Source organism: Salvia splendens, chromosome 17 (genome assembly GCF_004379255.2).
Source record: "Salvia splendens isolate huo1 chromosome 17, SspV2, whole genome shotgun sequence".
In the NCBI taxonomy this organism is placed as follows: Eukaryota; Viridiplantae; Streptophyta; class Magnoliopsida; order Lamiales; family Lamiaceae; genus Salvia; species Salvia splendens.
This window is the reverse complement of record NC_056048.1, coordinates 23,935,018-24,056,681: the sequence shown is the minus strand read 5'-3', so window position 1 is coordinate 24,056,681 and position 121,664 is coordinate 23,935,018. Positions and strand designations below refer to the sequence as shown.

The 121,664-nt window shown below is 38.3% G+C and overlaps 9 protein-coding genes and 2 pseudogenes across 12 annotated transcripts; 4 read left to right on the top strand and 7 right to left on the bottom strand.

Moving 5' to 3' along the window:
- Nucleotides 1-6,724: 6,724 nt before the first annotated feature.
- On the bottom strand, nt 6,725-9,661 carry LOC121773259 (very-long-chain aldehyde decarbonylase CER1-like). 3 transcript variants are annotated; one of them, XM_042170070.1, is made up of 10 exons: nt 9,583-9,661; nt 9,252-9,478; nt 8,947-9,179; nt 8,645-8,864; nt 8,103-8,478; nt 7,901-8,008; nt 7,617-7,817; nt 7,471-7,557; nt 7,227-7,400; nt 6,725-7,050 (listed from the first exon to the last, which is right to left on the bottom strand). In XM_042170070.1, the coding sequence occupies exons 1-10, from the start codon at nt 9,640-9,642 to the stop codon at nt 6,886-6,888; spliced, it is 1,851 nt and encodes a 616-aa protein (XP_042026004.1). In that variant the 5' UTR covers nt 9,643-9,661; the 3' UTR covers nt 6,725-6,885. The 3 variants fall into 3 exon arrangements, with proteins under 3 accessions (XP_042026004.1, XP_042026005.1, XP_042026006.1); XM_042170071.1 differs by having other exon boundaries at nt 7,471-7,530; XM_042170072.1 differs by lacking the exon at nt 9,583-9,661 and having other exon boundaries at nt 8,947-9,169; nt 9,252-9,391.
- A 6,302-nt stretch (nt 9,662-15,963) lies between these two features.
- On the bottom strand, nt 15,964-19,131 carry LOC121775596 (very-long-chain aldehyde decarbonylase CER1-like). Its single transcript, XM_042172699.1, has 9 exons — nt 18,975-19,131; nt 18,677-18,900; nt 18,383-18,615; nt 17,977-18,196; nt 17,220-17,595; nt 16,817-17,125; nt 16,635-16,733; nt 16,377-16,550; nt 15,964-16,280 (listed from the first exon to the last, which is right to left on the bottom strand). Exons 1-9 carry the CDS (start codon nt 19,032-19,034, stop codon nt 16,098-16,100), a joined length of 1,878 nt encoding a protein of 625 aa, XP_042028633.1. The 5' UTR covers nt 19,035-19,131; the 3' UTR covers nt 15,964-16,097.
- Nucleotides 19,132-42,485: 23,354 nt separating this feature from the next.
- On the top strand, nt 42,486-54,344 carry LOC121774938 (DNA replication ATP-dependent helicase/nuclease JHS1). The gene is made up of 34 exons (XM_042171853.1): nt 42,486-43,171; nt 44,109-44,276; nt 44,359-44,598; nt 44,691-44,753; nt 44,861-45,049; nt 45,137-45,193; nt 45,273-45,334; nt 45,831-45,963; nt 46,119-46,229; nt 46,319-46,415; nt 46,587-46,669; nt 46,925-46,990; nt 47,553-47,708; nt 47,834-47,889; nt 48,001-48,058; nt 48,139-48,249; nt 48,343-48,399; nt 48,505-48,639; nt 48,713-48,934; nt 49,409-49,483; nt 49,680-49,801; nt 49,890-49,962; nt 50,055-50,159; nt 50,295-50,462; nt 51,297-51,366; nt 51,452-51,603; nt 52,187-52,264; nt 52,346-52,438; nt 52,514-52,651; nt 52,991-53,030; nt 53,136-53,209; nt 53,342-53,476; nt 53,844-53,963; nt 54,054-54,344. Exons 1-34 carry the CDS (start codon nt 42,602-42,604, stop codon nt 54,210-54,212), a joined length of 4,236 nt encoding a protein of 1,411 aa, XP_042027787.1. The 5' UTR covers nt 42,486-42,601; the 3' UTR covers nt 54,213-54,344.
- Nucleotides 54,345-62,003: 7,659 nt separating this feature from the next.
- On the top strand, nt 62,004-64,354 carry LOC121774939 (OVARIAN TUMOR DOMAIN-containing deubiquitinating enzyme 3). 2 transcript variants are annotated; one of them, XM_042171855.1, is made up of 8 exons: nt 62,004-62,153; nt 62,225-62,381; nt 62,489-62,573; nt 63,001-63,064; nt 63,267-63,372; nt 63,456-63,510; nt 63,607-63,660; nt 64,047-64,354. In XM_042171855.1, the coding sequence occupies exons 1-8, from the start codon at nt 62,009-62,011 to the stop codon at nt 64,179-64,181; spliced, it is 801 nt and encodes a 266-aa protein (XP_042027789.1). In that variant the 5' UTR covers nt 62,004-62,008; the 3' UTR covers nt 64,182-64,354. The 2 variants fall into 2 exon arrangements, with proteins under 2 accessions (XP_042027789.1, XP_042027788.1); XM_042171854.1 differs by having other exon boundaries at nt 62,486-62,573.
- A 317-nt stretch (nt 64,355-64,671) lies between these two features.
- On the bottom strand, nt 64,672-68,688 carry LOC121774511 (annotated as a pseudogene).
- A 7,102-nt stretch (nt 68,689-75,790) lies between these two features.
- LOC121773436 (ADP-glucose phosphorylase-like) lies at nt 75,791-77,472 on the bottom strand. Its single transcript, XM_042170294.1, has 3 exons — nt 76,939-77,472; nt 76,311-76,601; nt 75,791-76,209 (listed from the first exon to the last, which is right to left on the bottom strand). Exons 1-3 carry the CDS (start codon nt 77,401-77,403, stop codon nt 75,949-75,951), a joined length of 1,017 nt encoding a protein of 338 aa, XP_042026228.1. The 5' UTR covers nt 77,404-77,472; the 3' UTR covers nt 75,791-75,948.
- A 3,719-nt stretch (nt 77,473-81,191) lies between these two features.
- LOC121773914 (ribose-phosphate pyrophosphokinase 1-like) lies at nt 81,192-85,404 on the bottom strand. Its single transcript, XM_042170834.1, has 9 exons — nt 85,246-85,404; nt 84,965-85,168; nt 84,056-84,304; nt 83,327-83,470; nt 82,888-83,055; nt 82,627-82,696; nt 82,094-82,175; nt 81,543-81,702; nt 81,192-81,448 (listed from the first exon to the last, which is right to left on the bottom strand). The coding sequence occupies exons 1-9, from the start codon at nt 85,312-85,314 to the stop codon at nt 81,410-81,412; spliced, it is 1,185 nt and encodes a 394-aa protein (XP_042026768.1). The 5' UTR covers nt 85,315-85,404; the 3' UTR covers nt 81,192-81,409.
- Nucleotides 85,405-88,333: 2,929 nt separating this feature from the next.
- On the bottom strand, nt 88,334-93,882 carry LOC121773302 (protoheme IX farnesyltransferase, mitochondrial-like). The gene is made up of 7 exons (XM_042170131.1): nt 93,449-93,882; nt 93,045-93,174; nt 90,935-91,072; nt 90,709-90,842; nt 90,089-90,214; nt 89,619-89,722; nt 88,334-88,993 (listed from the first exon to the last, which is right to left on the bottom strand). Exons 1-7 carry the CDS (start codon nt 93,874-93,876, stop codon nt 88,623-88,625), a joined length of 1,431 nt encoding a protein of 476 aa, XP_042026065.1. The 5' UTR covers nt 93,877-93,882; the 3' UTR covers nt 88,334-88,622.
- A 735-nt stretch (nt 93,883-94,617) lies between these two features.
- On the bottom strand, nt 94,618-97,837 carry LOC121773300 (annotated as a pseudogene).
- Nucleotides 97,838-113,621: 15,784 nt separating this feature from the next.
- LOC121774510 (F-box protein SKP2A-like) lies at nt 113,622-115,259 on the top strand. The gene is made up of 4 exons (XM_042171374.1): nt 113,622-113,660; nt 113,821-113,886; nt 113,973-114,114; nt 114,461-115,259. Exons 1-4 carry the CDS (start codon nt 113,622-113,624, stop codon nt 114,796-114,798), a joined length of 585 nt encoding a protein of 194 aa, XP_042027308.1. The 3' UTR covers nt 114,799-115,259.
- Nucleotides 115,260-118,829: 3,570 nt separating this feature from the next.
- LOC121774509 (ent-kaurenoic acid oxidase 1-like) lies at nt 118,830-120,925 on the top strand. The gene is made up of 8 exons (XM_042171373.1): nt 118,830-119,050; nt 119,188-119,665; nt 119,730-119,993; nt 120,073-120,162; nt 120,241-120,319; nt 120,419-120,525; nt 120,611-120,732; nt 120,820-120,925. The coding sequence occupies exons 1-8, from the start codon at nt 118,830-118,832 to the stop codon at nt 120,923-120,925; spliced, it is 1,467 nt and encodes a 488-aa protein (XP_042027307.1).
- Nucleotides 120,926-121,664: the final 739 nt, after the last annotated feature.

The following is a 121,664-nucleotide window of genomic DNA, read 5'->3' as shown; positions in this document are numbered from 1 at the left end:
CGAGCGACGGTAATCGAGGATTCATGCTTGTAACATTAGTAACATTCAAATCCACATAGACACAAGCAATTATGGGCAAACCAATGTACGAACCATCACCTTTCTTACCCAATTCTTTAGACTTTAATCTCAGCTCATCTTCAAACAAGCTTCTCCTCACATCCATTTCTACTTTAAGGTTCGGTTTTGTTGTCACAATTGCAGCCTTGTACTCAACTATAATATTCACAATCTCCATTTGCTCTTCTCCTTCTTGTATATTCGTTTCCCACTCTTTCTTCATGGAGCTCGGGATAGCAGCTTGTGCACGCAGATTAGAGGCCGCAAATGGTGCCGTCACGAGCAGTGGGTGCAAGGGCTGGAAAGGTCCCGGAGCGGCGTAGGGTAGCAGCTCCAAAGGAGGTGGAGGACTCGGCTGCTGTGGCTGGCGATCTGATCGGGGCAGCGTTGGCGGCGTTTGGTAGTTTTGGTGGGGCTGCTTTGCGACAATGGTTGTTGTTTGGGGCATATTCGAAGATAGGACAACAGCTGCAGCGGGCGGTGGCGATACTGAATGGCAGTGGCTCGTCATGCTCGAGCATTGTGGTGATTGGAAATCCGACCTACGAGTGGTATACTCGATGGTGCGGTGTCACAGTGGAGTCGATGAGACGTTGGGGGGGTAAACCCGACAGCACAAAAGAAACCATGGTATTTCTCGATTGAGGATATTCTATCTTCCGGTGCGAGGGAGAAATATGGCCGATCAAGATGAGGCTGCGGCGACGATCGAAATTTGCTCACCCGACAATCTGCGGCATCAACACGAGCGTCCATCCTGTCAAACGCCTCCAGTAAACGATCTAACTTTGCGTGAATTGGGTCGTTCGCTGTGGTGGCTGGACCAGACTAAAATTGATGTTGCCACGAACGATATCGGACATAGGATATTCACGGCTGCTGGTCTGAATTCGAGCCCATATTTGGGCCAATATACGGTGGTGGACGGCAGCGATCAAGTCGATATCCGGATGGATCCCAACGACTAGGCGGACACAGTGGTGGCTGATCATAATCCGAATATCCTCGCGATGCACAGCGAGGCGGTGGTTCCCAACAAGAGGGCTGCCGTGGCTGTGGTGGGTCGTAGGGCTGGAAACTATGCAGTGGTTGGTTACCGGGAGGATCCCAACAGGTGGGGCGGCGGGTTTGGACCGATCCCATTTGGTGAGGCGGCGTTGGCTGGTGTCTCGTCGGCGTGCGCTGGTTATGCTTTGCACGGTAATTGTGTGGTGGTTGATCATAGGGTGGAAAACCCTGTGGATCGCGGCTGTCCGGAAGGTCCCAGCTGGTTGTACGCAGTGGTTGGACTGGCTGGTAGTGACGGAACGGTTGTGCAGGCTGAGGGAGGTCGTATTGACGACGCCGATAGTTGACGTAGTCGTATGACATGATGGTGGTCTGACTTCGACGCGACGCGCATGAATCCTTTCCGTCGGGCGTTGCAGACGTAGAGTTGTCATTGGTTGATCATAAGCCGAGTATCTTCGGGCTGCACAGTGCACCGAGGAATCCCAACCAGAGGGTTGGCGCGCAGGTGGCCGAAGCGTCTCAAGTCTCTCAAATCTCCGGCCGTTCGCTTCCATACGCGACTCAAATTGTCCAAGGCAGTCCATAGATACTCCAACTTCGCCAGATTGGGGTCTCGTGGCGTTGAGCCCCTTAGCGGAGGCATCACTACACTGTTGCTATGGTGACTGGGGCGGCTCTCCTTTGATGAAGGCAACTCGGGGTCACGCATACCATAGGGCAGTCCCGGATCGAGTGGGCGCAACTCCCTGAATCGTTGTCGTCGCACCTGCTCCGATGGAGTCTCATCCCATCTCTTCTCCAACATAGTTGTGGCGGCTAAAATTCGATTACTTTGCACCAGCGGGGTTCCGCGCCCACGAGGCCAGATTTCCTTCAATCTTGGCATTGTATCAATGGAGGGAGAGACTTTTGATGAATGGTAAAATCCCTATAGAGTGAATGGTAAATTATGTTGGTGGTGAATATGTGTAGTTAATAATGGAGAGAATGAAGATAGGATGTTTGCGACGAATGAGGGGGAGCTTCTGTTCGGTGGTTTTTTTTAAATGAAGAGGCACTCTTTTTTTGATTGGTGAGACTTCAACGCGGCACGCAGGAATCCTTCCCGTCGGGCGTTGCATGACGGTGCTGGTGGAGTTAAATTCAAAGGCGGGACAACTGCTACAGCGAGCAGCGGTGCCGCTGAACGGCGGAGGCTCGTCGGGCTCCAATAAGAGGACGAGCGTTGTGGTGGTGGTGGCAGGATTACAGCGACAGTAGGTAGCGAGGGGCTAGATGGATCGTGACAGAGAGAAGGACGCGAGAGGCGCCTGGATTCTGCATCGTGAGGCGGCGGGTAGCCGAGAGGGATTGGTGGAACATATGCCGACGACTCCCAACATGTAGATGAACGCGGTGGCCGGTATGGGGGCGGTGTGGGCTGATATTCTTGTTGCCCCGGGTGATATCCAGCGTAAGGCTTTTGTGGGGACTCGTCCGACGAATAGGGCGGTTGCCCAAAATTCAAGGTCGTGTACTACCTCGGCGGCGCGTAGGAGGGATCCATGTCGGTGTAGGGCGGTTGTCCATATAGTCATCGATCCCAGCAGGTAGAGCGTCTTGGGGCTGATAGCACCAATTTGATAGGATAAACCTCCTATGGGGCTGATCGGCGATCAATAAATATCTGTCGCGGGCGAGTGCCCGACTCGCCCGTCGAGCAAGACGGTTGTCTCACTTTGGAGAAGAGAATGAACAATAATATTGATATTCTTGATTGATTTTTCAAATAATTACAATAACTCCTATTTATAATGCTAATAACTAACTTAATGAACAAGAAAATAAAGATATGGAAAAGATACGCAAATCCCTAATTTAACTAATTAAATAATGCTCGTATCAGACTCTTAGTAATATTTTATCAGACCCTTAAAAATATGAACCTTTGATGTAAAGTAAAAGAGATAGTAGAAAAAATAATTGAAATATTGTTAGTGAATAATGAGTCTCACCTTATTAGAGTGAAAAACATTTTCTAAATAGAACGTGAATAATTTTAAGGGACGGACTAAAATGAAAATAGTTTATATCGTTGATTTTAAGAGATTGGGAGCATTAGTTTATATTTATAGTATTAAAATATTTTAATTCAAGGTATTATTTGTTATGAGTAGTTGTTAAGAGACTCAAATTTTAAAGCGCTTTAAAATGGAATCATCCATCAAACCTCACAAATTCAGAATATTATTTTATTTTGTGTTGAGAAAATGTTTAGGCGATCATCAAACATAGGCCGACAATATACACAAAAAAGACAATATACACAGAAAAACGATGCATAACCTATTAACTTTGAAGTTAAAAACAGAGACTTACTAAAATTTGAGTATGCGAGCTTTTAATATTTGAAAAGCTGATAATATATCTTTCTTTTTAGAGTAAAGGCCAAAATTGATCATGAACGTATGCTCATTTTATCATTCTGGTCATAAACTTTATCTTTTGAATTTTTTAGTCATGTACATTTCAAATCGGATCACAATTGGTCATCCGTTAACAATTCCGTTAATATTTAACGGTCAGCGATTTAAATCACAATTTTGACCAACTTAAACAATTTTTAATTATTTAATCTTCAAAATTATTTTTTAAATAAAATCATAAAATATTTATTTCAATTGCCACTTTCATCTTCTTCTTCCTCCACTTTCATCAATGGCGTACGTGGAATCGATCTTGCAGAAATGCATCTTCTTCCTTCAAATCCGCAAAGGTGAGGAGTTGAATGGGGAGATGGTGTGTTTTGGCGTAAAGCGGGGCAATAAGTGTCCTGACAGAGTTCTCAACGACGCAAATAGTGGGCTTGAGGCGGCCGGATCTCTACTTGGCGAAACCGTAGATGGTGGCGATGAGCATCATCAAATGAATGGTGGCGACAACCACGAAATCCAAGTACTTGAGCCTCGACCTGTTCTGATCGCTCCTCGCCTTTAATTCACACAAACCAATTTGCCATTCATTAATTAATACATGAAATGAAATGAAATCGATGATTGATGGCGGGCAGGCTTACGGATTTAGGTTGTTGGAGACTGCAATCTGTGTTTGCCATGACGAATTACAGCAGCGCTAATCTCCTCTCCTCTGTCTGCTTCTTCTTCGTCTTCCGATCTAGAGGGATTTTTTGTTAATGAGAGAGGAGAGAGGATTTGAGGGAAGAAGATGCATTTCTGCAAGATCGATTCCACGTACGCCATTGATGAAAGTGGAGGAAGAAGATGAAAGTGGCAATTGGAATAAATAATTTATGATTTTATTTAAAAAAATAATTTTGATGATTAAATAATTAAAAATTGTTTAAGTTGGTCAAAATTGTGATTAAAATCGTTGACCGTTAAATATTAACGGAATTGTTAACGGGGGACCAATTGTGATCTGATTTTAAATGTACAAGACCAAAAAATTCAAAAAATAAAGTTTACGACCAAATTGATAAAATGAGCATATGTTCAGGACCAATTTCAATTTTTGACATTTACTCTTCTTTTTATACACGAAATCACTATTGAAGTTTACAAAAAAATAGTGTTGTTTTTCTGACCCTACAAGTATTAAAAGAGAGTAGATGTTGTGCATATTTTTGGTTGTGCAAAAATTGTAGGAGTAACTTTTTTGAATTTGAGGTGCATATATATGTAATGGTTTCGTTATTAATTATAAGAGGGCAGTGATCAATAAATAACTAAATTTTACTTATACTTATTTAAAAATAGAAGCATGATATTAAAATACAGAGGTCGTTTTAATTATACCCTCCGTGGTATGAACTAAATCAATTTAATTGTTATCTACAAATCACTTACGTATTTAGTTATTTGGTTATACATTGAAATTTAGTTATTTTTATCAGCATCCTATTGTAAAATCATGCATTACTCAATAAGTCAATGATAGTTTCATCATAATTAATTATGATGAAAATACAGAGGTCGTTTTAATTATACCCTCCGTGGTATGAACTAAATCAATTTAATTGTTATCTACAAATCACTTACGTATTTAGTTATTTGGTTATACATTGAAATTTAGTTATTTTTATCAGCATCCTATTGTAAAATCATGCATTACTCAATAAGTCAATGATAGTTTCATCATAATTAATTATGATGAAAATACAGAGGTCGTTTTAATTATACCCTCCGTGGTATGAACTAAATCAATTTAATTGTTATCTACAAATCACTTACGTATTTAGTTATTTGGTTATACATTGAAATTTAGTTATTTTTATCAGCATCCTATTGTAAAATCATGCATTACTCAATAAGTCAATGATAGTTTCATCATAATTAATTATGATGAAAATACAGAGGTCGTTTTAATTATACCCTCCGTGGTATGAACTAAATCAATTTAATTGTTATCTACAAATCACTTACGTATTTAGTTATTTGGTTATACATTGAAATTTAGTTATTTTTATCAGCATCCTATTGTAAAATCATGCATTACTCAATAAGTCAATGATAGTTTCATCATAATTAATTATGATGAAAATACAGAGGTCGTTTTAATTATACCCTCCGTGGTATGAACTAAATCAATTTAATTGTTATCTACAAATCACTTACGTATTTAGTTATTTGGTTATACATTGAAATTTAGTTATTTTTATCAGCATCCTATTGTAAAATCATGCATTACTCAATAAGTCAATGATAGTTTCATCATAATTAATTATGATGAAAATACAGAGGTCGTTTTAATTATACCCTCCGTGGTATGAACTAAATCAATTTAATTGTTATCTACAAATCACTTACGTATTTAGTTATTTGGTTATACATTGAAATTTAGTTATTTTTATCAGCATCCTATTGTAAAATCATGCATTACTCAATAAGTCAATGATAGTTTCATCATAATTAATTATGATGAAAATACAGAGGTCGTTTTAATTATACCCTCCGTGGTATGAACTAAATCAATTTAATTGTTATCTACAAATCACTTATGTATTTAGTTATTTGGTTATACATTGAAATTTAGTTATTTTTATCAGCATCCTATTGTAAAATCATGCATTACTCAATAAGTCAATGATATTTTCATCATAATTAATTATTAGTTACAGAGCCTATAACCCACATTTAACAAGTAGTCAGTGACAGTCCACTTAATTAAGCCATATGAACAGCTGCTGATATTAATTCGTTTCCATTTCCAATTACAATAGTGATCAGTTAATAAACAATTATTCATTCTTTGTGATTTGGATATAAATCTCCCTTATTTTAGGCTCTCCTACTATTTGTAAATATACGACAAATCCAAATTTGTTCAAGGACAAGTTAGCAAGTTGCCGATGTTTAATTAGTGATTTATAAAGGAAACAAACAAACCCCACTTTACTTAATTAATTTGCAACCCATAATTGATCTTTATATGACAGAAAAAGCCAATCGACATTTCTATTTAAATAACTAGGCCTCGATTCTTTGAACCCTCTTTCTGCCTTTCTTGGTTCATTACAGTTGACTACAAGTAATTTAAAATTTAATTTCGTAGTATAGTTTATAACATTGATAAGTCAATAATTTTTTTAAATACCAGAAACAAGATAAATGTATTACTACTAAAAGGTACTACTACTACTCGTCTCCACACACAGTTCTCAACATAGATTAGCCACACATAAAATGGGTGTTTGGGTACATATAATATTTATTATTTCTCACAGTGTCCCAACCCTATATATCGATATATATATATATATGGTCTACCAACCTCTTATATATAGAGACTATAGTCATAGATATGTGGTGGAATTAATTAGATGGAAATAGTTGTGGGGCGAAAGCCATGTTTGATAGCAGCCTCCCATATTTTGTCGACGTCGAAAATGGATTCACCGCACTCGTGCACATCCCACCCTTCGACTGCGTGTAGTATTCCGGCGACACGCGCAGCACTCATGACCCTTCTCGGTAGCCAATTCTACCAGGATTTCAAAAACAATACTTACAAAATGTGGAAAACAGAGTAGCTGAAAGCTTATAGAAACTTATACATGCATCGTGGTTTCTGTTCTCTCTTTATACCAACCTGAGATATTTGTTATACTCCTATTTATTTATTTATTTCATTCGCCAACATTTTTCAACAGTACTAACCTCACAGGAATGCAGGTTTTGGAGGGAAGGAGGGGCGATCATGGAAGGCGTGTGGCAGTAGAAGGCATCGTCGCGCGCCTTTTGTGGAGGGAAATGGGAGAAAGGAATGAAGAGAGTGCCCTTTGATGCCTTGAGCTGTTCATGTTTAGACAATCCATCTCCAACTATCCATACCTACAACCATTGTATACTACTCTCACTTTCTCTTCTTTCTACACAAAAAACATTATGAAATACTACTCACCTTCTGAGTGTAACTTTTGGAGATTTCAACTTCAGCCTCAGTTGTTGAAGATAGCTTAAGCTTCTCAGCTTCATACAATGTTGAAACCTGAAACAAATTCAAATTCAATTTCTTGAATTGGTTGATTTGAAGAGAGGGAGAGAGACCTGAATGGCGCGGTGGGACAAAGCGGATACAATAGCAAAAGCAAGCTTGGAGAGAGCTCCTCTGAATAGGACTTGAGTTGTTCCTTTGGGAATGTTGTTTAGGACAATGGCTACTGCTAGACTGCTTCCATCAACAATTTTAGTTTTCAGTTTAGGGTGTCTTTCTATAAATAGCTGTCCACTTCTGTTCAGTTCCTCACTCTGATAATTCATCAACTCAATTAATATAACAGAATGATTAATGACAAATTAATTAGTGAAGATTGGTTGGTAAGAGGACTTGCCTGATTGAGCAATCCTAAGGTTACAACTTTGCAACCTCGTACATCAGCTTCGAGTATGGCTTCTTCGATTAAGGTATTGATAGCTTGTGTTCGCCATTTTAGGCCATACTACATGTAAAGATTAAGCAAGTTGTGATGCTAATCTTTTTTATGAAAATAATAGATACGTGTGTATATTATATATGTACGAGATGATGTTTACCTGCATAGTGTAACGTGGGATTGTCCATGTTTGCATCTTCAGTTTCCCAAACCGATTCGTCTCAACAAGAAAGGTTCGGCCGTAGATGAAGTTGAGAATAGCAGAGAGCCAGGATAGAGGCCACATGAGGGCAGTGCTCTGTTTCGACTCCTGAGGCCTCGAAGCCAAGGAGGCGAACGCCACCCGGAGATGGAAGATGGATTCGGGCGTGGTGAGGTGAGTCAGATGCACCACATCAGGAGACTCCTGCCGCCTCTCGAGGGAGCTCTCGTGCAAGGCGTCCGTAGACTCGTCCATGGTGCCGTGGATGTAATCATAAAACGGCATGAACAGCGAGTAGTTTGTCCGAAACTGTGTGTGATGCAGTGAATGAAACCTGCAGTTTTAACTAACTAGTTAGTCTCAAACGGCATGAACTAGTTACTAGTCAAACATTTGATTTCTGAAATTGGAAGCAATATATAAGTGCTGTCCAACTCTAATTAATTTGAGGTTGGTAGTAATCCAAAGCGGACAGTATTAAACTAATGTGTAGTACTTACGAGGGTGTATAGATCAAGTATTTGAGAGGAGGGAAGGTGGAAAACAGCCATGTAGGCATGAACTCGAAGTTGCAGTGCCCCATATTGTTCATCACATCAAGGAACGTTACGTATCCGAACATGGACGTCAACGACGCCGTGCCACTAAAGAGCGTGACCATGATCGTAAGCCCAAACAGTACATGATACGCTATGTGCTCTGCAAATGGATGTATCACAGCTGCCATTTGCAATCACAATTCACAAACGCCTTAGTTTAATTATTTCCTTAGACAACACACACAAACACACCCTATGCTTACATGTAATTGGCTCAGTGACAATGGAGGAATGGTGGTGAGAATGATATCTCGAGTAGAGGTAATGGTTGTGCAGAGCTCTATGCAGCCAGTAGTAGAGGTATTCGACCGGGCCAGCGTGGAGCAACGCCATTATAATGACGCCGTCAATCCTCCAAGCCGGCAAGGAAGAGGCCATAGACACTGTGTGGTTGATAATGTACGAGGTAAGTCCACTTAGAAGAATCTGATCATCCCTGTAAGAAACACATCGATCATTACAATTTAAATAGGCTAATCAAGAATTAAAAAAAGGGTAGATATTAAACCAGTTGCTTTCTCTGTCAACTTGTTCGAATTCGATGGCTCTATCGACAATCTTGTTGTTGCCTTTAGCAGTTCTGTGACGAGAGAAGGAAATCCATATCTGGTTGTGGAGAGCTCTTGATAGTAGAAATGGAAGAATGAGGAGATTAAGGTAGTCCAGCTCATTTTTGCCTCTTGTAATTGCAAGAGAGTAGAGGCTATGCATTGCCCATGGAGCCAATATGATGTACTACAAATTAAAAGTGATGGTTTGTGAGTTTACTTCTTTCAAATCTAAAACTTATAAATACACCACACACACAAAAAAGTGTAGTAAGAAGGAAACTAGAATACCTTAAAACATCCAAGAGGCTGCCATGGCCAATTAGTAAGCAACCCTGGTTTTGTAGCCATTATATGTCTGAGTATGTGATGTTATGTTAGACACCTGTTAATATTTTCTGTCCAAGACCATATATAGGGAAAGGAAAAAGCAGTTCTTAAGAAAATCCATATGCATATATAGAGTAGGTTATGCTATAAACTGATTTCAAAATATCTATTTGTGATAAGTTATTGTTACCATGCACGAATGCTTGGCGAAATAATTAATACTACATCACTCCATAAAAAATAGACAAAAGTTGTAAATGACATGAACTTTAATGCATAATTAATATAATTGATAAAGTAAGAGAGATGGAGGGAAAATGTGGTGGGAGTAGTGTATTCAGGGGCGTATCTACATACAAGAAGAGAGGGGCAATTGCCCCCACCTCACATTTTCATATTCACGTATATATTGTGTATTTTACAATTTAATTTTTTCAATTTCTTCTTAAATGCCCCTCCTCAAATTCTTAAAATTCTCTCATATGTAAACTTGCCCCTCTCCCTACAAATTCCTAGCTCCGCCCCTGAGTGTATTGGATTATAGAGTTCATATTTATAATGATGTGTATGGTTAGTATTGGATTAAAACTTCCTATTTTTAGAATTAGTCTAATTTTGGTGGACGACCCAAAATGGTGAATCTTGTCTATTTTTTGTGGACGGAGGTAGTAGTATACTATATCAGTCCAAAAAAATAGACTAGTTTTACCATTTGGGGTCGTCCATCAAAATTAGATAAATTTTTAAATATGCAAAGTTTTAAACATTAAAATAATACTAATAATGTGGACTCTACAATCCACTAACACTACTTTTATCTTACTTTTTTTTTCTCATTTTCTTACTTTATCAATTGCATATCAAAACCTCTGTCATACACAAGGTCTTATACCACTAATTTATCACTCCATCCGCCCACCATTAAATGTCTCATATTTGTCTGGCACGGGTTTTAAGAAATTGTTTGACTTTATGAAGTAAAGTGGATAGAAAAGTTGGTGGAATGTGAGCCCTACTTTTATATTGGTTTTATAATAAAATGTGAATGGAATGAGTTAGTTGAATGTAGGGTCTACTTACTAAATGTGATAAAAGTGAAATGAGACATTTATTGGCAGATGGACGAAAAAGAAAAAATGAGACATAGCAGACGGATGGAGTATTCTTTAACATTCATTAAATTAAACCCAAGCAAAAACTTAGATAAATATATGTCGCCTAGAAATATTAGTTGGGACTTGGGACCCTAGCTAGAGTAGCAGGGGGCTTAGAGGGTGTTTGACTAAATTAATTTAGATGGTTTAGAGTGTCCATAATGGTGGCCCTTGAAGGCCACCAAAGTTGGCCCGGCCACGAAATGTGGCTCTCCATGGCCCTCCGCAATGGTAAATAAACAAAAACAACAAGGGCCACGAAATGTGGCCCTCTCCAATAATTTTTTTTTAATTTGTTTACTTTTTTAATTATATTTTTTAATTTAACTACAACAAATTTAATTAGCCTAATAATTTAGAAAATAAACATAATTAGCTGGTAGTCACCGAACCCCGATTGTTGGCGAACCACGTTCCTCTGCTGATGGGAGGATGACTGAACCCGGTATTGAGGCGATTGTGGACTCCACATCTGATTTGGGAAGTTGTCGTATCCCGAGTCTCCATACCCCGGGGAATCACCATCTCCACCTTGGATCTTTGGTAGGATTTTAATTAGGGTTTTGAAGTGTTCAAGTGTAAAATGGAGTGGAAAAAATGGAAATGGTAGGATTTATAAAAGAATTTTCGAAAAGTAAAAAAAAAATTTAAAATTTCGCGGCCCAGCCGCCGTTTCGTGGCTCCCTGCAGTGGTGGGCCGCGGCTCACACAGCTCAGCCGCGTGAAGGCCGCGGCCACGGCTCTCTCGTGGCTCTCGGCCCTCAGCCGCGATTCGTGGCTTTCTGCAGTGGGGCCGCGCACCCGAGCCCCGGGCCGCAGCTCCCCCACTATGGACACTCTAATATTTAAAAAGTTCATACTCCATAACACACTCCCTCCACTTCAGTCCATAATAGTAGTAGATATCTTTTTTCTTAATAATAGTCTTTTTTTTATTTTTACAGACAATAATAGTAAATATCTTTTTTTGCTAGTTTAGTCTGTGTAATACTAATAACAGTCTTTTTTTAATTTTTACTATTAATGAAAATAGATCTCATATTATATATTTCATGTTACACATACATTATAAATCCATATATATATATATATATATATATATATATATATATAAAAGTGAGATTTATATTCCAATCACTTTTTTCACCATTTCTCTTCAAATTATTTTAAAATTCATACTAAGTCAACTAGGAACTCCTATTCTGAGAGAGAGAGTGACATCTTAATTAAAATTTCATTCATTGTGAAATGTTAGGATAATTAAGCTTATAGCTAAAGTGAGGTAATTGTGAGTATATTAGAGAGGAAAATGAAAAATATATGAAATTAATACATATTCAACATAATTAAATTATACTCCATCCATCCCACTTTAAGAGTCTCCCTCGTTCCATGTTAATAGAGTCATTTTTTTTATTTTGGGAAGTTCCAAGTTAATTGAGTCATTTCTATTTTTGACAAAAAGTTATCTATCCTCTTACTTTGTTCTCTCTCCATCTCTCTTACTTTATTCTCTCTTACTTTATTCACCACTCACTTAACACACTATTTTTAAATTCCGTGCCGAAGAGAAATGCCACTATTAACATGGAACGGAGGGAGTAATAAATAGTTAAAGTATGTGAGAGAATATTGTTGAGAAGACTATAAAACGAGTTCAGAAAATTGACTGAGACTCCTAAAGTGAGACGGAGAGTATATATATACTACTCCATGATATATTGAAAAAATTACAAATATATGAGTTGTATCTATTAAAAAGACTTACTGTGAAATAAGTAAGTTGGATTGAGAAAGTTTTTTTTTAGATAAGTTATTAGATCTTATTTTCACAATTTAAATGCTCAAAAAAATCTCATTCAAAGTTCAAACACCCTCTCGTTGCACTCGTATGTACGAAAGTGGTGGGCAAAGATGGAAACAATGTTTTGCAAATTTTGATCGATGGATTCAACCCCTTTGAAATATGGTAAAAATAACATGATCTTTGCCAAAGGTCGAATAATATAAAATAAATATTCAAATTTATTTTGTAAATTATATAGAAATTAATATATTTTGCACTTGAGCATTAAAATAAAAAAGAATACAGCATTATTTTTCAAAAATAAATACTAGTGCTCAAACGAAACATATATTTCTATGTAGTAATTACGAAATAAATAAGAATATAATATTCACATCATATGCAGATTTTCAACATGGGATTTCCAGCCAGAAAATATAAGCCGGGTTGTATTTAAAAATTTATTCTCCTCCATCTCATAAATATATGCAAAAATCTTTGGTACGAGCTTTAAGAATTAGAGTGTTGTTTGTATTGTGATCAGCGAATAAAAACTTATCTTGATATGGAGTATTAATAAGCTATGACAGTAAGGATATTATTTTGACAATTTGTGATATAATAGTAATATACTTAGAAAAAAAAAGAAATTAGTATATTTATATTTATGGAACAAATAAAGATTTAAATTGTTTAGGCTTTAATGCGGTAGACGGAGGAAGGCTATTGCAACGTAAATGCAGTCACTGTATAGCACTGTTTGTGGATTTTATGGAAGCACGTTAGCGAATGGTTAATCACAGTCACAGCCATACATAATACTATTGATTTCCATATTCACAATCATAATTAAGAAACAATAAATTATGAAGATATTTCCTGAAATTTTGGAGATTTTATCGGCATCTCCTACCTATTTCCATAAGACCATCCACAATAGGCGCCCAGCGACCGCCCAGCCGAGCGCCGCCCGGCGCTGGGCGGTTCGCTGGGCGATCTATTGCAGCCGCCCAGCGGGCGATTGGAGAGAGAAACCGCGCAGCGCTGGGCGGTCGCGTGGCACTGGGCGGTGCGCTGGGCGGTCCGTTCGGCGCTATTGCAGCGCCCGGATCGCCCAGCGCGATTTTTTTTTTTTTAAATTCGAATTTTTGAAATTCGAATTTTAAAAAAAAAAATCAAATATAAAAAAATATTATTTATTTATAAAAATTGTTTTCTATATATAAAAATTAATTTTTATAAATAAATTTATACTAGAAATTCGTAATAGCCCATATATATTTAATGGGCTTGCGAATTTATGAAACTCATTCTTGGTTGTCTCTCTTTTATAGAGACATCCTTGAATGTTTTATGTTCCACTTTCGATGTGGGACAAACTCATTCAAGGATGTTTCTCTTTTATAGAGACATCCTTGAATGTTTTATGTTCCACTTTCGATATGGGACAAACTCATTCAAGGATGTTTCTCTTTTATAGAGAGATATCCTTGAATGTTTTATGTTCCACTTTCGATGTGGGACAATCTCGTTCAAGGATGTTTCTCTTTTATAGAGAGATATCCTTGAATGTTTTATGTTCCACTTTCGATGTGGGACAATCTCATTCAAGGATGTTTCTCTTTTATAGAGAGATATCCTTGAATGTTTTATGTTCCACTTTCGATGTGGGACAAACTCATTCAAGGATGTTTCTCTTTTATAGAGAGATATCCTTGAATGTTTTATGTTCCACTTTCGATGTGGGACAAACTCATTCAAGGATGTTTCTCTTTTATAGAGAGATATCCTTGAATGTTTTATGCTCCACTTTCGATGTGGGACAATCTCATTCAAGGATGTTTCTCTTTTATAGAGAGATATCCTTGAATGTTTTATGTTCCACTTTCGATGTGGGACAATCTCATTCAAGGATGTTTCTCTTTTATAGAGAGATATCCTTGAATGTTTTATGTTCCACTTTCGATGTGAGACAATCTCATTCAAGGATTTTCTATAAAATTTTATTTTAAATTATGTCATTTTTATTTTTTTAAGATTTTAATTATGTCTTTTTTTTATTTTTTAACTTTAAGTTGTAATGTTATTTTAAATTTTCATTTGTAAATTTAATTAATGTAATTTTTTTTAATTATGTAATTTTTTTTAATTATGTACTTTTTAAATTTTATTAATATTAGTGAATTTTCCCGTATATGTCTCGTAAATTAAATTTCGTATATTGCGTTATTGTTAATTATTGCATTTTGTATATATTTGTTAATAGTGATGTGGATAGTATGTGGCTAGGCTATGGCTGGGCTATTGCTGGGCTATTTGCTTGTTTTGATGATGTGGCAGAAGGATTTTTAGTGCTGATGATGTGGCAGTGGTTAGGCTATGGCTGGGCTATTGCTGGGCTATTTCTATTGTGAATGGCCTAAATACGATAAATGATGACTTGTTGGCAATTGAAACTCATAAATATAATACTATAAACATTGTATAAAAGAACTAAGATCATTGTATTATGGGCCTCTTCTCTTATCACCATTTGATTTTAAAGCAATCAAACTCGAGACACATGCGCCTCCATGAATCGATGATTAAATATGTCGTGCACAAACAAATACTTCGATTTTATTTAATGTACTCCTGTTCTTCATAAGCAATGATAGTAAGATTATTGTTATAACAATTGTGATAGAACATTATGTAAACTATTACATCCATCATCGACTTGGACCCGCTCTGATACCATATTAGAAATGAGCGACTCACCCCTTAAAAGGCCTCATAGGGGGAGGATTATCCACACTTATATAGAAGAGATACGATCATCACCAAGCCGATGTGGGACAAGATATTAGAATTTAACATAAACAAAGAACATAAATGTATAGTAAGGTGTTTAAGTGTAATTCCACAGTGTTGTTATTGGATTTTGTGAAAAGCACGACGAATTCTAGTTGTTGAAGATCAACGTGTCGATACTGCATTGCTGCTTATTAATGATATACAGTAGCAAACCCTTCTTTACCCAAAATTTCATTTTCTGAACATCGAATTGATATTTTAAAACTTCATAGTTTCATATCGACTCGAATTATTCTGTTTTATAAAATTTTTAGAAATCCAAAATTCAAATTATATTTTTACGTTTCTGATCTTTTCTATATCTCTAATTCTTTGTATTCCCTGACACTAATAGTAGTATTTACTTCATTAATTCATATACATTGAATATTTACTTTTTTCTGAAGAGGCGGTAACCTTTTTTTGGTTTAAGCATTTTGATAGGTTTAAGTGAAGTGTTGTGGTTATTACTATAAATTTTGCAAGCATAAAGTTTGAATAATAATGCCAATAGTTGAAGTGCATTAGTTATATCATTCTCAACAGTATATTACTGAAGCAGAGGCAAACACTCCAAAGTTTTCTTTGATATAAAATGGATAAATGTTCAAGATTAGACATTTGAGCATTTTTGTAACTGTAAAATTTAGGCTGCAGCATATATACCACATTTTACTTTTTTCGAAATCGAAGAACGCAGCCTAGTTGTTGAGGTTTGATTCAGCAGACGCGGTGAGGGGACGGAACCCATGTTCAAGACTGGCCTTCCAAATCTTCTCAATATTGAACATCACATTGCCACACTCATGCACATTCCATTCCTCTGCAGCATGCACGATTCCTGCCACGCGCCACGCGCTCATCACTCTTCTCGGCAGCCAGTTCTGTCATTGATCAATGATTAAAAAAACTCTATGTTAATTTATAGTGCATTTCAAAAAGTATTGGGATTGAGGTTAGATGAGATGATGTGTAGTTACTTCACAAGAGTCAAGATTCTCAATATGCTTTGGAGCCAACATTGCTGGTGTGGTGTTATACAAGCAATCTTTGCACGTTTTCTTTGGGGGGAACTGAGAGAAGGGAATGAACATGGTTCCTTTCGACGCCTTTTGTTGATCTGTTTCAGTTAGCCCGTCTCCGACCAACCATATCTGCAGACATAATTGTGGAAACAATTAGTCAATAAAATGTGGAGTAGTTTTGATGCAATGGTCATTTGTGTTTGAGATGCCAACCTTAGAAGGGCTGTTTTTGGAGAGAATCAGATTACTCGCGGCCTCAGTGTTGAGCTTAGCTTTGATCTTCTTGTAGTCGTCCTCGTTCAATGTGAAGACCTATTCACAAGGGAGATTAAATCATCCATCTGTATTTAACTATACATGGTAAATGGATTCAGTTTGTTGTTATGATCATTAACCTGCATCCCCCCTTGGCATAAGGCTAGCGCGATTGAATATGCAACCTTGTTTGGATTTCCTCGGAACACCACCTGAGTCGTTCCTTTCGGAATGCTGTTCAGAACTATGGCAACTGCTAAGCTACTCCCATCCACCAGTTTCACTTTCAGCTGAGGGTGTTTTCTCAAGAAAACATCACCATTTCTATTAAGCAACTCTTCCTGATTCAATAGCCCGAGGCTAAGCACCTTTACGCCCTTCTCATCAGCTTCGAGGATTGCATCCTCAATCAGGTTGTTTATCCACTCTTTCTGCCAATGCATGTAATACTGAAAAATATGTAAAACCAAAGTAATTAGAACTAGCTAGTTTGTGTAATTTACTATTATTATGTGACTGATCTTTGTAGTTTTATATATTTACTTGGATGCTATACTTAGGCACAGCCCATGTTTGCAGTTTGAGGCTCTTGAAGACATTCCTCTCGACAACAAATGTGCGGCCGTATATCCAAGTGAGCATCATGGACCATACAGTCACTGGCCACATTAGCCACAGATACCACCTAGATTTGTGAGGCTCGGAGGCCAGGCTTGCAAATCCAACGCGCAGATGATATATGGATTCTGGCGTCGTTAGATGAGTGAGATGCACCAGATCAGGAACCTCCTCCTTTCTAACTAGTGAGCTTTCGTACAACGTATCAGAGGACTTGTCCATGGTGCCATAGACGTAGTCGTAGAATGGCATGAAGAGCGAATAATTGGTCCGGAATTGAGTGTGATGCAAGGAGTGGTACCTGTATACATCAATGCCATCCTCAATTAGATAATTAATTGAAAATTAGAGAACCAACATTTCTTTTTACTATATAGTAGATCGTATTAATTTCCATATACAAAAAGTAAAATTAGTTGGTTGTTAATTATCTGCAATGCAACACATTAATCATGAATTTATTAGTCTAATTAACTGCATGAATTTCTAGGTCATGTAGGTAGGGATTGTGGAATGCAACAGATCAATCTTAATTAGGTGAGAACCAAAATTGTATGAATCATTATCTAGGAATAGTAGGTTTGGAACACATCACATTTTTCCAACAAGTTATTAAAATCTGAAGGGGCCTATACATGTATTTTTGGCAACATGTATTAATCACATGAAAAGCAATACTCACGAAGGCGTGTAGACGAGGTATTTGAGGGGAGGGAAGACGGAGAAGAGGCGTTTGGGTATGTGCTCGAAGTTGCAGTGTCCCATGTTGTTCATGAAGTCAATGTAGGTTATGTAACCGGCAAACGACAGCAAGGAAGCCGTCTTTGTTAACAAGGTCGTCAGCAGTGGTATCGCGAAGAGGGCGAAGTAGGCTATATGCTCCCCAAATGGATGTATCACAGCTGACACATATATAGAATTAGCAAGTGGTAAATTTCAAGATTCATTAATAGGAATTCATAATATCCATAAAAAAACATCACCTAATTAATCTTGTAACAACAAGTAGAGTCAGCTAGCAAACCTAGAATAAATTTAAATCATGGTTCTTGAATGTTCTATAAGTAAGGTATTGAAAAATATGTTACATGTGATGGGCTCGGTGGCGATGGACGAGTGGTGGTGCGAATGATATCTCGAGTACAAGAAGTGGTGGTGCAGCGCCCGGTGCAGCCAGTAGTATAGAAACTCCACAGGACCCGCATGTAAAAGGATAGTCCAAATCACACCGTCCGTTCGCCACCATGGAAGATTATGAGCCTCCTTGATGTATGTATATCCAATGTAGAACAATATCCCATTGAATATTATCTGATCATCCCTGCAAACACACCATCATCATCATTCTACAGTTCGGGTCCCTCAAAGCTATATTTTCGTACCAGTTTCTCTCGCGGTCGACCTGCTCAAACTCGATGTTCTTGTCAACTATCCGGTTAGTCCCCTTGGCCGTGCGATAGCGAGAGTAGGAAATCCACAATTGGTTGTGGAGAATTCTTGATAGCAAGAAAGGGAATATGATAAATTGCCCTATATCCCTCTCGCTTCGATCCTTCGTCACGTATGTGTATGTTGAGTGTATTACCCATGGCGCTATCACCACATACTACAACAACACAGCAAAACCACAAAAAGTTACACATATATTCATCTATTTTTATGAAATAGTTATAAACATACCTTAAAGTCTCCGAGCCAAGTCCATGGCCACTCGGTGAGAAATCCCGGTTTCGACGCCATAATTCTTCTTCTTTCCTTCCCTTGGTTTCTAATGCTTCAACATCTTCACGTCCATTGCCTTTATAACTAAAAAGACAATGTGTACACTCACCACTTTTCCATAAGAGTGAACTACGCAAATGGTCCTTGAACTATGCCTTTTGCACGCCAATAGTCCCAGAACTTTAAAAATATCGTAGATAGTCCCTGAACTAAGGGATAATCACATTTTTTATATTTTTTCACTTTTCTTCTAATTTTATACCAAAAATACCCCCAAAAGCTTGGAGGGTATTTTTATCCATAAATCATGAATATCTAATTTTTGAATGATTTTCTTGTGGAATAAAAACTAAATATTAATAAAATTTTAAATTTAAATTTATTTAAATATTAATAAAAATTTAAATTTTTAATGTGGAAGAATTCCTTGCTTGGATTGAGAATAACAATAATGAATTAATACCTCCGTCTAGAATTCCTTGCTTGCTTAAAAAATTCTAGAAGGCATATACAACGCTTTAAATTAGATGACTGCTTAAGAATTTGTTTATGGCTGGTAATTATCGAGCATTCAGCTCGGAGTTATCTAAAACCATTATTAGTACGTAACTTAATTCGCTAACTATTAGTATAACTTTTTCATAATAATTCAATAATTATAAGAAACACGATATAATATTTCTAAAACGACGGAAATTTCATGCATATTTTTGGTGTAAAAAAAATCTGAATAGCTATACATTGACATATAAATATATTTAATATTTGTTGAATATATAAAAGTATTTGTGATACCTATAGAATTCATTATTTTGCATCAAATACATACATATAGAGAGAGAAAGAGTTTTATTTCATGCAAAATTAAATCAAATTATAAAAACGTAGAATAAAATCATATGGTTATCATGGGAGGTGGTAAGTCCGTAGAATATATTTCATAAAGGCGGTGTATTTTATACTAGTACCAAATAAAGTAGTATTGAATAAGTAAATTACACAATATAATTAATTACTTAACAAACCTAAAGCATTCTTGGCTTGAACAGATAAAATTAGCCTAAGCAAAAAAAGCATTCCTGGCATTCAAATCGAGAATTTGAGTCATTAGAGGATAAACGAAAATTTTTATGATTATCTTACTTTTAAAACAAAAATACCTTCCAAGCTTTGATATTCATGATTTATGGATAAAAATACCCTCCAAGCTTTTGGGGTATTTTTGGTATAAAATTAGAAGAAAAGTGAAAAAATATAAAAAAAAGTGATTATCCCTTAGTTCAGGGACTATCTACGATATTTTTGAAGTTCAGGGACCATTGGCGTGCAAAAGGCATAATTCAGGAACCATTTGCGTAGTTCACTCTTTCCATAATAGCATTTCAATGATTCTACCTAATAACAACTCTCCACGTCTTTCTCTCTTGTTTTTTTCCCCTTTTCTTAATTTATTTAGTTTTAGGGTTTGCATTTATGGAAGATGTACCATTCTACACTGACATGTACCATATGAGTGTATCTAATTCGACCCACACATGTACTTTGTAAAATTCAATTTCATAGTTTTCACTTAGGAATCTCATCTAATGTAGAATCGACGAACATCATCAATATGCACGTAACAACGCGTGAGGAGGGTCGGAGTTACTGTGCGGTCAAATCGAGCCACTAAAATCCCAATCAAGGCAGATGCAGCCACCCTTAGCTCTCCTTTAAATCAACAAGGCTTATAAATGGGGCATTTATTAGTCCCAACTGCCCAATGAATAGGGAGATTGAGTAATTGAGACTAACTACTCAATATATCTAATTTAGTGAAACGGCAGAATAGCAATGCCAAAGCATTTGTTTCATGCTCCTTCATTTTTGGTATGGTTTGGCCAATAGCAATACCAAACCATGCCTTAGCCAATCCGAAACATCTTGCTCTTTGTTGATGGTTTAATAACTCATATTGACAATATCTTGCAACCAATTCGAAATTATTTGCTGGATTTGATTGTTTAGTACTCCTCCGTCCCATGCTACTTGCACATTTCATTTTCGGATTGTCCCAAATTATTTGCACTATTTATATTTTAGATAAAAATTATGGTATTTAATTAAGATATTAGAGTAAGCTCGTGTTTCCTTTATCAAGTGTTGCCTTATTGCATTTAAAATTTTAATTTAATTACACTAACTACTCATGTTCAAATTTACGATGTAAAAGTGAAAAGTGCGAGTAGCATGGGACGGAAGGAGACTACCAAATTTTGAATTTTTCATTAATTTGAAAATTACTCTTTTTTAGTTGACAACTTGTTTATTGAGATGACAGACATTGGGAGGGCATTAATTAAAATCGTGGATGTAGACGAACAGCTTTGCATATTTGTATTGTTTTATATTATCATGCAATTTAAAACTATCTTGTTTGTCACTTGACAATCTAGATTTATGCTGTCTGATTTTAGACAACGAGTTCATTACTGGAAGAGTTGATGAAGCCAGAAATTTTTTGTTGGGGTCCAAAGCTTAGATATTTTTTAGTGTCGGCATCGCCGAAATTTTTTGTAGCATAGGCAATGGGGAATTGCAAAAGATATAGATGAATAATGAGAGGGAAAAAAATAGAGAATGAATAATAGAAATTAGAAATATAATATCTAGAATAGTTAGAATGTAAGGTACAAGTAAATTACTTCATAATATAAGACTAAAGGTTAGATATATGCAAATAAAATAGCAATGGGAGTAAACTATTGGACATAAAAGTGTAAGAAAATAATATAAGAATTTTTTTTTTGGATTTATAGGCCGAAAGATTTGAACTTGGAAACATAGAAATATAAGAAATTAAAACAATTCTTGAAAGTAAAAGTGTTTGAAAAAAAGAATTGATTTGTAGGCTGAATGGATTGAACTTTAGGAACTTAAAACAAACTCCTATAAGTGTAAGAAAATAAAGCAAAGGAAAAAAAAGTTGGATTTTTAGGCTCAAGGGGAGTCGAACTTGATATAAGGGAGCAAAAAAATGTAAGAAAATTAAACAAAGGACAAAAATGATGGATTTAGAGACTGTAGGATTCAAACTCAGGTGAATAACCACAGTGACTTGAGCTGATACCAACTGCACTATTCACAAACTATGTATTTGTAATAGCATATATATATATACTAATAATTTCTTTAGCTGGGGGCCAGTGGCCCCCATGCCCCATAGTGGCTTCGTCCCTGGGTCCAATCGTTTCACATGGAATGGCAGCAATAATATCTGTATGGGGCAATATTTATCTATGTTGCTACTGTTATGTGTCAATTCCCGGTCAATTTTTGGTCTGCTGTTTTGTCTTTCTAACAAGGAAAAAAGCTTTGGTGCTACCTTCTGCAACCCCTTACCTTACTTAGGGGTGATTAACAACTAATTAGGATTTATAATTATAGTTTAGGAACCCATGATTATAGTCTAATACTATTAATTTATTAATCTTAGTATATTGTACATAAATAAAAGTTACTACTTAATTCAAGTGGAGTATAATTAATTAATTGGGCATTGATTATAAAGTGTATGATGCAAGCGTTAGCACGTGAGCGGGGGCTCCTTGTTAATAAGCTTGATTAATTTGATTTGAGTACGAACCAATGCATTAATTAAACTAAGCACGTAATCTTATTTACACAAACCTTATAACACCTACATAATTATAAATATAGAGTAAATATATACACTATTTCACAACATATAATTAAAGTTTTTCCACGATTAAAAATTGACTACAAATTAAACTGCATATGCTTTGGCTTTCAATTCATAAATTAAAATCTTCATGACCCGTCAAAATCAGTAGATGTCTATGTTTCGTATTCATCCTGTAGTGCGTACTCATAAATTAATTAGCAATATAAATGGTGCTTACCAAGTTTTGTGGCTGTTTGATGTCGCAATTAAATGAATGTAAATTACTACGTAGGTATTAGAGGTATTGGTCGACTTTCTCAATTTCTTCTTTTAATAAATCACTACCCTTTACTCACTCCATCCCAAAACGATAAAAGCCTAAATGGGATGCAGGTTTTGTGAGTATAAAAAAAATTCAAATAAGTTTGATATATTGAGGATTATATATTGCAGGGATATGTTTATAAATTCAAAGAAATTAATTTTTATGAATGTAGTAAAATGGTATAATGAAATTATTATTAAAAGATTAACGGAAATACTAGATTTTAGGCTTAACTCATCTACCACGCCGTAAACCACGAAACGGACGGTTGATGAAAAACACCACGGTGCTTAACCGCAATTTTGGTACTAGTTTCTCGCGACCCTTAACTCGATCAGTGTAACTATAACATGGTTCCGGTTGACCAAACCATAATCCGGTTAAAATCGTGGACGTCTAACTCTATCCCCAAGCAATAAGTTTAATGGGATGTGAGTTTAATCAAAATGATAGTGTGTTGTGATGAGTGAAGACTATGTTAATAATTCTAATGAATACATATATTAGGAGTAAAAGAAATTGTGATCATGTAATTGAAAGTGTGAATAAGTTGAAATATTGAGAATTATGTATATTATGGAAGCTATATTTATGAATTGAAAGAAATAAGTTATATGAATGCACTAATGGCAAATGGAACTATGTTAAGAGATAGAAGGAACTTTGTTAAGTATATTGTATATTTAATCATACGCGTTACTGTACATGAAAATGAGGGTTTTAGTCAATATTATGAAGTACTATATTTTTTACTGAGGTACTGTTGAAAGTTTTAACATTAATTAAATTTATCTATACATGGAAAGCTCATTTAAAGCTTGCGATTCACAACTACTCCTACTATACAATTAAATATACAACGTTAATTTAATTCCAAGGTCGTTAGGTACAAGTACAACTGATCCATTACGAAAAGTGTTACAATTCTTTTAGACCATTAGTTTGTCAGTGTGTTTATAATTAGCGATTAATACGCGAACATCAACTTCAACGTTAAAGTCGAGTTGGCAGATAGTGATGTGAACTTGTGAATAAATAAATAAAAACAAAATTTTACTGGTCAACTGTAATAAAATAGGAAAGATAAAGATTTAACCTGAATTTCCAAAACTTTACATATATTAGTATTTGGGAAGATGAATATAATTGGAAATGAATATGACTATACTCCAAACAACATTGGGACGTGGAAGATGAGTCATTTTCCGGCAAGTCCATTCACATTCTAGTCACCGGAATATTGGTCGGATGACAAAATTGATAAAAATAGGTTATGATTGTTTATTCAATACGAATATAGTTATGTCGGATTATTTTTAAAAAAATGTGTGAACAATGCGTAATATGAATCACAATAAATCTACTTTTACTAACAATGTATCTACTAATAGAGGTATTGATCCCTTATTAGTATTTTTCATGAATTTCAAATTTAGTCGTTGTAAAAATTATGAACTTAGGTTTATAGTGTATTTCTCATGAAATCAATTTTTTCTCAACTCATGGGAAATTCATTACAAGGCAGTGACAAATTTTAAAGTTAATGAGAAATATCAATTAACTTTACTGATTCTCCCATTTAAAATATTTGCTATACACAAAATATTACCAGTACTGTTAATTAAATGAATGAATATAATCAGTTAGGATTTGACATCTTATGATAAAACACATATAATATTTTATTACAAATTTATCATAATAAAAACAATTAAATATCAAATTTATCACAAACATTGGTCTAATTTGGTATTTTCCCTTAACTTAAAATTTGGTCGCAAAAACTATGACCTTATTTTTTGTAGTGAATTTCACAAGTTAGGGGGGGGGGGGGGAAAGCTAAGTTCACTACAAAATACTACCTCCGTCCCCCAAAATTCGTCTCAGTTTGACCGGACACGGGTTTTAAAAAATATAATGGAAAGTGAGTTGAAAAAGTTAGTGGATTATAAGACTACTTTTATATATTAGTTTTATAATAAAATGTGGATAGGAATGAGTTGGTGGAATATGAGACCCACTACCAAAAATGGTAAAAGTGAAATGGGACAAATTTTGGAGGACAGACGAAAATGGAAAACTGAGACGAATTTTCAGGGACGGAGGTAGTATAAAATTCGTGATATTTGCGATCAAATTTAAAATTTATGTGAAATAACAAATTTCGGCTATAATTAATACGTACTAATTTTTATCGATAAAAAATACTCTGTATTAATATCATCACCTATAGCCGCCCGTGATTTGCAAACGGTGAAGTGTTTATTACGCAACAAATTAAAAGGTGGTGTCATATCATCTTTGCAAACCGCCATATTTTTTGCCTAGTTATGAACAACACAAGCAAATAAAATTAAAATATGCTAACTCTCTCGCTCAAAGTTTGTTCCATTTTTCTATTTTCGTTCGTCCCCCAAAGTTTGTCCTATTTTATTTTTTACTATTTTTTATAGTAGACCTCATATTTCAATAACTCATTCTTACTCACATTTTATTATAAAATTAATATATAAAGTAGGATCCACAATCCACTAACTTTTTCAATTCACTTTCCATTACATTTCTTAAAACCCGTGCCGAGCTAAAATGGGACGATATTTGGGAACGGGGTAGTAAAGGAATTGGGAAAAAGGATGGTGAGACAGTTGAGGCTACTTAATTAAATTGAGATGTGGCTTCTGTATTTGTACTCATTTTATGCAGTTATGGCCATAACTTATTGATTACTCCCCCTGCAAATATTGAATAGTGCTATTCATACTTAGTCAATTATTGATAGTGGGGATGGAAAGAAACACATGATGCCAATACAAACAAAATTAAAATTTTAGATTGAGACAATGATACCACCTTTCGTTATTGCTACAGTTGAATAGTATTAATTCTCGTGTTGTCGTTTTGGGTTTCGCTAGTTGTTTGCGCCTTAGTCCCTACCTCATTATAGTTGTTCATTTCTCTACTCACCCTAAAATTTGGGGATACTTTTAATTCAATCATATTTTCTCAATTTCTCGGACCATCCACAACGCTGTTGCTATGTCATTCCTTAAACTACTATTTACGGACCCCACTGTCCTTTTTTACTTCATTCCTTAACTAAGGAACGGAACCTGCAACCCTCCGTTCCTTAAATTACTATTCATTCAATTTCATTTTTATTTTTATTTCCAACCCAATTCAATTAAAACAAACACACTTCATTAAAAAACACACAACATAAAAAAATTACAACTTAAAATTTAAAAAAATAAAAAACACACAACTAAAATCCTAAAAAAAATTAAACGTTGCATAATTTAAAATACAAATTTAAAGAAAATAAAAAAACTACTCCGTCGGCGAATCATCCCCCGAAGGCGGTGGAGGTGCAATAGGAGGCGGATGGCCAAGTTGTGCTGCCATATGCACAATTCCGTTCCACCAGGCTTGGTATTGGGAGGGCGAGAAGCGGGACTGTCCGCCATTGTGGCGGTCATGTACACCGCCATAAGGGTGTTCGAGCCTCCCCCCGAGCCCGATCCCGAGGCCGCCTGGCTTGATTCGCTTTGGCCCTTCCTCGCTCTAGCCGCCTTCGCCGCCTTGGTCCCTTGCGGCCGACGGCGCCCATGGCTGGATACCGCGGCATCGCTGGCCGTGCCCACAAACTCTTGCGGTGCACCCTCTTGTGCGCTGCTGCCCTCACCCCCGTCACCAGACGAGTATTGGTCACTCACCGTGTGCTTCGTGCGCTTTGAGGTTGAGCCCGAGCTGGAGCGGACACCGCCTGCCCACCTTTCCTCGTCCTTGACGACCTGCCAAATATCTCCTGGTTGTAGACGCGCAAAGCCGCCCTCAGAATGTCGGCTCCCGAAGCTCCGCTTTGGTAGTGCGCCTCTTCGGTCGAGTAGATGCCACAGAATTTTTTGACCTGTTTGTCGACTCGGCCAAAGTGATAGCGGAGCATCTTATATGTGCGCTTCCGGGACCCTTTCGGCTTAATCTAGTGGTAGATCTCGGTGACCTTTTCCCAGAAGCACTTGTTGGGTTGTTGATTCCCGACGATGGGATCGTACGAGACGGTGACCAGTCGTTGTACACCACCATGTTTCATTGTTGTTGTATGGATGTCGGCCTAGATCCTCCTCCTCCTCGCCCGCCTCCGACTCCGCCCTGGAGCTTCGCCCGCCTCGGCCTCCTCCCAGAGTGGGTTCAACGGGGAAATCCTCCCGAATCTGGGATAATCCTTGCGAATACCGCGGGGAGGAGGGACGTGCGTATGCATCCACCTCAAAAGTGGGTGGTTGGTACCCACCCGGCGTCGCCGAACCCTGGGTGCCCGGCGTCGACGAACCGGAACCACCCAGTGTGTTGTACATGGTCTCCCAATCGTTAAACGTGTTGAGATCCCACCCGCCGGAGCCGCCATCGCCGGAGTTGCCGTCGCCGGACATTTTGTGATGAAATGTTAGATGAAAGTTGGAGAGGAAATGAAGTTGATTTAGGAAGAATAGATGTGTAGTTGTGTGTGAAATGAGGATGAATTAGGAGTATTTATAGAGTAAAAAATCAAAAAAATTTAAAAAGAAAAAGAAAAAATGGATATAAACGGTAATATTACCGTTTAATAATAAAAAAAATTATTTTTTTAATTCGAATTTTAAAAAAAGATTTATTGCGTCATCGTGACGACGCCCACTCGCGGGCCGGCGAGTGGGCGTCACGCATAGCGCAGGGGCGCGCCACGTCGCCATGGCGCGGGCGTGACAGCCCATCCCGCGTCTCGCAGGGACAAGTTACGGGACGAGATAGGAACGGTTCCGGGGTGGGACGGTGTGCCACAACGCGTCTCGCGGGCGTTCCGTCCCTCCGGCACGGAACGTGGGACGGTTCCACGCCGCGTTGCGGATGCTCTCATAATAAGCTCATTCACTGTTACCATCACTCTATCATGATATCATCCTCTCTTCATATCCATCAATTAGCATTCTCATAGGTGACAGGGGACGATATCATGAGAATGAATAAGATTGGTCCCCTCAGGATGGGATCCTCTGCTGTGCTGAAATGCACAACCGCCCCTGCTGCCTCTCACAATCATTAAAATAATATATATTTATTTAATTGAATTTATTTTAATTTATTTAATTATTTTATTTTTTTTGTGAGAGACGGCATAGGTTGCTGTGCATTAGGATCTCCACCCTGGTCCCCTCCTCATGAAATTTTGTTTGAAAGTATTTTTGAGTGATTTCAATTATTAATAGAGTTTCGCTTACATAAAATTTGAATAAGCTTTAAAAAATATTTAAAAGAAAATTTTAAAATAAAAGAGTTTATTAGGGGCTTAAGAGCATCTGCAACGGTGGACGGACGACGTCCGTCCGTGCCGCTGGCAAGGACGAGCTCCACCGCCGCTGCGCTCGCGCCGCTGGCACGGCGTTGCTCAATGCATCGAGCACGTTCGTGCCAGCGAGCAGCTGACGTGGCGGCACGCGATTGGGCAACGGCATAGCCGTTGCCTTTGAATTATTATTTTTTAATTAAAAATCGGTATTTAATTTAAAAAACCGATTAAAAATAAAAAAAATTTCCACTTCCCAAAAAAATATATCCGTTTTTTACCGATTTCCATCATTTAAAAAAAAAAAGTTATTCCCCCCCCCCCCAAAAAAATACACATTTTTATCTATAAATGCCCCACTTTCACACCCAAAAAATTCACCCCACACTACACAATTCTCATCTACACTCTCTAATTTCCATTCTCATCTTCATTCTCTCATATCCATTCTCAATCTTTCTTCCACTCCTACAACATAACAATGTCCGGCCAAGGCGATGACCCCCCGCCCTCCCACGGTTGGAACCCCGAATGGTTCGGTTCAAAACCGTTTCCTAGTCCGGAAACATAATATTCAGCCCCTCCTCAAACCCAAAGTTCGGGCGTTCCGGGTGGCTATCGGCCATACCCAATCGACGACCAAAGTGCCCCCGAAAGGCGATACAGGTGGACACCGGAGCCTAGGCCGACCGCCCCCTCCCAAACTCCGACTCCTCCTACTCGCGGTGTCCGCACACCGTACACTCCGACAGAGATGGATAAATTGTTCACGGCGTACTTGGAAATCTCTGAAGATCCGGTGGTTGGCACGAACCAATCCGACGATCACTTTTGGTGGCGCATCGCTCGCTGGTACAATGAAAATCGGCCGCCGGGAACAATCGAGCGCAATGAGAGTATGGTACGCAACGCCATCTACCGAGCCAATGATGAAATTGGCAAGTTCAATGGTTATTTCCTCCAGGAAGAGCGGAATGCGGGGAGCGGCCGGAGCGAGGTCGACATCAGCACTGCCGCGTTGAGCACCTACCAATCCATGAACTATAAGTCGTTCAAGTACCTCAACGTTTGGTAGGAGTAACATCCTCCTCTAGCGGCTCCTCCAAACGGTCAAGGTCGGTATCCCTATCCGACGCCAGCTCCGAAGAAGTGGCTAGCCAACTCGCCGGAGCTAACTTGGGTAGCCCGACGCCGGCCCGAGCGGTTCCCAATGTCGACCGCAAGGAAGGAAGAAGGCGGCGGCCAACCGCCGTCGAGCCGCGGCTGCAACCGCCGATGCTCCAATTCTCGCTCCCGTTTCCGTTCCATATGCGCCACCTCCACCCCCCACCAACTCGTTGTGGCAGCTTTTGGCCCAACTCAATATGACCGATAGGTCCACTATGACCACCTCGCAACTTCGATCGCACGAGACCATGATATTGGGCCTCCAAAGACAATTGGGGGTAGTGTCGCCGGATGAGTAGTCGTCCATGGGGTATTTTTAGCTTTTAATTATGTAATTTTTAATTTTTAGGAGTTTAATTATGTAATTTTTTATTTTTAGGTATTTTTAGTATTTTAATTATGTAATTTTTAATTTTTAGGATTTTAATTATGTCTTTTTTATTTTATTTGTAATTTGTAATATTTATTGTGGTTTTTTAGTGAATTTTAATTTTATGGAAATGTTTTTGTTTAATTGAATTTTAAATTGAATTGTGCTCGTCCTTGCTGAAGAGCACAGCTGTGGGTGTTGTGCTCTTGCCAGAGAGCAGGCAGAAAAAGTGAAGTCGGGCCCACCACCGCGCTCGCTGGCAAGAGCACGATTGTGGGTGCTCTAAGACCCTTGTATCCTCCACTTGGGTCCACCCATTGTTGGGCGCCATGGCTGTCAGTTTTTGTCCTACTTTCGACCAAAAGCTTGCTGACTTTTTTTTCCATTTTCTCTTATTTGAAATGGTATATTTTAATTTTAATTTAATTATAGTTTTTCCTATGTTTAACTATAATTTGTATTGGCGAATGAGCAATAATTTTTAAAAATATTAATAAATATTTTGACTGCATGCTAACAACGATTTTCTTTATGTTCGGCAGAAATCACATGTTCTACTATATTTTCTTTGCAGAAATAAATATCTATATTATGCTACTAAGTTTTTAAAAAAATGAATAAGATTGGTCCCCTGTATCCAAACAATCTTGTTTTTATGAACATGAAGAAATAAAGAAGTCATTGCAATTGCCTAAAATACTTTACCTACTAAAGGCACAAAAATAGAGGGAAAGTGGAAAGTTGTCATAAAATGGGGTACCTCGGTTTATTATTTGTAACTGTTCTTATTTTTTTAATACCATATTCTGTATTCATACCAATTACAATTAATCGTATATGAATTTAAATATGTGAATTTAGAATATGTTGATGCTACCCTTCAATGTGATTCCCTCGTGCATGCTTCTATCATGGTCAGACTCTTCTATTTTGATTTGTGCGTGCTCTTAATTTATGGTAAAATAATTTTTATTTTATTTATTGTCGGGAATTATATAAATATATCATATTAAAATGAAATAATGGAATTACTTATTAAACTATGGTTACATATGATACTCATCCACCACTTTAGAATAATAAGAACTCATTTACTCATTCAATATTGTAGAAGTACCTCTAAACATTAAATTACACATGCATTGTAATTATGTGGGCAGAAGCATCTTGTGGTCATACGAGTCAAAAAAGATGTAACGATGGCCGATGGTCCAATACTCTTCTTGTGGTACTACAATCAGTTAATTTACCAGTTGAAAAGATGATATAGATTCCTCACATTAAGTTAATATAGATACTATATGCAGATCTAGTTACCGTCAGAGAATTTAGTTGCAATTCCATAAAAATTTAACACGGCTTTAAATTTGTACAGAAGTTTACAGACAATTTGGTAGAAAAGATAAATAAATAAAACAAGATTTAAATTTGTACAAAAGTTTACAGACAATTTGGTAGAAAAGATAAATAAATAAAACAAGATAAGAACATACAGTTTAGATTATATAATTTTAAGATAGATGAGTTATCTATTTTATTAAACTGTCTAATGAATATATTCATCTGAAGTGCGCAGTTTTCTCATTTTAAGATAGTCACACAAAATAATGCACACTACTTAGCATTTTTGTACATATTTTATAATCTACTCTATTTTTTCACATTAATTTTGTAGTATAAAACAAATATGATCCATCACTATTTATAAGCTAACATCAAAAAATACAATATAATGGGACATTTTCTCCATTAAAAATTATATTACTAATACTTTAACTTTTACTAAAGTTAGCGTCACACAAAAAATAATGCACAATTTTCTTGGAGGGGGAGGGGTCTGGGCCGAAGAGAGAAGGATATTAGTACTATATGCTACTAATACTTCACTTTAAATTAAATCGGATTTAATTTTAAAAATCCGAATTAAATAAAAAAAATATTTTCCCACTTCCCAATAAATTATATCCGTTTTCTCCCCACTTTTAATTTATTTTTCAATTTCCCCCCCCCCCAAAATTCACATTTTCATCTATAAATACCTCCACTTCCACACCAAAAATTTCACACCACACTATACAATTCTCATCTAAATTCTCTCATCTTCTCTTATCAATTCTCAATCTTTCGCTCTTACTTACAAAAAAACTGTCCGGCTCCGGCGATCACCCCTCCGACTCCCGCGGTTGGAACCACGAATGGTTCGGCTCACAACCATTTCCCAATCCGGAAACGCAATTTTCGGCCCCTCCTCAATCCCAAGGTTCTCAAGTTCCAGGTGGCTACCGGCCTTACCCGGTGGACGACCAAGATGCCCCCAATGGGTGATACGGGTGGGCACCCGAACCCAGATCGGGAGGGAGCGGCGGCTCTCAAACTCCTCCTCTTCCTACTCCTACTCCTACTCCTCGTGGTGTCCGCACCCCTACACTCCGGCGGAAATGGATCAATTATTCAAAGCCTATTTGATTATCTTCGAAGATCCGGAGATAGGCACGAACCAAAGCGGGGATAGGTTTTGGTGGCGCGTCTCTCGCTGGTATAATGAAAACCGCTCGGCTGGAACCATCGAGCGCAATGAGAGTATGATGCGCAATGCCTTATTCAGAGCCAACGAAGAAATCCAAAAGTTCCAGGGGTATTACCTCCTGGAAGAGCGGCGGAAAGCAGTAGGAGCGAGCTCGACATCATCAGTGCCGCCTTGGCGACCTACCAATCCATAAATTACAAACCGTTCAAGTACCTCAGCGCTTGGTAGGAGGTGCGTGTGCATCCGAAGTATAGGGGAGGCGTATCATCCTCCTCCAGCTCATCCAGCAAACGGTCGAGGTCGGTATCCCTATCCGACGCCGGCGAGGATGAGGTGGCTAGCCAGCTCGCCGGAGCTAATTTGGGTAGCCCCGACGCCGGACCGAGCAGTTCCCAACGCCGGCCGCAAGGAAGGAAGAAGGTGACGACCAACCGCCATCGCGCCGCGACTCCTTCCGTCCCCGCTCCCACTCACTTTGTGCCACCTCAACCCCCACCAACTCGTTTTGGACCCTTTTGGCCCAACTCAATTTGGCCGATAGGTCAAATATGACCCCCAAGCAACTTGATTCACATTTGGCAATGATACGGGATCTCCGAAGAACATTGGGGATAGGGCCAGAGGAATAGTCTTCCACGGGGGTATTATTTAGCCTTTAATTCTGTATTTTTTATTTTTTAGGATTTTAATTATGTAATTTTAAATTTTTAGTATTTTAATTATGTAATTTTTAATTTTAGTATTTTAATTATGTAATTTTTATTTTTTTTGTAATTTGTAATAGTATTCCAGATATTTTTAATGCATTTTAATATTGTGGAAATATTTTTATTAAAATTGAATAATAGAATGGTGGGACCCTTGAGCATGTCCTTGCGGAAGAGTATGGATGTGAGTGTTGTGCTCTTGCCTAAGAGCAGGGAGAAAAAAGTAATAAAAGTGGATCCGGGCCCACATCCGTACTCTTTGGCAAGAGCACGGATGGGGATGGTCTAATGAATAAAGTATTTTGCTAAAACAAAAGGCATTGCATGCATGCATCCAACCAATTGATCAGACATGTGGTCCAAGACTGAACAAAGTATATATTGGTGAACTTAGAAGCCTTGTTATTGTACTACTGCTAATGAATAAGTATCTCACTGTAATTAAAATCAATTAATGATATAAAGAGTAATTCACTAAGTTTTTAAGTGTGATATTTTTTATTTCACATTTTCTAATTTGCAATTCACATGTGGATTCTCAACGCACCCCACTTATATGAAAGTCCTTCGTATTTGTTTATTTTTAAATATTATCACCCATGTCATGTCACCTTTGATGACACATTCTATTCGTGCCTGGAACCTATTTCAATACCGTTTTAGATTTTACGGGGCAAAGCACACACTTTACATGTGAGTCATTTGTATTTGTAATATCTGAATAGGTATACTCATGCCTCATCACTTGCGAAGGATGGAACATTCGGCTCTGATGGCACATTTGAATGACACGCTTCTCACATGTGAGTCCTTCAAATTTGCTTATATCTGAACGTGATTCCATGCTAGATTTTATAGGAGTTAGATAAGTTTTATTTATTGAAACGTTCATGCTAGATTTTATAGGAGTTAGATAAGTTTTATTTATTTATAGGAGTTAGATAAGTTTTATTTATTGAAACGTTCATGGTACATCAAAAAGGGACCAATCAAATTGATATGGACCTCATGCCTTGTCCAACAAAATCGCAAGACTACGTATTCTCCAACGTATCTTTTAATATTATTTGATTTTACATATATTTATTTTAGTTAGCTATCTTTATCTTTATTGAGTCTAGTTAGTATTCTATAAATTGAAAGTCTATGTAATCTTTAATTCATCGAGAAATAATTTACATATTATTCGCATCACAATTCTGGTAGAAATCGGCCTCCAGACCTCCAACTAAGGTTATTCCCGATAATTCGCCGCAAGTGTTCGTCTCACCAGGTCAACACATGGAGTCAAGTCCACTGACCGAGGATCAACCTAATTCCTCACCCGAGTTTAGTGATGTTGTTGAAGCTAAAATGGGAGGTATTGTTGTCCCTACTTTAATTGAATATATATATATACTCCCTTCATCCGCGAAAAGTAGTCTCATTTCTTTTCGGCACGGGTTTTAAGAAATGTTAAAAAAAATAGATGGAAGAAAGTTAGTGGAATATGAGTTTCTATTGTGGAGTATTTATTAGTTTTAAATAATATGCGATTGAAAATGAGTTAGTGGAATGTGAAACCTCTTTACCATTTATAGTACTAATGAACCGGGACTCTTATTTATGGACAAACTAAAATAGAAAAACGAGACTCATACTTGCAAACGGATATGGAGTACTTATTAAACTATAATTACATACTATAATTTAAATTTATGAATAATTGGTAGATCCGCCACTTTAGACTAATAAAATCTTATTTACTCATTTAATACTGTAGAGGCCCCTCTAATTATTAATTTACACATGCATTGTAATAATGTGTCACGATATTTATGTGAACCATAAGAGCATCCACAGCGGCGAGCACGCGCTCGTCCGTCCGTCCGTGCCGGCGGCGCGACACTGCTTTCCACCGCTGTGCTCTTGCCGCTGGCACGACGCTGCTCGATGCATCGAGCACGTCCGTGCCAGGGAGCAGCTGACGTGGCGCGTTCTGATTGGCCAACGGTATTTCCGTTGGAAATTCAATTTTTTTTAAAAAAATCGAAAATAATACCAAAAAATAAAAAAATATATTTTCACAATCCCAAAAAAATGACCGTTTTTTTACCGTTTTTCTGTATTTTTTTATCCCTAAAATCATCTACAAATACACACATTCATCATCCATTTTTCACATCAAATCATCTCTCATTCATCTCTCATTCATATTTTTTCATACAACTTATCTACAACTTTATCTCTCACTCAAAACCTCAAATGGATTTCACCCATCTCATTGCGGCAGCGGAGCGCGAAGAACAAGAATACTATGAACAATATTGTGCCGCTTATGAAGCCTATGTCGCAGCGAATACCCCGGCCCCACCTCCTCAACCTACTAGATCAACTTGACGACTATTTTTTCGACCAGCCGCGGTTCCCGGAAGATTACTTTCGCCGCCATTTTCGCATGTCAAAGCGCTTGTTTATGCGTATTGTCAATACATTGGCCGCCCGTGTTGAATACTTTCAAACAAGTACAGACGCAGCCGGTCGGCAAAGTCTCTCGCTGTTGCAGAAGTGTACGTGTGCCATCCGACAACTTGCTACTGGGCAAACGGCTGACCTCTTCGACGAGTATTTGCATGTCGGTGAGTCCACTGGAATCATTTGCCTTCAAAATTTTTGTGAGGGCGTTCGTTCAGCTTTCAGTGATGAATTCCTTCGGGCACCCACCACCGATGATTGCCAACGGTTGCTTCGTCTTCACGAAACAGTCCATGTTTTTCCCGGTATGCTTGGCAGCATTGACTGCATGCATTAGAGGTGGAAGAATTGCCCGACTGCTTTGAGGGGGCAACACTTAAGCGGCCACAAAGGCAGCGACCCAACACTTATCCTTGAAGCGGTCGCCGACTACCGCCTATGGATTTGACATGCATATTTCGGTGTTGCCGGATCCAACAACGACTTGAACTTGCTCTATTCTTCACCACTCTGCAATAATGTGTTGAATGGTGTAGCACCGGCGGTCGACTTCACCGTCAACGGAAATGTATACCACATGGGTTACTATCTCGCCGATGGTATCTACCCAAGGTGGTCGACTTTCGTGAAGACGCTCAGCAACCTGCAAGACCCGAGACGGGTTCTTTTTGCGCAGCGTCAAGAGTCCGCTCGGAAAGACGTCGAAAGAGCTTTTGGGGTCCTTCAAGCCCGATTCAACATTGTGAAGGCCCCATCTCGGTTGTGGTACGTGAAAAATATCGCCGACATCATGTACACGTGTATTATCTTACACAACATGATTACAGCCGACGAAGGACCGAGGGCGGCTAGCTTTTACGACGAGGATGAAGCTGGAAGCTTAACCGCGAGGTCTCCCCCACGCCGAGGTGTGCATACGACGGTGGGTGAGAGGATCGAAACAAGACACACAATGCGCGATACCCGAATCCATGTTGCGCTACAAGAAGACCTAATCAAACACATGTGGGCGAAATTCGGCCACGAGTAGTGGGTTTTTAATTTTATGAATTTAATTATATAATTTTTAATTTTTAGGATTTTAATTATGTAATTTTTAATTTTTAGGATTTTAATTATGTAAATTTTAGTTTTTTTTTGTAATTTGTAATATTATTTCGGTTATTTTTAATGAATTTTAATTTTGTTGAAATGTTTTTATTTAAATTGAATAATGGAATGGTGGGACCTTTGTGCTCGTCGTTGCGGAAGAGCATGGATGTGAGTGTTGTACTCTTGCCTAAGAGCAGGGAGTAAAAGTGGGGCCGTGCCCATATCCATGCTCGTTGGTAAGAGCACGGATATGGATGCTCCAAGCATCTTGCGGTCATACGAGTCAAAAAAGATGTTACGATGGTCGATGGCCCATTACTCTTCTCGTGGTACTAGCAATTAATTAATTTACCAGTTGAAAAGATGATATAGATTCCTCTCATAAGGTTAATAATATATAGATACTATATGCATTTTACAGGTCTAGTTAACGTCCGAGCATCTAGTCACGATTCCTTAAAAAGTTAATACGGCTTCAAATTTGCATAAAAAGTTTTAATGAATATATTCATCAGTGTATATTTTTATTAGATGTCGCACAAAATATTACACACTACTTAGCATTTTTTTGACATATTTTGTTTATACTTTACCCTATTTAATTTTCACATCTATTTGTATCAAACAAATGGTCCATCACTATTTATAAACTAACAGCATAAAATACAATATAGTGGGACATTTTCTCCATTAAAAATTATTTTAATACTTAACTTTTATTAAAGTCTACTTCACACAAAAAATAATGCACAATTTTCTTTGAGGGGGAGGGGTCCAGGAAGAGAGCGAGCAGTTAGATACGGTAATGAATCAAGTATTTTGAAAAAAAGAAGAAGCATTGCAATTTGCATGCTTCCAACCAATTGAGACATGTGGTCCAAGACTGTAAAACAGTATAGATTGGTGGACTTAGAAGCCTTGTTATTGTATATGCTAATGAATCAATTAATTTATTGTAAAATCAATTAATGAAGAAAGTATAAATTGGTGGACTTAGAAGCCTTGTTATTGTACTACTCCATATGCTAATGAGTCAGGTACTTCACTGTAAAATCAATCAATGATATAAAGAGCAATTCACTAAGTATTTAAGTTTAATTTCTTTTTATTTCACATTTTTAAAATGGGACAATACATACGTGGATTCTCAACATATCAGAGTCCTTCGTATTTATTTATTTTTAAATATTATCACCCATGTCATGTCATGTCATGTCACCTTTGATGACACATTCAACTCGTGCATGGAACCTGTTTCAATAAGTTAAATTTTATGGGGCAAAACACACTCCTTACATACGAGTCCTTTTTTTCCGTTGCTGAGAACTCCTTACATGTGAGTCATTTGTATTTATAATATCTGAGTAGGATCACCCATGTCTCAACACCTCCGATGGATAGAACATCCGACTCTGATCACACATGCGAATGACACGCTCCTCACATAGTCCTTTCATATTTGCTAATAACTGAACATGATCACTCATAGCACGTCACATTCAACGAAGCATTCGGCATATGACATGCTCTGGTACCATGCTCGATTCTATAGGGGTTAGATACGTTACTGTATTATTTATGGAAGGGATGTTGGTATCTAAAACCATGAACTTTGCCCAAAATTTGATATTTCCCACGAACTTTAAAATTGGTATAAAATATCACAAACTTTGAACTTTGTTTGGTATTTCCCACTGACCCAAATAAGATATTTTCATCAAAATCTTATTTTACGCGAGCAATCATGATACGTTTTATGGTATTTTAAACCACTTTTTCTGGTTCAACATCGTTAGCATGCATCTATGTTGATTGAATCTACTGGTCCAACATTAGTTAGCTACTCAATTATATGATTTGGCAATTAGTCGCTGACATATTCTTTTCACCAACAGCGGTGCAAGAATATTTTAGGGCCACCTCATGCATACAATAACTTCTATTAAGACTAATTTACCAATTACGATGATGTTCATACTCAGATTCATACCTATATTTGAATGTGCTTTTTTCTTTTTTTTTTTCATGAAAAGAAAAATGTTTAAATCAAATCATTGGCGAACCATAAGTCTGTCATAACACGCAAGCAATGCACAAAAAGACAAAAGAAAAGTTACAACCAAATCTAATCTAAGCAAACCCTAATAACAAAAAATGAATCTAATCCATGATATGTCATGATGTAAATGTAGTGGAGTGTGTATAGAATTAATTAGTAGAGAGTGAAAGATGAGCAATTTTCAATTATGTTCGATTTGATCTATCGAAAGTGTGTGACCCAATTTTGAATTGGTACATATCCGTTGTGTTCTTCTAACTTCCTTAATATTCGATCTTGCCGTAACATTTTTGTCAGGTTAGGTTGATGTCTAACTCAACATTCACATCTATCTTCTTTTTGTGACATTTTAGCTGCTTTTGCTACTCTCTTTGTGACACATTGTACAGATGAAATGGATAAACCGATTCTAACGTCCTTTACTATCTTTTCTGTGATTGTGTGCTAGATTTCTCAGCAATAATAATAGCGGTAGAAATCACTATTTTATTCCCTTCATTTTAACATATGGTTAGCAAGCAAAGGAAGATTTGTCAATGAATATTTGTGTTGGAATAAGGAAATCAATTAATTGGAGAACAAGAAGGCAATAGATGAAGTTATGGCAAGAATAAAGAAAGAAATCAATTAAATATTATGAAAAATCAAATACAAAAGATATTAGTAAAATTAGAACATATTTTCCATGTATAGCTAGAATTAGAGCCTATAAAAGGTTGTGTAACCATTGAGATAATCAATTCAAGTCATTCACAATGTAGTCTTTGAAGTTCTCCCCGTCTTTTACTTTCTGCAATAATATTTTATTTTCCGCATTATATTTTCTAACGTGGTATCAGAGCAGATTCGATCACATGGATCGATTTGTCTCTACAAAAAAAAACGTCTTGAACCTTCTTCCCGGAGAGGAGAAAAGGGCGTTCGAGGCTGATCACGACCGGCTCGCTCTCTCCTGTTAGACTCGACTCGTCTATCAAGAGGGAGAATCCCGAGAGAAAGAGGCCATCGGCAGGGACTTGATCACCAATGGAGAGATGCACGATATCTCAAGCAAGGATGTTGTAAATTGACATCTTCTCCGTGTAGCCATTTCTGGTGACTTGAACAGAGACCTTCTTCTTTTCTTTATCCAAATCTTTAAACTACATGGACTGCTGGTAGTCATTGGTGGCAGTGACGAACACAATGAGTAATATGCTGGCGGCGATGCCGACGCAGTCGTGGGCGCCTTTAGGCCATCCTTCGGTTGGTATGCCGACGAAGTTGAAAAGTAAAATGCGGAAAATAAAATAGATCGGAGCAGCGATGGAATAGATCGAGTCTCCGAGGCGGAGATGCCAAAAGGGAAAGAGTTACCGGTGGTATTCAACGGAAAGAAGAAAACATAAAAGGAGTCAATCTAGAGAGGTTGCATGCCATCTACTGAGAATGGCCGAGGAATTCCACCACCAAGCAACCAACGTCTGTGAGGTGAGGGAGAGAGTGAAAGTGACGCCGCACAGACGTTGAGGCGAGGGAGAGAGAATGCTGATGAAGAGGCAGGTAATCGGAGTTGGAAAGAATGTGAAACCAAAGAGGCCAGATCGGCCCTGTTGGAGTCTTGGAGAAGGCCAAGGAGAAAGGTGGCTACATGCCCGAAACCTCTCCTCGATCAAATATAAGAAAATAGAGAAGGAGTTCACGTTTTGTCCAACCGAGGGGTAGAGGAAGTATGCGACCGAACAACTATCCAAATCTATAATGGTCGAGAAGGCCAAAGATGACGAAAGGGCGAGAAAGCTACAAAGGCGCAACCCACACACCGATGGAACGTCAATAGTATGACGCAAGAAGACCGCTGATGGAGGCCAAAAATGGGTGCCTTGAAGGATGCCGAGAAGATAGCCACATAGAATGAAGGGGAGAGACTGCCACCGGAAAGTTGAGGAACAATGATGGTGGATAATCAGTTAGCTGGAGAAGAGAACAGCCAGGAAAGGAGTCGAAACAGTCGAAGAATTATCCGGTAGAGGGGGAGAGGAAGTACACTACCGGAAGATTCATCTTCAATTCTACAAGCCATAGTGGTGCGTGCAGCCAGTTAACCGGAGAAGAAAGCAGCTGCGAAGGAGGCGCGGTGACCGGAGCACAATGCTAAAGGAGACTGATGGTTTCACGTCTTCATTTTTAGAGAAATAAATTTTGGCCCAATGGTTATCAGGCTCAAGAAGAAGAAAAAAATGAAATGAAAAGAATGAGCTCCTCTACAAGAGTCAAAACTGTCTGAATTAGCTCATCGACAAGAGTCAAAACTGTCAGAATGAGCTCCTCGACAAGAGTCAAAACTATCTGAATAAGCTCCTCGACAAGAGTCAAAACTGTCTGAATGAGCTCCTCGACAAGAGTTAAAACCGTCTGAATGAGCTCCTCGACACGAGTAAAAACTGTCAGTCAGAAAAAAATGAAGTGGCTCCTAGATACGAGCAAAAACTGTCTAGATTAGTTACTTGGCAAGAGTCAAAACTGTCTGAATTAGCTCATCGACAAGAGTCAAAATTGTCTGAATTAGCTCACCGACAAGAGTCAAAACTGTCTAAGATGGCTCCTTGATATGAGTTAAAACTGTCTAAGATGGCTCTTGGATACGAGCTAAAACTATCTAGGATGACTCCTTGACACGAGTTAAAACTGTCAACCAAAAATTGAAGCTCCTTGACACGAGTTAAAACCGTCAACAAAAATTGAACAGCTCCTTGATAAGAGCCTAAACTTTCAATGAAGAAAATTGAAGAACTCCTTGAAACGAGTCTAAACTTTCAATAACTCTTTGATACGAGTATAAATTATCAATGATGAATTGAAGAAGCTCTATGATACGAGCATAAACTGTCAATGGAAATTGAAGAACTCTTAAATACGAGTATAAACTATTTATCAAACTAAAGATCGTGCAAGTTAAGTGTCGAAAAACTCGATACTTAACTTGAGGGGGAGTGTTGGAATAAGAAAATCAATTAATTGGAGAACAAGAAGACAATGGATGAAGTTATGACAATAATAAAGAAGGAAAGCAATTAAAGATTATGGAAAATCAAATACAAAGGATATTAGTATAATTAGAATATATTTTCCAAGTATAGCTAGAATTAGAGCCTATAAAAGGTTATGTAACCATTGAGATAATCAATTCAAGTCATTCACAATGTAGTCTTTGAAGTTCTCCCCGTCTTTTACTTTCTGCAATAATATTTTATTTTCCCCATTATATTTTCTAACAACTTGGAGCCATGAGAGACATAAATTTGTTGTAATTTCTTTTGATAAAAATAACATAATAAAAAAGAAAGACTGGTAGTTAAATTTATTAGATGTATAATTTAGGGGTTATAAATAATTTTTATTTTAAAATTATAATTTTAATTAGTAAAATTCTAAATATAAAATGGAAAATACGATAATAAGCAAGAGAGATGGGCTATACAGTTAAATTTATTAGTTGTAAAATTTAGGAGTTATAGGGTCAAATATTATAATTTTTATTTTTATTAATAAAATTGTAAAAATAAAATGGAATTTACCCACCTTCCCATATAAAAACACAAACAACTGTTGGGCTGGGGATTGATCTATTGGACTAATTCAAGAGGCCCATATAAGGATGTTGCTAAAAAAATCCCAGGCCCAACAACAGCCACTGACAACGAATCCATGCCGTCCATTCTCATCCAATGGCCCGACATCGCTCCCTCCATAAACCAAAACCTTTTGGCGCGAAAATTGAATCCCCAATTCTCACTCTCTCTGTCACCACTCCCCATTTTCTGTATCTCCGTCTTTAATCTTCATTCTTTCCTCTAATCATATCACGCCAAATCGAGCTCCAAGTTAATCGTAAATCGGGCTGGCTGGAACCTCCGATTAATGGCTCCGCGGAAGAGGGCGAGCTCAGGAGGCAAGAAGTCGAACAATCCAAATCGCGAGCCGCAGCAATCTGAACCGTCTAAATTTGGTATACAGCACTTCTTTGAGCGCCACTCCCAGGCCCAGAGCCAGAAAATCATCTCCCAGAATAGATGTGGCCACCCCGCAGCTGATTCTGCCGCAAACAAAAACTCCCGGATCGTAGGTAAGCCGATTGCGGGTCGTTCTAAAGTGGGACCGGAGAATCCTCGTGATGCAGTTGAGTCGCGGACTGAATGTATAAGGGGTGTAAACACTAGTAGTAATTCGGGAGATGCAAATGACTGTGTTTCTCGAAATGATTCAAGCGGAGGCAATGTGCCTGTGGAGAATCATATTGGAGCTGTAGATGTAAATAATGTGGAAAAGGCGGAAAATTTGTTGAAGGCTGAGATATCTACTCGATCTCCGGATCCACGGCCGGATAATTTATCGCCGGTGGTGATTGATGTTGAGGATAATCAACTTGATGTGACACCAGAGACGTCCAAGTCTGTCTCAGTTAAGCGTTTCAAGTTTTCTCCTGGAATGGTAATAATTCTTACACTTCGAATAGTTGGTTTGAGCTTCTGTGGCCTATGGTTATCTGGGCGTGCATATTTACTTTATATACAGATGGAAGGAAGGATAGATCGTTCTGCGTAATATAGATAAAGAATTGAGTTAACTTAGTGAAGAAATTTTGCCATGTAACATTATTCACTGGAAAAAATTGAGAATTTGTTCAGTTTAGATGATTCACGGTTGAGAAATAGAGAAAAGATATTCATGTTTCCAGTTTGCAAGCTGCATACATTCAGTGCCTACTGGAGCCATATTGTAGAACATATCCAATGTGGGTTCTTTATTCTTTTTGCATAAATGGCAGAAACTGCCTATTCATTTTCTCCTGGAATGGTAATAATTCTTACCCATCGTATAGTTGGTTTGAGCTTCTGTGGCCTATGGTAATCTGGGCTTGTGGATTTACTTTATATACAGATGGAAGGATAGGTCGTTTTACATAATATAGATAAAGAATTTAGCGTAACAGTGAAGAATTTTGCCGTGTAACATTATTCACTGGAAAAACTAGAGAATTTATACTGTTTAGATGATTTAACGGTTGAGGAATAGAGGAAAGATCTGTGTTTCCGTTTTGCAAGCTGCATATGAGGATTGTGGATACATTCAGTGCCTACTGGAGCCATATTGTAGAGACTTGCATCAAATGTGGATTCTTTATTCTTTATCCAGAAATGGCAGAAACTGTCCATTCATTTTCTCTTTCAACTCTTCCGTAAATGTAGACTAGTAGCAAGTAGTGTTCATGACTTCATGTTATACTAAACTTTGTTAAAGTGAAACAATTAAATATAATGCTCAAGATCAGTTATGCAGCTTATGTAAGAGTGTGAAGTAGGTAGAATGTTTGTTGCTGTCACTTTTGTTTTGAACTTCTGTCTTGACCCTTTGCATCTCTTGATAGCTAATCAAGCAGACCCAGGATGATATGGTTGATGAAGTGACATGGAAAATTTCTCCAGTAAATGAGAGGCTGCATGCTATGTCTAAGCATTTACATGGGAGGATAAGTGTGTTGGCAGATTCTACAAGGTTTAACTCAATGAATTTTCAAGAATGCTCACAGGAAAAGGTCCTCTACTTTTTCTTTAAGGGTATTGCCGCATTTCGGTTTTTTATTATTTTTAGAGTAACAAACTAGTTCCTGTTTGTAGGTAAAAATTTCTCCTAACATGTCGGGGAAGCTTGAGAAGTGGCTTTCTTCACCTCCACTAAAGCCGCATAGGAAATCCATAACATGCTCTGACGGGCTTGCGTCAAGAAAGGTCAACCATGGTCTTAATTTAAGCTGCCCTGGAAATCATAGAAATTCGAATAACACGGATAAATCTGGGTTACGTGATTCTCAGAGCCCATTTACTACCCCACCCTCACTGTCTTGTTGCACCGACAAGGTGGCCCAACTAATATTTTCACATTAAAAATTTCATTTTCTTAAAGACAATAAATATTTTTCTTATTAAATTTGATGACACATGAGGTGCAGGCTGTTGAAGAAGTGGGTGACAAAGGGGTGCCCAACCAGTTGGGTTCAAGACAGCACAAAAAGGTTATAATTATTCTCTCTCCAATATTCGTTTATTATTGTTCCTTTGTCAATATTAAACACCAGAAGTATATTCTGAATCACAATCATTATATCTTGTCTCATGACAGGCTTTGATTGAACTCTTAGATCAAGTAGAGGATGTAATATCTGTTGAAAGTTCATCATCTAAAGATGCTCAATCACACTTAGATGTTGAGAGATACAGCAAAGCTGATGTTGTTGTACACCGCCCAACAACACATTCAGAAGAAAATAGATCCACTACATACTCAAATTTCAGTTTTCTTGTATTGGAGGTAGGCACCAATACATTTTTCCTTATCCATTCCCCTTCATGAAATACAAAATTGTCCTGACAAGTTCTATTTTTACATCTGCAATAGGTTTCAGAAAAGCACGGACTTTCTGGATCATCTGGTGGTCCTCCATCTGCTTTCAAGGTATGCATGCTCTTTTGTTAACTTGGGCATTCTTATGCTACTAGTAAGGGCCTTCTGGGTAATACTAATATCATTACAGATACTACGCTTATTGAATGAGCAAAATGGAGCTGAACGGTCCTTGCAATTGTGGGATGAATGGTGAGTAGATTGAGACATTCCTTAAAAAGCAACTGATTGTTAGATGTTTGAATTTGAGCTTGCACAGGTTTAGGTGGAAGTACTATTTTATTACAGTTACTGTTAATCTGTTTTGTTGTCTGTGGTCTTACTCTGTCTGGATTTCATTAACATACTAAATACTGAAAACAGGTACATACATTTTCTTCAGTCTTGCAGTGTAACTTAAATTCACAACCCAGTGAAGGCTAACTGCCGAGATTGGTCTTTTATATGATTTCCAAATTCCAATACCAAGCAGTCTACTAATATATTCTTCCTTTAGATCTGCCATTTTGGATCAGTCATATTCATCTTCTCTTCTTTTCGTGTTGCACCTCTTGTTTCTACACAGTCATATCTCTTAGTTGCAAGCCACTCTAACTGTCCCAGTGTTATTGGTTGGGCTGTATAATGCTCAAATTTTTCAGAAGTAGTGATTGCTATAAATTTTCTCATTTTCTTATTATCATACTAGGTATTCCAGTGTCGTGGCACCTGGAGACACTGTTCATGTCGTTGGTGAATTCGATTCCGAAGGGAAGTGTGATGTCAATCATGAGAAGAACTTTTTCATTGTCCACCCTGATATCTTGGTATCTGGCACTCGGGTATAACCAATTATTCATTTTTTTCTTCTTTGAGTTTTGAGCTTCAGCTTATGTGCACTCATACAATGTGTAATATAACAGAACCATATTGTGTTGAGTTCAAGATGCCTGCTTTCACCTCTTTCCTAATTGTTTTCTAAATTGCCTTACTATAGGTTTCTGCTAGTTTCATCTGCCCAAGGCGCACCGTCCTGGATGAGAGGATAAAAAGCACGGAGAGTTCAACAGCAGCATTGATTGGTACCTTATTGCATCAGATCTATCAGGTTCTAAAAACAGCCATTCTAAAACATATATTCAGATTAGCTACACTATGTCATATGTGATTTTCTTAGCTAACGTTGAATATATTTAGGCTGGCCTCATCAGTGAATCCCCCACGAAAGAATCCTTAGAAGAATATGCCAGAACAGTGCTTCACAAAAGTCTTGAGAATCTCTATGCATGTGGAGGTGGAGACCTCAAGGATTCCTTATTCTAACTGTCTCATTTTCTGCTTTGTACTAGACTTGAAATTCTTCCTTTGCTTGTATACTCTAGCAGCTTAGACTTTGACACCATAATAGAACACAGGTTATCAATTTTTTTCAAATACTAACTCCATGGTTGTTGGTTTATTGCAGAAAATGAAAATGATATCTTCAAAACTATGATTGCAGCAATCCCAAAAATATTGAATTGGATATCCTCCTTTCGAGATTCACAGGTACTGTGGTAAAGTTATGATGCATCAATTTCAGGTGCTACATTTGAATTGCTAGTACTAAAATTCCGAGAGTATGCCTTATACAAGATAAACTTAGGGAATCGTAGTCTTTTTTCCCCCTCCAAGCTATGCCTATCTATTCTTTTTAAACATGTTAAGGCTAATCCTAAGGTGCCTTGACTTTTTAACTAGACAACTATTTCCCACTCTGTGGGATCACAACCTCTGACTTGGGTTTTATTATTCCCTTTTTAGGGTTCGAAAAGCCCAACTGTGGACTTCAAATGTGATGAAGGACTAAAGAAGGTCAAAATTTGTGAGGTATGGACTTTTAAATTTATAGGTACATAACAAAGTCAGCTGGTTGAATCTTTTATCGCATGATATTATTTATTCTTTTCCTGAAATCAGCTTATGCCTTCATCAAAAACTGCCATGAGTTCAATTTTGTAAAATATAATTATGTGAGTTATCCTTTGGGTTAAACTTGTAATCTTTATACCACCCGCAGTATCGGTGTCCAAGCTAATGTGAAACCAGTGTATCATGTAATTTACCCAACAGAAAGAAGTGTTTCCTCTCAAGTCAAAGAAAGAGTGTGTGTGGGTATCACTCTATGTCTTGTTGACTGTTTGTTGTGAGTATGAGTATCTCCCTCAATTTCAACCCTGTTTGCAAAAATTGTCAGCAAAGAGAAACAAGATCTACTAAACAAAAACATTGACAATATATGTATTTTTTTTACACATTGCTTATGCTTCATATACCTACTTAACTTTCTGTGTATCCAGTCTGCTCTATAATTTTTCAACGTTTGGTAAGAAAAATGACAAGTCTGCTTTATGATATCGTGTTTGATTAAATTTAGACTTTTAATACACAGGTAATCGACATCGAAGAAATGGTCTGGGGCCAAAGGTATGGATTGAAAGGAATGATTGATGCTTCTCTCCGAGTTAGAACCAACACAAATTCTGCAGAAGCTAATGAAGTAATTATGCCTCTGGAGTTCAAAACTGGAAAGGGAACAACTGGACAGGTGTGTTAATTGTCAACCGTTATGGAAAGGAGCAGTATGCTTTTTTTGTGTGACCTCATTTCCCTTGATGTTCTTTGACAGGCACTCTACTGTAATACTTTTTTCACATTTTTTCATGGGTGCAGGCAGCTATGGAGCATACTGCACAAGTGATCCTATATACTCTCCTGATGTCAGAGCGGTGTGTTATCAACAAGATTTTCTTGCATGCTTATATTTTTTCTGCTAACGGTTTAACGAAAAATCTTCTATAGTTACATGCATATGTTTTCTGGTTTTTGCCCTCTTTCAGGTACATGATGAACATTGAATGTGGTCTTCTTTATTATCTTCATACAGATGAAACACGGGTTGGCTACCATATTTGGTCTTCTTCCTACCCTATTTGACTACTCAATATTGAACACTCTAACATACATATTTTGTGAAGGGAATCTCTGTTAAAAGGTCTGACTTAATAGGGCTCATTATGCGGCGCAATGGACTTGCAAATGATCTGCTTAAGGCATCAACAACTCAGCAATTTCCACCTATGCTAGAAGTATCTTCACATCTGATTATTTATTTTCTCCTTTTAAATCTTTTGATATGCTTCTCACGTGTGTACACAATTTTTTGTCATTATTTCATCCAGAGTCCAAATATTTGTAGAAGTTGCAGGCACCTGAATGCCTGCAGTGTTTATCACAAGGTCTGTCATTTGAATCCTACGATTTAACAGTTAGCTCATTTTGCTGATATAGTAGTCAATTTATTCCTGCAAAATTTATTTTCTTAAGTTTGTTTCTGTGTGAAGGCATATGGAGGTACTGTCGAAGGAAGTGGACTAGGTGCCATGTATGATTCACTTGTGTCCCATTTAACCTCAACACATGCCATTTTTCTCCAGAAATGGGAGAGACTAATTGATCTGGAGGCTAAACATGTGGAGGTGTTGTGACTGACTTGCTACATTTTGTTTGAGTCTTTGATGCCCATTCATAATTTATAACTTATCCATGTAGATTGCAAAGAAGGAGAGCTGGCTCTCTAGTAGTTCTAGGAATGACCACCACCCCATTTCTCTATCATCCTTGGTTCTTGATAATTCAGATACGTCATCAGAGAGAAAACTGTCCAGGAGAAACCGATTTGTTTACCGCTTTGTGTCTCCTGAACAACCAAATCGTGATGCATTACGTGCCTCTTCTCCCCTAGAGCATATGTTTCGAAATGGAGATTATGTGGTATGTTGTTTTCATCTTCTTGTTATCTTCTAGGAATTTGAATACTCCTAAATCGTTACATTAACAAGTGGACACTTACTAGCTTGTAATGGGATATAATTATGTTTCGACATGGAGATTATGTGGTATGTTGTTTTCATTTTCTTGTTATCTTCAAGGATTTTGACTACTCCTATATAGTTATATTAACAAGTGGACATTTACTAGCTTGTAATGGGATATAATTTATTGCTTTTCCACGCTTTCCTTGATAAATTTTCCCCCCCTGCAATCCTTAGGATGTATCTTGGTTGGTTTTCTTAGGAAGAATACAAATTATCTTCTTGCAGTTGCTGTACACTTTTACCCTGATAAAATGGAATGTGATTGATTGCATTTCTTAGTTCTTCAATGGTTGAGATAGTATATCTTTGCCTACCATCACATGCAAATGTATAGTACCTCAAACTCAAACTTGTCCATTTATGGTCACAGGTATTAAGCACTGAACCAGATCATCTACGAGTTTCTAATGGGATTATTGAGGACATTGGTAACTTCCATGTCTCTGTAAGTACAAGATTTGGGTAGTCGATATGTCAGTTGCATCATAGATACTTATTACTGCATTTCCTCTTTCCTAAAGGAAAAATTAAGATGCTGCCAAAAACTTGCAGCTGCATCATTCATATCACTTATAGTACCTTTATCATTTAAAATATCGGTTATCATCAATAATTATATATCTGGCTCTTGTATCTTTTAGGTATCTTTGGCAAAGCGATTAAGGCTTCCAGGGCATAGTCCTAAGTCTATGACAGAGGAACTCTGTAAGCAATCCTGGAGAATTGACAAAGATGAAATTATGACATCATATGCAATCATGAGGTTAGCAAAATATTCTTACTGTTAAATACTTTTTCCTAGTTCTTTAACAGAGCATACGATAATGTGATGGTACCGATACCCTTACCAGGTTCAATCTTATCCAACTCTTTTTGCAAAATGAAAGTAGTACTTGTCTGAGGAAGAAGGTTGTGGATCTTGAGGTGAATATTCTGAATCATAGGTTCCTCCTTTATATTAGTTCTTTTTAATCACATAACAAATTTCAAATGCTTATCCCTTCAAACGATTGCAGATGCCTAGGTTTGACAGTGGCTGCATAATTAGTCAAGATCCCGCCATTTCATATGTCCAGTCAGAGAAAAGTTTAAATGATGATCAAAGAAGAGCTATACTCAAGGTCAGAATCTAAACTCTGTTTGTTACTAAGGCCAAAAATATTCTCTCTAGTTTCCATTCTGTGTACAAGAAAAAGTTGGCATTCCTTTATATGATGCTCTAGCTGTTGATAACATTTGTACACGACTAACCGCAGATACTCACAGCTAAGGATTATGCCCTTATTCTTGGAATGCCTGGGACAGGCAAAACTTCCACCATGGTACATGCTGTGAAGGCTTTGCTGCTAAGAGGTGCATCCATTTTGCTCACATCCTACACAAACTCGGCCGTTGACAATTTATTAATCAAATTGAAAGCTCAGGTCATAATTCATCCTTGCTGCATCATTTCCTGATAGTTAACTGTCCAAGAACTCAAAAGCTTGGAGATTGGGTTTTTGCTGTAATGATAATTTTTTCTACCTTATATATCTATGCAAGATTCCATGTAATTGCTAATACTTTCAAGTGATTCTTGTGCTGATAATCAAGAAGAAGATATGCTGTGCCTCCTCAACATGTGCAGGACATGTTTCCTTTTTTTGTTTCTTTGATTAGTTGATAAAGGTCACACTTCTTTACATTTAATCATTTTGAATTTTGGGTCAACCAAAGGGGTCCCCCATTTGCTTTAGGAAAAAAACTAGACCCCAGAAATATAATTTCAAAATAAATAGAACAATAATTTTATTACTTCCATACAACGAAATGAAGGTTTGCAATGTTTAAATTTTATGACTTTTTGCAGCAACAAGATGTGTGCATACTTCAGCAGCCTTTATTATTTTCCAGTTTTTTATTTGACACAATGTAAAAATGTGAGATTCCCAATATAGTAAAATTTTAGAAGTGTTGTGTTTGTTTGTCTTATTTACCCACTTCAATTATGTATAAATAGCAAAAACTATAATCTCTACTTTCTAGGAGTTGTTTAACTTGAAAAATAATGAGGAAACTTGATTACCTCTATAGGTGAGTATGAAGACACCCATAGCAGAGTTATTGTCATCATATCATTTGGGATTAAAAGATAGATGTGCTACAAAGAATTATTACAGACATTGCTATTTACTTATTAGTTCTCTGCTAGTTGCCTTGTTTCTTGTTGCACCCTTTTGAGGGTTCTGTTGCATCACACTGTTTGAGTACTTCTACAGGGCGTAGATTTCATAAGAATCGGAAGGAACGAGGCGGTGCATGAGGAAGTTCGAGAGAATTGCTTATCAGGTTGGCCTGTTGTCTGTGATAAGTATAGCCTCATTTACAACTTTGATTTTTTTTTTAACTTTTCATACAATCATTGTGATGGCAGTAATGAATATGAATAGCACCCAGGATATTAAGCAAAGGCTGGAAAAGGTTAATGTTGTTGCTGTTACTTGCTTGGGAATAACGAGCCCTTTGCTAACTAACAAGAGGTTTGACATATGCATCATGGATGAAGCAGGACAGATAACACTTCCGGTATTTTTCTTTTAATTCACTAATAATTTTGGTACAAGTGATAAAAAAAGTTTTCAAGTTTCATCAATTTCAGTTTCTTGAAAAAATTAGGTTGTGTGACAATACACCAACGGTAGAGCATAGACATTATAGGTTGTAGCCCTTCATTTTGATGCTCAGAAGACCTACACATAATTTTGTAAATGACTATTCTGTAAGCGCTTAATTTGACCAAACTGTGGTAAATTTATATGGAAGTTGTCTTGCTGACAATTCACTTGAAAGGAACATTAGGTGCAGGTTCTCTCTGTCCATATGATTCTGTTTCTGTCTCCAAGTCCCACGATAATCAATTTGCCAATCTGTGTTCATGAGTTTCCATCTAGTTGCATGGCTTGTTACAATAAAGGCCTAGTAGATGCGCCAAAATAATTTTATTTTGTATCAAGATGCAAGTGTAATTTTTCTTAACATGATTGACACATTACCAAGCAATAGTTAGCTTTTATTACTCATCTTTTTCTGAACATGTCTGCACCAATGTATCAGACGCATTGATTATCTGATGGATGTTTTAGATAAGTTCTTCCTGTTTCTTAATCAGGTATCCTTGGGTCCACTCGCATTTGCTTCAAGATTTGTTCTTGTTGGGGATCATTATCAACTACCCCCACTCGTCCAGGTTCATTTCTTTCTTCGTAATGCTACCAGGCCTCATAAAGTATTGGCGACTAATATATATGAAATGCATTCCTGATATTAGAGTCCAGAGGCTAAGGAGAATGGAATGAGTGTGAGCCTCTTCTGCAGGCTCTCAGAAGCACATCCACATGCAATTGCAGCTTTGCATTTCCAGGTACTCCATTTTCATATTATGGCTTGTTCTGTATGTTTGGTGAAAATCTAAATGCAGTATTTGTGCAATATGCAGTACCGGATGTGCGCAGACATAATGGAACTCTCAAATGCCTTGATATATGGAAATAGATTGCGTTGTGGTTCTACAGAAATAGAGAATGCAAAGCTCAAGTACAGGTCTTCAGCTTCTTCACCTGCGTGGCTGACTAAGGTCTTGATAGAATATTTACACTCTCTCTTTCTATGTAGTTTTCTTTTCCCAGGTTAGGGAAAATGCCAGTTTGATTAACCAGTTCCTAAAGCTATGTCAGGACATAAAAATTATCATAGTTTTCTCTTTCTAAGTCGAGAAAACCATCGACACTGAACAATGCATCTCAAGTACTGCTGTACTTTTTTCTTGGCATTGAACACCTAGATTATAACGCCCACATTGTCATTCATGAGATGTTGGGTGTGAAACCCATTCGTTGTTATTTCTGACATTAAAATATGGGAGTGTTCTCTAAAATTTGCATAACTGATAAACTAACTTGGTTATGTTCTGCAGGTTCTGGATCCAAACCAACCTGTTATATTTATCAACACAGGTTTCTCCCCCACAAAACCAATCTCTTCATATTTAAAATGTAGTAATTACTAATGATTATTGATTATGTATTTGATTGAACAATCTACTTCTCTTCCTAATGTAGATTTGTTGCCTGCACATGAGAGTAATGACCGCAAAGCTCTAAACAACCCAATTGAGGCACATATTATTGCAGAAGTAAATATAACCTCTCAATTGTCCTTAATCTCCAGAAATTTTACAGTTTTATTCAGAAATGCATGTTAGCGCAATTCCTTGTTACTATACGTTTTAAATATGTTCCTTATATAGTGTTTATTTTTTAAATAGGCCGTTAAACTCCTGGTACTTAGAGGCATTGAAGGGAAAGCTATTGGCATCATTACCCCTTACAACGCTCAGGCTAATCTCATTCGAGAAGCTGTTCCCGAAGGTGTGGAAATACATACCATAGACAAATATCAGGTAATGCTTGATGAGACAGTTTGCCTATTAGTGTAATGAGACCTGTTCTAAGTTTTGCAAATCTGGTTGCTTGCTCAAGGATATCTCAGGAATCAGGATACATTATTTTTTGTGTTTTCTGCACAACCTAACAAATTTGTTCATGCTCTATTGTCCTAAAGTAGACAGTGACATTGACTCTGTACTGGTTCTACAGAACAGTTTACTTGAGCAACACAGGATCAAACAATTTGGATTTTCCTCTTTGATTTTATATTACTGATGTCCATTTTGTAGCTGCATCACAACAACATTAGAAAGAACATAACGAATCAATGCCAACATTGGTGATCGCTAAACCAGTGTTGATTTTATTTTGTTGTTACAGGGAAGAGATAAGGACTGCATATTGGTGTCCTTCGTGAAGTCCTCTGAAACCCCTAGGAACAGCACATCTTCGCTTCTTGGAGACTGGCACAGAATAAACGTAGCTCTTACGCGTGCCAAGGTTCGGATTCTTCATGTCCGTTATCAATAACTCTTATCCATTTCATATCCAATCTAGAAAACTGATGAATGCACATTGATGTTTGAGCAGAAGAAGTTGATCATGGTGGGATCATGCCGAACTCTGTCGAAAGTGCCATTGCTGAAACTCATGATTGAGAAGGTGGAAGAGCTTTGTGGTATGGTGGTGGTTTCAAACAAGGAAATCAAATACCAGCCTGAGCTAAGGAGATGCTCTCACCTCATCTGACTTCTTTTCTCCTTCATGTAATTTGCTTGTTTTGGCAATTTTGTAGAATATTTTTTATGCCAATAAATCCCCCTTTCTTTGCCATTGAGCAATCAAAGAGCCATGAACCCTAAAATGCAGTTGAAGACATAAGTGACTCAAATTAAATTACAAAAATCAAAACCCTTGAAAATAAATTACAAAATCAGATAAGCTGCGTCTAAAAAAGATAGGGAAGCTCTGCTACTAGCAGATTTCAAGAGAAAATCGGGTTTATAGGGTACTTTACGTTTAAAATAATGTAAATGTACTCATTTTGTTATCTCTTCCATATATAGGAAACACGCCACCCACATTGGCTTGTTTATAAGTGAAGACGCCACCCGCATTGGCGTTTTACAATGTAGAACCCTATGTCGTCGTATTTTATTGAAATACAGTATTTGTTAAAAAAATGCCAAGCTGATAGGCTTGTTTGGGATAAAAACGCCTTATCCACTGGCGTGTTTCAATATAGAGAGCACCGACGTGGTTCAAGTTGAACACGCCTTCCGTACTGGCGTTTTTCATTAGACACGCCAATGGAACTGGCGTGTTTTATTAGACACGCCAACGGTGTTGGCGTGTTTAGTCAGAAACCGTATATCAGTATTCCTCCCCCAAACGCGAAACACACATCACACACATCAAATTGTCGTCGCCCTTTGCATCTTCTCCTCCCCAAATCGCGATTCTCTCAACCTCTCCTCTCCGAAATCGGTGATTTGGCCCTCCCTCCATCAATCGGTGCTATTCTTCCCCGTATTTGATAAATTTTACGGTTAGTATGCTTATTTTTTACAATATTAGAGTAATTGAATACCGCTGTTATTTAGGTTTATTTGGGTTGTAAATTGATGTTGCATTGTTTGGGTTTAAGTGAATTTGTGTATTGTTGAGATAGTTGAGATATTGATGTTTAGTTAGAGTATAAATTTGATTATAATCCTAAACCCTAGTGTTGTTATAGCTTAAAAATTGGGCAAATTGATTTGGTTTATGTGGGTTTTGGTTTATTTGGGTTTTATTTGGCTTATAAACCTAAACCCTAGTGACAAATTATTGAAATTGTGTTAGGTTGATGTATATTGGTTAGTTTGAATTGTTAATGTTGTGTAGGGGAATTGTGTTATGATTTTGTGCAATGTTGTGTAGGTGAATTTGTGTATTGTGCATTATTTGGTATTGGTGTTCCATTTTGTGATATTGGATTAAATTGTATCTAATTATTGAAATTGTTTAGGTTTGTTTATTGTTTAATTTGAATTGTGAATGATGTGTAGGTAAATTATGGCATCATCTTCAACTTCTCGTCATCGGCTCTTATGTGGTCCTGCGGATCCTTCTGTATTGTATCTTCAGAGACAACACATGTCTAATAATATATGGGCAGGAGTTCCATCAGAAGACGTCCGATGCCGAAGATATGAAGGAATCATTTGGGATGTTCCCATACATCCCCATGTTTTGGCAGTAGTGGACCAGATGGGGCTCGACGGTATATTGAGGTGTGGTCAACCAAAGGACATTGACCACCATCTTATCACCGCATTGATTGAATGTTGGAGGCCAGAGACTCACACATTTCACTTTCCAGTCGGTGAAGCGACTGTGACATTGGAAGACGTGGAGGTCTTATGGGGCCTCAAAGTTGACGGAGAAGCTGTGACGGGTTACATCCCCACGAAGGATGTGGGATATTGGAAGCAACTGTGTCCGGATTATCTAGGATTTGTACCAGACACATCTGAGTTGAAAGAACTGGTTTGGAAGCAGACAAGCTTATCAAATCAATTGAGGATTGAGCTAAGTGATGATCACGACCAGTACATATATGTTCAGCGTGCTCGTATTTATTGTCTGCTATTACTTGGTGGTCTGATGATCCCGAACGCCTCCGGAAATAAAATTCCGTTCTTCTACGTGCAATTTTTCATGGATGTAGAACAGTGTTCTACCTATAGATGGGGTGGTGCGACGCTTGCTTGCTTGTACCACAATTTATGTGAAGCTGCCGTTGCTAGGAGGACCGATGTCGGGGAAGCTTTAACTTTGTTACAGTTGTGGGCTTGGGAGAGAATCCCAAATATTAGACCGAGGATGCTAAATCCCGAGCATATGGACTACGCACCATGTACATTTGCGTAAGTTGTTCACTAATTCATTTTTTAAGCATAATTTTCATCAATTTCTGTGTTATTCGCTCATAATTTAAATTTTTTAGATGGAATGGGCCGGCGTCATATGTAAAAGCACCCGGGCATTGCATTGAGAACTTCCGAGATCAGTTCTCCAGAATGCACGGCAACCAAGTAATTTATATAACTTAAATTGTTTTTTTGTTTTTTGTTTTTGATTGAATTTATTTTGAATAAATTTGTTTCACATGTAGTTTATTTGGAAGCCTTATGTCCAGCGGACCTTGCTGGAATGTTGTGTTAACGGTCGTCCTATATGGACGTTGATAACAACTCTTATTTGCTGGAATACGGTTGAGCCACACTTGCCACAACGAGTGTTGCGACAATTTAGAATTGTCCAACCGTATATCCCGCTCGTCAACCGGTTCCACGGTAGTGATTTTATGAAACAAGATCGCCGTGGAAAAGCTGGCCGGAATTGGGTTGATTACCACGCCCATCATATACAGGAGCGAGACAATAGGCACAACTTGGCGTGGACTGATCTGGAGTACTTTACTGAGCCTGTTGCAACCGATGAATATATGAATTGGTTTCGCCAAATAACTATGGTGTATTTAACCAAACCTTGCGTGCATGCAGAAGAGGGCTTCCATGAAACGACATCTTCTCATAACTTCGTGGTAAATTGAAAAAACTAATTATTTAAATTCATATGATGATATGTAATTAACTTTTAAAATTGTAGGTGGAGACGCTTCACAACATACGTCACTTTCTAAGTGACCAAGATATGACAGAACATCCGGCTTTGGTAACCATTTCGAGGATGGTTGAAGAAGGTCTGCAGATATCCAGGTAGGCTGAGCTGATGGACTACCTTCCTTCCCAGCGCTCTGAGCTGGACATGGACATGCCCGTGAGACAAAAGGGAAAACGACGAACCAAGAAGAAAACTGCCTGCGGAGAGTCCTCATCTTCAAGGATGGATGCTCAGTTGGTAGATGACTCCGATGAGGATTTTGTGCATCCACCTCCACCTAGATCTGCAGTTCGAGGTCGTCATTCTGTCAGCCACACCGGTGATACAAGAGAAGATATTGGCCTCAGTGATGTCCACGCTTCTCCACCGCGGTCGTCTGTGCGAGATGAGTTTTTTGGGGTGGATCTAGAGAACGTTGTTGTTCAAGATACTCCTCCCTCTAGACTCCCTACTTCCAGAATCGGGAAGGGGATACGGGGCCTGTTTATGCGGAAACGGCGAGACGATTAAACTAAAACCCAACTATTTGTATTTGTTGATGCAATTGAAATTCGTGTTTGTTCATTGAGTTGCACTCTTTATATTGATAATTTTATAACTCCTCTTTTTGTACTTTTGTATATTTTTGATGTGGGAATGATTGCAACAGTTTGAATAAGCGGGGTAATTAGTAAGATAATTGGCTGGAAAAACGAAAGCCTGCAATTTCATACAAACATTTTTTATGAAACACGCCAGTCACGTCGGCGTGTTAAAGTTTGCATGATACGACCATTTTTTTCCACGACGGATGCACCTTCTGTATTGACTCGCCGATTCGGTTGGCGTTTCTATTAAAAACACCAACCAAATTGGCGTTTTTAAGAAACACGCCAGTCACGTCGACGTGTTACAGTTTGCATGATTCGACCATTTTTTTCCACGACGGATGCACCTTCTGTATTGACTCGCCGATTCGGTTGGCGTTTCTATTAAAAACGACAACCAAATTGGCGTTTTTAAGAAACACGGCAGTCACGTCGGCGTGTTACAGTTTGCATGATTCGGCCATTTTTTTCCACGACGGATGCACCGTCTGTATTGACTCGCCGACCCGGTTGGCGTTTCTACTAAAAACGCCAACCAAATTGGCGTTTTATATTGTTTCTATTAAAATCGCCAACTAGGTTGGAGTTTTATACTTTAGGTGGGTGAAAAAGCATAATGAACAAGTTGGAGTCCAGTGAGTTCACACGACCGGGTGTTTGATAAGCTAAAAACACCCGGTCGGGTGCACTCACTTTTTATAATATTACTCCACCATCACAATAAAATACATGCAAATAGTACTCAATACATAAGTCTAAATATTACTCAATACATAAGTCCAAATATTACTCAATATATAAGTCCAAATATTACACAATGCATAAGTCCAAACAATCAAGAAGTCGGGCAGTTGCGTCTGTCATGACCTGGTTGACGGCAATGTTTACAACGGCGTCGGGCTCGTGGCTGGTCAGCTTCACGGACATCCATCTGATTAGGAATCCTAGTTGTACGATATCGACCACGACTTCGAGGCATTAACTGAGTTCGTGAACACTGCAAAGTCCATTCAGGCACGTCCCAATAATCTTGGTGTCTGAGTGGATTGAACACCATAGAATATTGGTGTACCCAAACACTTGTGTGGTATACGGGGTTAACAAGCGACAACATGTTGTCGTTTCTAAACCGCGCAACTGCCGCTGCATGTGAACATGGAAGTCTCCACATCTGCCACTTTTGACATTTGCAGTTCGACTCCAAGTACTTTACCTTCCACTTATTACTACCCTTTCCACCAATTCGACGTTTAGTTCGAACCACATAAAGCCCTGCAATTGTGTTTGGTGCTCTCACATTATGTAATTGACCTTTTACATCATTTTTGCACACCTTTTCATGCGCCCACGGGGTAAGTGGTGTGGCACACTGTGTTGATGCAATTGACCGCTCATTGAACCATTCTATTGTCCTCCAAAATATCATATCAATACAAGCTTTAATTGGGAGTTGTCTTGCGCCTCTCAACACATTGTTGTAAGATTCCACCATATTAGTGGTAACCTCTCCCCATCTTTTGTGTTTGTCATACGCCAAATTCTATTTTTCTAACTCAACGGCATCAAGGTACTGCAAAGTCTTGTTGTTGACGTCTCGAAGTAAACCACGTCTGTTCTTAAACTTATGTTTTTTGGTATTAATACCCATTTTCCAAACAAGTCTTTTGACCATGATACCTTTGTGATTCTGCAGCACATTCTTTCTAACATGTACCAAGCAAAATCTGTGATGACCTATGGGTTCTTCTTTCAATATGGGAGAATTCATTGCATCTATGATTCCCACATGCCTATCAGATATTACACATATTTCATGCTTGACTACATGAAGTCTAATACGTTCCATAAACCAATTCCAACTTTCTTTGGTTTCCTCATCAACAATGACATATGCAATAGGCAAACATTTCTTATTAGCATCAAATCCAACGGCAATAAGAATTTTACCTCGACATCGTCCACGTAGATGAGTTCCATCAACCGTTAAAACTGGTTTGCATAGTTGAAAAGCCTCCAAAGCTGGACCAAAAGCCCAAAATACGTACTTGAAAACCTTGTTCATACCGTTGCTTAATCTGTCATCATGCAACCATTCGACAATTGTGCTAGGATTTTGTCTTTGCAATTCATAAGCTGGTAAAACTTTGAATGACCACTCTCATCCACCATTTACAAGCTCAATAGCTGCCCTCCGAGCATACCATGCATTGTAACTAACTTTCACGTGAAATCTATTTTCAATATCCACCACAATTGCTTTTACCTTGTAGCAAGGATCGTTTTCTATCTGATGTCGAACACTCAGCGCTATCATACCCGATGAAAGATTAGCGTGCTCATTATAATTACGATCCCCCATGCAAGTATGAGCAGTGCTAAACACTCTAATTTTCCAGTGTTCATCATGCTTTCTCAATGTTGCTCGGCACTCCCACAAACATTTCGGTAATGAGGTATCCTTCGGATTTCCTTGTGACCACTTACAAACTACATGTCATCTCTTTCCTTTACTTTTAGCAACTGTATATTGTCGGATTTTTTCCAAATGCCAAAAAGTTACAGCTGACTTCAATTCCAACTCGTTTTAAATTTAGTATGCAAACCAACATTGCTAGGATCTTTATCACTCCAATAATGCACATTGGGATCAGCAGGCTCAAAATTCTTTGGATCAAAACTATCATATGGACCTGGTAAGGTGCGAAAATAGTTCATTCCACGTTGTGGGAACTGTGGAACTACTCTTCCTCGTACTGCTCTTCCTCCAACTGTTTCTCCAACCACTATTTCTTCAACTGTTGTTTCTCCAACTGGAATGGATGGATGGTCTTGAAGCAACAAATTGTTCATCATCCGACGGATCACCATCTGAGTCTGTACTATCCGGGTCGACATCTTCAGAATCATAAGGTGATTGTGGATCAAGAAAGTCGGCTTTATCAGGACCTATTATGTCCTCAACCACATCACAATTGTCATTGTCCCCTAAATGCACGCCTCCAAAATCAAAATCTTATGTTGCAGCGAAACATGGTTCTTGGCCTCTCGTAGACGTACCAACATCAAAATCTTGTGTTGCAGCGAAACATGGTTCTTGGCTTTCGTAGACGTACCAACATCATAACTTATGAGATGATGACTATTTTGTTGAGTAATTGCCGAATACTCAACATATAATTCAATTTGACCTCCTGTAGCCATACTCTCACTAAACATTAGTGTCATGCATACTTCTTCTAGTAGAATACCTATAAACGTGACTGAAGATCCATAGAATATATTACGTTTTCATACTATTTGAACTTTGTTTTCAAATATGCTTATCTCCATCCTTTCACAAATTGTTTCCACAAGCTTATCGTAGGAAATACTTTAGTCCAACATAATAAATCCTTTTGCAAAAGGAGGATCATATGAAATAACTGGTCCGAGAATTATCTTTCCACCCCAATATAAATTGACACACCACGTCATACTATCTGCAATAATGTAAAACACAAATAAATATGTTTTATTTTCACATTCATCATTATGTAGAGTGAGCCAAAAATTGGTCAAATTATTTCTATTAAGTACATTACAATATATACTATCATAACAATCTATCAAATATTGGTAAAAAATTAGATATACTACAACATATAATACCATAACAATTGGTCAAAATATTTCTATTAATTACACTACAACATATAATATCATAATAATCCATCAAATAATTATATAAATTACACTACAATATATACTATCATAACAATCCATCAAATATTGATAGACTAATATTTGTAAGAATGAGTCAAAAATTAGACATACTAACCGAATAGGAAGACTATTGTTTTGAAGAATGAGCCAAAATCGAAATCTCCACTCTCAAATCCACCACCGGGTCGACCCGAGCAAAGGTTTCCTTAAGGAGTTTTCGCCTTGGGGAGGGTTTTTCGCATTTGGGGGAGGGAAAGTGACTAGGGTTCGCGCTTATGGGAGAGTTCCCATTGATATCTGGTTTAAGCCAAACACGCTGACGGAGTAGGCGTGTTTGTGGTGGAGACGCCAACTCCATAAGCGTCTTTAGGCATAAAACACGCCTACGTCTGTGGCGTTTTTAGGCATATAACACGCAGACGGGGTTGGCGTGTTTTAGGTAACACGCCAACCCCGTCGGCGTTTTTTAACTTACCTATACTTACATAAAATACGACGACATACGGTTTTAAATTGTAAAACACGCCAATGCGGGTGACGTCTTCACTTATAAACACGCCAATGTGGGTGGCGTTTTTCTCATATATGGAAGAGATAACAAAATGTGTACATTTACGTTATTTTAAACGTAAAGTACCATATAAACCCGATTTTCTCCATATTTCAATGGCGGCAAAGTATAATCTGGATAGTACGGAGCGACAGATGAAGCTCGGCAGTCCCTCCAACGGTAAACCTGCAGCTTATCACTGCTCAATTGACCGATTCCACCTGTAATTGTTTTTGCTGTTGATTGAACAGAAACTATTCTCCAGCAACTCAGGAGCGGCATTGCGTGTTTCGAAATCGCCGCTTCCCCGGTCGCTTCACTTTCCGGTCAATGCGGTGGAAGCACGCGTTTTCTCACCTCATCCGCCGCTGCCTCTCCGGGATTCTTCGCCAGGATTGGCAACCCAGTGTAAGGGGACTTTTATCAAACACGTGGTGATCGTGCCGGTTTTGCTATTAAAAGGAATTAATTAAAGTAGGTAATTAGAATCTTATCGTTGTTTTGTGTTTCAGAAGTGTGGGTTCGCCGGCAATGAAGAAAGTTGAGCGGTATTCTGTTCGGAAAGTTACCGGTGATGGCCGCTGTCTATTCCGTGCACTGGTATGACTATGTAAAGTGAATTATCTGTGGTTTAGGTTTAGGAGTAGGATTTGTTTAATTGCTTAAAATTTCAAATTCAATTGCATCTAGGAGTGATGAGAACTTGCAAAGAACAATTTGTAACGGATGAATCGTTTAATTTAGAATTCTTTTTCTTGAGCTCAACGAGCAAAAGATTGTTTTTTTACAATGTACTCCATTTAAGCTAGAAACAGATAAATGTAGAAAACTGAAAATTAGAACATCCTTTTTTATGGTAATGAATAACATACCGTTGGAAAGATGATCGAGTTAGCTTTCACATGCCACTAACCTTGCACGATTTGGACATCTCCAGAGAAAGTTACTGACTAAGCAAACATTTTGTGATAATGAGTTCAAATTTTTGTATTTTATTTTGGGTTTGAAGTTTTTTGCTTGGAATCAGGTAAAAGGAATGGCTATCAACAAGGGTATGAGACTCGGCCCAAGGGAGGAGAGAGAGAGTGCAGGTCCGTGTATCAGACTTGTTGGTTTCTTCAATTATCTTTTTGTTCCTTTCTTCTAGTTGGAAAGATTGTGTAACAAGTTTTAGATTTCTGACTGGTTGAGAAAGATGCCAGCTGATCCCATAGGAACTATGTTTACTATAGCTTTTTATGCTTTTCGGAGATTATGCAAGATGAAAGTGACACTTGCACGATTCAACAACAGATGAATTACGCATGGCTGTAAAAGAAGTTATATGTGACAATGATAAAGAGCGCTTTCAGTTTGAAGAGGCTTTGGTTGCAATAACTGTCGAGGAATCTCTGAAACGGTGAGGCCTTCATTAGTTGGTGGCTAGGTAACCATCCATTTTCTTTAGATGACATTCAATCATAATGTAAATTTTATCTGCAGTTACTGCCAACGCATTGGAAGGCCAGATTTCTGGGGCGGAGAGCCTGAACTTTTGGTTAGTACGAAAAATTTATCCCTCCTTTTCTTGCTCTTGAACTTGTCTCTCTGAAAGCTCTTTAAATTTTCATTTGATGAATCTCTTTAACATCAGGTGCTGTCAAAGTTGTGCTGCCAGCCAATAGTTGTATACATCCCGGAACATGAGGTATACTTTTCTTGCACGTCGCATCATCTCTAGATTATATTACAAGTGGTAGAGCATTTTAAGTTTTGATTACACCGTAACTGAATGTTAATCTGGATTGGCTTCACATCATCCGAATCAGACTTCCTCTTTAGCCTACGGTCCTCGCGATAATCACTCTTTTCACCGGACCTTACATACATCCGCACACACATCTTCAGATAGTAATGAGAACTTATATGCCAACAGCATCCTCACATTTGGTACATCTTTTATTTAAGCATCTTTGCACATGGTGCGTGATCAGAATCACATAAAGGAAATAAAATATTAGTACAATACAAAGCTGTTAAAAAAACATGCGGTTAGTATACAAACCCTGACATAACTTGGTGAAAAACTTGTAGCACGGTGGAAGGGGAGCCGGTTTCATTCCGATTCAAGAATACGGCTCTGAATTCCACAAAGGTTCGGAACAAGGGAAGCAGAAGGCTGTTCGATTGCTCTACACAGGAAGAAACCATTATGACCTGCTAGTGTGACTTTGGATTTTGCCCAATGCTGGTGACTGAATACTGAATGCTCATGTTGACAGTTTATGATATGCAATGTTCTTGTGTATTATCTTTTGGAAGGTTAGAATTTATGCTGTATTTAAATTTGAGTTATTTTGTTTGAAAAATATGAATCAATGAAATAGAGGTGAATTTGCATATATAGCTCTTAAATTGATTTTTATCTCCATATGTATTACTAGTAGTTTCATATCCAGCACACTTTTAATGTACAGTACATAAATTTTCTGTGATTTAGAAATGAATGCATCACTTTCCTAAATTCACGATTTTGTTTCAAAAAATATTTGAAAAAATCTTCTCTATTTTGTTTTACTTGAGTATCTAAAACGCTTGAAAATAAATTACAAAATCAGATAACCTGAGTTTAATCCTTCTAAAAAAGATTACTGCATTAGACAATTAAGGTTGCAGAAAAACTTAATACTACAAAATAATGATAACCAAGATTGTGATATTATTATTAACTTTTGCAAATAAACCATGGTTAGGGAAGCTAGTACAAGCATAACACAATTATGGGTTAAATGCAAGCACTAAAAAGAGCTCACATGGTTTCTAGAAAATCACTAAAAATTGCTACTAAATCCACAGCTCAAAACACCTTTGCACAAAGCAAACTCTGTGTCAAATGGGTACAAAAATAAACTTATCTTTGTTAAGCAGGCAGTACAAAATCTAATAATCCTGTTTCATCATTTAATCAAAAGAAATAACTTCATCCGTGACATCCAATAATTCCTCAACTTCCACATCTTTTGCTTCGTACTCTTCTTCCTCGTCACACTCTTCTCCGTCACGCAGCTTCTGTCTCTCCAACTTCTCTTCCTCGTGCAATCGCTTCCATTCACCAATCCACCTAGCCCACTCTTCCTTCAACATCTTCCCCGTCTCGCGGTCCTGCTCACTCAGCAACATAGATACATCTTGATCCCCGGTCTCGTATTTCTTGCTGTATTTTTTCAGATTCTTAGCAATCTCTTCTTCCTTCTCAGCTGTCAAGAAACCATTCAACATAGTGAGTGAGAAAATCCACCTAGCTGCCACCAAAGACGTTGACTACTACCTCATTCACCCATAGGTCCAACTTTCTCATCATGTGTTCAATATTTATTCAACAAACCTAATCATCTCAAAAATGGTTACTTTATATGATTGGAATACATACTTGAAAGAAATGATCCTTGAGGATTCGGTAGAGCAGTTTGCCCTTGAGGGTAGCGAGCTTTGAAACCCGGCCAGTGTTAGTCCCACTACGCATCGAGTAGAAACTCACATCAGGCCTTGGATTATCACCATGAATAACTGCAAACCTGTGGCCTTTTGGCTCCCAAGCAAAGGCAATAATCTTATCATTCTTATTATCGAGCTCTAGAACCTCAATAGGTATGTCTCTTTCCTTGATATGTGCTTTTCTTTGTTTTTGTGTATCTATCAACTTTAACAGCAAGATATTCCCCATTACTTTGCCAGTATATTTTACAATCACTGACACTGAAGAGATTCTTTAGCCTCAACTCTACTTTGCTTGGGATTTGCACAAGACTCACCTGAAATAAGAGATATAAGTCAACCAAATGAATGAGACACCCCCACAGGGACAGAAAGCAACAATTGGTTCTCATGCTCACCCTTGCAGGTTGATTTCCTCCACCCAGTTCGGGCACAAAAAGCGCAAGAATGGAATCTGTAGGTGACCAACTGAAGTCAACAACATTTTCTACCTTTATCGATTTCTTGTCAATAAGACCAAAGGTTTCTGTTTCATAAACAGACACGGCATTCTTTCCGATTCTGGCAAAGTACTTATCTTCTCGTCCGCCACCCCACCTGGAGGTAAACATGATTCAACATATCAGACAGCATTCAAACAAGACAAAGAGAAACCATTAGCTCTTTGTATTTATAATTGATAGTATGTTGAGAAGCAGGGAAATTGTGGGAACAAATAACTTGTATGATAAATCACCTGAAAACAGGCCAAGACACGCCACTGACACCTCCAGTTCCACCAATAGCAAATTCATCTGCACTACCTTTGAAATCCCTCATTAATCCCTCTGTCAAAAAATAATCTACTTCAGTAAAATCCATTCACCATCTCAGTTCGCTTATATTGGACCATCGAAGTGATACTTCACAGAAATAATGTCATAAAAATATATTACATGGGTGTCACGTGGATTGCTAGGCTCCTGGCTGCTGTAAGTCACCAGAAATCTCTCACCATGTGAGAAGTCTATCAGTTTTACCTGCAATTTACACCATCAGAGCCAGAACATACGATAGAAACAATGTGGTAATGCATAGCATATCAGATGCCAAAACTACCTGGGAGTGTTGATAACGCATCAACCGGTTGAAACTGCAGCACCCTGCCTGTGTACTGTGGCCAAGTAAGTCCCAAGTGGGGACCACTGGACAAAACTTTCTGTCCAATACTGCAGCAATTGAGCATTTAAAATTTAACGCGAAGCTAACAATAAAAAGAGCAAGAGCAAGCAGAGTAATAAAAAGAAATTCACTCACAGATCTTTTGTAAACAAGCTCAGGTTTTGACTGCCTTGCATCATTCCATAAAACCTCAGTATCAGTGCCAGCACGGATCACAAACTGATCACGGGCCTTTTCATCCATAAGCCATTTTTGAAGATTCTCCTGCAAGAATTGACAAGACGTCATAAAAATGACAAGATTCTCTTGCTCCGGGAACCATACGCTGCTTTACTACTTTCCTCAGAGAGTGAGTTCGAGTGTGAGAGACTAACCCCTGGAGTATAAGGCTTGCTCTCTGGAGGAGCCCACTGCTCTGGGACATTTAAAAACTTCTCGATATCATAAAACATATTAACAGAAAATATGTGAGAACGATCCAGTTTGTACCCGTGGGTCTTTTCCTTCGCTAGTTCAGCTTCCTACAAACAAAAATGTAAATCAGTTCCCTGAATGAAAGTGACGACTTGATTATAATATACTTTAGCACCTAAAACACAGCTACTATGCTCCTATACCAATTATATCTTATGTGATTCTTAAAAGTTTATAAATATGTAACTCTTCCATCCACACAGTGAGCAAGAAATGCAACTCTTCCCCCACATGATGGACAAGGCAACAAGGATTATAAATTTTAAATTTTCAACACAAGCTGGACCAAGAGAATAGGAAGGTTACAAAGAAAAATTCAATCTTTTCAACCAATAGATGAATTCCAGGAAACTTTATTATAAAAAATAAACGACATTGCAGTATCGGAAAAGATGGATAATAGCATCAAGAATGAAGCACTTAATAGCCATATAAATTACTCCCTCCATCCGTGAAAAAATGTCCCAACACTTGATTTTCAATTCTGATGTGAATTGCAACACTCAAAGTTTTTCATTAACCTAAATGAACAAACGAAATTACGCTAAAAAAGAAAAAAGAAGCAATGCATCACCTGAGGAGTGTTCTACTCAATGAAGCAGTATCCTAGGGTTTTCTGAGAGTCGGGATCGGTTGGCATCCATAGACCATCCTCCTTGATAACACCTATTTGGCTGTAAATTTTGTGAACTTATTGCTATATGTGACCTATGTAGATATTGGTTTAATAATAAAGATGAAGTTCAAACATATCAGTTGGATTCTAATATGAAAGACGATACCGTGATGGATCGGTTTCAATTAAAGAATTAGAATCGGGTGTATTGATAACCCTCTTCTCTTACCTTGCATAGATGATATAAATATGTGTATATTAATGTGTATAGAATATTAAAAGCTGTAGGATAAATCTGATGTTTTTATGAAAATGTGTGAACGAACGGACACGACTCTTTTTGAAAGGTCGTGTGTTGCCTATATATACAATCAGATTTTATAGCTTTACATACACAATTTTACTACAGAATTCTATATACAGAAAAGTCATATTGATATTGAATTCTTCTTCATCAAAAGAATTCATAAAGGAAAGGCCAAAGAGACGAAAAGATCAACCGCAGCTTTTAGGGGAAACATCAACTCGTGGAATACAACCCTACATCAAATATAAGCTATGGATGGAGGTTGGTATATCATCTCTTTGATGCGTTATGTGTTATGGTTGAATTAATACGAATCTAGAATGTGATTTCGGTATAGAAATCGGTAAAGCATCAAAAGATGGCTAACAACTCCTTCTAATTTGTCAAACTTCTCTTTTGGAACCACCGGCAAATTGTCCACCACGATTATGTTCCTGAAGCCCTCTTCAAATTCGAAATCTTCCCCCTTCTTCAAATCCTCATCGTCACTGCAACAAAGAAATTCAATAAACAATATGTTCTAAAAAAGGAATATGACAGTAAATTTCTCTGAATTCCTACCTGATGATGCCGAAGGTTTCTCCGGCGGGTAGGCGAATAGAATCAAGATCGAGAGAGTCGAGGTCCACGTTGAGACGGGCGGCAGTGGCGTGTAAATCTTCCATCGACATCACGTCCGCCATGATGATGGCTGAGAGCTATGATGCATGATATATGTCAACTAAATAAAGGTTGCCGTGTTTTCAAGAAATAAGAGTGTGCATGGTTACATGCACACGCGGTTTGTGTGTTGAGAGGTTAAACGAGACTTAGTTAGAGCGGTTAGAGTTTGTTAGCCGTTGTTAGTTACAAATGCAGCTATATAAGCTGATCTCATTCCATTTTTGCAATTCATTCAGGAATTAATGCAAAGTCCCTCTTCTCTCACTCTATCTTCTCCCTCGCATAGCTCTATCTGTGTAGGTGCGATTCTGGTGGCCGTTCTTAGCTCCGGCAACCCCAATTCTGCACCAAGTGGTATCAGACTTTCCGATCCAGCTCCTGTGATGGTAGAGACTCGCTCCGGCGACATGCGTCGCTTGGAGGAGATGCTCTCGGCCGCTTTGGCTGCTTTCTCTGCGAAAGTTTCTGAATCTGACAGGAAACGTGAGGAACTTGAATCACTCCGCGATAATGCTGATAGCGCACGAGATCTAGCTATGAAGGAACTGCGTGAAGCGATCCTCGCTCTTCAACTTCAGCATAACGAGATTGTCAATCGCTTTGCACCGAATCCTAATGCCGCTACTGGAGGTCACTTCACCGGAGGTCTTCCTCACGGTCAATTCACCGGGAATTCTCCTCAACGTCAACCATACTTCGCTACTCGCCAATCGAAGGTCGGTTTTCCTATCTTCTCCGGCGAGGATTTGGCCGGTTGGATCCTCAGATGAGATCACTTCTTCACGGTCAATCTAACTCCAGAGGAATCTAAGGTTCGCTTGGCCGTGATCAATTTTGAAGGTCGTGCACTACAATGGTTCCAAAATTGGTCCAAGTATCATGATCGAGCTATGGTGACACCTTGGCCGTTATTTCTGCAGGCGCTTGAAGGCAGATTTGGAGATCAACTACTTGGCGATACTATGACCGAGCTACTTGCGTTGAAACAAACAGGTTCCTTCTCTGAATAATCTTATGCGGTTAGCCACTTCATCAATGGATTGAAACCTTTTGTTCAAAAAGCTGTGAGAATGTTTATGCCTCAAACTCTTGTGCATGCTTATGCCTTAGCTCGTTTGCAAGATATGTCTACTCTAGTAAAAGAGAGGATTACTCAGACTACTAGACAATCAATACTTTTGATGCTAGATCCTCACACTCACACAACTCTACTCCCCTGCTCCATACTCCTATCACTCCTACTTTTAAATCTAAACGACTCCCCACTGAAGAAGAAATGGCTGATAAGAGAGCTAGAGGTGTGTGTTATGGTTGTGATGAGAAGTTTGAAAGAGTTCACCGTTGTGCTAGGAAACAACTTTATTTGCTTGAGATAGATGAAGGAATGCACACCGTTGAAATTGAGACTGATCCAGTCACTGAAGAACTAGGTGAAGATGAGAATCCTTTGATCTCAATTCATGCTATTAGTAGTTCTTCTGCAAGAGGCTTTAGGACTATAAGAGTTACTGGAAGGATTGGAAGGAGAGCTCTTCATATCCTTATTGATTCAGGTAGCACTCACAACTTTCTTGATCTACAAACAACCAAAAAGCTAGGCCAATTACTCTCTGGAGTGAACCCTGTGTATGTGGATGTGGCTGATGGAAATCGATTAGAATGTAACTCTATGTGTAAAGGATTGAATTGGTCCTTAAGAGGCACCACATTTGTCACTGATGTGCTTCTTTTGCCCTTGGGCAGTGTGATATGGTGCTAGGCATTCAATGGTTAGAAACACTTGGTGATATCCAATCGAATTTCAAAAACTTGACTATGGACTTTACCTTGAATGGCAGAAGACATATGCTTAGGGGGGTCACAATGAGCAATTGGTACATGCTGTATCAGAGAGGGAAATGAATAAAATTCTTGGCCATAGTGAAGGAATCCAGTTGTGTTGTATTCAGATGAATAGTGAGGGTCATTTTGAGCTATTTGCTGTGCAAGGAACTACTGATGAGCAGCAACAAATCCCTCACTCTATTCAAGGGTTCTTAGATGAGCATCAGTCTGTGTTTGCTGAGCCTACTACCTTGCCCCCTATAAGGTCACACAATCACAAAATCTCTCTGATCCCTGGTGCTTCCCCAGTTAATTCCAGACCTTATAGGCACTCTGCCTTACAGAAAAACATCATTGAGAAACAAGTTGCTGATCTATTACATCAAAGCTTTATTCAACCTAGCTCAAGTCCATTCTCTTCTCCAGTAGTGCTAGTAAAGAAAAAGGATGGAACTTGGAGAATGTGTGTTGACTATAGGAGGCTAAATAAGCTCACTATTAAGGATAAGTATCCCATTCCTCTTATTGATGAGCTTCTGGAAGAACTCAGAGGTGCCACCATTTTTTCTAAAATTGATTTGAGAGCTGGCTACCATTAAATCAGAATGGAGGTTCAAGATATTCCTAAGACTGCTTTCAAAACTCATGATGACCACTATGAATTTGTTGTTATGCCCTTTGGTCTCACAAATGCTCCTGCCACATTTCAGAGCTTAATGAATGATATCTTTAGGCCATTCTTATGGAAATTTGTGCTGGTCTTTTTGGATGATATTTTGGTGTATAGCAAAGATTTAGAGTCTCACCTGCTTCACCTTAAACTGGTCTTCCAGAAACTCTATGAGAACTCCTTGTTTGCTAAAGCTAACAAATGTGAATTTGCTAAAAATTAGATAGAATATCTGGGCCATATAATCTCAGAAGCTGGGGTCTCTACTGATCCTAAGAAGGTGCAAGCTATGCAAGCTTGGCCAACCCTACTGATGTCTCTAAACTGAGAGGCTTCCTTGGCCTCGCTGGCTACTATAGGAAATTTGTGAGGAATTATGGAATCATTTGCAAACCCCTTACTGGTCTCCTTCGAAAAGATGCATTTCATTGGGATACTGAAGCTGATAAGGCTTTCTTGGCACTGAAGCAGGCCATGATTTCTCCACCTGTGCTTGCATTGCCTGACTTCTCTGTGCCTTTTGTTGTGGAAACTGATGCTTGCAGTTATGGAATTGGAGCTTTACTTATGCAAAATAACCATCCCATTGCTTTTATAAGCAATGCTCTTTCCCCTAAAAATAGAGGGCTATCTGTCTATGACAAAGAACTCTTGGCTATTGTGTTTGCTGTAACATATTGGAGCCATTACTTGAGCAACATGCCTTTTAAGTTAGGACTGGTCACAAAACATTGAGTCATTTGATGAAGCAGAAGCTCACTACTCCAGGGCAACTCAATTGGCTCTCCAAATTGATGGCTTTTGATTTTGAGATTACCTATAAGAAGGGTGTAGAAAATGTTGTTGCTGATGCAGTATTTAGAGTGCATTCATCTGAGGTGCTTTGTATGGTTATAACTACGGTTGGTACTGATCTTTACCCCTTAATTCAAGCTTTATGGGAATCTGATCCAGCACTTACACTGGTGATCAATGAGCTTAAGCAGAACACCACTTCTACATCCAAATTCTCTTGGATGGGGAATCAGTTAAGAAGGAATGGTCGTTTAGTGGTGGGAAATGATGAGGCTTTGCGTTTAAGAATCATTCAGTTATTCCATAACTCAAGCTCTGGTGGACATTATGGTGTTCTTGCTACCTACAAGAGATTATCTTCTCTTTTCTACTGGGCTAACATGGAGAAACAGATCAGAAATTTCATACGGGAATGTGATATTTGTCAACGTTTTAAGTATGACAATAGTGCTTCACCCGAGCTGCTTCAACCCTTACCTATCCCTGAAGCTGCCTGGTCACAAGTTAGTCTTGATTTTATTGAAGGACTTCCTCTATCTCATGGGAAATCAACCATACTCGTGGTGGTGGACAGATTGACTAAACATGCTCATTTCATGTGTCTTACTCATCCATATTCTGCTCTTACCGTAGCCCAAGCCTTCCATGATCACGTTTTTAAGCTCCATGGACTTCCTACTATCCTCATCAGTGACAAGGACAAGGTGTTTCTCAGCCAATTTTGGTCAGACTTCTTTAAGCTGCAAGGTGTGGAGCTCCATATGTCTACTGCTTACCATCCTCAATCGGATGGCCAAACTGAGGTTGTGAATCGGTGTTTGGAAACTTATCTTCGTTGTATGTGTGGAGATCAGCCTGCCAATTGGAGTAAATGGCTTAGTCTTGCAGAATTTTAGGACAATACCTCATTTCACATGGCCATAGGGACCACTCCCTTTGAGGCTCTGTATCCTCCCCTTCATATTCCTTATTTCAGGGGAGATTCAACCGTGCATGATGTTGATGAGAGCCTCTTAGCTAGGGAGGCTATGATGGATGTGTTAAAATTCCATCTCGGTCGCGCTCAACGCCGCATGAAGCAGCAACATGACAAGCATCGCTCATACCACAGCTTTAGTATTGGAGATTGGGTTTATTTGAAGCTACAACCCTACCGCCAGAACACCCTGCGTGATAGGCAATTCCACAAGCTCAGCCCACGCTTCTTTGGACCCTTCAAAGTGATAGACAAGTTCGCGGAAGTTGCGTATAAACTTGCTCTGCCGGCTGATGCCAAAATTCATCCACTCTTCCATGTATTTCAGTTAAAGAAAAAGATCGGGCCACTATCTCAGCTCCACGACACTCTTCCTATTATCGGCAACTTCACCTTCTTGGAGCCAGTCCAGATCTTGGATCGACGTTTAGTCAAGCGCGAAAACCAACCAGCAACACAGGTATTGATCCATTGGGCAAACTCTTTCCCCGAGGACACGACGTGGGAATTTCTGCATGATATTCAAGAGAGATTTCCGCAATTCCAACCTTGAGGGCAAGGTTACTTGAGGGAGGGACGTTTGATGCATGATATATGTCAACTAAATAAAGGCTGACGTGTTTTCAAGAAATAAGAGTGTGCATGGGTACATGCACACGCGGTTTGTGTGTTGAGAGGTTAAACGAGAGTTAGTTAGAGCGGTTAGAGTTTGTTAGCCATTGTTAGTTACAAATGCAGCTATATAAGCTGATCTCATTCCATTTTTGTAATTCATTCAAGAATTAATGCAACGTCCCTCTTCTCTCACTCTATCTTCTCCCTCGCATAGCTCTATCTGTGTAGGTGCGATTCTGGTGGCCGTTCTTAGCTCCGGCAACCCCAATTCTGCACCAAGCTACCGGAGACCTGTATGCACCCGTAGATGTGCATGCTTTTCTGCAAGTGCAACCACTTGGGAAGATGATGGAGAGAGAAAAGATGGGAGAGTGCTTAGGGTTTTTGATTCCGAAATACTGTAGCTATAAAGTTCTGGGTAATTCTCTCTTTTCTCTTTCACTAAAATAAAGTACTACTCCAATATTATGATAACTAGTATCACACCTATGCATGCACATATTAATAATAGTATATTTTTAAAATATTAATTTTCAATTTTAAATTAATTAAATAAAATTAGAATCAATATTAACAATGAATAATATGAGTAACAATTTTAATTATATGAGAATAAAAAATCTATACAAATCAACATTGAAGCATAATAAATTTGAAACAAATCACATAATATAATGTTTAAACATTAAATCATGGAGTAGGAAGATAAAAATCTATCACAATAAAGAATTAAACACAATGGATAATTACTCATCATTTTTAAAACTTCTTAATACACTACATTAACTTTAAAGTTAAAATCAACCTCAGCATTATAAACTAAAACCTTCAATTCTTCACAATTCGTCACTCTTCAACATAACTCATAGGTAAAATAACTCGTTTGTCATCTTTAAAGTCGTTCGCCTCACCTAAAACTACAATACAATAAGGAACAAAATCAATTTGCAATGCACAAAATCAATAATCAATATGTATAGCTACTTTCGCCTAACAGTTTGTATAGCTTTCAATAAAATTTAAAATAAATTAAATTATACATTAAATTTACTAACATAATAATCCTTTCACATGACTCAACCTACTTATAGATATACATATATATATAAAAATAGCCAATTATAATTTCAACATAAATTTTTAACATGGATCAACTATAAAGTAGTAACATAGATGGACTAAAAATCTAATCATTACTATTGAATTTATTTTTATAAAAAACAAAAAGAAAGAAAATGATGTAATCTAAAAAAGAAAATATAGTAATGAATAAAAATGGATGGAAAGAAACGAAAAATATAACTTAAAAGGAAAAAATACCAATAAATTCATATAATATTAAAAACAAATACGATGTTGTATCAAAATTAATATATAAAAATGAATGAAAAAAAATAAAAAATATAATTTAGAAAATGTCAAGAAAAGAAAATATAATTAATAAAATGAAATGGAACGAAAACATAATTAAAAAGAACAAAATTAGTTAACCAAAGAAATTGAGGAAGCCTCGAGCTCACTGAGCATGATGTGGAATGGTTCCATGACGTCAAGCTTTCCTCCTATGGTAAGAGCAAAAATAGTATGCTTGAGTTCTATAAGGTAAGTAGGTACGTGTGGATATCATATTCAGCCTTTAAATGACATATTTATAGGCTAAAATATTATGCACGTAACCCTTGACGTAACTGCAAACCAGGAGGCAACCGCTGTGCACCAGATCTGAACCAAAACAATATTAAAGGAATGATAAAACATAATTATTCCGCATGAGATAAGAGATAAGAAGATGCATTTCATAAGGATGTACACATATTATAGACATTAGAAACAGAGAGATGAGGAAAGCTCGTAGCTTGCATCAATTTCAGCATAATTATACTGTGTTCAAAAGAGCTTTTCAAAAGTAATCTTGATATTGGATGGTTCTTGAGAATAGCGGATTTTTTTTAAAAAAAACAACTAAGATTGTGATTGGTACTCACAATAAATATGTACTTGTAATTGCAATATTACTTTATAATAAATTTGCTATTATGTTATAGGTAAAACTTTTTACTACTACTATAATTTAATTCGATATTATAATATTTTAATTTAATTAAATTTTTTTGTTATGCATTATTAAATCATTAATATACTTATTAAATTATATTTTTCAAGTTTTAAAATAATCAATCACAAATGAAAAAGAATGAACTAATACAAAAAATTTAAATTTATAAAACCTTTAAAGAATACGTATAAGAAAAGCATAGTTTCAAATCCATAGATATCTTATTTTTCACTCGAGCAAAAATCATCTTCCTTCATTAAAGCCCTCTGTATTAAGATTCAAAGTATACATGATCTAAGCAAATCAAATGATCCAGATCAAGAATGGAATTCATACACATGCCTCTAATCTTGAACACTTACTTCCCTCAACACTTTTGCAGCATCCTCCGGCAAAACAGGATTGATATAGCATCCATTTCCGAGCTCGAATCCTCCCACCACCGTTAGCTGAGGAACTATCTGTGTAAACCAGTGAGAGAAAGCTAGCTCTGTCGACTCTGCTCGAAGAGGAGCACTATGTATCACCATATTATACGGCGGGTTTTTCAACTGCAAACTCATCTTCCCCAGCATAAGCTTCAACATACCACCAAGATCACTTGCCTGTCATACATCAGCCATCCTCTCAACAAACAAGCAAGTAAAAGTACTTTACTAGCAAGAGCAATGCAGTTAGGGAGTGAGGGTGAGAGAGAATGTATTACCATATCAGGATCGATATCATGGAAATGAGAAGAGTGGTGATGAGGAATGATCCATATCTCGAAAGGAAACGTTGCAGCAAAAGGCACAATCGATCTGAAATGGTTGGACTCGTGAATCGACAAATCTTCTTGTTTAACTTGGCAAATGGCGCATTCTCCCGTTTGCTCGAAATGTTCCTTCATACTTTGAATCCTTGCAGAAGCAGTGGGTGGAATGACAGGGAGGGCTAAGATCTGACTGTGAGAGTGGCTCATTGACGCCCCTGCTGTCGCACCGTGATTCTTGAAAACCTAATTGCATTGATGCAACAGATATATGGATTCACATTTATCCCAATCTCAAAGACAGCTTGTAAGATTTAACAACAGATGATTGATTATACATTCTCCCAACACAGCAGTTTCAACGTGTCCACAAACTTTTTACAAATTCAATTTGCTTATCATGATGGGAAATTGGGAATAATATGTATGCAATATGCAAGTGATAATATTATAGATTGATTAACATAATTTAATGATTATAGTAAGCAATTCTATTTCTGACACAGTAAAACTTCTATAATCCTCACTCTCAAACCTAATTTAGCAGAGTTGAGTGATAAATTAGGGAGCTAGGGAGATGAACCTGGACGTATTTAATGGAATCAAAGGAGCGAAGCTGATCGATCCGCTTCTTGTAAGCGAGCAAAACATCGGCAATCTGAGCAGGGGAGAGATCGGCAAGGTGAACCGGGTGCGCCGGCGACTCGATCACCACGTCGTGGAAGCCCGATCCGCGCAGAGTAACCTGACCACCGCCGCCGCGTTCAGCATTGAGGGGTTCCAAATCGCGGCTGAGAGCCGGGTAGAGGTTCTGGATCACCCGAACCTTCCAGTCGAGGGAAGATTCCGGCGGGAAACGGAAAATCTCGGGGGCGCACTCATGCTCGTGACCGGCGCAGAAAGGGCACTCGGTGTGGGTATTAGCGCTTGAAGAGGCGTCGGTCTTGGATTTGAAATCGGAGGGGCGGCGCGCTCTCGCCGGAGAGAATATCACCCAGCGGTTGTGGACGGCGTCTTTCCGGATCTCGGGGCTCCGATTTGTTGCCATTTACTGGATTTTTGCTACCTTAAGCTCTCATTTTTACAATGTTTAGAGCATCCACGAGAGCGAGCATGACTGCGTCCGTCCGTGCGAGCGGCAAGGAGACGTTGTCCTCCGCTGCGCTCGCGCAGCTGGCACGGCGCTGTTCGATACATCGAGCACGTCCGTGCCAGCTAGCAGGCGACGTGGGAGCGTGTGATTGGCCAACGGCATTTTTTTTTAAAATCGATTTTAATTAAGAAATCCAAATAAAAAAAATAAAATATTTTCCCTCTTCTCAAAAAATTATATCCATTTTTAATTTATTTTTCAATTTTTTTCCCAAAAAATACACATTTTCATCTATAAATATCCACAATTCCACACCAAAAATTCACATCACACTACACAATTATCATCCAAATTCTCTCATTTCCATTCTCAATTCTCATCCAATCTTTCATTCACTCTTACTCTTACAACAAAACAATGTCCGGCCACGGCTATCACCTCCCGGGCTCCTACGGTTGGAACCCCGATGGGTTCGGTTCACAACCGTTTCCTAGTTCGGAAACGGAATATTCTGTCCCTCCTCAAACCCAAGGTTCGGAAGTTCCGGGTGGCTACCGGCCTTACCCGATCGACGACCAAGATGCCCCTGAAGGGCAATAAGGGTGGACACCCAAGCCTAGAGCGAGGTCGAGCGGCCCCTCCCAAACCTGGACTCCTCCTACTCGCGGTGTCCGCACACCGTACACTTCGGCGGAGATGGAGCAATTGTTCAAAGCGTTCTTGTCAATCTCCGGAGATTCAGAGATTGGCACGAACCAATCCGGCGATCATTATTGGTGGCGCATCTGTCGCCGGTATAATGAAAACCGGCCGGCTGGAACAATCGAGCGCAACGAGAGCATGGTGCGCAATGCCATATACAGAGCCAACGAAGAAATCGAAAAGTTCCAGGGGTATTACCTCCAGGAAGAGAGGTCGGCGGGGAGAGGCCGGAGCGAGGTCGACATCATCAGTTCCGTCTTGTCGACCTACCAATCCATGAACTACAAGTCGTTTAAGTACCTCAACATTTGTTAGGAGACGCGGTCGCATCCGAAGTATAGGGGAGACGTAACATCCTCCTCTAGCGGCTCCTCCAAACGGTCAAGGTCGGTATCCTTATCCGACGCCGGCTTCGAAGACGTGGCTAGCCAACTTGCCGGAGCTAACTTGGGTAGCCCCGATGCCGGTCCGAGCGGTTCCCAACGCCGACCGCAAGGAATGAAGAAGGCGGCGGCCAACCACAGTCGTGCCGCGACTCCATCCGCCCCCGATCCCGACCCCGCTCCCGCTCCCGCTCCCTATGTGTCACCTCAACCCCCCACCAACTCGTTATGGGGGGTTTTGGCCAAACTCAATTTGGCTGATAGGTCAAATATGACCCCCGAGCAACTTCGATCGCATGTGGCGATGATACGGGGTCTCCAAAGAACGTTAGGGGTATTGCCGGATGATGATTAGTCTTCACCGGGGGCATTTTTACGCTTAAATTGTGTAATTTTTATTTTTTAGTAGTTTAATTATGTAATTTTCATTTTTTAGGATTTTAATTATGTAATTTTTATTTTTTAGGATTTTAATTATGTACTTTTTATTTTTAGGAATCTAATCATGTAATTTTTAATTTTATTGTAATTTGTAATATTATTCCAGGTATTTTTAATGAATTTTAATTTTGTGGAAATGTTTTTATTTAAATTAAATAATAGAATGGTGGGACCCTTATGCTCGTCATTGCGGAAGAGCACGGATGTGGGTGTTGTGCTCTTGCCTAAGAGCAGGCAGAAAAAGTGGGGTCGGGCCCACATCCGTGCTCGCTGGCAAGAGCACGGATGTGGATGCTCTTAGAGGCTTCAAGATTTTATATCCAAATTAATAGAAAGGCAAGATTACTCCACAATTCATTTCTTAAGAGCATCAGTAGTGGCGGACGTCACCGCGGAATTCCCACCGGCGTGCGGGAATTCCGTGGCGGACGTCCGCCATTGTACGTGGCATGCACGAATACGGAATTCCGTCGAGGAATTCGCAGTTCCGCGGCGTTCCTCGGAATTCCGCGGGGAATTCCGTGCGGACGTCCGCCATTGCGTTGACTCCCACGGACGTCCGCGCAGAATTCCCGTTTATTGAATAAAATGTTTTTTTTTAATTTCTATAAATACATCCCGTTGAACTTCATTTCATTCGCACCACTTGTATAAACAAGTTTTTCTCTCTCTAAATTTCTTTTATATATCCGTAATGGCCGGTTGTGGTAGTGGTGGTGATGGGCATTATGAACACATGATGCGACTGATTCACGCACGTGTGCGGGAGACCGCGGAGAGGGAGGAACGAGCGGCTTCGGCGCTGGCGGTGCCTCTACCCATCCATCGTCGCACTATAGTACCCCGAGACCACCTCGCTGCCCACCATAGGTTGTACGCGGATTACTTTGCACCGGAGCCACGGTTTGGGGAGAACCTATTCCGGCGACGGTTTATGATGCATCGTCCGCTCTTTCTGCGTATCATGGGCGCTTTGGAGCGTCGATACGGGTATTTTAGGGTGCGGTAGGATGCGGCTGGTAAAACCAGGCCATACGCCGATTTAGAAGTGCATTGCCGCAATCAGGCAGTTGGCATACGGAGGCGCGACCGATATGTTCGACGAGTACCTCCACACCGACGAGACGACTGCCCGCGACTGCCTGAAGTATTTTTGTCAGGGCGTTAGGGAGACATTCGGGGATAGGTATCTTCGGAAGCCTACCCCCGAATATTGTCATGCTTTACTGGATATGCACGAGAATCAACATGGGTTTCCGGGGATGTTAGGCAGCATAGATTGTATGCACTGGGAATGGAAGAACTGCCCCGCTGTCTGGAAAGGGATGTACACTACTGGTTTCAAGGCCAAGAATCCCACGATGATCCTTGAGGTGGTAGCTAACTACCGGTTGTGGATTTGGCATGCCTATTTTGGAGTAACCGGGTCGAACAACGACATCAATGTCCTCCAGTCGTCGCCCCTTTTCAACGACCAGTGCATGGGCGTTGGTCCGGCCATCAACTTTGTCGCCAACGGCAACCAGCACAACATGGGCTATTATTTGGCGGATGAGATATACCCTATGTGGCCCGTCTTTGTGAAGACGATCAGATGTCCAGCAGATGAAAAGAAGATATATTTTGCGGGTCGCCAGGAGGCAGCGCGCAAGGATGTTGAGCGGGCATTTGGTGTGCTCTAGGCTCGATGGACGGCAGTGAAGGGTCCAACACGACTGTGGTACGTTGACAGCATCGCCGACATTATGTACGCATGTATTATCATGCACAACATGATTGTCGAAGATGAAGGTCCAGCACTGACTGATTGAGCCAATGATGATGCTGATGCTACGGGTCCAAGCCACGGCGTGGCCACTAGCAATGTACGCATGGGGATACCCCATGACGAAGTCGATCGAGTTCGTGCATTTGCCGACATGCGCCAAAAACAAGCCCATGTTCGACTCCAGAACGATATTATTGAAGAAGTATGGCAGCGGAGGGGTCGTCGTTGGTGTAGTTTTAAATTATTGAAATGTATTTTTTTTAATTTGGTGAAATGTACTTTTCTTTTTTTAATGAAATTTTTTTCCCTATTTGTGTAGAAAATTTAATTTCATTAATTGTTTAATTCCGGAAATTGTTTAATTTGTGAATTTGTGAATTTTTTTTATTGTGGGAAGTCCGTCGAGAATTCCGCGGGAAAATTGTTTAATTGTTATCAATATCACAGTATGAGACTACGAGAGTGAAATTCACTGATATAGAAATGGCACAAATTCAAGTGACATGTACAAACACATTATAACATGGTAACGTCAGGTGTCTCAATAGATTTGTACAGCGGGACTACACTATACTTGTAATGATGTTGGAAATTTCAGCAAATGGAATCCTTCGCAACTGTAGCAAAACTGCAATGGCAAGTTGAGTCTCTCACGAACACTACGATATCAGTCGATCCCCAAGCTCGCGTATGGTTCAAAACCACCCTGAAAGTTTGAGCAAGAGGAAGAGTTATACAGTGCCATCTTCAATCTCAAAATACTGCATAAGAGAAAACACTTGACAGAGAAGACTACTTACGGAACAGTCATCATGCAAGCGCCATATTGTTTCACCCAACAGGTTAGCTACAGATAAGACTGTAAGCTGGGGAAAATAGTTTTGCTCTGAAATTGGAATGGTGTTCGTAATGATAACCTCTTGAAAGAGACCACCTGACAACCTTTCTATAGCAGGAGGACTGCACAAGTATGCCAACACCTTTTAGTAAATCGAACACATGGCTTTTTGTAGATCTTTACTAAGCTGATCAGCAATATTTCGAACAGTATAGAACATTATTCATCTCAATGTGCAAATATTGAAAGTTACATCATGCCCAAATTTGGTTTGCAGCTACATCATTATCAAGTCAAGTGATGTAACTTCACAGAACCAATGCAGGAATTTAGATGAAGCAGTCGAATAAATTATAAGTCCAAACATTAAAGACGAAGATCTTATTTGAAGTTGAAATCTATTTTTCTTATAAAAATCGCACCGTGATTTAAGTTGCTGACAAGTATTCAACAAGTGTTAGCTCCAGGAAAATCAATCAACTATTAAAACTGTCTAAAATATGGACCTAGTACCTGAAAACAGCGTGAGTGCTGCAAGCATAAACCTCCCTAGCTCCTTCTTGATGTAATAGAGCAGCTCCTTTTGCAATAGTTCCTGCATGGCATTTTGAGTGAGATATTTTTCAACATATCATAATAATGAAAGACTGCATTCATCCAAAGGAATACAAAATGCAGACGCCAACTATTTGAGCAATAAAAGATAACAAAAAAGTGCAACAGTGAATCATTCCAGCTACAGAGTACAGATGACTATATCATCTTATCTTGATATTGAGAAGGGACTGAAAATGCCAAATAAAACTACGATACAAGCATACATCATTACTGTCGGAAAAAGACTTTGCTTGATAAACTTACCAAGTTTTTAGTAACTTCATCACACTTCCAACAAGGGCTTTTCATATTTCAGTAAATACTCCTTTTAACTAATTTTTTACAGGTTTAGAAGCTTCATAGACTAAGCAAAATATCTTAATTTGCTTGATCAGTTCCAATCAATAAGGAATAAGGATCTGTTTTTGAAATATTTGTAACACACTAACCAGCAGTATCAATCATGTCATCCACCATCACTGCCACTTTTCCCCGAACATCACCAATCAAATTCATCACCTGAATTTTTAAACAAGTCAATATTAGGGTTCAAGCTTCTTTCAAAGGAAATGAGCAAACATCTGTTAGATTGTGACAACCAAACATACAACTTCGTATACTTCCCAACCTAGTACTACTGAAGACTGAAGAGGCATTTCTTAACTAGATAAGGTGCACTAACAAGCATACATAGTGTTAAAGAACTTCACCTCAGCAACATTATGCCCCTGACGCCTTTTATCCACAATGGCCAAAGGAGCATCAGATAACTTTTTGGCAAAAGCTCTAGCTCTAGCAACCCCACCAACATCAGGTGACACCACAACCAAATCATCAGCACATATCATCTTGCTGGCAAGATAATCAAGTATGACTGGCTGCAAATAATAGGGCTTGATTATATTACACCGGGAGAGTAACCCAAAGCATGCAACTAGGACAGTAACATGTAAAAGTTCTTAAATTAATTATGATAATAATTGGAGATAAACTCTCAAACTATGATAAATTATGGGTGGTCTTTGAAATATTTCTTTCATATAAAGTTCAACTAATCGCCTATGGAAATTTACAGGCCAATAGTAAGCTTAGTGCGCAAGTTATATCATATGTAGCAAACGCCAATTTTATATGCAGTTTTTTACTTACCTGGCCATACACATGATCTACTGGAATGTCAAAATATCCAATGGACTGTCCAGAATGGAGGTCACATGCTAAAACCCGATCTGCCCCTGCTTCAGTAATCAAATTTGCCACAAGTTTGGCTGCAATCGATTCACGTCCTTGAGTCTGAAAAGGAAATACACTTCATAACAAACAAAATGGGTGGAGCAAAAGAAAACCAAAGGGTACCACCTCAACCATTTTAAATGAAAAGTATAACTATTCACAAACATACAAACAAATCGATAGCCTAGCCTTGAGGAACACATAATTGTATCATTGCCATGAATTTGAGCTCATCTACTGATTTATTTACATTCTTTCTACGTTTATTAATGTGAAGACAAAGGTGCAAGATCAATGTAGAAAAGGCATTACGGAAACATTTGGCAACAATTAAAGTGACAATAGACCACCAGAATCAAGCATATACACAATTTTTCAAGTTATTTAATGCTGAAGTGTATATTTGAATATTTAATAACACAAAATCAATGTCATCACAGATAAAAAACTGGATGCTACCAAAGTTTCAACAGAGCATGCGACCAGCCGACAACAAAAGTTTTTATTCTCATGTTAAGATTCCATATCAGATGGTTAAGGCAAAAATATTGCATGCCACAAAGGTGACCAGCCACCAACTCTGTACAATCTCTAAGTGAAAACTGAAAAGCACCAAAATAAGAAATAGGTACATGAGAACCTTACCTTTCGATCAGCCCGTGCATATCCAAAATAGGGGATAACAGCAGTGATATTCTTGGCCGATGCTCGACGGCATGCATCAATCATTATCAAGAGCTCCATCAGATTTTCATTTGCCGGCGGGCATGTAGGTTGCACAAGATAAACATCACAACCTCGGACACTCTCTTGTAACTGAACATATATTTCCCCATCAGCAAATCGCTTGATCTTAATCTTGCCAAGCTCCAGACCCATGTAACAAGCAATTTCCTATATCAAGTTTTTCAGTAAATACGCATCCTATAAGAAATATAGGTCCGAACAACGAAGCTCAAGGAGATACAGACATTAAATGTATCATCACAACGGTTTAGATAAGAGATTAACGAATCAAACTTCTTCAGAAATTTAAGGTGAAATGATTGTGAAGATAATACAAACTACAATATCACAGAATTTCCTCACAGCAAATGTCACCTTTGGAAAGACGCGGTAATACAAACTAATTGGCACAACTATATTGGCACGGGAAAACACATCATGAATTGTAGCAATTTCTCCAAGAAACAAGATCCGATAGCATCAAAGTATAACCGATATCATACCAAACCAGTCATTTACAAATATGCAAGTCGCTGAATTAAAATTCAGAAATGATACCCAATCGACAAAAAAAACCTGGATGTGAGTTCAGTTTCTCCTACATTTTTCTTTAACCGAAGCGCAAACTAGGTTTTCAAGTTCCAATGATTAACATAAACTACATACACTCGAATTACAATCAAATAGCTTCACAAATCGTGAAATCGTACAATCTATCGACAAATTGTGGCTAATTCATACCCGACGTTTCCTTCACATGAAAAATAATTTCGACCGAGTTAACAAAACAGATAGCACAATCGAAGAAAAAGATAAAGAAGCAGAGACCTGAGACAGAGAAGGATTGGCAGTTCCTGAGAAAATGCGGAGACGAGTATCGCTTTTAGGAACCAGGATGCTGTCAACGAACTGATTGGAAGTGGTCAAGAAGCTTGGAAGCGCAGCCGACTGCCGACCGTTAGAATCGCGGCCAAGGACCACCGGTCTCCCATTGTCCTTGCACTTGAGTGACTCCGACAAATTGTTACAGTGCTGCAAAGACGAGCATAAACAAAACAATCGAGCACATTAATCATAAACAAGCATGAATTGCAGAGAGCGGAGCTTACAATGAAGGTTTTAGAAGTGAGCTGAGGTGATTTCCAGAGGCTGCTTCCGCACAAGGCCATAAAAGCCATTTTTCTCCGACGAAATTCAGGTGAGGCTTCCTTTTCCGGCTTAGGGTTTACCGCTTTCTTCTCAGGAAAATATCCTGCTTTTGTGACGGTTTTAACTATTTAAACCATACTGTCAGTTTCCGGTAACTCAATTTTTATTATTTTATTTTCCTTTTAGTTTATTCTCTCGATCCTAAAATTTTAATGCGACACATAAAGTATGGGATAAATTGAGACAAAAATGTATATACTCAGAGAAAAATAACAAGTGAATACTCCCTCATCCCATAGAAATGGGCCTTTTAGCTTTAGAGTTGACATGATTTTAATGCATAATTGATAAAGTAAAAGAGAATGATTTAATACATAATTGGTAAAATAAAAGAGAAGGAAAAAAAATATTAGTTGAAATTGTGCAGTGGATGGTGAGATCCATAAATAATAAAGTAAAAAAGAAAGAGAAAAAACTTCTCATAAATTGATATGAATTATTTCTATAGGACTGACGAAAAAGGAAATGTGGTCTATTTCTATGGGATGGATGAAAAAGGAAATACGGTCTATTTCTATGGGACGGAGGGAGTAAGAGCATCCACAGTGGGGCGCCCTAAAGCCTGCTCTATGCACCGCCACATCAGCATTTTATCCTCCTGCCCTTCCACCTGCAGTGGGGCGTCCTAAGCATTTTCTTCTATTTGAATATTTAAATAACTACAAAAATTGGGAAAAACCTTCATTTCATTTATAAAATTAATACATTACAATACGAATTAAAAAAAATACGCAAACTCAGCGACGGCGGTTACAGGCACACACTTCTTCAATCATGTCGTTCATGAGCTGTTCATGGTCGTGTTGGCTGCGCATTGAGGCATGTCTAGATAGAACCTCATTGAAACCCGTCAGTAATCCTTGAGCGGGGGGCGGGGTCGCCGTGCTGGAGGAGCTAGATGCACCTTCGTCATCGGTCCAATCGGTGATGCTCCTACCTTCATATTCGACTATCATGTTGTGCAAGATTATGCACGCATACATGACATCGGCGAGGACTTCCTTGAACCAGAGATGCCCCGGCCCTTTCACTATTGCCCACTGTGATTGGAGCACACCAAATGCCCGCTCCACATCCTTCTGTGCCGCCTCCTGCTTTTGCGCAAATAAAACTCTCTTATCACCAATTGGGCAGCTGATCGTCTTCAGAAAAACAGGCCACCTTGGGTATATGCCATCGGCCAAGTAGTACCCCATGTGGTATTGGCGCATGTTGGCAGTGAACTCGATGGTCGGGTCATTGCCATTGCATTGCTCGGTGAAGAGGGTGGATGAGTTGAGGACGTTGATGTCGTTGTTCGACCCGGCTATACCGAAGTAAGCATGCCAGATCCAGAGCCGATGGTCAACGACGGCTTCGAGGATCATCGTCGGGTGGCTGCCCTTGTATCCACTAGTGAATTGGCCTCTCCACGCCGTCGGACAATTCTTCCACTCCAAGTGCATACAGTCGATGCTCCCTAGCATCCCAGGAAAGTCGTGCGCCGTTTCGTGCATTCTCATTAAGCATGGCAATCTACAGCAGTCGGCTTTCGCAAATATGTGTCGCTGTAGGCCTCCACAACTCCCCTACAAAATCTCTTTAGGCACTCGCGGCCTGTTGTATCCCCGACGTGGAGGTACTCGTCGAACATGTCAGCGTTGGTGCCGTAGGCCAACTGACGGAGTGCAACTGTGCACTTCTGCAACGGTGTAAGTCCGGGTCTGCCGGTGCCATATTCCCGATACTAGAAGTATTCATCACGTGACTCCAACGTCTGGACAATGCTGAGAAAAAGGTAACGAGGCATTCTAAACCGGCGGCGGAAAACAGTCGGGCCCCACCGTGGTTGCTCGGCAAAATAGTCTGCAAATAGACGTTTGTGAGCTGCGGCGTGTTCGCGGAGGACAAACGTCCGACGTCGAATAGGCCTGGGGATCTGCTCCGCCGCCGCCGCTGCCGCCGCCTCCTCCTCGCGTTGCATTATGGCTAAGCATTCCGCCATTGCGTCTTGCACGGCTGCATTTAAGGCTCGAGTCAAGGTCGGACTACCGTCCTCCGAGGAACTCCGGTCGTCGTCGTGGCTCATTTTGGTTTGTGAGAGATGGAGAAATGTGAGAGATGAGAGAAATGAGAGATGCGAGAAATGTTCGTATGAAAAATAGAATGTCAATCGAGGTTTAAATAGACAAATTTCGAAGAAAAAAAAATAAAAACGGGTTGCATCGTCCGCGTCGCCCACAGTGGGCGGACGATGCCTTATCGTCCGCGCTTCGTCAGCGGACTAAGGTTAGGGCGTCGACGCATCGTCCGTCGTCCGCGCACTCACAGTGGCGGACGACGACGCGCTCGATGCATCGGGCGGCCTATCGTCCGCCCCACTGTGGATGCCCTAATAAATTTAGAATAACTTTCAATTTTAAGTATTAGAATAATTTTGATGTATAGAATGAAATAGAAATATTAGTTTATTTTTTATGGATGGAGAGAGTATATAATATTCCCTCATGATCCATTATTAATTGTATCATCTAGAATTAACTAGTTTTACAAAATGTAAACATATGTAAGTAGGCATTTTTATGTATAATTTTCTAATAAAATGTAAATGAAATTAATTACTATTAAAAATATGAATTATATTTTTTAGTCTATTCTTTAAATTTATTAGGAAACCTTTTTTTAATCTTTAATGAGGAGATATTCATTCTGCACTAACAATATTTCAAACCCAATTTTTAATTACTCTTATTTTAATAATTGTATATTAAAACTCATGTTCTTCAAAGGTTTATACTTCTTCAAAAGTTTATACTTTTTCAAAAGTTTATACTTTTTAAGAGATGGGGTAAAATTAGAACGAGGAAGCTGATTGTCAAATGGAGTTAAAGAAGCATTTGCACCACTTAAGCAACGAGGTGAACCAGATAAATAGAGTAGTTGAACCATTGTAAAGTAGAGCTTTGAATAGATTAAGAAAGAAGAAAGAAGAAAAATGAGAGGACCCTCTAGCAAAATCCGGAGAGAATATATTAATGTTTCAATTGAATTCTTAAATTCTAGTATAAAAAAGGCGTCTCCCATTTTTGAATGGTTTTAATGGAGGAATTATTAATCTCCCCTATCAGAAAAGAAGGGAAGATGCATCAACATCTACCTTCTCCATCAACACACTTATTGTCACCACAAACAAAAACGTTGCCGCAAATTCTGCTCTCCGCCAGGTAAATCCGTAAATATGTAAAACTCCACAATCAAATTCTCCACATTTAACTTCACACTATACAGCTCTTACACCTTAGTTGCTGACGTATGGCGCTGGTAAGAATGGAAATGGAGCAACCGAGGCATATGCAACTGGCGCTCGCGATGGTGCTGGTCTTCTGTTTTTCCGAGGGGAGGAAGATTCAGTCAGCTCTCCATCTAAGGAGGAAGACAGTGTCGACTCAGCTAATTGATTTGAATTCTCCACAGGAAGAGACAATTCGCTATCATAACGCCGATGTACTAGGAGCCCACCCATGAAGACCGGGAGATAAAGGAGGCTAGCATGGAACATCCTCCGTGCATTTTTTGTTGTGCGGTTGACCAAGAACAACCCTGCAGTTGAACTGATTGCAAGAGCGAGGAGTGTCGATTCCACGCAGAACCACCCTGAAGCGATACCCCCTGCAGTTGACCATCATTCAGATTTGCATAAATTTGGGTGGTATGGATAGAGAAGATGGGACAATATTGTTAATCATGACATAATCAGAAAAGGTTCCAACAAGGAGGTGGACAGAGATGCATTAAATTTAGATTAATCGAAAAATGGAATGTAATACATCATCTAAGATTGTTAATCAGAATAACAGGAGCACGTGAACTTATGTACTATTTGTTTGCACATAGTCCCACGATGGAAACAGATGTATCAACAAATTTATTTTGAGGTTTGGTATCTCGTGATGGGTTGGACACAAAACTACCAAGTTCAAACAAATAAGTTCAAACAAATAAATATAGCCACTGATTTCTCGAGGAAATCATCCTGACAAACTAACTAAGCTGGTGATGAAACTAAGTGATGGACCTTCCTGTGTAAAGGGTGAGGCTTAGGGTCCAATACTTGAAGCCCACCCCTCATCTCCACTTTTTCATGTTTTTTTAAAAAAATGGTAGTGATATTGATTTAAAGAGAAACATTGTGCAAGCACATAGATGTGGGCTTAAAATGTAATGCATCACCAGGAACTAGGAAATAACAAATTTAATGACTGAATTATAAGCAAGCCAGTCAATAAAAACTTACAATCATAAGCCAGGTAACCTAGCGGAAGTAAATAAAGGCAGTTCCTCAGCGCAACCCAGGCTGTTCTGTAGCCAGAAGGATCGGCAAGTGAGAACATCTTGAACCTAATATGGAAAACGAGGATGGACTTAGAAGGAACAATCTTTAGATACAGAAATGTCCATAAGTAGAGATTCAGGTTTATTTGAAAATCCCATTCTTGGATGTGAATCAGGTGAGAGTATATCAACATATCATTATTAGTAACTAAACTAAGAACAATAACCATGATCTCCGTATCATATATTGCTTCAGTATACTCAGTCGACAAAAGGGAGAAATAAGGTCATTTTAAGAAAAACCCAGATACATAATAACACAATTATGCTTTAGTGAAACTTTATTTATAGGGGCTATAGTACTAACTGTTATATAGAACATCATCAGTAACTTGTTCATTTTAAAAAGACAGTGCATTCAGGCCTACATACCCTCCATCAGCATAATCCTTGCGACATAAGTATGCGAGGGCCATAAAATGAGGTAGTTGCCAAAAATATAGAGCAGCAGGAAGCACCATCGAATTAAGTGAGATCTGGCCAGAAGCTGCAGCCCATCTGAGACAGAAAAATTAAGTCTCAGACTCTCAATCTATTACTCCTATCTAATAGTTTGCATCATAATTATTTGCCAATGAGATAAACTGAGGCTTCAAGAGTTAAGAAAATCATAACTGAAGAAAGATAGTTTTACGAACTTTTGCTTATGGTGACTAATGTCAGCAAAACTCAAAACTGATCCATAAAAGCAAGTTTAGCATAGAGCCTGTACTGACTTCTAATGACATTTATCTAAGTGGAGTAAAAATTTTACTAGTAGCTGCCAATTCTATTATTTGATTGATATGTTACTACTACGCAAACTGATTCAAAGTTCATGAGAAGAAAGGACCAGGATTGTCTGTAGATAGAAGAAAATAAATCATGGCGATTTCAAATAGAAAAAGGTAAGGTCTAGATTGTTTTCATAGTAATAATATCCATGCAGTAAAATCTCTGCCAAGCCATTATACTGAGGTTCAGCTAGGTGTCCTATGAAAGTGAAATCTTACCCAAGGAGAGGAGGGATTGCACCAACTATAGCTCCAACCCAGGTATTTACTGGATGAATTTGTTTTAGCGGAGTATATACAAATGCATAGAGGACAAGATTGGAAGCTGCAAGGCCTGCTGCCAGCATATTAGTCTGCAAAAATCCTTGTTGCACAACATCAGTTTTCAACGCTACTTTACTCACATTTTAATATGCTTATTAAACAGTTAGGAGACAATGATCACCTCACAAGCCAGTAGCGCAGTGCCTGCTAAACCCATGGAAGATGCCCACATAACTGCGTGAGGTCTGGTAATACGCCCGGATGGTAGTGGTCTTAATCTGGTTCTTTTCATCATTGCATCATTTTTAACCTCAAACACCTGGGGCCCAAAAGAGCAATAAAATAAGTTTTTGGCAAAGATGAAGTGGAAATCTAGCAACAAAAGTTACCACACATCTTTTTGTCAAAATGTCTCATTATCAAGAAAAATCAAGTAATATACATTCACTTGGGAGGACTTTGAGAGAAAATAATCATTCCATTTTATCTATGTCCCAAAACTATGTAGGGTTTAGATCTATTACTAATTAAAATTAGGGGTGTCGAATCAGGTACCCGCGGGTATCCACACCCGAATTTTTGGGTACCCACACCCAAAAAAAATCACACTTTTTGACACCCGAACCCGACCCAAAGTGCAGTGTGGGTATCCTATATACTCGCATTGGGTATCCACACCTGATAGGTTCAGATACCGCACCCGAGATGTTTAGTTGACTTCGTGAAGCCCAAGTATTGATGTATTTATTTGCAATTTTGTTGAGAATTTGTCATTCTCTTATCAGTGAGGGATACAGATTTTTCACCTACCTCCACCTCACATTCTTTATCTCTCTCTACAACAAAGTAAGTAGATAATTGTACTAATATGATTCTTTAAGGTGGTTTATTGGAAAATGGGCAGGTAACTGTACTAGTTGGTGATCCCATTAACTTTGATGATTTATAAGTGACAAAGCAGACAAGAATATGTCAAAAGGAAAAATCTACGAAGTTGTCGCCATTAGAATTGGTTTTCATCTACAAAAGTTGAAGGCTGAAGCTACAAGTGGAAGCATTGCTGCATTAGCAGTTCAGCATGCATTAGAAGTGAAAAATATCCATCACTAGTGACTGAGCGAGCAACAAAGATCATTTAAAAGATCAATTGGGAAGCTTGAGTGGATTACATTTAATATTCAAACAAGGGTTTCATGCTAAAAACAAACTATTTATTTGACGCATACTGTCAGACGTGAGACGGCGGCTACAAGGCTGTGGACTGTGGTGGTAGATAATCTCTTATGAACATTTCTTTTTCCCACATTGAAGTAGAGTGAATGAGGTCTAGCTTTAGGTAAGTATTGCATAAATAAGATAGGGTAGAGTGACTAGTAAATCCTAATTCGGGTAATTAGTAGTTCATTGGGTATACCCGGTCGTATATACTCGATACCCGATATTTCGGTATTTTAAGAACCCGATCCCGATTTTTGCGTGTATTGGGTAGGGAAATATCTGATACTCTATACCCCATTTCGACAACCCTAAAAATAGTTATACATTTTTGTGAATACTTCTTTTCTAGTTGTTATAGTCACACTTCAGACTCTTATCTGTATTAGACTTAGACATTTTGGTCTACAGTACGTGCAATTGCTACCAAATTTTACAGTAACACAAATACATGTATCCTCTGTTTCTTTCACTATCAGTAGCGAGCTATGATGCCAAACAAAGACTAATTACATGTTTTAAACATAATTATTTACTAGACTCACTCACCAACCACATAAAACAGACTCTGAAGCAAAAAAAGTGTTCCACACACACTCAAGTGAGAAAAAGGAACATCTGTGTCATGTTATATTAGTTAGATTCATAAAAACAGGTTTAATTACTCCCTCACACATTTATCATGTTATTCAGTCTGCCCACAAATTGTGGTTAAAAAAAAGTCATGGCTTGAAGTAGTTTGAGTGAGATCTGAATGCCATATAACTTGATAGTTGATAGATGCACTTCAGTGACTAAAGACGGATTGCATATCCAAAAATATACGTGTTTCACTATGAATTTGGGCTCACATTATGTTTACTGTCCATTTCCTAGTTTGAATTTATGTTCATAGCCAGTGAGATTGAATCTCCACATGGAGCAAATACGACAGAGCATCCCAGATTCCCAATAACAGTATTTCACCGCATAAAACTCATGGAAGCAACATTTGATTAAAAGATAATTAGTTTCAATGCATCTTCATACTAAATGTATTAAAGTTAGCTTACAGTTAAAAGAAAATGAGACCACACCTGGTTTAGGGAGTTAGCCGCAGCTGCAACCATCATGGTGCCTGCACACGTGCAGCAAAGGCCAAGGTAATCAATTGAACTACCGCTCCCTAGAATATATCCAGTGCCAGAGGTGGCCACGACAAGCATGCTGAGGATCATAGTAGAAGAATGAGATTTATACAACCAATCCAAATATAGTAGTTATGAAATCATCATCTTCCTCTTATGTATAACGAGTAACCACAAAATCAGCTTTACGAAATCATCCAGCAACAATGTGCAGATTATAAGTTTACAATTCCATAAATCCTAATACTCCAAACCTAAAACTGAATTATTCCTAATAAATTAATTAACCATTCAAACAACGAGGTCGATGAAAATAACACATAAGCGGATCAAAATAAAATAAAATTGATAACCTCAATCGAGCTTTGGAAAGCTCCCAATAGCATCTGCTGTAGTGCTTAACCAATTCCGCCACTTCCTTACCCTTGCCCACCGACGCGGATGCTGCTGCCGCTGCCGGAAAGTCAACGGCGGCTGCACGCGTGGCGATGAACCGAACATCGGGGCGGGATTGAGACCAAGTCACGGGATCTGCGGGTGAGGTGGAATTGGATCGAGAGAGGGGTCCATGGTGGTGGGAGGTGCGGAGGAGGATAAACGGAGAAGGGTTGGAGTTTAGGCGAGCGAGTTTGGATGCGAGACTGAGTGAGTTTCTTCTCCACATGGCATGGCCGGGTAGCGAGTTCGATCGACCGCAGTCGGAAAATGTTGTTGATAATTTGGTCACAGCGGAGGGGCAGAGAGAGAAAAGTATAGTCTCACGACTCACGGGGCCGGTCATTGATAATGGGCCCAGTTTTGAACCCGATTTAGATCACATCGGTTGGGCCTTGTTTATCCATTGAACTGATTGGACTGCCCATACTATCAAATTAATTTTGAAAATGTTGCAATATGATAAAATGCACTTTTAACCAAGTAAAATAGTTTCTCCATCCCACTCTAAGAGCACTTAAAATAGGGTGGGGAAAGGGAGCCACAATGCGCCCGGAGGACGTGGTGAGAGGACGTACGTTGTAAATGCTCTAAATGACATATTTCTTAAAATAAAAACATCACTCTCTTCACTTTATCATCTCTTTTATTTAATTTTTTTCACTTAAATGCTCTTAATGATACTCCCTCCGTCCGCCATTAGAAGTCTCATTTATGGGCGGTACGAGTTTTAAGAAATGTGGGTGGAAAAAAGTTAGTGGAATAGTGGTCCCACTTGTATATATTAGTTTTAAATGAAATGTGGGTGGAATGAGTTAGTGAAAGGTGGGACCCTATTACCATTTATGGTAAAAATGAACCGGGACTCCTATTCACGGACGGACTAAAATAGAAAAATGAGACTCCTATTCGTGGATAGATGGAGCATGATGTACCGCTCCTTGGGAGAAGACTAATTATCAAATTCAAAAAGATTCAAGTTTTTCTCTACCATTGCTTCTTAATCACATATGACTAATTTCCGCCGGTTACATTTATATGCTTCAAATTTGACAAATAAAAAAAGAGAAATGGTTACTCAGCAACATAAATAAATATTGAGTTGAAATTAATTAAATGATAGTAATACTATAAGATGGAAGAAGTTACATTAGTAGTCCAATGCTCAACTTAGAAAAGTGCAAACACTAGTCTAGTATCCTCGCAATCTTCCCTCCCTAAACAAAAACAAAAAAACACATTCACTCTCCTCTCCTCACCTTATTCAAAAACATAACAGTTACACATACAAACAAATGCTCAAACCATCAAATGCTCATCACTCCCTCCCCCACTCCTCTCCTCAAACCTCGTATACTTATACCACCTCGCACACACAACATACACCACAAAATCCGCCGCCGTCAGCGCCGCCAGCAGGTAATAAAACATATCCAACCTCCCATCGTTGAGATTCTTCGGTATCCACCCTGGCATGTCGTCCGCCGTCGACACCTTCATCACAATCGTCACAATCAAACTGCTGACGTAGTTCCCGAGCGAGATCGACGTCATGCTGAGCGCGCTCCCGAAGCTCTTGAGCCCGTCGGGCGCCTGGGCGTTGAAGAACTCGAGCTGCCCGACGTACATGAACACCTCGGACGCCCCGATCAGCACGTACTGCGGCACCTGCCAGAATATGCTGAGGTCGCTCGACCCTGGGCAGGTCGGGCACTCCGCCAGCGCGTGGCGGAGGCGGAGGCGCTCGACGCCGCCGGCGGAGAGCATGGCGGCGACGGCGATGAGGAGGCCGACGCCCATGCGCTCGAGCTCGGTCAGGGGGGCGGATTTGCGGAGGCGGGCGACGGCGGGGTCAATGGCGCGGCGGTAGATATGAACGAGGCCACGCTGAGGATGTCGAAGCTGGACATGCTGGCTGGGGGGATGTGGAAGCCGGCCACGGTGGTTTTCATGGCGGCACCCTGTTCCACGAAGAGGGAGGTCATTTGGGTGAACACGACGGAGTAGAGGATTGTGCATAGCCAAATTGGGAGGAGTCGGAGTATGCATTTCACTTCTTCGACTTGCGTCACGCCACGGGTTCCGGCTGCTGCTCTCGCTGTCGGATTTCGCCTCCTCCGTTTCGTCCTTCTCTGTCACCACCGCTGCTCTGTCCAAGAATCTGAGTTTTCGTCAAGTAATTAGCGATTTTTATAACAAATATATCTGATTGAATGTAAAGAGAGAACTCGAATCACTGTATAAATTGATAGATTATTCCTCTTATCACCAATCGATTTTACAGTAAAATAAGTCTAGTAGATTACTCTTCCTATCATTAATTGGTTTTATGACAACCACATACACACTTTAATATTTTAGAAAATATAGTCTCTACTGTTGTCTATTATAAACTTAAAACACCTAATGGTATATGTGGACTGATTAAAAAAATGACCGATTGAACAGTATATCTGGACTTTAAAAAACGCAATTGGTTTTGAAAGACTTACGTAAATCCATTGGTGTGGAGGATTTTCCGGGCTCCGTTGTCCGCGAGATCAGTCCCTCGAAGCTCGTACAAGTGATCGTGGTTGGACGGGAGAGAGATCATCGATTTTCTAGAGGCAGCGATCAAGACCTGGCAAAATCTTGAAAAGGGGTTGCCTTTGGGTGTGAAGTGCCTATAGATGGGTGTTCCCAAAAGGAACAAAATGATAGCAAGTGTGGCAGAGCCAGTGGAAGCCCAAAATCCAAGTGCCCAGATTCCCTTATCCTCATAGTACCCCAAAAAGGTGTTGGAGAAGAGACTCCCAAGATTCAAGGCCAAGTAGAAGTAGCTAAAGAAGGCCACCTTGGAGCGGCTCTCCACGGGATGCTCCTCGTCGAACTGGTCCGATCCGAACGTCGCTATCGTGGGCTGGTACCCTCCGTTCCCCAGCGCGATCAGGTATATCGACACGTAGAACAGAGACACGTGGAGCGTCGACTGGGGCCCACACGCCGTCTTTTCGTCGCCGCACCCGGTCGGCTTTAGTAGGAAAAAGTATGAAGATAGTGACAACGACGCCAATCCCTAATATGTTAGGAAGTTCGTTATGTCATGTCACGTTTTTTTTTTCTATTTGGAATTGAATTGGAATTAGAATTGGACTTACGATGACGAAAATGACTTGGAAAATGGCACAAGTTTTGTAGCGGCCCCAATAGGAGTCGCTGAGGAAGGCTCCTAGGAGAGAGAAGAGGTAGACAGTGCCAGTCCATTTGCTAACGTTGTTTGCTGCGCTGGCGTTGTCTTGATTCATTACTCTAGTCAAGAACAACACTAGATTCACTCCCACACCAAAAAATGCTAGTGTAGCTAGCCCTTGATTCACTGAAACACACACACAAAAATAGAAATTAATGTTATAAATTGGGATCAATTATTTCAATAAAAATGATGGAAAAAATGTACTCACCTAGTAACAAGATTCCGGCATTCCATGATCCATCAAGAGTGTATTCTTCTTGGTGTTTGGCGATTTTCTCAGCCATAATTCTTGATTCATGTTACCAAAATTAGGATAAATTAAATTTTGGGTTGTGATTTCAAATATTTATCTTAGAATTTTTAGGAGTTTATTATTGGAGTCAAGAAAGTCGTGGTTTGTTACACTATCGTATTGCGTATCAGTAGACTTTTTTATCAATAAAGTTATACGCTTCACATTTGTATCATGATATTTGTTTGTATCTATCAAAGTGATACCATATTTAGCATACTCTTTAATTATAGATAAGGATAATTACTTCTCTCGTGTGTTAGAGATAAGAGGAGAGATAAGAGGAGTTTCAGATTAGTACAAACACTCTGCCGTTTCTATATAAAATCTATTCCTAAATATTTTCTTATCAAAAAGATCTCACCGGAAATTAAAGCTATATATCAAAAGAACTATCTATAAATAGACATCTCTTATATATTGATATCACTCTGATTATCATAAACAATGATTCACTACCGATTATATATAATTACACGTACAGTTCTCATTCACAATAGTACACCAAGTTTCACAGCTCAAACAGTGATTCAAGAAAATGTTGATGATCAGATAATTTGCAGTAGAGCTGAGCTGTGGTGGTGCATGCACCATGGAGAAACTAGTGCAAGACAATAATTGATTAACACTAACCGTGATGTTTTGCAGAAAGTATGTAAGGATTTGAGATGATCTCGTGAGCTTATGTGTGATGTGAAGGAGAAGAAATGTGAGAAGATAATTTTGCTCTTGTTTGGAGAAGTCCATATTTTAAGGAAATTAAATAATTTGAGTTGTGACACAGCAAAGAAGCGTGATTTGGTTGAACACACAATAGTGCGAGTGCGCGCGCAGCTATAAAATTGTGTATAAACGGCGTCGTTTTCTCTTCGGGGCCAAACTAGTTGAGTTGGGTGTATATAAGCTGTGTTGATGGGGACATGTTCAGAACACGCATTTACGCTGATCCACTTTTCATCCTATCATGTCTCTTTATTTGGTTTTTGTTTGTTTGCAATCGTCTCTTTTTAGAGTTTGCTCATAATGATCTGGGCAACCGCTGATAAAAAACGAAACTTGTAGAGTCAAACATAATGAAGAATATCTTTATCAGTATTGAAAGATTGTCTACGGATAGTAGACGAACCCCAACCTTCAAAGATTAGAGCGGAGCTGCTGCACCGTGGTTGTAGCATGCTTGTTAGAGTCGACATTTACTTAGTGATTGAGAAAATGTTTTTCCATGTTTGTGCTTTCTCGATGGTTAACAATAAAATCGATGATCAATTAGTACTCTCTATGTTCTATTGTAGTTCAATCGTATTCTTTTTTTAGTATCTCATTATATAGTTGTTACTAACTTTTTTGCCAAAAAAACAACAAATTTAATCTCACTTATTTTATAGTATTTTATTTTATTTTCTCTTCGATCTTTCTACTTTAGTCTATCTAATATGTTTAAAAGAAATGTCTTTAGCAGAATGAATGAAGTAGTGTAATTTATTTATTAATTGGGATAATGATTCAGTGAGATTTTGATTTTTAGTTAAGAATGAAAATGATGAACAAACATCTCTATAGTATGATATGCGGGCTTGTTAACTGTAAATTGTAGTACCATTCCTTTCCTTGCATTACATTATCATTTTAGGCAGTATTTATATTGACATGAGAGACGGTAACAAATAATTAGTCCTAACAAATGTTTAATAATGAGTGGATTTTGGAAAGTCTGAAATAGACCTGTCCAAAAAGCCTTTTATTTAGCATAATTTCACATAAAGGTTGCAATTAATGGAGCATATGCAACAAATATCACAGTAGTGTACAGGTCACTTAGCACTGGCCCCTCATCAATCTCTTTTTTCTCACTTTCCTGCCCTTTTTCCTTCACTTTCTAACTTAATTTCGATCTTTATTATCTTTTGTTTATCAATAAATGTGTCGTATAATTTTTTATTTTTCTAAAAATATTACTAATAATTTCTCAGTTATTTATATGATGACTCAAATCCTGGATGTATTGAATTGGAGGGAAATCATTTTACTATCTGCAATTTATTATTAACCTTAGTTAATTTTTTTTCTTAACATTAGAAAATTAACAAATGATGATAAGATGACCCCCAACCGAGAAAAAGCATGCATGCACCTTGTAAAAAATAAAATAGTGGGATCACGATTTTTTTCTAAAAGGGTCATTAGTGGGCTAATTATTGAATTGGATGGTGAATAAATTATACTCGAGAAAACTACATTGATTTTGTAACATGAGTAGGTAGAATCATGCGACATGCAAGGTGGAATAATGTTTTTTTAAGGAAATGGAGGCTTTTATTTAAAGCTTCCTTATAGTTGCAGATGTCCTTATAGAAAGAATAGAAAAATCGAAGATGTATACATAGTCATTTTCAAAATAGCTATCGCCTATCAAGATTTATGGGGCCTATAATTTTCCTGCTAGAGTATTTGGTATTTTTAAACATTATTACTTACAATTGCACATTGACTAACTGAATAAATCCAATGAAAAAGAAGTCTTTAGGAATTATGGCCATAGAAATTGCATCACATGAGTCTTATCAATTTACGAATTGATTCGCTGATGAAGGTCGAAATTATATTCCTCCTTTCCATAAAAATATAGACATTTTCATTTATAAAAAGTTATCCTAATTTATTACTCATATACATCAAGTTTTTACAACTTATACCACCTATCCAAACATTAATAATAATATGGTCTCACGATCCACTAACACTACTTTAACTATCCTTCTCCCCATCTACCTTACTGTACTATTTTTTTCTTAATTCTCGTGTTATATTATATGCCTATATTTTTATGGGACGGAGGAAGTATTAAATTTTTGGCTTGAAGAGTTTAACGAATATCGATATAGACATGGACGTAGTAAAACGATTAGTAAACGCTATATTTTAAATTGTATTTCAAAATACGGAGTATATTTTTAGGTGATTCGTGTCATTGATAAGAACTTTTGTATAAATTTATATAAATTTTGGATGAATTTAAAAAATATTATAAAAGAAAAAAATTGATAAAATAAAGATGGTGTAAAACAATAATAAATAGCATCACCCCAATAAACTAACATCATAACAAGATCAACAGTTTAATTAATAGAATCGCAGTAAATTTTTAGTCTAAAAATCACACTACAAAATAGATTAACACGTCTTCATTTCTCCACGCGGAAAATTATATGCCTATGATGATCGATATTGTGAAATTGATATGATGATAAACGCAATATTATATCTTGACCATCTATTTTTTTTGTATGACTTATAGTAAGTCTTATTTTTATAGTAACTTAGTAAAATTCCATCTCATCCTAAAACAACCATATATATATACTTCATCAATCCCATAAGTAGGCAATTTGTGAACTGACGAGTTTTAATATGTAATTAGTAACGTAAAAGAGAGAAAAAAGATAGGTGCCATATTGTTAGAGAATGATGGAGCCTATAAATAATAAAGTAAAATAAAGTTTTCATAAATTGATGTGAACTATTTTTTATGAGACCATAAAAAAAGAAATTGAGCCTACTTTTATAAGACAGAGAAAATAATAAAACTTATAATTAGATATTAAGTATACCACGTTTCTTCTCAATGATTAATTTCAAGATAAAATTTAGACTTAAGCTTACTTATCACGCCGACGGCCTAACTTGGTTATGACTTCACCTAATTAAAACAATTTTCATTGGTGAAGGTGTTATGTGGTGAAATATTTTATATTAGCAAGCAGGATTAATTAATGTGTGTACGTATCCAGTAACGATCGACTAAGTATTATATTTATAATGTGCGAAAAATGGAATTGATGAAAACATTTTTTCCTTAGAGGCCTATCTGGTTAAGTTCATAAGAAAATTTGAACTAGTAATTAAACACGTAACGTGCAGATAATTTTCCGAGTACAATGCATATATTTTATGGAAGTCCAGACTGCAGAGTTACTTACTTTTCTATATGGAGTAATAAAAAATGTTCAAAGTGAAAAGATATCAAACTAGCAATATATGAGCAGTTCTAAGAATAAATAGCAACAAAAGGTAATGAAATCAACATATAAATAAAACTAATGTTATTTCTGAAATTGAAAAAAGAAGCAGCACATCATTGCATTATTCGTCAATCATCGTCTACTTAAAGAATATTGGACTCATTGTAGCTCTAACCCCAAATAGTTCCAAATAATTTTGAATGAATAATTTAGGAGTAATATGGTTTTCAATTTCTCATTGCAAGCTTCTAGGGCAAGGCCAGTAATTTATTCAGTTTTTCATGATCTTCATGTTTTCAAATTCAAGACGTTGGCATGACAGGGATTAGAATAGTAACAATGGATAAGAAAGACTCTGGGAAGAAGGCTTCTGAGGAAACCTCATAGGCATGATGAAGATGGGATATATAGGTCTAAGTTGATGTCCATATCATCTTCAACATCTTCAAATGTGAAAGCCCAACCAGTCTTGTGCGGGCAACCTCATCCTTAGCCTGGACAACAGACACGACTGATGGCCTCAATGTAACCTCTGGGATTAATGATAACAAGTTCCAGCTTGAATTTAATCCCTTCATGTGTATGTTCAAAATCATTTATGAAATGTTTCACATGTCTATGAGCTCTATACCTCAGACCTCTAATCTGATTCTGATTTTCTCCATTCCTTACCCCTACTTCCCCCCACCAATCTAGATGTATTTTTTATTCAATACTGGTGAAGCCATCGGCGTTGTGATTAATGTGAAAATCTCACTGCACTTAGTATTATAAAATATATTGTTTTGCTATCGCCGACCTTTAGCAGCTCATTTACGTGTTAAGTGTTGTTAACCATGACCAGCTGGCAATATCGTATTTTGTCCTACATGAATATGTAACTAGTAATTTTCAGGTTATAGGACAGTCATCGTCTAGTCTCATGCGATGCTTGTTTTCTTTTCGAGAATGTTCATATGGTGATTCCTTGGTCAAGCCTGAAATTTAACATGGCAGGAGTTCTTTTACTACCATGATCAGAAACTGCCTCAATCTGCAAATAAGATGAAGCATCAATTTCTAGGGTTTGATCACGTACAATCCTTGTTTTTTACCGTTTAAGCTGATATAGTCAGGCACTATAGTGGCTTTGTTCCCGGTGTACATGATTATTGACTCAATTTTTAGAGAGTTCATCTTATATTATGCTTGTTGTGCTCTAGGGTAGACCCACACTACAGCAGTTGCTAACTTTTATTTTGATATCTTTCCTATCAACAACAGCAGAATCTATAATGGGGAGTGAATTCAAGTGAAACACTGACATCATTCTTTGGGCACTTGTAGAGGTCAAAAGTTGCAATATTTCCATTCTTGAAAAGTGTAGGATGTGATAAACCATTGAAAATCTATAGATTTGTAGTAGTTGATAATTTTTTACAGATATGCCACGGAATTCGGTTCTTGATAAAAAAGAAGTGATTTGTGTCGAAAGAAGGCCACACTGGTAGGGTTTTAGGTTTCTGGGGCGCAGACAACATCAAGCACATTCCCAACTTGTTCCCCACCATAGATATGAAGTTAAGTTGATTCATGCCATTTTCTTACAGCCAACTTGTAATTTCTCATTGCAAGCTTCTAGGGCAAGGCCAGCAATTTATTCAGTTTTTCATGATCTTCATGTTTTCAAATTCAAGACGTTGGCATGACAGGGATTAGAATAGTAACAATGGATAAGAAAGACTCTGGGAAGAAGGCTTCTGAGGAAACCTCATAGGCATGATGAAGATGGGATATATAGGTCTAAGTTGATGTCCATATCATCTTCAACATCTTCAAATGTGAAAGCCCAACCAGTCTTGTGCGGGCAACCTCATCCTTAGCCTGGACAACAGACACGACTGATGGCCTCAATGTAACCTCTGGGATTAATGATAACAAGTTCCAGCTTGAATTTAATCCCTTCATGTGTATGTTCAAAATCATTTATGAAATGTTTCACATGTCTATGAGCTCTATACCTCAGACCTCTAATCTGATTCTGATTTTCTCCATTCCTTACCCCTACTTCCCCCCACCAATCTAGATGTATTTTTTATTCAATACTGGTGAAGCCATCGGCGTTGTGATTAATGTGAAAATCTCACTGCACTTAGTATTATAAAATATATTGTTTTGCTATCGCCGACCTTTAGCAGCTCATTTACGTGTTAAGTGTTGTTAACCATGACCAGCTGGCAATATCGTATTTTGTCCTACATGAATATGTAACTAGTAATTTTCAGGTTATAGGACAGTCATCGTCTAGTCTCATGCGATGCTTGTTTTCTTTTCGAGAATGTTCATATGGTGATTCCTTGGTCAAGCCTGAAATTTAACATGGCAGGAGTTCTTTTACTACCATGATCAGAAACTGCCTCAATCTGCAAATAAGATGAAGCATCAATTTCTAGGGTTTGATCACGTACAATCCTTGTTTTTTACCGTTTAAGCTGATATAGTCAGGCACTATAGTGGCTTTGTTCCCGGTGTACATGATTATTGACTCAATTTTTAGAGAGTTCATCTTATATTATGCTTGTTGTGCTCTAGGGTAGACCCACACTACAGCAGTTGCTAACTTTTATTTTGATATCTTTCCTATCAACAACAGCAGAATCTATAATGGGGAGTGAATTCAAGTGAAACACTGACATCATTCTTTGGGCACTTGTAGAGGTCAAAAGTTGCAATATTTCCATTCTTGAAAAGTGTAGGATGTGATAAACCATTGAAAATCTATAGATTTGTAGTAGTTGATAATTTTTTACAGATATGCCACGGAATTCGGTTCTTGATAAAAAAGAAGTGATTTGTGTCGAAAGAAGGCCACACTGGTAGGGTTTTAGGTTTCTGGGGCGCAGACAACATCAAGCACATTCCCAACTTGTTCCCCACCATAGATATGAAGTTAAGTTGATTCATGCCATTTTCTTACAGCCAACTTGTAATTTCATTTTTTTTAAATAAAATATATTTTAGCTCCTTGATGAACCAAGTAAATTTAAGTGTGTTTTTAGATTTGTGCAACTTGAATCTCTGATCTAGTGGTTGAATATGAAATTTTCGGCTTAGGGGGGTGATTACTTTTGTAAATTTTGAATGTGCGATTTATAAGGATGTGTCTAGGCTGCTTAATCGGTTCTCCAGTTCTCGGTTACTCGGAATTGGAATCGGCCGGGTAATTGAGGAACCGAGAGCCGGCCAACCGGTCCTTGTATCAGTTCCAATATTTTCAAAAATTTTGGTTTTGATTCTGCCTGAAACCGGATAATATATCAATTTTAAATTTTATAAAATTTAAATTTTACTAAAATCAAAATTTAGCAGGAAATTATTCAATATTTACCCTAATTTCCCACATTCCCACTCCCACTCCCACTCCCACCCACTCACTCACTCACGCCGCCATCCCCACACACGGTCACACTCCAGTCTCCACTCTCAATCTCTCACATCGCTGAACTTCCTCATTCACCGTCGCCGGCTCGACGCCATGGACCTTCCTCGCCGCCAACGATGAGGTTTGAAGGTATTTTTTCAATTTAGTTTGTAGTTTTATCATTTTCTTATTGACGACGCCATTTCCTCGCCCCCGACGACCTCGTCACTTGTATAGGAGCGGTGTGTGTATGGTGTTGTGTGTGTGTGTGTGTGTATAGGTGTATGGTGTTGTGTGTGTAAATAATGTGTTTATGTGTAACTTATAGTTATTACGTGTGTGTATAGTGTGTTTATGTGTAACTTATGGAGTCTTATTAACTATTCATTGTGAATTGTGGCAGATGTCTGAATCTTATCATCAAACGCAAGCTAGCAATATTCTATATTTTGATCAAGATGAAGACATGTAAGAGGATACTGAAGTTGAAGAATTACATCCTACATCAACGGAGACAGAAAAAAAATGAACCAAAGAAACGGAAAACCAAAGTGAGATTGGATGTGTGGCTAGAATATACTACAAAAGTCTTGGTTAAAGAGGGAGGCCCTCCAGTAGAACGACAACGACCAAAAGCCAAATGTAACCTATGTTCGAGATATATTGCGGCTGATCCAAACAAGCATGACACATCACCGTTGTGGAAACATTGTACAACATACGTGAAGAAGTATGAAGCAAACAAGTCTTAGACAATGCTTAATTCGGACGAGTCCGGATCCTTGGTAAGCTGGAAATTCAATCAAGACTGTTTAAGGGAAATATTAGTTAAGATGCTTATCCTTGACGAGCTACCTTGTAGATATGTTGAGTGAGAATGTTTTATCCTATTTATGAAAGATGCTTAACCACTGTTTAAGACCTCGAGACATACCATTAGAGAGGATTGTGTGAAGTTATACTTGACACAAAAGATTTAGCTGAGGAATTTCTTTGGGATATAAGGCATGGGAAGAGTGTCACTTACAATTGATAGTTGGACCGGCTGCAATAACACAAACTTTATTTCTGTTATAGCGTATTGCATTGATAGCTCATGGAATCTGCACAAAAAAAAATCATTGGCTTCTCAAAGATCAATAGTCATAACATGATGATCTTTGCTTCTGCAATCGCCACCTTTATCGATGCAATGATAGATCTTTGATATTTGAGAAACTAATGATTTTTTGTGCATATTCCATGAGCTATCGATGCAATGCGCTATGACACAAATAAAGTTTGTGTTATTGCAGCCAGTCCAACTATCAGTTGTAAGTGACACTCTTCCCATTTCTTTTAACTCGAAGAAATTCCTAAGATACATCTTCAATATCAAGTACATCCCTCTCTAATTGTATCTCTGTTCAGGATCTTGAACAATGGTTGAGCTTCTTTCATAAATAGGATAAAACCTTCGCGCTCAACACATTTAAAAGGTATCTCGTCAAGGATAAACATCTTAACCAAGGCTTCCCTTAAATGGTCTTGGTTGAATTTCCAACTTCCAAGGATCTCGATTAGTTTGAGTTAAGCACTGTCAGAGACTTGCTTGCTTCATACTCCATCTGTCCGTGAATAGGAGTCTCATTCTTTCCTGGTGCGGGTCTTAAGATATGTTAAAAAAAGTGGATGGAAAAAAGTTAGTAAAATATGAATCACACTTGTATATAGTAATAATGAACCAAGACTCCTATTCGTTAACGGACTAAAATGGCAAAATGAGACTCCTATTCGCGAACGGAGGGAGTACTTCTTTACGCATGTTGTACAATGTTTCCACAATGGTGATGTGCCATGCTTGTTTGGTTCAGCCGCAATATATCTTATATTTGGCTTTTGGTCGTTCTACTGTATGATCTCCCTCTTTAACCATGACTTTTGTACTCCCTCCGTCCCATGAAAGATGTCTCACTTTCCTTTTTAGTTTGTCCCACTAAAGATGTCACATTTTCATTTTAAAAAAAAGTTCTCTCTCACAATAATATAAATATTGTATTTTCTCTTTCCGCCTAACACACAGAATAAAACCTCCTAAAATCTCGTGCCGTCCCACAAGTGTGACATTTTTTGTGGGATGGAGGGAGTATATTCTAGCCACACTTCAGATCTCACTATGGTTTTCCGTTTCTTTAGTTTATTTTTTTGTCTCCGTTGAGGTAGGATGTAGTTCTTCAACTTCAATGTTCTCTAACATGTCTTCATCTTGATCAAAGTCTAGAATATTGCTGGCTTGTGTTTGATGATAAGATTCAGACATTTGTCCACAATAGATAATTCCTTCCATTTAGTTTCACCGCAAGTGTAACATTCTTGTTGGTTCGTAATCGATTTGGATTGTCGATTTTAACATCTTCTTCATCTGCCATCTTGCAGGTTTGCGGCTGCCGCCTCTTGGCCGAGAAACGGTATTCAGGCTATGATAAAATCTCGAGTCTTTTCTCAGATGTCATGTTAAAAGTACTTTTTATTTCTATCAGTATATACACTGCATCATTTTACATCAATGGGATTCCTACACATGGGAATTATTTACCCTAAAATAAAGGATCATTGATTTATTACTCCCTCCGTCCCGTGCTACTCGCACGTTTGCTTTTCGGCTCGTCACAAAGTCCTTACACTATTTATAATTTAAGTTAGAATTAATGCATTTAATTAATATGTTAGTTTAAGTTAAGAGCTCTTTTATTAAGTGATGTCTCATTACACCTAAAATTCTTTTTTAATTACACAAAAAATCAATCCCAAATTTACGGCCTAAAATGAAAAGTGCGAGCAGCATGGGACGGAGGGAGTACTAATTAGCATATCTTGAGATACTCGTGATCTCCTCCCCAATCACCGAGATCTTTCCAACAGTACACCACATAAAATTAATTTATAAAGTAAGAGTTTAAATTCTTTAAGTTATAAATTTAGCATAAGTTTTGATTTCTAGAGAAGAGAAAATTGGAGATATGTAAACGGTCCATATTTTGGCTTCCATTTATAGTTAGAAAGCTAATGAGTCCCACCTGATCATGTCGACTGACCAATATGAGTGGAATTGATGTGTTTATAATGGAACACAACATCGAAAGGAAATTCCATTATTTGTGAGGATTTCATACAATTTAATATTGTGTATTTAGAATTTGTTTGTGATTGCAGGCACAAATGAGATACACAAAAGATCATGGAGCTTATTATAACTTCCACAAAATATAAAAGCAATTGAAAAAACTAAATGAGAGTGTGCTTGGGGTGTTGTGTTAGTGGCTCAGTGCCCTTCAAGTCTTTTCCATGTGTTATCGTGTGCGTGCGAAGGAAAGGGGATGCTGAGAGTCAACATTATTATTAATTAAATTTAATTTAATTAGCTTTAAAAATTACTCTCTCCGTCCTCGATTAAGAGTCACTCTTTTCCATTTCGGTCCGTCTCCGATTAAGAGTCACTCTTCCTACTTACTATATTTGGACATAAAAAATACCCTAAAAGTCAAAGAAGTCCCACATTCCACTACCTAATTTAATTTATTAGAGATTGCGTTGGAAATTTTGAAAATTTATAAAATTGGAGACGGAAATAAAAAATGTCCTTAAATTAGAGTCACGTTAAAAATTGCGTCCCAAAATTACTTAAATTAGAGGCGAATTGAAAATTGTGTCCCAAAATTTCAAAATCAATTAAAAATGGGAATAAAACAATATTACTCACAACACTGTTACTCCACGTCTCCACCCATCCATCGCCTCTGCCTTTACCCAACACTGAACACCCTTTCTCCGCCGTCGTTCCTCCACCGCGCTCCACCACCGCCGTTCCTTCACCGTGCTCCACCGCCGTAACGATCGCCTTCCCTGTGTTATCCAAACATCTCCGCCACTTAAGCAAAACGCTTCTTCACTAAGCTTATGGAGAAAGAGGTGAAATTCTTCATTCTCGATTGGATTGGTGTGTTGAGATCGTTTTTGTTGTGTTTGTCAGTATAAATGTTAAAATGATTGAGATGAATCGATTCAATTCGGGAAATCGAGCTTAATCTCATGATTCAATTATAATTGATTTGGTGAGATGAGATTCAATTCGTAAAATCAGGTCCAATCAGGTTGCCTTTCCCTGTTTGATCAATACTACTGATTTCTCCTCCTCGCATCTCCCGTCAGTTTACGCCTGAATCCAATAAAAAATGTCGATTTGATCTATGGCATGCTTTTTTATATGTATCAATTTTTGGGAATACTTCTATAATTCAATATGATGCTTAAATTGTTTCATCTGCAGTTTTTTATTCAAGTTATGAATCACTGGCAAAAGGAGACATGTCAAAATTGTGGAGTTTCTCTTAAAAATGGTGCTAGAATTGGTTTCAAATATTGAGGAATTCACTACATTGCACTTTGCAGCTCTAAAAGGTAAGTTATTTTGTAGGCTGTAATACTGTGAAAGACTTTGGTAATATTGTTATATGCTCTATTGTTTCATTGTTTGACATGATAAGGAGCTTATTTAATTATTTATAAACTAACTTTCTTAAATCATTAGTGTTGGATTATGATTGATTGTAGCTGAAAGTATTGAGCTTAATCGAGCTCATTGCTGACTGTTGCTATTGAACTAAGGCATGAGTGATTCTGAGCCGTCGGATGAAGATTAGTTAGTTAGCTTAAATGTCAGCCGTTGATCTGCTTTGCTTGTTAGTTTTAGATGATAGTTAAATGGAGGCAAAACAGATTATTCAAACTGGAACACACTTTGTATCTTCACTCTCGATTCCGAATAAAGTTTTCTTCCTTTGAATCGTGTTCTTGAGATTATTCACACACAATTCTTGTTCATCAATATCGATCATCACAATTGGCGCCGTCTGTGGGAACCAATTGCTGTTTTCCCCAAATTCCAAGCTGAGATTCACCGACGATTTCAATCGCATATCTTGAAGATGGCAGCTCGTCTTGAAGCTGAGAAATTCACCGGCACCAATGATTTCGGGCTGTGGAGAATGAAGATGCGAGCGATGCTAACGCAGCAAGGCCTCGCGTCTGCGTTGGATTCAAAGCCGAAAGATCCGAAGGAGAAGGGGGTTCTCGATGAGAAGGCACTACTGAAGCAGGCCGAAATCGAAGCCAAGGCTCACAGCACCATTGTATTGTGCCTCGCCGATAAAGTGTTACGGGAGGTGGCAAAGGAGACAACGGCTGCGGGCATTTTATCCAGGTTAGAGGATCTTTATCTTACGAAATCGCTGGCCAATCGGTTGTATATGAAACGTAGGTTATACTCCTACAAGTTCTTGGAAAGTAAGGGGGTAATAGAACAGTTGGAAGAGTTTAATAAATCGATTGATGATCTGGAAAATATTGATGTGGCTATAGGAGATGAAGATAAAGCCATTCTGTTGTTAAATGCTTTGCCTAAGTCTTTTGATCAGTTGCGTGACGCTATACTGTATGGGAGAGATAAGGCAATTACCTTTGTAGAGGTTCAAACCGCTGTGAGGGCTAAGGAACTACACAAAGAAGGAATGGTGACAGAGGCCAACTCATCTATGGCAGAGAGCCTCAATGTGAAAAAGCATAAATTCAAGAAGCCTTTTAAGAAGGGCAATGATGCTCCCAAGAACATCCAGAATGGCCAGAAGGAGAGTAGATCTTGCCATTGGTGCAAGAAACCCGGCCATCTTAAAAGAGACTGTTTTGCCTGGAAGAAAAAGCAGGCAGAGTCTGGAGATAAGTTGGTGAATGCTGCTGATAGCATGGATGAGGGTGAAGGCCAGATTCTGAATGTTGTGGAGAGTGGGGTTGGTGGATCTTGGATTATGGATTCGGGCTGCAGTTTTCACATGAGTTCTAACTTGAATTGGTTCCAAGATCTGGGTGAGAGCACTGGGTCAGTGATCTTGGGAAATAACCAGGTTTGTCAAGTTGAGGGAATTGGTTCTGTGAAACTGAAGATGAGTGATGGCTCTGTCCTAACACTCACCGATGTCAGATATATTCCTCAGGTAAAGAGGAACTTGATTTCCCTTGGACTCCTTGAGAGAAAGGGGTGTGTATTTTCTTCAGCAGATGGAAAAATGGTAGTATGTAAAGAGGGAAAGCAGGTGATGCAGGCTCAGAGAAGGGGCAGCTTATACTACTTGCTTGCAAAGGTGCAAGCCCCAATGGCTCAAGTAAACTCAGTGACATCAGATGTGAAGCTCTGGCACATGAGATTGGGCCACCCGGCAGAAGGCAGCCTGAAAGAACTTGTGAGAAAGGGAGCTGTGCAGACACAGCTTGAGAAGCAACACATAAAATGTGAAGAATGTGTTCTAGGGAAGTCAAAGAAACTGTCCTTTCCTAAGGGGAAGCATTTATCCACCCAACCATTGGACTATGCCCATAGTGACCTATGGGGGCCTGCTCAAGTTAATTCCATAGGAGGTGGCAAGTACTATATGACAATAATTGATGACTTTTCAAGGAAGATTTGGATTTACATACTCAAAGAGAAGTCAGAGGCCTTCAAGACTTTCTCCAATTGGTGTTCTGAGGTGGAGCTTGAAAAGAGAGATGTATTGAAGTGTCTCAGAACAGACAATGGTCTGGAGTATTTGTCTCGGGAGTTTGATGATTATTGCAAAGATAAAGGCATCAAACGGCATAGAACAGTCCCTATGAACCCTCAACAAAATGGTGTTGCTGAGAGGGCAAATAGGACTATTGTGGAGAGGGTGAGATGCTTGTTGTTATCTGCTGGCTTGGAAAGGAAATTCTGGGCTGAGGCTGCTAATACAGCTGTGAAGTTGTTGAATATGTGTCCAGCTTCAAGCATAAATGGTGATGTCCCTGATTACAGATGGTATGGTGCATTGGGTGACTACTCCAGATTGAGAGTGTTTGGCTGCAAGGCCTATGCTCATGTCAGACTTGGAAAGTTGGAGGCCAGGGCACTGAGGTGCATAATGCTTGGCTACCAAAGTGGAGTAAAGGGATATAGGCTATGGTGCATAGAGCCAGGGAATGCAAAAGTGATAATCAGCAGAGATGTAGTGTTCTGGGAAACTGAAATGCCTTTTTTGAAAAACAAGGCAGTAACTGATCAGAGGAGCTTGGCTACTGAATTCGAGGTGGAGCCAGTGATCTCATCATCTGGGATTGAAGATGGAAGTGAGACTCAAGATTCTGGTGGAGCTGATATAGACTCTGATCAGCGTCAAGACACTAATCAAGAATCGCTTGAGAATTATCAACTAGCAAGGGATAGAGTGAGGAGAAGAAATGTCAAGGCTCCTGCACGTTTTTCTGACTCAGAAATGCTCTTTTATGCTCTCTGTGTTGCTGAGGAGGTGGAGTACAATGAACCAGCTTCCTACAGAGAGGCAATCAATTCAAGTGAGTCAGATAAATGGATGCTTGCTATGGTGGAGGAGATAGAGTCTCTGCTTAAAAATGGGACTTGGATACTAGTTGAAAGGGTGGAAGGAAGGAAGGTTGTGAGTTGTAAGTGGATTTACAAGAAGAAGATTGAATCAGCAGCTCAAGGAGACCATATCAGATTCAAGGCCCGACTAGTTGCAAGAGGATTCACACAGGAACAAGGTGTGGACTTCAATGAAGTCTTCTCTCCAGTTGTTAAGCATACCTCTATCCGTATATTGCTGGTTGTGGTTGCTCAGAAAGATTGGGAAATGGAGCAGCTTGATGTGAAAACCGCTTTCTTGTATGGTGAGTTGGAAGAAACAATCTACATGTCTCAGCCTGAGGGTTTTATCAATCCTGGAGATGAAGGGAAGGTTTGTTTGCTCAAGAAAAGTCTTTATGGGTTGAAGCAAGCAAGTCGACAATGGCATAAGAGGTTTGACACTCACATGATCAGCTGTGGTTTTGTTAAATCCTTATATGATGAATGTGTGTACATCAAGAGGAAGAATGGGATACCTGTTGCTTATCTTCTACTATATGTAGATGATATGTTGTTGGCTGGAGCTTGCAAGAAAGAACTACAACTGGTAAAGGATGATCTTGCAGCAGCTTTTGATATGAAAGACTTGGGTTCAGCCAAGAGAATTTTGGGAATGAACATTGTGAGGGATAGGCAGAAGAAACTGATCTGGTTGACTCAGTATGACTATATATCTAGGATATTGAGGAAATTCAGAATGGAAAATGCTAAAGAGGCTGCAACTCCTCTGGCTCAGCAGTTCAAATTGTCTGTGGAGCAGAGACCAAAATCAGAAACTGAGGCTATGGAAATGCAGAAGATTCCATTTGCCAACATAGTTGGGAGCATAATGTATGCTATGATCTCAACAAGGCCGGATGTAGCTCATTCCATCAGTGTGATTAGCAGGTACATGGCCAACCATGGAAAGGAGCATTGGAGGGCACTTAAGTGGTTGTTGAGGTATCTGAAAGGGGCCGGTGATTTTGGTATAATGTTCAGAGGTGATGGTGAGTACAAGGAGGATGTGATTGTTGGCTTCTGTGATTCTGACTTCGCAGGGAATATCGATAACAGAAGATCCCAATCCGGCTATGTGTTTACCATGTTTGGAACAGCCATAAGTTGGAAATCAAGCCTTCAAAGTGTAGTGGCATTGTCAACCACGGAGGCTGAGTTCATTGCCCTGACTGCAGCAGTGAAGGAGAGCTATTGGCTGAAGGGTATAGCTGCTGACTTTGGCTACAAACAGGAAGCAATCTCAATAGGCTGTGATAATAATAGTGCATTGTGTTTGGCTAAACATAAGGTTTATCATGAAAGAAGCAAACACATTGACGTTCGTTTGCACTTCATCAGAGAGGGGATAGAAAGAGGTGAAGTGAAGATTTTCAAGGTGCACACAGATGATAATCCAGCTGATATGCTGACTAAGGCATTGAACAAAGATAAGTTTGAGAAATGCAAGGATTTGGTAAGTATATGCAGATTGACAGCAGATTGAGCTTCATTCAATCAAGGTGGAGACTGTTGGATTATGATTGATTGTAGCTGAAAGTATTGAGCTTAATCGAGCTCATTGCTGACTGTTGCTATTGAACTAAGGCATGAGTGATTCTGAGCCGTCGGATGAAGATTAGTTAGTTAGCTTAAATGTCAGCCGTTGATCTGCTTTGCTTGTTAGTTTTAGATGATAGTTAAATGGAGGCAAAACAGATTATTCAAACTGGAACACACTTTGTATCTTCACTCTCGATTCCGAATAAAGTTTTCTTCCTTTGAATCGTGTTCTTGAGATTATTCACACACAATTCTTGTTCATCAATATCGATCATCACAATTAGACTTGTGAATGCGAATAATAGTTTGATTTGGTTAGAGATCAAGTTTGGTGAATTAGCCAATCATACTGAAGACCTTGAATCTTTGTGGCTGTGTTAGGACCGTGACGGATAGGGTGTTGAAGGTTCTGAAAATCGCTGGCTCGTTTAAATTTACGTCTCTTAATGCATAAGTTGGTCTCTATCAAAGGTTGTTATTTGCTTTGTGCAGGCAATTGGGTACAACTGCCATCAAATGCAGTCGTTGAATCTTGGATGGTGCGACCGGGTTGGTGATGAAGGTGTTAAGAGTTTGGCGTATGGTTGCCCTAATCTTAGAGCTCTTGATTGGTGCGGTTGCGTTCTTATTACCGGTACTGGTTCGTTTCCTTGATTTTCGAATGTTGGGAGATACAGAGATTATCTCTAGCATGGATTTTGTATAGTGTAGTTAACGAGCTACGGTTGATTTGGGAAAGGCCACTTGGTTTCTCTTGTTTCAACCGCTTGTTCGGTTACTAGCGTTGCACTTAGCTTCACTAGTGTAATGCTTGAAATTCGTTAGTTACGATCACGAATTGATGTTGTGAGGTTAAACTTGTTGTTTAGATAGCATCAATTGCTTGATGAGTTTCAGCTGCTTTCTTCGAAGTTATTTCATCTGTTAGATTTGCTATTTTCTGGTTTTTCTTTCGGCCTGACTGACTTGCATTGTCATAGACGAGAGTGTCGTTGCATTGGCGAACAACTGCCTCCACCTGAGGTCTCTCGGGCTGTACTTCTGCCAGAACATTACGGATAGGGCAATGTACTCTCTAGCACAGAGCTGGGTGAAGAATAAGCACGACGTTTGGGCATCCGTGAAGAGCAGGTACGAGGAGGAAGGGCTTACTAACCTCAACATCAGCCAGTGCACGGCCCTCACACCACCTGATGTACAGGCACTATGTGACTCTATCCCTGATTTGCACACGTGCCCCGGCCGACATTCCCTCATAATCAGCGGCTGCCTCAACTTAACATCCGTCCACTGTGCCTGTGCCAGATGTGGCTGCTAGAACTCTTCTTGTTGCCCGATTTGAATATATTGCGTCTCAAAGTTGTACTTTGGGACATTTTTTTTGTGTCTCCAAGTGCAACATAGAGACGTTTTTTTAATTATGTCTCAAAGTTGCACTTTGGGACACTTTTTAATTATGTCTCTAAATTGCATTTCGGGACACTTTTTAGCTGTGTCTCTAAATTGCACTCGAGACGCTTTCCAATAGTGTCTCTAAATTAGCATATAGGGACGCTTTTTAAAAAGCGTCTCAAGATTAATAGGGATGCTTTTAAAAAGCGTCTCAAGATTAAATCACCGACGCTCTCATTGCGTCCTTATTCTAATTTGTCACGCCACGGATTAAGACACTTACAGATTAAGACGCTTTTTAAAGCGTAGGTGATATATTTAGCAACGCAAAATAACGTCCTCGATTGAATAAAAAAGCGTCTTTATCTGTAATGTTTTTTGTAGTGTTCCTAGCCACCTTTGTTAACAGGTTCACTCTTCATACTTCACACACACACTGAGCATACAATGAGTATTTTTTGATCATTAACTTGTTGCAAGCCGTTATTGTCTACTAAAGGGGTATAACTTTTACTGAAATCAAGAAACTACATTTGTTTTGATCAAAATGATAAAAGAGTGTCGCATCATGGCATATAGAATTGAGTGATGCTAAATGGCCATAATATGGCTAGCCGTAAACTTAAAATATTAATAAATATTTGTGTGATTAATGCTAATTCAACAAAATCGATACACCTCAAAAAGAGTAAACATGTTGAGACTATTGTGCCTTTTACTTGAAATATACAACTCCTAATATTTTTTATGCAAATATAAGTATAACCCATGTAGTTGAATTTTTTTTTATTTTTAATTTATTATGTAGTTTGTAAATGCATATTAATCACAATAATTAACTATGGTTGACAACCGTCATTTATACCAATACAAATTCGACAATTCACTTCTTATAACATTTGCACCTCATGATACGCAAATTATTGGAGTCAGTATTTTCAGAAAATTATCATTCGCACAATTACAAATTCATTAAATTTGCTTTATTATATATATTGAATTTAAGTAATTATAACATTGCAATAAAGAGAAAAAAGATAATTATGTAAACACAACTATATCATAGTATATAAAAATAATTAGTATGTTTATTTTTAAAATTATATTATAATGCACCCTACATTTTTAGTATAATTGATAATTTAAACTATAACATGATTAAATATTATAGACTATCTAATTGTGTTACAACTTAGTTATTATTGATTTCAATTTAATATGATCAGTTGAAAAACATTTAGGGAAAGATAAAAACTTAATCTTAGACTAAAAAATTGTTTAAAAATAAATTACTGAAAATAGAAAATTAAAAAATAAATAAATTAAAAAAGAAATGTAAATATCGGATTAAGGAAATGAAATTGGAAAACAATTACAATTAAATAGAAAGGGTAATAGTGTAAAAGTATTGGAGTATTAAATGACCTATTTGAGCTATAACATCTAAATTTTACTAAAATGCCATTTTATGGCCGGCCATAATGTGGCCACATAGCATTTCCCTATAGAATTAATCGTTATGGTACACTTAATTGTATTTTTTTAAGAGTAGGATGGATAGTCCCTTTCATCTACTCTAACAACTGATATTGGAAATAATGATCCATATATAATTACTCCCTCTCCGTCCCACAATAAGAGTTATGTTTTTTCATTTCAATCCCTCCCACAATAAGAATCATATTTCACTTTTATTATAAATGGTAAGTAGGCTCTAGATTCCACCAACTTATTTCACTCACATTATATTATAAAACTAATATTATAAGTGAGACCTATATTCCACTAATTTATTCATCTTACTTTTTTACATTTTTTAAAACTCGTGCCATAACTAAATAGGACTCTTGTTCCAGGACGGAGGGAATATATAATATTCCTTTCATCCTCTATAAATTATTTCATATTTATATAATGGGATTCCTTCCATTCACTTTTACTACTGCATTCAACTAATTACCTATTTCATTTGAGTTATTTTATTATAAAATTAAAATATAAAAATATGATTAAATTTTTTCTACTATTTTTTCTGAAAAAAGAAAATTATGTCGAATCAAAATGGAATATCTTTTATAGGGGACAGAGGCCGTGTAGAGTTTAATACTGATAGTCTGCTGGTCAAAAATGGTTTACTTATGGTATAGTATTTTAAGAGATAGATAATTAATAGTCCCTGTCATGATCTACACTAACAACTGATATTATAACAAAGCATGCTGCTCTCTTTCCACGTTACCACAGTCGTATCCAATTTTTTTTATTCTGCCTATGTTTCATTTGTCGGTTATTTAAGAAAAATTTATACTATATGTGAGTCCTATCACATCTTCACGTGATCATGTCACATTTCATTGCTACTCCCTTTATCCCATTAAAAATAAAACGTTTTACTTTTTTATTATCCCATTAAAAATAAAATGATTCATAAAATGGAAATACTAAACTCATCATTTTGTACATCACACCTATGTTTTGGTAAAATTAATGACTTTTATCAAATGTATTATTTCACACGTTTATTAAATAAGATGATATTGTTTCTTATTCCAAATAAATATTTCATACTTTGATAAGCAAATAAAATGAGCAGTGCATAGCATGGGTGCGATACTAGTTCAATATAAATCTTAACATGAATGAATAAAAGTCATGGTCATTAGTGATAATTGTTCAATTTACTTATTAAATACATGCAGTTTGAGTTGGTATATTCAATATGTTCATTACCATGAATTTTAGACATATTAAAGAAATCAAGTAAAATCTTCCTTCAAAATTGTTGGGAATTATACTGATATATTTACGCAAGCAAGGTACTAATGTGATATAATTATAACACTTTCTTTAGATAACAAAAGATATTGACATTCACATGTAAAAACAGCCATTGCTATAATAGCACTCATAACAGGGGCGCCGTCCCGCCGCTGTGCGGAAGGTGCCCCCGTAAGCGCCTATTGGAGGCGAACGGCCGGAAGATGGCTCGGGGCCCCGCAGGGAAGGGCATGGCCGCTCGGCGGTGGCTCGGCGCCTATTGCGCGCCGAGCGGGCGCCATCCCAATTTTTTTTTGAATTATTTTTTTTATTTCAACTCTATATATACAACTCATTGCACTTCATTTTATTCACACTTCTCATTCTCCCGAGTATAAATTTTTGCTCCAGATATAATTAAATTGAATAGTCTTGGGAGGGTTGCGAGAGGATGTGATGGCTGTTAGAGGGCTGTGAGATAAGGTTGATGATGTGATAGGAATAAATTTTGAGAGGGTTGTTGTGAGAGCCCTCCCTATAGTGAATGATTAAATAAATATTAACCAGAATGTAGTAATTTTGTAGTCAACTGTTGGGCAAGTTTTGAAAATTTCATTTATGACTATTCACCAATTTTGGAAACAAAGAATTATTGTTATATATATCTTCAAAAGAGATAATGACTATATATAATCTTAAATTATTGTATTGTCTACAATTAACGTTTCATACATGTAATTAAAAACTTGAAATCATTTTTACATTATTTCCTCCATTCTAAACTTGTGACTCGAATAGATGGTCTCATGCCCAAATTTATTCGTCATACTAAGTTATTTTCATTGGTTTATACAATGGCAGATCCAGATCCATGATTTTAATGATGAAAGCCTAAATCATTATTTAATAATTCAAAATTTATACTAGTAAATTTTTCCATAATATTTCTATGCATCTAAATCAAAACATTCCACGATTAAATTCAAGGAAATCTAATATTAATGAGCAATTTAATCCAGTTCCCTCTGGAGTGGTGTATTCGTACTCACAAGTTTATTACATGTTGCCTTGTTTTACAACTGCAAAAATAATCTATACTCATTTGATATTACCTCCTAATTTCCCCCTCTATATATACTTATATGTAAATTTTAGATTGTATATAAAAGAGGAATCAATTGTCTTGATTTCTGAATTAAGATGGGGGTGGGATTGTTGGTGGGGTGTTTTCTAGGGTTTTTTATAGTGAGATGGGTGGCTAGAAAGATAAATTTCTGGTTATATGAAAGTAAATTAGGTGCAACAAGATATGAACTTCCTCCTGGTGACTTGGGTTTGCCTCTCATTGGTAACATGTGGTCTTTCCTCAGAGCTTTCAAGTCCAACAATCCCGAATCCTTCGTCTCAGACCTTCTCCGCAGGTCTGTGTTAAAAGATGTCGCAATCTTTAAATTTCTGTTCATTTATCAATAATAAAAAAAAGTGTGTGCTCATAATATAATTATAATTATAATTGCTAGCTTGATTTCATCGGTACATGTCACGTGTGAAAAATCAGATTCGGGCGCACGGGGATGTACAAGGTGTACATGTTTGGCCACCCTAGCATCATCGTGACAACCCCGGAAGCATGCCGACGTGTACTAAATGATGATGATGGGTTCAAGCCCGGGTGGCCCGCCTCCACTGAGAAACTCATGGGAAGGAAGTCATTTGTGTCTATCCCGGACCAAGAACACAAATGGCTGCGCAAGTTGACGGCCGCCCCTGTCAACGGCTTTGAGGCACTCACCATGTACATGAAATACATCGAGGAGAATGTCATCGTAGCCTTGGAGAAATGGGAGAACATGGGACAGATCGAACTCTTAACCGAGCTTAGAAGGCTCACTTTCAAGATCATCATGCACATTTTCTTGAGCTCGGAAGGCGAGCACGTGAGGGAGGTGTTGGAGAAGGAGTACACCGCTTTAAACTATGGAGTCAGAGCCATGGCCATTAATGTGCCCGGGTTTGCTTATCATAACGCGCTTAAGGTAAGCTCGTTTTTTTTGTTAGAAGTTTTGCTGGTTGGCTTAGATTTGGGGTTGGTGGTTTTAGGCACGAAAGCGGCTTGTGGCTGTGCTGGGTGCTATAGTGAGTAAGCGAAGGACGGAGAGAGAGGAGGATCCATTGCGGCCGAGGAGAGACATGATGGATGCTCTGTTGGATGCTGAAGATGAGAATGGTAGAAGACTGGATGATGAAGGGATTGTTGATATTTTGATTATGTATCTGAATGCAGGGCATGAATCTTCAGGGCACACAACTATGTGGGCTGCCCTTTTCTTACAGCAGAATCCAGACATGTTCAACAAGGCTAAGGTAGGTTGCCTTTTCACTACAAAAATTCCTTAACTTGTTTGGCAATGATTGGATATACTAATGAGTAAAATTGATTCAGGCTGAGCAAGAGGAGATTATAAGAAATAGGCCTTCTGATCAGAAAGGTTTGACACTGAAAGAAATTAGAAAAATGGATTATGTCAATAAGGTAATATTCAAAATTGAATCTTCATTGCCTGAGCCATCTTTGTATGATCAATCAGATGATAAAAGCATGCTGTCACAGGTTATTGATGAAACGCTTCGCGTAGTTTCCTTCTCGTTGATGGTCTTTAGAGAGGCAAAGAAAGATGTCTCTGTTTGTGGTAATCAAGCAATACCTTTCCTTTGTCTCTTGTTCTTGGAAATCATTGCTAAGAACATAGAAAAGATCATTAATTTTCCCATCTTTGTGTTTATGTAAGGCTACACCATTCCGAAAGGGTGGAAGGTCTTGGTGTGGTTTAGGAGCGTTCACTACGACTCTGAGACATGGCCCGACCCGAAGAGGTTCAATCCTTCGAGATGGGATGTGAGTGTTCATTGAGGCCATTGTCTGCTTCATCATTCACAAACAACAACTCTAAACATAATAGTACATCCTTTGATATGTGCAGGACTTCATTCCAAAAGCAGGAAATTTCCTTCCATTTGGAGGTGGAAGCAGATTGTGCCCTGGGAATGATGTAGCCAAGCTTGAAGTTTCCATCTTCCTCCACCATTTCCTTCTCAACTACGAGTGAGTATACGCATAAACATAAAACACCAGTTGTTCGTCTTGGAATATTTTGTGGCATGGCCTTTACAATCGCTTTGTTGATCACAGGTTCGATCGAGCCAACCCTGATAGTCCGGTGATGTACCTGCCGCATACAAGGCCTAAAGACAACTGTGTGGGAATGATTAAAAGAGTGACTAGTAAAACTGCATAGTTTTTTACTATGTAAAAAGCTATTATGGCCTTTCTGCAGCTCCCTTCTCTATTTTGCACTTTTTGTGTTGTTAAACTACATTTACTATTTTACTGCAATTAGAGGGATATCAAGAATTATCAAGTTCTTTCTTTTGCTGCAGGATTGGATGATTCTATGTGTCTTTACTAGTTATACTATCTTACATTTAGTTCAATGTAATGTTTTCATTGTGAAATATACTCAAAGGGTTAGATATTCAATGATCAATAGTGAGAGAAATAGTTTGATAGTAAAAAAATAGGAAACGGAGCCTCTCTCGTTCTCTATGGTTCGCCCAATGGAAAGTGTATAATTTACATATAGGAGTGTCTTTAATTACAAGTTCAAATTCTTGTGTATATTTTCAAATTTGTAATGACATGAATGATAGATTAATAGCCAATAATCACTCTTAGTTGTCATGTAATTAATAAAATTTTGGATAAGTTCATCTCTACATTAATGTTTCGATGATTCTATAATGAGACGCGTTTTTACAAATTCTTAGCATTTTATTTTTCAACCCAATAAATGAGATTTGCTGTTAGTTCTGCAGTATGGTTGAACATTATAAAGCAATAACTAATCGAGACAAATGAAAGATCAGAAAATCTAGGCGACTTTTGGGAGTTAATGCGGTTTAAATTCTAGTACTCCACATTATGTCATTTTATACTAATTTTTTAGTGAAATCGTGGTGTGTTGTTTCACACTAATT

Coding starts and splice junctions, on each gene's coding strand:
- LOC121773259 (XM_042170070.1), bottom strand. CDS start 9,642: ATGGCTACAAAACCAGGGTTGCTTACTAATTGGCCATGGCAGCCTCTT. Junction 9,479..9,582: donor AGCCTCTTGGATGTTTTAAG/GTATTCTAGTTT, acceptor TTTAATTTGTAG/TACATCATATTGGCTCCATG. Junction 9,180..9,251: donor GTTGACAGAGAAAGCAACTG/GTTTAATATCTA, acceptor TGTTTCTTACAG/GGATGATCAGATTCTTCTAA.
- LOC121775596 (XM_042172699.1), bottom strand. CDS start 19,034: ATGGCGTCGAAACCGGGATTTCTCACCGAGTGGCCATGGACTTGGCTC. Junction 17,126..17,219: donor TGCCTAAGTATAGCATCCAA/GTAAATATATAA, acceptor CATATTTTTCAG/TATTACATGCATTGGCAGAA. Junction 16,281..16,376: donor AGAATCTTGACTCTTGTGAA/GTAACTACACAT, acceptor GATCAATGACAG/AACTGGCTGCCGAGAAGAGT.
- LOC121774938 (XM_042171853.1), top strand. CDS start 42,602: ATGGCTCCGCGGAAGAGGGCGAGCTCAGGAGGCAAGAAGTCGAACAAT. Junction 48,640..48,712: donor TGGAGGCTAAACATGTGGAG/GTGTTGTGACTG, acceptor TTATCCATGTAG/ATTGCAAAGAAGGAGAGCTG. Junction 52,439..52,513: donor TTGCAGCTTTGCATTTCCAG/GTACTCCATTTT, acceptor TGCAATATGCAG/TACCGGATGTGCGCAGACAT.
- LOC121774939 (XM_042171854.1), top strand. CDS start 62,009: ATGGAAGAGATAACAAAATGTGTACATTTACGTTATTTTAAACGTAAA. Junction 62,154..62,224: donor GCTCGGCAGTCCCTCCAACG/GTAAACCTGCAG, acceptor TTGATTGAACAG/AAACTATTCTCCAGCAACTC. Junction 62,382..62,485: donor GCCAGGATTGGCAACCCAGT/GTAAGGGGACTT, acceptor TTTGTGTTTCAG/AAGTGTGGGTTCGCCGGCAA.
- LOC121773436 (XM_042170294.1), bottom strand. CDS start 77,403: ATGGCAACAAATCGGAGCCCCGAGATCCGGAAAGACGCCGTCCACAAC. Junction 76,602..76,938: donor ATTCCATTAAATACGTCCAG/GTTCATCTCCCT, acceptor CAATGCAATTAG/GTTTTCAAGAATCACGGTGC. Junction 76,210..76,310: donor ATGATATCGATCCTGATATG/GTAATACATTCT, acceptor GATGTATGACAG/GCAAGTGATCTTGGTGGTAT.
- LOC121773914 (XM_042170834.1), bottom strand. CDS start 85,314: ATGGCTTTTATGGCCTTGTGCGGAAGCAGCCTCTGGAAATCACCTCAG. Junction 84,305..84,964: donor CCAATCCTTCTCTGTCTCAG/GTCTCTGCTTCT, acceptor AACTTGATATAG/GAAATTGCTTGTTACATGGG. Junction 82,176..82,626: donor TGACATGATTGATACTGCTG/GTTAGTGTGTTA, acceptor AATGCCATGCAG/GAACTATTGCAAAAGGAGCT.
- LOC121773302 (XM_042170131.1), bottom strand. CDS start 93,876: ATGACCGGCCCCGTGAGTCGTGAGACTATACTTTTCTCTCTCTGCCCC. Junction 90,843..90,934: donor CTGCGCTACTGGCTTGTGAG/GTGATCATTGTC, acceptor GGATTTTTGCAG/ACTAATATGCTGGCAGCAGG. Junction 88,994..89,618: donor AGGTTACCTGGCTTATGATT/GTAAGTTTTTAT, acceptor GGTCAACTGCAG/GGGGTATCGCTTCAGGGTGG.
- LOC121774510 (XM_042171374.1), top strand. CDS start 113,622: ATGGAGGCAAAACAGATTATTCAAACTGGAACACACTTT. Junction 113,661..113,820: donor TTCAAACTGGAACACACTTT/GTATCTTCACTC, acceptor TTGGTGAATTAG/CCAATCATACTGAAGACCTT. Junction 113,887..113,972: donor TGACGGATAGGGTGTTGAAG/GTTCTGAAAATC, acceptor TGCTTTGTGCAG/GCAATTGGGTACAACTGCCA.
- LOC121774509 (XM_042171373.1), top strand. CDS start 118,830: ATGGGGGTGGGATTGTTGGTGGGGTGTTTTCTAGGGTTTTTTATAGTG. Junction 119,666..119,729: donor CTTATCATAACGCGCTTAAG/GTAAGCTCGTTT, acceptor TGGTGGTTTTAG/GCACGAAAGCGGCTTGTGGC. Junction 119,994..120,072: donor ACATGTTCAACAAGGCTAAG/GTAGGTTGCCTT, acceptor AAATTGATTCAG/GCTGAGCAAGAGGAGATTAT.